General features: G+C 46.7%; 1 protein-coding gene across 1 annotated transcript; it reads right to left on the reverse strand.

Annotated features, from left to right (window-relative positions):
* Positions 1 to 5,346: 5,346 nt before the first annotated feature.
* Positions 5,347 to 79,018, reverse strand: LOC141055890 (uncharacterized). Its single transcript, XM_073552598.1, has 8 exons — positions 78,909 to 79,018; positions 56,138 to 56,287; positions 55,829 to 56,008; positions 55,622 to 55,745; positions 55,447 to 55,541; positions 55,158 to 55,248; positions 52,389 to 53,133; positions 5,347 to 6,299 (listed from the first exon to the last, which is right to left on the reverse strand). The coding sequence occupies exons 2-8, from the start codon at positions 56,213 to 56,215 to the stop codon at positions 5,456 to 5,458; spliced, it is 2,157 nt and encodes a 718-aa protein (XP_073408699.1). The 5' UTR covers positions 56,216 to 56,287; positions 78,909 to 79,018; the 3' UTR covers positions 5,347 to 5,455.
* Between the last annotated feature and the right edge of the window lie 65,161 nt (positions 79,019 to 144,179).

Genomic DNA, 144,179 nt, shown 5'->3' on the forward strand with positions numbered 1-144,179 from the left:
ATTTTTAACTGGTATAACGCAAAAATGGTGAGATTTCCTTTTAAGATAAAAGGCAACAGTTAATACCAACATGGACAGATGAGCTGTGGAATGATGCAAAGGAAGCCCACACTCTGGAATACCCAGAAGCAAATAATAACTTAAAAGGGATGTCCTTTTTCAGTAAAGTGGTTCCCAAAGTATTTTATAAGAACATAAAATAAAAAACTCATCAAGTAATCACTTTCACTGGGACCAGCTCTGGCCTCCTGCTGCTGTAATCCCGGTGGTGTGACATCACGTCAAAAGTGCACGTCACTATCTTGCATTTTTGTATTCAGTTTATGAATCGAGGATGATTTAGTTTGTAAAGCAATAGTTTAAATAATAATAATAATAAATTTTATTTCTATAGCGCCGACATATTCCGCAGCACTTTACATTTCAGAGGGGATTTGTACAGACGATAGACATTACAGCATAACAATAATCACATAGATCATAACAGATACCAAGAGGAATGAGGGCCCTGCTCGCAAGCTTACAGTCTATGAGGAAAGAGGTAGACACGAAAGGTGGGTGGTAACAGTTGCCCTGATTGTATGGACCAGCCATAATGTTAAAGTGTGTAACAGTACAGACACAGAGGGCTAATGGATGCATAAAGCATGTGGGAACATGATGCGGGGAATCTGGTTATGGTAAAACTTTTGGCTGTGCCACACAGGGATAGATTAGGTTAATGTGTTGAGGCGATAGGCCAGTCTGAATAAATGCGTTTTCAAGGCACACTTAAAATTGTGGGGATTGGGGACTAATCGTATTGACCTGGGAAGTGCATTCCGAAGAATTGGCGCAGCACGTGTAAAGTCTTGGAAATGGGAGTGGGAGATACTGACTATTGAGGATGCTAACCTCAGGTCATGAGCAGAACGGAGGGCGCGGGTAGAGTGGTATACTGAAACAAGGGAGGAGATGTAGGGTGGTGCTGAGCCATGGAGGGCTTTGTGGGTGAGGGTAATAAGTTTATACTGAATTCTGGAGTGGATGGATAGCCAGTGTAATGACTGGCACAAGGTAGAGGCATCGGTGTAACGATTGGTGAGGAATATGATCCTGGCTGCAGCATTCAAGACAGATTGGAGAGGGGAGAGTTTGGTAAGAGGGAGACCGATTAGAAGAGATTTACAATAGTCGAGAAGAGAATGAATAAGAGAAATAGTAAGAGTTTTTGCAGAGTCAAAAGAAAGAAAAGGTCCAATTCTAGAAATGTTTTTGAGGTGCAGATGACAAGAGCGAGCCAGTGATCGAATGTGGGGGGCAAAGGAAAGCTCGGAATCAAGTATGACCCCAAGACAGCGGGCCTGTTGCTGGGGAGTAATAGTGGAACCACACACAGAAATGGCAATGTCGGGTATAGGTACATTAGTAGAGGGAGGAAACACCAGGAGTTGTCTGACAGGCACAGTTTCAGATATAGTGAGGACATGATGTTAGACACAGCGTTTAGACAATCGCCAGTGTTTTCTAGAAAGGCTGGCGTGATGTCAGGAGAAGCGTATAATCGGGTGTCATCAGCATGGAGATGGTACTGGAATCCAAATCTACTGATTGTTTGACCAATAGGGGCAGTGTACAAGGAGAAGAGGAGGGGGCCTAGAACCGATCCTTGAGGAACCCCAACAGTAAGGGGAAGGTGAGAGGAGGAGGAACCGGCAAAAGATACAGTAAAGGAGCGGTCAGAGAGATAGGAGAACCAGGAGAGAACGGTGTCCTTGAGGCCAATGGAACGGAGCATAGTGAGGAGGAGCTGATGATTCACAGTGTCGAATGCTGCAGAGAGATCCAAGAGAATTAGCATGGAGTAATGACCATTTGATTTAGCTGTTAGTAGATCATTAGAGACTTTAGTGAGGGCAGTTTCAGTAGAGTGTAAAGAGCGGAAAGCGGATTGAAGAGGGTCGAGAAGAGAGTTATCAAAGAGATAGCGGAAAAGACGGGAGTGGACCAGGCGTTCCAGGAGTTTAGAGATGAAGGGAAGATTACAGACAGGTCTATAGTTAGCGGCACAGTTTTGGTCAAGGGATGGTTTTTTAAGTAGTGGATGTATGATGGCATGCTTAAATGAGGGAAATATACCAGAAGAGAGAGAGGTTAAATATTTTAGTAAGGTGAGGGGTGACAGCAGGGGAAAGGGACTGGAGATGTGACAGAAATGGGTCACTGGTGCAAGTGGTTGGGCGAGAAGATGCAAGGAGCCTGCTTACTTCTTCTGTGACTGGTTAAAAATCAGAGAGTGAGCTAGATGCAGAGGGGGAGGGAGGACAGTGCATGGTATGAGGTGATTGGGAGATAATTTCCTGTCGAATCTGGTCAATTTTTTCTTTGAAGTAATTGGCCAGATCGTCAGCTCGGAGCTCCGTGGTTGGGGCCTGTACTCTTGGGTTGAGTAGAGAATGAAAAGTGTCAAAGAGACGTTTCGGGTTATTGGATAGTGAGGTGATGAGGGTGTTGAAATAGGCTTGGAGAGGTGAAGGGCAGTGTTCTATGTTCTAAGCATAAACTTAAAATGGATGAAATCTTCGTGTAGATTGGATTTTCTCCAGACGTTCGGCGCACCTGGAGTATCGCTGCAGGAAACGTGTTTGCACCGTGTGCCAGGGTTGTCGCCGTCTGCGTTGTGGTGTTCTATTTATAGGGGGTGCAAATTCATCCAGGGCACTTTGAAGTGTTTCATTGTAATGCTTCAATGCAGAATCAGGACATGAGAGGGAGGAGATAGGGGCCAATGAAGACTGCAAGTTCTTCATAAGTTTCTGAGTGTTAATGGCCTGTATGTGTCTATAAGTATGGACAGTGGGGGTGACCTGAGCAGCCTGGCAGTTCTTGATAGAGAATGAAAGAAGATTGTGGTCAGAGAGCGGGAGAGGGGAGTTTGCAAAATCATCCACTGCACAAAGCCAAGAGAAGACCAAGTCGAGGGAGTTTCCGTCTTCATGCGTTGGAGAATTAGTAAGCTGCGAAAGGCAAAATGAGGAGGTTAGAGATAAAAGGTGAGTAGCAGATGGTGAGAGGGGAAGAGCAATGGGGATGTTGAAATCTCCCAGGATGAGGGTAGGGATGTCACAGGAGAGAAAATGTGGAAGCCAAGTGGCAAAATGATCCAGGAACTGAATGAATTTTGACAATTTGATCCTTTTCCTTTAGACATGCGAATAATAAAAACTACATTTTTAAATAACTTCAACAACGTGAGTGCCGGTTTTTCTTCAGAGTCTGAGTAAAGCCCAATATTTGACCATTTTGAACTCATGATTAATTAGTAATTACATATTTTGAAGCACAAAAATTGCAAAATAATCAATTCTTGAACGCTATACATAAAATTCAAAATAGGCCAGGTCATTTGTCCTGAAACCCAAATGTAATCTACTCATTTTTCTACGATATGGTGAAGAAACACCCAGTTGGAATGCAAAGCACAGATATCACATGCTGCGCTTGTTATATATAAGATTTCTGCATATTTATTCAGGACTTCTTACCAGATTGCAATACTCCAAAGAAAAGGTCATGATAAAAAATATGTAATTTATTGGATTGATTCTCCAAAAGTAATTATTGCAGCAAAATACCAGATATGTGAAGTACTTACAAAGAAAGCATCCATTTGTCCATAATTAAGCTCACTAGGTTAGTTGACGTTTACTCCAGCATTTTTCCTGGATCCTGATCGGAAGTTTGCATCTGTTCGTGACAATATCATGGCCCAAGATGTTGCAGGAATAGGAGCAGGTGTAAGGCCTTTATCCATGAATGTGAATGTCCAAGCTCCGGAACAAACAGGAACACATGTAAGCCTCTGTGTCTGCTGGCTCAAAATGCTATATGGACAGGAGCACATGTCAAATCCTGAACGTAGACCCTCTGGGTGGAGAGATAGAAGAGTACCGCCTCCTTGAGTGTCATGTGGTAATAAATAGCACCTCTTATATCCATTCATGGAAGTTCATATGGTGGTCACATACACTCATGCCAAGTGTAAAAAGAATAACCTAAATGTCATGTCAGCAAATATACCCAGTACAGACTTGAGAATAGAAATTAAATAACCATAATTAATATGCGCCCAAAGAAACATATGAATATCTCTGTAAGGGCACAGTCAAACGGCCGTATAACATGGATGACAATCGCATCACAATGCTTAGGCTGGCAGTCTCCTGACCCGAGTGTGACACCTGCGTAGAAATGCAGGCTGCTGAGCTTGAGTCAGGAGAACCGCCGGCCAGACCACGCATTGCGATGCGATCATCCGTCCATGTTATACAGCCATCTGACTGCGCCCTTGTAGAGATATTAATAATAAGCGTTGTACTGTGAATACAAACATTAAGTAATCTATTTAATCCACTCTTTGGTATCCAAAAATATCCATACCAGAAAAATTGTCACTTTGAGGAACTCATCTTTAACAGAAGCTGGTTCCCGCTATTAGGCAGCCAGGATGCAGGCTATCAAACAGCATGACATCACACAAGTGATGCGACGTCAACAGAGCAGAGAAAAAGTGAAGAAGCTGCTCTGTTGATTTGATGTCACTGGAAGCTGGAGAATAAACAGCAGGAGCTGTGACGCCTCTAAGCCAGAACAGTTTGTCATAGGGCAGAAAAGGCAGGTAGTTAGCTACTATCTGATGCTAATCCCTAAAGGCCCCTTTACATTTAGCGATGCACCAGCAATCCCGACCACGATATGACCCGGTCAGGATCGCTGGTGCATCGCTAAATGGTCGCTAGTGCGCTGCCAAACAGGCAGATCTCACTAGCGACGCAGCAGCAGTTGTTACTTACCTGTCAGACGTGGAGATCATGACGTCCACGCGTCGCTCGTCGGCGCCAGCAGGAAGCCGCCGACGAGAAATGGACCTGCGCGATCAGCGATAGACAGCGGGGGAGCCGGTCGGAGGTAAGTATCACATGTAGTGATATCGCTAGAAATATCGCTGCTGCGTCACAAAATCGGTGATGCTTTAGCGATATTGCTAGCGATATCGCTATGTGTAAAGCCCCCTTTAGTCCTGGAAAATCCTTAATCCCTTAATCGCAGAATAAATGAGAAAGAACTTATAATTAGAATGGAGGTAGAGTTTGGTGTGAAAAGAGTTGACAGAAGTGTACGTTTTTGTCAAGTAAAGTTATAGCAATTGGCAGAAAACAAAATTATGAAAAGTTAATCAACTCTGCAATGGACCATGCAATACATCACTTTGAATGGAAACAAAGAGAAAATAAAACAGGCACTAACAAACAGTAACAACATGTGTACTCTGCTCATCCTGTCATTGAGTCAAATGCATCACAAAAGTTAAATGTTCAATGAAAGCATTTTTATATAGCGTGTAATGATACATGATGTTGTAAAATTTGAATCTTTTTAACACAAAAAAATAAAAACGCTTTCCACCAATGGTATATTAAAGTGGCTTCTGCTGTGTGTGAGCTTTTTGATGGTTATTGAGACTTGATTTCTTGGCAAAACATTTCTCACATTCTGGGCATGAAAAAGCCTTCTCCCCTGTGTGAGTCCTTTGATGTCTAACAAGATATGAATTCTGGCTAAAACATTTTCCACATTCTGGACATAAAAATGGCTTCAACCCTGTATGAATACTTTGATGTGTAATAAGAGATGATTTATAGATAAAACACTTCCCACATACTGAACATGAAAATGTCTTTCCTGTGTGAGTTCTCTGATGTTTAACAAGAATTGAATTGGACGTATAACATTTCCCACATTCTGAACATGAATACGGCTTTGCTCCTGTGTGAATTCGCAAATGTGAAACAAGGCACGATTTTTGGTTGAAACTTTTTCCACATTCTGAACATAAAAATGGCTTTGCACCTGCGTGAATTCTCTGATGTTTAACAAGAATGGACTTAGAACTATAACATTTCCCACATTCTGAACATGAATATGGTTTCGCTCCTGTGTGAATATTTTGATGTTCAAGGAGAGATGATTTAGCGGTAAAAAGTGTCCCACATTCTAAACATGAAAATGGCTTCACCCCTGTGTGAACCCACTGATGTCTAAAAAAATTTGCTTTCTTATTAAAACATTTCCCACATTCTGAACATGAGTATGGCTTTACTCCTGTGTGAATTCCCTGATGACAAAAAAGATCCGATTTCTCTCTAAAACATTTCCCACATTCTTCACAAGAGTATGGCTTCTCCCCTGTGTGACTTTTCTTATGTATAATAAGTTTTGATATCCGGTCAAAACATTTTCCACATTCTGAACATAAAAATGTCTTCATCCCTGTGTGACCATTTTGATTGCTAACACGTCTTCTGCTACGTTTATTTTTCTTGACATTCTGTGATGAATCAAAAGATAGGACCTGTTCAAAAGGATCAGATGATGGCTCTTTCCTGTGGAGGGCTATATTTGTAATTATAGCATGTTCTTGTGTGATACCACAACCATCTGCTTTACGATCTAAAGCTATCCAACGTCCTTGTGAGCTTCCTGTACAGTCATCTAACAAGAATAAAAATGATTTTATTAGTTTTGAATAATGAGACAAAAAATTTATACTGACTGTTTTGTCGTTTATATCTAAAAATTACCATACAAAAGACAAGCAGTGGAACAAAATTTGCTTTTTAACTAAGACAGAGATGCAAAACAGATTCCAATTTAAGTCCTCATTCAGATGCGCGTGAATTACGCATGCATTCTATCAGTGATACTGTACCTCTATTAGGAGTAGCACTGACATGAGACAGATTAAATTTTTTCAAAAGTATTAACCCCTTTACCCCAAGGGTGGTTTGCACATTAATGACCGGGCCAATTTTTACAATTCAGACCACTGTCCATTTAAGTGGTCATAACTCTTGAATGCTTCCATGGATCCTGGTGATCCTGAGAATGTTTTGTCGTGACATATAGTACTTCATGATAGTGGTAAAATTTCTTTGATATGACTTGTGTTTAATTGTGAAGAAAAATGGAAATTTGGTGAAAATTTTAAAAAATTCGCAATTTTCCAACTTTGAATTTTAATGCCCTTAAATTACAGAGATATGTCACACAAAATACTTAATAAGTAACATTTCCCACATGTCTACTTCACATCAGCACAATTTTGGAACTAACTTATTTTTGTTAGGAAGTTACAAAGGTTAAAAGTTGACCAGCGATTTCTCATTTTTACACCATTTTCTTTTACGGACCACCTCACATTTCAAGTCACTATGAGGGGTCTAAATGATAGAAAATACCCAAAAGTGACACCATTCTAAAAACTGCACCCCTCAAGGTGCTCAAAACCACATTCAAGAAGTTTATCAACCCTTCAGGTGCTTCACAGGAATTTTTGGAAAGTTTAAAAAAAATTAACATTTAACTTTTTTCACAAACAATTTACTTCAGATCCAATTTTTTTTTTATTTTCCCAAGGGTAGCAGGAGAAATTGGACCCCAAACGTTGTTGTTCAATTTTGTCCTGAGTACACAAATTCCCCATATGTGCAGGTAAACCACTGTTTGGGCGTATGGCAGAGCTCGGAAGGGAAGGAGCAACATTTGACTTTTTCAACACAAAATTGGCTGGAATTGAGATTGGACTGCATATCGCGTTTGGAGAGCCCTGATGAGCCTAAACAGTGGAAACCCCCCACAAGTGACACCATTTTGGAAACTAGACCCCCAAGGAACTTATCTAAATGTGTGGTGAGCACTTTGAACCCCCAGGTGCTTCACAGAAATTTATAACGTTGAGCCCTGAAAATAATAAAATCACATTTTCATCACAAAAATGTAAATTGTGGCTCCAAATTTAGCATTTTCTTAAAGGGAACCTGTCACCCCCCCAGGCGCTTTTAAGTAAAAGAGCCACCTTGTGCAGCAATAATGCTGCATTCTGTCAAGGTGGCTCTTTTATTTTGCGTCACTTCCACCGCAGAAATAATCGAATTTAAAATTGGTCAAAAAAACCTGAATTTTGACCAGGGGGCAGGTCTTTCCCCCTCTGACAGACGCCTCGCATACATCAATCATTTCTTTCTTCAGTATTTAACACCGCCTCTTTAGCGTTCTTTTGAAATGCTGGCGCCTGCGCTGTACTATATTTTCGTGGGCATGCGCAGTTAGCGCTGCCCGTGCTCCACATCACATCCTGCGGCTCTCATGCCAAAGATTCCCAGCCCCTCAGTGTGAATAAATCATAAGCGACTGCGGGGCGGGATCTCTGGCCGCGTGATAGGAAGGCCAGGATGTGATGTGAGCATGGGCAGCGCTAACTGCGCATGCCCACGAAACTATAGTACAGTGTAAGCGCCAACATTTCAAAAGAACGCTGAGGAGGTGGCGCCAAATACTGAAGAAAGAAATGATTGATGTATGCGAGGCGTCTGTGAGAGTGGGAAAGACCTGCCCCCCGGTGAAAATTCAGGTATTTTTTACCAATTTTAAAAATTATTATTTCTGCGGAGGAATGTACGCAAAATAAAAGAGCCACCTTGACAGAATGCAGCATTAGTGCTGCACAAGGTGGCTCTTTTACTTAAAAACGCCTGGGGGGGGTGACAGGTTCCCTTTAAGGATAACAAGCGAAATTGCACCATACAATTTGTTGTGCAATTTCTCTTGAGTATGCGGAAACCCCATATGTAGGGGAATACTACTTTTGAGGCACAGTGCAAAGCTCAGCGCATTATTGGAGTTCAGATATTGCTGGAATGGTTTGAGGGTGCCATGTCACATTGGCAGAGCCCCTGAGGTGCCAGAACAACAGAAATCCCCTACAGTGGGTACAGAAAGTATTCAGACCCCTTTAAATTTTTCACTCTTTGTTTCATTGCAGCCATTTGGTAAATTCAAAAAAATTCATTTTTTTCTCTCATTAATGTACACTCTGCACCTCATCGCGACTGAAAAAAACCAGAAATGTAGAAATCTTTGCAAATTTATTAAAAAAGAAAAAAAATATCACATGGTCATAAGTATTCAGACCCTTTGCTCAGTATTGAGTAGAAGTACCCTTTTGAGTTAGTACAGCCATGAGTCTTCTTGGGAATGATGCAACAATTTTTTCACACCTGGATTTGGGGATCCTCTGCCATTCTTCCTTGCAGATCCACTTCAGTTCCATCAGGTTGGATGGTGAACGTTGGTGGACAGCCATTTTCAGGTCTCTCCAGAGATGCTCAATTGGGTTTAGGTCAGGGATTTTGCTGGGCTAGTCAAGAATAGTCACAGAATTGTTCCAAAGCCACTCCTTTGTTATTTTAGCTGTGTGCTTAGCATCATTGTCTTGTTGGAAGGTGTACCTTTGGTCAAGTCTGAGGTCCAGAGCACTCTGGAAGGTTTTCATCCAGGATATCTCTGTACTTGGTCTCATTCATATTTCCTTCAATGGCAACCAGTCGTACTGTCCCTGCAGCTGAAACACACCCCCATAGCATGATGCTGCCACCACCATGTTTCACTGTTGGGATTGTATTGGACAGGTGACGAGCAGTGCCTGGTTTTCTCCACACATACCACTTAGAATTATCACCAAAAAGGTCTATCTTCGTCTCATCAGACCAGAGAATCTTATTTCTCATAGTCTGGGAGACCTTCTTGTGTTTTTTAGCAAACTCTATTCTTGCACTGAGGAGAGGCATCCGTTGGGCCATTCTGCATAAAGGCCCATTTGGTGGAGGGCTGCAGTGATAGTTGACTTTGTGGAACTTTCTCCCATATCCCTAATGCATCTGTGGAGCGCAGTCACAGTGATCTTGGGGCTCTTCTTTACCTCTCTTACCAAGACTCTTCTCACGATTGCTCAATTTGGCTAGACGGCCAGTTCAAGGAAGACTTCTGGTGGTCCCAAACTTCTACCATTTAAGGATTATGGAGGCCACTGTGCTCTTAGGAACCTTGAGTACTGCAGAAATTATTTTGTAACGTTGGCCAGATCTGTGCTTTGCGACAATTCTGTCTCTGAGATCCTTGGCCAGTTCCTTTGACCTCATGATTCTCATTTGGTCTGACATGCACTGTGAGCTGTGAGATCTTATATAGATAGGACTTGATTTGGAAAGGCACACACCTATCAGTTTAATTAAACATAGCTGGACTCCAATGAAGGAGTAGAACCATCTCAAGGAGGATCACAAGCAAATGGACAGCATATGACTTAAATATGAGCATCTGAGCAAAAGGGTCTGAATACTTATGACCATGTAATATTTCGGTTTTTCTTTTTTAATAAATTTGAAAAAATTTCTACATTTGTTTTTTTTTTTTCAGTCAAGATGGGTGCAGAGTGTACATTAATGAGAAAAAAAAATGAACTTTTTTGAATTCACCAAATGGCTGCAATGAAATAAAGAATGAAAAATTTAAAGGGGTCTAAATACTTTCCATACCCACTATAAATCCTCCTCAGACCCAGAAGTCCCAGAAACCATTGTACACTACAGTGTATGCGAGGTCTAAGGAGGGTGTGTGTGAACTCATTTTACAAATTACACTCCCCAATGAGTTAATCTAGGGGTGCAGTGATCATATTGACACCACAAGTGCCTCAAAGAATTTTATACCACTGAGCGGTGAAGAAAAAATAAATTACATTTTTACCAGTAAAATGTTGCTTTAGCCCCAAGATTTTAATTTTTCTAAGGGCTAATAGGAATTTTTTTTACAACAAACTGAGGTCCATTTTTTCCTGAGTGCGCCAATACCCTACATGTAATCAGGAAATATTTTTTCAGGCATAGTGCAAGGCTCAGAAGGCAAGGAGCGCCAGATTTTGCTGTTATGATTTACAGGTGCCATGACCCACTGGGAGAGCTCATGAGGTGCCAGAACATAAAACCCCCCATAAGTGACCCCATTTTACTAACTATACCTCTCAATGAAATCATCTAGGGGTGCAGTGATCACATTGACACCATGGGTGCGCTACATAATTTTATACCAAAGAGGCAGCAGGCGGCGGCTGATGGGACTATTACTCCCATCAGCCTACCCCTGCTGCCACTAATAACAGTGACAGCAGGAGCGGCTGATTGAGGTATTCATTAGACGCCGCCTGCGCTATAATTAAATGAAATAAACGGCGTGACTTCCTCTGTATTTTCTATGACCAGCCAGGCAAAACTCGCAGCTGGGGGCTGCAACCCTCAGCTGTCAGCTTCAGCAAGGTTGCTTATCAAGAATAGAGGGGCCCCCATGCTGTTTTTTTAAATTATTTAAATAAATAATTTAAAAACCGGCGTGGGGTCCCCTCCATTTTTGACAACCAGCCTTGCTAAAGGCTCACAGCTGGGGGCTGGTATTCTCAGGCTGGTAAGGGGCCATGTATATTGACCCTCCCCAGCCGCCAAGAAAAGGCACATATATTAGATACGCAAATTCTGGCGCTTTGCCCGGCTTTTCTCACTTGCCCTGTAGCAGTGGAAAGTGAGGTTCATATTTGTGGGGTTGATGACACCTTTGTGGCCTATTTATGGGGCAATGAAAGGGCAATCTAAGGGATTCAATAGGAGGAAAATGACTTTGTAAGGGCTGAAAAGTTGTGAGATATGCTCTTCTGTGACCCTGCTGAACATTAAGGTTTGTTTTTTGTTTTGTTTTTTCTTAGCTATGGCGCCATGCAAATTTTTCAATTCTGACTAGTGTAATTTTATGAGGTGCTATCTCTAAAACGCTTCAATGGATACCACCGACTGAGAATGTTTTCTCGTGACATATTGTACTTCGTGATAGTGGTAAAATTTGCTCGATATAACTTGCATTTATTTATGAAAAAAATCATAAATTAGGTGAAAATTTGGAAAATTTTGTAATTTTCAAACTTTTAATTTTTATACCCTTATATCAGAGAGTTATGTCACACAAAACAGTTAGAAATGTTAAAAGTTGACCATAGATTTCTCATTTTAACAAAAAAAAAATTTACAAAGCCATTTTTTATGGACCACAGCACATTTGAAGTGACTTTGAGGGGCCTATATAACAGAAAACACCCAAAGGTGACACCATTAAAAAAGAAATGCACAACTCAACATACTCAAAACCACATTCAAGAAGTTTATTAATCTTTCACGCGCTTCACAGGAATAAATGGAATGCGGAAGGAAAAAATTAACATTTCACTTTTTTTTCACAAAATTTTAATTTAGACCCAATTTTATTTTATTTTCACAAGGGTAACAGGAGAAAACAGACCCCCAAATTTGTTGTGCAATTTCTCCTGGGCATGCCGATACCACATATATGGGGGAAAACTAATGTTTAGACGAATGGCAGGGCTAGGAAGGGAAGGAGCGCAATTTGACTTTTTGAATGCAAAATTTGCTGAAATCATTAACGGACACCATGTTGCATTTGGAGAGCCCGATGTGCCTAAAGAATGAAAATCATCCACAAGTGACCGCATTTTGTAAACTAGACCCATCAAGGAGCTTGTCTAGATGTATGGTCAGCACACTGAACTCTCAAGTGCTACGTTGAGACATAAAAATTAAAAAAAAAAAAATCACATTTTTCCCCACAAAATTGTTCTTTTTAGCCCCAATTTTTCTATTTTCACAGAGGTAACAGGAGAAAATGAACCCCAAAATTTGTTGTGCAATTTGTCCTGAGTACGCCAATACCCCGTATGTGGTTGAAAACTACTTTTGAGGCACAGTGCAAAGCTCAGAAGGGAAGAACCACCATACTGGAGTTCAGATTTTGCTGGACTGGTTTGATGGTGTCACATTGGCAGAGCCCCTGAGGTGCCAGAACAGTAGAACCTCCATGAAAGACTTGATTTTACAAACTACACCTCACGATGAATTCATCTAGGGGTGCAGTGATAATATTGAAACCACAGGTGTGTTACAGAATTTTATACCATTGGGCAGTGAAGAAAAAATAATTACATATTTAACACAAAAATTGTTTTAGCCCAAGATTTTAAATTTTCACACTGGAAAATGGTAAAAACGGCACTAAAATTTGTCCCACAATTTCTGCTTAATGTGAAAATATTTCATATATGGCTGTACAGTACTGCTTAGCTATACGGCGAGACTTGGGAGGGATGGAGAGCTATTTGTCTCCTTGAGCATAGATTTTCCTAAAGTAGTTTTCAGACTCCATATACAGGGCCCCTAAGTGCTAGAAGGGCAGAATCCCTGCTCAAAATTATACCCCTTGGGGAATTTATTTACATGTGTAGTGATGATTTGGACTCCATAAGTGTTTTCCAGAATCAAGCAGCAGTCGATGTTGCTGAGAGAAAATTGCAAACTGCCGTTGTAGTGTCCAGTACGTTGTAGTGCCCAGCTCATGCTTCTGGAGACAGGCACCTGCAAATTAGGAGGGCTTTCATCGCTACAGAAATGCCAAACATGTGGATGCATTTGGATTTGAAAGCGCAGAATTTGCTGAATTTCTTGGGGGGCGAAGAGCCATAAAGCTTTCCCAGAGCCTTTGTGCTACCAGTAACGTGGAAACCCCCTATATTTCCATTAACAGATGACGGACCTGAGTAAAGGCTTGCTTTTATTTGTGGATTAAGTTGAAGCTTTTGTTAAGAACATTTTAAGCAACATTTTGGATCACATTTATCCGATGCTCTACAATGAGCACTTACATCGGGGTTTATATCTAAATATCCAAGTGATGTGATTCAGATGAAACCCGCAAGGAAGCCAGTCACTATAATGCCACAGCAGAGTTACTCTGGACACTGTCTGGCCTCTGTTCAGCATTGTCCTTATTTTCAGAGGCTCACAAAACTGTGGCGGGCCTGTGTCCTAATAAGACAGACTCTGCCGGATCACAGGCCAGACAGCGTCCACACTAACTCCATCTGCCTTATTATAGGGAATCTTCCGCTGGGGGTTTCACATGAATTACGTATTTCAGAGATTTGCCCAGAAACCCCCACATAAGTGCTCAGCGCAGAGCGCAGGATAAATGTGAGCTGAGCCATACTATGATCTTTGGGAGGCAGAATTAATAAAAAATCAATAGCATGTGAAGAATTGTTTTTATTTATTTTTTAGGCTGTTCTTCGTGCGGTATAAATGATAAGGCGACATTATTCTTTGAGTTGGTGCAATTACAGCGATACCAGATTTATATCGGGTTTTTCTGTTTAGCTGCTGTCACACACTAAAAGACGCTTTTTATTGCAAAAACTAGTTTTTGCATCACCATATTTTGAAAGCTGTAATTTTTCCGTATTTGGGCTGACATAGTCATGTGAGGGCTTGTTTTTTGTGGGACGATGAGACATTTTTATTGGTACTATTTTGGGGCACATGACATTTTCTGATCATTTTCTAGTCTGATTTTTGGAAGGAAAAATGAACAAAAACCAGCAATTCAGGAATTGTTTTATTGGGGAGGGGGTTATGACATTCCGAGTGTGGTAAAATTGATAAGGCACCTTTATTCTTTAGGTCAGGACGATTACTTAGATACCACATTTATATATATTGTTTTTGTGTTTAGGCACTTTTACACAATAAAAACTATTTGCTAGAAAAAATGACTATTTTAGCATCGCTTTTTAATCAAAAAAATTTTGCTTTATTTATTCTAAGAGATATAACTTTACTTTTTCGCTGACGGAGCTTTATGGTGGCTGCTATCAAAGCAACTTGGGCTTCCATAACACCTCAGCAGTACCACAGGCTGATCACCTCCATGCCACGCCGCATTGATGTGGTAATTGATGCAAAAGGAGCCCCGACCGACCAAGTATTGAGTGCATTTACTGAATATACATTTCAGTAGGCCAACATTTTGGATTTTACAATCATTTTTCAAGCTGGTTATAAAGTATCCTAACTTACTAAGAAAATGGGTTTCCATTGGCTGCAAGTCTTAAGCATCAACATTAACAGAAATAAACACTGGAAATAGGTCACTCTGTAATGACTCTATAGAATATATGAGTTCACTTTTTGTATTGAAGAACTGAAATAAATTAACTTATTTATGATATTCTAATTTTGTGATATATGTATATATTCCAATGAGACAAATCTGTGACTTCTCTGCATTAAGTTGTTACTACTCACCTGGGCGGTTATTTGTAGGAATCTCCTCTTTACACTCCTCATCAGCCCTCACATATGTCTCTGTAGTATTAATATTGGTCAGATCTTCACCCTGAAACAAATATTGTAAAAGTCACAGACAGATGGAGAAGTCTCATCTATGATCAGCTCTAATCCTGCCATCTCCACCGTTCTCATTACACAAGTATAAAACATATAATACTGGTGGATAAAACAAGACTGAGCACAAGACCTTCACAGCCATCTACACATCATAGGGGAGATCTCATGACACCTTCTCTCCATCTACCTGATCATCCTGAGGAACATTGGGATCTTCTTGGTTACAGTCCTGTGGAAGAAGAAGACGGGGACATCTCTCTGGTGTTGTCCTCTTACTGGATAGAACTGGAGGAAACACATACAGGGACTGAATTCATTCTCTACATACAGATAATTATAGGCCGTGTGTATTTAGTCCTGTCTATTACCTGGTGATGTGCGGGGCTGGGGAACCTCCATCATGATGTCCTTGTACTGATCTTTATGTCCTTCTACATACTCCCACTCCTCCATGGAGAAATAGACAGCGACATCCTGACACCTTATAGGAACCTGACACATACAATGATACCGTCATCCCCCCGATCCCTTCATAGCGTTACTGTATAATGTCCCAGCATTCCCAGCAGTGTCACCTCTCCAGTCAGCAGCTCAATCATCTTGTAGGTGAGTTCTAGGATCTTCTGGTCATTGATGTCCTCATGTATCAGGGGGTGAGGTGGAGGCCCCGTGATTGGGCTCAGGTGTCTTCCCCATCCCTCAGACACAGGGTCCTGACAGCGCTCACTAGAGGTCTTCTTCACTACGGTGTAATCCTGGTTATGGAGAGACACATTAATAAATCTCACTACAGACATTTCCAGAGTCCTCACCTCTCCAGTTCTGTCCATCTGTTATTCCCATAGATAAGAATGATGTAATGTGACATCATCAGGATCTCTCACCTCTCCAGTAAGCCGGAAGAGGATCTCTAGGGTGAGGTGTAATATCCTCTCCGCCATCTTGTCTCAGTCGCTTTCCATCCTTGGTGGGTCAGTCAGGAGAATTCTCTTATATAAAAGATCTCCACTGAGAGGATCCGATACTGTAGGGACCTGAATGGGAAGAAAGTGAGTAAAAGTAGATCTGATGTAATAATGCAATTACTAGAGCTGGGATGTCAGTATAAAGCAATGATCTGGTAAAACACTTTATACATCTAGGTGTCACACAGAGGAGAGCTATGTCCCGTCAGCTGGGGGTCACAGGAATTATACATAAATTCCAACAGTCACAGATAATTATTGCATGTGAGCACAAAGGGGCATTAATACTATGTATGGGCACATAGGAGTTATTACAGTTTGCAGGTGTAAGAGGGCACCATTATCGTGTGGAGCCACAGAGGGGGCACCATAGATGGTTATAGCAATATGGGGAAAAATGATCGGGGTGCCGGAATAGTGAGGAGCCAAAGATGCTGCATTCTGCAGAGGAGAAACATGGACGGAAGACGTCATCATAGCGGTCTGGGCCGACGGGAGAAGGGAAAATGAAGAACTGCGATTAGAAAGAACATCTATTGATATTGGTGTATCGGGTGCTGATCAGTAACAGTGACGTGTTATGTGTACAGAGGTGGAACTGTGGTAACTTAGAACTGCTATTTCATGGTGTATTATTATACAAAGAACATATCTATGTCATGGATTTCAAATTTTTTATATCCACATAGAGAATAACGGGGCTCCAGAACCTACCTCCACCTGCAGAGCCGCACTCCACATATATGGCTGCTCTGTGCGCACAGGACCTGGGATGAGGTCACAGGAGGGGAGGAGTCAGGGGTCACATGATCAGGGGCCTCAGTGTATGCAGGACTCTGCTGTGCTGGTTGTCATGGTGCTGGATGAGGGGAAGTTTCTGTGTGGGGTCAGGAGGGGTTTACAGGGGGGATGTAGCAGAGCCGTATGTGTGCGAGGTGTACGGAGCGGAGCCGTGTGTGTACGAGGTGTACGAGGTGTACGGAGCGGAGCCGTGTGTGTACGAGGTGTACGGAGCGGAGCCGTGTGTGTACGAGGTGTACGGAGCGGAGCCGAGTGTGTACGAGGTGTACGGAGCGGAGCCGCGTGTGTACGAGGTGTACGGAGCGGAGCCGCGTGTGTACGAGGTGTACGGAGCGGAGCCGTGTGTGTACGAGGTGTACGGAGCGGAGCCGTGTGTGTACGAGGTGTACGGAGCGGAGCCGTGTGTGTACGGAGCGGAGCCACGTGTGTACGAGGTGTACGGAGCAGAGCCGTGTGTGTACGAGGTGTACCGAGCAGAGCCGCATGTACGAGGTGTACGGAGCAGAGCCGTGTGTGTACGAGGTGTACGGAGCGGAGCCGTGTGTGTACGAGGTGTACGGAGCGGAGCCGTGTGTGTACGAGGTGTACGGAGCAGAGCCGTGAGTGTACGAGGTGTACGGAGCGGAGCCGTGTGTGTACGAGGTGTACGGAGCAGAGCCGCTTGTGTACGAGGTGTACAGAGCAGAGCCGTGTGTGTACGAGGTGTAAGGAGCGGAGCCGTGTGTGTACGAGGTGTACGGAGCGGAGCCGTGTGTGTACGAGGTGTACGGAGCAGAGCCGTGTGTGTACGAGGTGTACGGAGCGGAGCCGTGTGTGTACGAGGTGTACGGAGCGGAGCCGTGTGTGTACGAGGTGTACGGAGCAGAGCCGTGAGTGTACGAGGTGTACGGAGCGGAGCCGTGTGTGTACGAGGTGTACGGAGCAGAGCCGCTTGTGTACGAGGTGTACAGAGCAGAGCCGTGTGTGTACGAGGTGTAAGGAGCGGAGCCGTGTGTGTACGAGGTGTACGGAGCGGAGCCGTGTGTGTACGAGGTGTACGGAGCGGAGCCGTGTGTGTACGAGGTGTACGGAGCGGAGCCGTGTGTGTACGAGGTGTACGGAGCGGAGCCGTGTGTGTACGAGGTGTACGGAGCGGAGCCGTGTGTGTACGAGGTGTACAGAGCAGAGCCGTGTGTGTACGGAGCGGAGCAGTGTGTGTACGAGGTGTACAGAACGGAGCCGCGTGTGTATGAGGTGTATGGAGCAGAGCCGTGTGTGTACGAGGTGTACAGAGCAGAGCCGTGTGTGTACGGAGCGGAGCCGTGTGTGTACGAGGTGTACGGAGCAGAGCCGTGTGTGTACGAGGTGTACCGAGCAGAGCCGCATGTACGAGGTGTACGGAGCAGAGCCGTGTGTGTACGAGGTGTACGGAGCGGAGCCGTGTGTGTACGAGGTGTACGGAGCGGAGCCGTGTGTGTACGAGGTGTACGGAGCAGAGCCGTGAGTGTACGAGGTGTACGGAGCGGAGCCGTGTGTGTACGAGGTGTACGGAGCAGAGCCGCTTGTGTACGAGGTGTACAGAGCAGAGCCGTGTGTGTACGAGGTGTAAGGAGCGGAGCCGTGTGTGTACGAGGTGTACGGAGCGGAGCCGTGTGTGTACGAGGTGTACGGAGCGGAGCCGTGTGTGTACGAGGTGTACGGAGCGGAGCCGTGTGTGTACGAGGAGTACGGAGCGGAGCCGTGTGTGTACGAGGTGTACGGAGCGGAGCCGTGTGTGTACGAGGTGTACAGAGCAGAGCCGTGTGTGTACGGAGCGGAGCAGTGTGTGTACGAGGTGTACAGAACGGAGCCGCGTGTGTATGAGGTGTATGGAGCAGAGCCGTGTGTGTACGAGGTGTACAGAACAGAGCCGTGTGTGTACGGAGCGGAGCAGTGTGTGTACGAGGTGTGCGGAGTGGAACCGTGTGTGTACAAGGTGTACGGAGCAGAGCCGTGTGTACGGAGCAGAGCCGTGTGTACGGAGCAGAGCCGCGTGTGTATGAGGTGTATGGAGCGGAGCAGTGTGTGTACGAGGTGTACGGAGTGGAGCCGTGTGTGTACGAGGTGTACGGAGCGGAGCCGTGTGTGTACGAGGTGTACGGAGCGGAGCCGTGTGTGTACAAGGTGTACGGAGCAGAGCCGCGTGTGTACGAGGTGTACGGAGCAGAGCCGCGTGTGTATGAAATGTGCAGAGCAGTGTGTGTACGAGGTGCACGGAGTGGAGCCGTGTGTGTATGAGGTGTACGGAGCGGATTCATGTGTGTACGAGGTGTACGGAGCAGAGCCGTGTGTGTACGAGGTGTACGGAGCAGAGCCGCGTGTGTTCGAGGTGTAGGGAGCGGACCCGTGTGTGTACGAGGTGTACGGAGCGGACCCGTGTGTGTACGAGGTGTACAGAGCGGAGCCGTGTGTGTACGAGGTGTACAGAGCGGAGCCGCGTGTGTACGAGGTGTACGGAGCAGAGCTACGTGTGTTCGAGGTGTAGGGAGCGGACCCGTGTGTGTACGAGGTGTACGGAGCGGAGCCATGTGCGTACGAGGTGTACGGAGCGGAGCCATGTGTGTACGAGGTGTACGGAGGGGAGCCGTGTGTGTACGGGGTGCATAGCACATGTGTAGGGCAGAACTGTAGGTGTATGATCTGTATGGGGAAGAACAGAGTGTATTGTCTATGTAGTGGAGATGTGTGTTTGTGATGTGTACAGAGTGGAGCCGTGTGTGTCCAATTATCAGCAAGCTTTCCTATTTCCTCTATAAAAATATTTTAGGCTGAGCCACGAGCCACAGTTGCACCCCTGTCTTCACCTCTTCATCACACACAAATCTTCATCCTCGTAGGGAATTTTTTCAAGGGAGCAAACTCAGGATTAACTACTCAAATCAATTTTTTGGAGTGTGTCGCCAGTACAGGAAGCGGGGGGATGCGTAGTGTCATGCAACAACACAACATCCAGGGATAACAGTCCTCTTTCCAAATTTCTCCATACTCTGGCCAAAGTCTTCGATAAATATCTGCATCAGACATGCCCTCCGAAGTTAAACTTGCACAGCAGTAACAGAGAAAGTGACCTCATGCGGAAATTGCTAAGACCATGCGGTCAAAAGAAGTTTTGACTCACCTATTTTTTTCAATGTACAACTAGGGTTAGGGTGGAATATGGAATATATATATGTACAGAGCAGAATAATCTTTATAGATGTATAATCCCCTAGACTGGAGAGTAGTACAGCAGGAAAACTCTGCAACGGCGCTGTGTACACGTCACAGTATAGAGCCTGTTTTACCAGGATAGTGTACGTGATCGAAGTCCTGTCATAAACTTGCCACAGGCAAGATGGAATGAGCATCACATGCTAGAAACAAAGTTATTTACTCACAATTTTGGAAAGGTGCCAACAATTTTGTCCAGCCCATTTTGGGGGTTTTGTATGAAGTTATTGTCCAATTTTGCCTTTTTCTTGTGTTGTTCCAATACACACAAAGGAAATAAACGTGTATAACAAAACGTGTAATCACAAGAATTTTCTGGGAGAAATACCGTACTTCATTGGAACAATTTCATGGGTGCCAACACATTCGGGCATGACTGTATGAGAAAAAATTACAGGGAGATAATAATAATAATTTTTATTTATATAGCGCCAACATATTCCGCAGCACTTTACAATTAAGCGGGGACATGTACAGACAATAAATTCAATACAAGTTAAGACAATTCAAACAGTGACATTAGGAGTGAGGTCCCTGCTCGCAAGCTTACAATCTACAAGGAAATGGGGGGGCACAGTAGGTGAGAAATGCTTGTTAATTCAGGTCTGGCAATTATAATAGGGATTTTCATATAAAGCTGCATGATCCGGTCATCAGCCCGTGTGTTTAAGTGCAATAGACAAGTATCAAATGCAGATATCATGTGCATGAAGGGTGTGGAGACAGATGAATAGTAGGGTGCAGATTCAGAATAATATTTGGAAGGAGGGAACAGGGCAAAGTTAGCTTGCTGAGTAGTTGATGTGGTAGGCTTGTTTGAAGAGATGGGTTTTCAAAGCGCGCTTGAATAGGTCAGGGCTAGGTATCAGTCTGATCGTCTGGGGAAGTGCATTCCAGAGAGCTGGAGCAGCACGAGAGAAGTCTTGGAGACGGAGGTGCGAGGTTCGGATTACGGGGGATGTTAGTCTTAGGTCATTTGTAGAACGGAGGGCACGTGTAGGGCGATAGACAGAGACGAGAGAGGAGATATAAGGCGGTGCAGAACAGTGGAGAGCTTTGTGGGTGAGAGAGATGAGTTTATACTGGACCCTGTAGCGAATAGGTAGCCAGTGTAATGACTGGCACAAGATGGAGGCATCGGTGAAGCGGCTGGACAGAAATATGACCCTGGCTGCCGCATTCAAGATGGATTGGAGAGGAGAAAGTTTGGTAAGAGGGAGACCGATCAGAAGAGAGTTGAAGTAGTCCAGACGAGAATGAATAAGAGCGACAGTAAGAGTCTTAGCAGTTTCAAAGGTGAGAAAAGGTCGGATTCTGGAGATGTTTTTAAGATGCAGGTGACAAGAGCGACTGAGTGATCGGATGTACGGAGTAAAGGAAAGTTCAGTGTCGAATATGACCCCAAGACAGCGGGCATGCTGCTTGGGAGTTATGGTTGAACCCTCCAGGGTTATTTCGATGTTAGGTAGAGTGAGGTTAGTAGAGGGGAGAAACACAAGAAGTTCAGTTTTAGAGAGATTTAGTTTCAGATAGAGGGAGGACATGATGCTAGAGACAGCAGACAGACAATCCTTGGTATTTTGAATTAGGGTAGGGGTGATGTCAGGGGAAGAAGTGTATAATTGGGTGTCATCAGCATAGAGATGATACTGGAACCCAAATCTGCTGATTGTTTGTCCAATAGGGGCAGTGTATAAAGAGAAGAGGAGGGGGCCTAGGACTGAGCCCTGCGGGACCCCGATAGTAAGGGGACGAGAAGAGGAAGAGGAGCCGGAAAAAGATACAGTGAAGGAGCGGTCAGAGAGGTAGGAGGAGAACCAGGAGAGGGCTGTGTCCTTGAGGCCTATAGAGCGGAGCATAGTGAGGAGGAGCTGGTGATCCACAGTGTCAAATGCGGCAGAGAGATCCAGTAGAATCAGCAGGGAGCAATGACCTTTCGATTTAGCTGTTATTAAATCATTAGAGACTTTAGTGAGGGCAGTTTCAGTAGAGTGTAAAGAGCGGAAACCAGATTGTAAGGGGTCGAGAAGAGAGTTATCCGAGAGATAGCGGATTAGACGGGAGTGGACCAGGCGTTCCAGGAGTTTAGAGATGAAGGGAAGGTTAGAGACAGGTCTGTAGTTAGCAGTGCAGTTCTGGTCCAGGGATGGCTTTTTAAGTAAAGGGGTTATGATGGCATGTTTAAATGAGGAGGGAAATATACCTGAAGAAAGAGAGAGGTTAAATATTTTAGTCAGGTGAGTGGTGACCACTGGTGAGAGAGACTGCAGGAGCTGTGAAGGAATAGGGTCACTGTTGCAGGTTGTAGGCCAAGCAGAAGCGAGGAGCTTGGAAACTTCTTCTTCTGAAACAGGCTCAAAGATGTCTAGTGAGCTTGAGGTGCGGCAGGGAAGGGGATCCAGGCACTGAGGAGATAGGGCTGAGATATCCTGATGTATGTGGTTGATTTTTTTCTAGGAAATAAGTGGCCAGATCCTCACCGCTGAGGTTGGTGATGGGGGCCTGTACTTTAGGTTTCAGGAGGGAGTTTAAGGTTTTAAAAAGTCGTCTTGGGTTGTTGGATAGTGAGGTGATGAGGGTGGTGAAGTAGGATTGTTTGGCCAGATGAAGGGCAGAGTTATAGGTTTTGAGCATGAACTTATAGTGGATGAAGTCTTCTGCTAAGAGAGATTTTCTCCACTGCCGCTCTGCACACCTCGAGCAGCGCTGAAGAAAGCGTGTTTGCGTTGTGTGCCAGGGCTGCCGTTGTCTGTGTCGGGTCTTTCTGCGTATAGAAGGTGCTGCTTCATCTAGGGCATTCTTCAGTGTATTATTGAAGTGTGACAATGCTATGTCTGGACAGGAGAGGGTGGAGATGGGGGCTAAAGATGTGTGGAGATTGTCCCTAAGCTGTTGGGTATTAATGTTACGTGTATTCCGATAAGTGTGGTAAGTGGGGGTGTCCCGGGTGAGGAGACAATTCTTGACAGAGAAGGAAAGAAGGTTGTGGTCCGAGAGCAGGAGAGGGGAGTTAGTAAAGTTGTGCAGCGAGCCGGGACGGGAGAAAACCAGGTCCAGAGTATTCCCGTCCTCATGTGTAGGAGAATTAGTAAACTGTGAGAGGCCGAATGAAGAAGTTAGAGAAAGAAGATGAGAGGCAGACTGGGAGAGCGGATCATTGATGGGGATGTTAAAGTCTCCCATGATGAGGGTGGGGATGTCACAGGATAGAAAGTGAGTAAGCCAGGTGGTGAAGTGGTCTAGAAACTGGCGGGAGGAGCCTGGAGGGCGATAAACAACCGCCACTCGTAAGGAGAAAGGCTTAAAGAGTCTGACGGCATGTACTTCAAAGGAAGGAAATGTAAGTGAGGGAACCGGGGGGATGACCTGGAAAGCACATTGTGATGAAAGCAGCAAACCAACACCTCTACCCTGTCTGTTCTCAGGTCTGGGGGTATGTGAAAATTTCAGCCCACCAAACGAGAGAGCGGCAGCAGCGGTGGTGTCTGAATGCTGGATCCAGGTTTCTGTAATAGCCAGAAGGTTAAGGGAATTAGAGAGAAAAAGATCGTGAATGTAAGTCAGTTTGTTACACACAGACCGTGCATTCCAGAGAGCACATTGGAAAGTGAGAGGAGAAGGCATGCACTGAATGTTAATAAGATTAGCAGGGTTTCTATATGCAGCTGGAGGAGAGTAACGTATGCTGGTGGAGGGAGGCCCAGGGTTGGGGGAGATGTCACCTGCAGCTATTAAAAGGAGAAAAAACAGAAAAAGCAGGTGGTGGGATGATTTGTATGAACGTTTGGAGTGCTGCATGGTGGTTTTGGATGGTTTGGTGTGGGTAAGAAATGTCAATAGAGCCTCAGAGTTATACATGGGAGAGGGGAAAAGGGAGGGGTGGATATGCAGAGAGTGCACAGAATGTGTAAAAGGGCAGGCGAGTTTTTAGAAAGCAGAGGTGAAGACAAAAAAGCAGCAGGTTGATATGATCAATGCATATGTAGTACGACTGACCAAGAAGCATGCGTGCATGAAAAATTTATGCACCTTACCTGTCTCCTGCCCTGTCCAAATGCATTGTCTAACTGCAAAACACTTGATCCTGTTGCACTTAATATCTGTTGCACGCGTGCTATCCCAGCCAGAGCTAAATATATATGAAATGAAATGTATGCTAGCTTCAGCCACCAAAAGGCCACAATCAGTAATTAACCAATTAGCACAAGGCCAGAGCAGGCATTACTATGCAGGGTAAATAACTAATGCTGGACAAGGCCATCAAACAGAGAAAGGGAAAAAAAAAAACACCTTTCTACACTTCAAAGCACAAACCAAATAGATAAAAAAAGAAAGACCCACCACAGGAGTGATGGAATGAATTACCATAAAAATATCTGGCAATATATGATGCAGTTCACACTTGTCAGACAGCACACATGGATGATGGAATGAATTACCATAAAAATATCTGGCAATATATGATGCAGTTCACACTTGTCAGACAGCACACATGGATGATGGAATGAATTACCTGTGTGAAGAAGAGAAGAGAGGAACATCAGCTTCAATGCATTGTCTAACTGCAAAACACTTGATCCTGTTGCACTTAATATCTGTTGCACGCGTGCTATGCCAGCCAGAGCTAAATATATATGAAATGAGATAGCACATGTAGCAGTGGTGGGGGCTGGTGGTTTGCTCCCTACCACTCCAAGGGTTAAATTCATTTGATGTTTATGTATCTTATAAAAGGATGAGACCCACTAGGGCTGCAGTTCGCTTATACAGGGTTAAATGTAATGGCCATCCCAGTTTGGGAGCAGGAACTAGAGTTAGTGGCAAGTCTAGGAGGGACAGAGTCAGTGTGGAGAGCAGTATGTGATGTAGCAGACCTAATTGCTTTTTGGAAGTGCATTGAGCAGCAGGGTGGTGTGCTGGTAAAAGGGAAAAAAAAATATTTTAAGTCTTCTGCCTGAGCGTAAGTGCAAACTGTGGTAAGTGTGTGACTTGTGATTCAGTGAAGAGGTATTTGGAAAACCTATAACAAATACCTGTGAGTTGCTGAATTGTAGGTTGCTGAGTGCTTTCTACCTGTTCAATTTTTGGGGGGCTTGTTTAACCTATTTTTTCTCTCTACAGGGTTAATCTCTTATTTTACTATCTGTGTTTTTAAGGTTTAACTACATTGCATTTAAATCTTGAGGTGTAACTATATTCACAAGGGGTTAATTAAGGGTGGGAGTTCATAATTAAGGGTTTATAAGGGGCAGCTGGTTGGGGCTCAACTCCTTTTGGAAGTGCATTGAGCAGCAGGGTGGTGTGCTGGTAAAAGGAAAAAAAAAATCTTTTAAATCTTCTGCCTGAGCGAGTGTGAACGAGTTGAGTGTGACCTGAGCATAAGTGCGAACAGTGGTAAGTGTGTGACTTGTGATTCAGTGACTTTGGATTCAGGGAGTTTCCAAGGGAGGGATTACTGAATTACTGTTATATTGTATTAATACTTATTTATTTTTGCTTATCTTTTTGTCTGGTGCAATCCCCATTAGGATGTGCTCCACTATTGCCAATGCCATCCAGTGCACGTCTTGCCGCATGTATGAAATCCTTGAACAGCCGGTCGAGGGTGCATATTGCTTTGCGAGATGTGAGCACGTTGTGCATTTGGAAGCCTAGATACTGGATCTAAATGTGAAGCTGGCAACACTGAGATCCATAGACAATATGGAAAGGAGACTTCTGCTCACTGAGCAGACGCTCAATGGGATAGATGGGGGGGATGCTAGGTTGGAGCTGCAAGACAATGAAGCAGCTAGCTGGGTGACAGGTAGAAGGCGGGGTAGCGGGAAGAGCACCAGGGAGGCTAGTCCTGATCTGGCACACCCCAATAAGTTTGCCAAGTTGGCAGATGTGGGGAGTTTTAGTGCAGGAGTAGCACTGCTGCAGCAAGGCATGTCCTCTGAAAGCCGAATGAGTGTCTGCTCCAGTAAGGGGGGAAATAGGAGAGCAGGGCAGTCCAGACAGGTTCTGGTAGTGGGAGACTCAATTATTAGGGGAACAGATAGGGCAATCTGTCACAAAGACAGGGATCATCGAACGGTGTGCTGCCTACCTGGCGCTCGAGTCTGACACCGCTGATCGGGTTGACAGATTACTGGGAGGGGCTGGTGAGGATCCAGCGGTCATGTTGCACATTGGCACAAATGACTAAGTTAGAGGTAGTTACACTAGAATTGTCCAATAATTAATTAGGATCTGGCACTTCCAAGATACATATGATCAGAAAAGTTTTCCGGACTTACATAATAGCATTTGCCGAAAAAAAATGAAGAGATCCAGAGAAATAATGTTAAGATGACATATTTATTAATTACACATAAAAAACAAAAACAGAAAAAATGCCCAGTAAGAGGTGCACACTTGCCCTAACAGTAATAAGACATGTGTAGTTAATATAAAGTCAGGTATGGAAATCAATTAAAGAACCATAGTTAACTCCATACATCCTCACAAAATAGAAAAGTGGGATGAGCCCATGTGTTTAAATAATAAGGTATGGCAGCAACATGACAACTAAGTCTAAGTCCCTATACCAATAAAAGTGAACAACCAGCTACCCAGTGAGCCGAAAGGAATGGTATAAAAATGAATTAGGTTAATAAGCGGCTCAGGAATTGGTGTAGGAAGGAGGGGTTTGGGTTCCTGCAGAACTGGGCCGACTTCTCAGTTGGCTACAGGTTCTACGCTAGGGACGGGCTGCACCTCAATGGGGAGGGTGCAGCTGTGCTGGGAGAGAAAATGGCTAGAAGGTTGGAGGAGTGTTTAAACTAGGGACGGGGGGGAGGGTATTCCTTTTATAGGAAGGGAAGACAGTGCAGATAGAGACCTGGGCACAAATAATGAAATTGGGGGTGGGGGTGGCATGAGGGGTGGGGTTAGAACAGTTAATAATTTAAGAAAGAATAGAGGTACAGAGAGATACATAAAGTGCATGTATACTAATGCCAGAAGCCTCGCCAACAAAATGGAGGAATTGGAGTTATTGTTGTTGGAGCATAATTATGACATGGTGAGGATATCTGAGACATGGCTGGACGAGAGCCATGACTGGGCGGTTAATTTACAGGGCTATAGTCTGTTCAGAAATGACCGTACAAATAAGCGAGGGGGAGGCGTGTGTTTATATGTAAAATCATCCTTAAAACCCATCCTTCATGATAATATATATGAATCTAATGAAAATGTAGAGTCCCTGTGGGTGGAGATAAGGAAGGGGGAAAAATAATAAATTACTGATAGGGGTTTGTTATAAGTCTCCAAAAGTAATGGACGCAGCGTAGAATATCCTCATAAAGCAAATAGATGAAGCTGCGACTCAAGGAGAAGTCATTATTATGGGGGACTGCAACTACCCTGAAATACATTGGGGAACCGAAATCTGCAGTTCCAGCAAAGGTAATAGGTTTTTGACAACTATGAGAGACAATTACCTTTCACAACTGGTTCAGGACCCAACAAGAGGGGGGGCACTGCTAGACCTAATATTAACCAACAGGCCAGACCGCATATCAAATGTAAGGGTTGAGGGTCACTTGGGTAATAGTGATCACAAATTAATAAGTTTTCATGTATCCTTTAATAAGAAGTGTAGTAGAGGGGTTACAAGGACACTAACTTCAGGAAGGCAAATTTCCAACGGATGAGAGATGATTTTGGTGCAATTAACTGGGACGATATCCTGAGACATAAAAATACACAAAGAAAATGGGAGACGTTTATTAGCATCCTGAATAGGACCTGTGCACAATATATACCGTATGGGAATAAACATGCGAGAAATAGGAGGAAACCTCTATGGCTAAATAGAGCTGTAAGGGGTGCAATAAGAGATAAAAATAAAGCATTTAGAGAATTAAAGCAAGTAGGTAGTGATGAGGCATTAAATAAATACAGAAAATTAAAAATTCTGTAAAAAGCAAATCAAGACAGCAAAGATTGAGACAGAGACTCATTGCCAGAGAAAGTAAAAATAATCCAAAAATATTCTTTAACTACATAAATAGTAAGAAGCTAAAAAAATGATAGTGTTGGCCCCCTTAAAAATAGTCTGGGTGAAATGGTGGATGAGGAGGAGGAAAAAGCCAATATGCTAAATGACTTTTTTTCAACAGTATTTACACAAGAAAATCCCATGACAGATAACATGATCAGGGATAAAAATTCTCCATTAAATGTCACCTGCTTAACCCAGCAGGAAGTACGGTGGCGTCTAAAAATCAGTAAAATTGACAAATCCCTGGGCCCGGATGGGATACACCCCCGAGTACTGCACAGTCATAGATAGACCATTATTTTTAATCTTTAAAAAGATTCCATAATAACAGGGTCTGTACCACAGGACTGGCGTACAGTAAATGTGGTGCAAACATTCAAAAAGGGGGCAAAAACTGAACTTGGAAATTATAGGCCAGTAAGTTTAACCTCAACTGTAGGTAAAATCCTGGAGGGTTTTCTAAGAGATACTATACTGGAGTATCTGGAGAAGAATAACCTCATGACCCAATATCAATATGGGTTTACAAGGGACCGTTCTTGTCAGGCTAATCTGATAAGCTTTTATGAAGACTTAAGTTCAGGACTGGACCAAGGGAATGCAGTGGATGTGGTGTACATGGACTTTTCAAAAGCTTTTGATAAGGTGCCACACAAAAGGTTGATGCATAAAATGAGAACAATGGGGATAGGGGAAAATATGTGTAGGTGGGTTAAGTGCTGGCTCAGGGAAAGGAAACAAAGGGTGGTTATTAATGGAGCACACTCGGACTGGGTCATGGTTAGCAGTGGGGTACCACAGGGGTCAGTATTGGGCCCGCTTCTTTTTAACATATTTATTAATGACCTTGTAGGGGGCCTAGAGAGTAGAATTTCAATATTTGCAGATGACACGAAACTCTGCAGGGCAATCAATACAGAGGAGGACAATTTTATATTACAGGAGGATTTACTGTATGTAAACTAGAAGCTTGGACTGATAAATGGCAAATGAGCTTTAATGGGGATAAATGTAAGGTCATGCACTTGGGTAGAACGAACAAGATGTATAATTATGTGCTTAATTGTAAAACACGGGGCAAAACTGTCACTGAAAAAGACCTGGGTGTATAGGTGGATGACAAACTCACATTTAGTGGCCAGTGTCAGGCAGCTGCTGCAAAGGCAAATAAAATAATGGGATGCATTAAAAGAGGCATAGATGCTCATGAGGAGAACATAATTTTACCTCTATATAAGTCACTAGTGCGACCACACTTAGAATACTGTGTACAGTTCTGGTCTCCGGTTTATAAGAAAGACATAGCTGAACTGGAGTGGGTGCAGAGAAGAGCGACCAAGGTTATTAGGGAACTAGGGGGTCTGCAATACCAAGACAGGTTATTACACTTGAGGTTATTTAGTTTGGAAAATCAAAGGCTTAGGGGTGATCTTATTACATTGTATAAATATATGCGGGGACAGTACAAAGACCTTTCTAATGATCTTTTTACTCTTAGACCTGTGACGGGGACAAGGGGGCATCCTCTACATCTGGAGGAAAGAAGGTTTAAGCATACTCACAGACGCGGATTCTTTACTGTAAGCGCTGTGAGACTATGGAACTCTCTGCCATATGATGTTGTAATGAGTGATTCCCTAATAAAATTTAAGAAGGGACTGGATGCCTTTCTTGAAAAGTATAATAATACAGGGTATATACACTAGTTTCCTTAATATTGCTTTGATCCAGGGAGCTAGTCTGATTGCCGTATGTGGAGTCGGGAAGGAATTTTTTTCCCCAATGTGAAGCTTACTGTTTGCCACATGGGTTTTTTTTGCCTTCCTCTGGATCAACATGTTAGGGCAAGTTAGGACAGGATATGGGTTGAACTAAATGGACTTAAAGTCTTCCTTCAACCTTAATAACTATGTTACTATGTTAATTCAGAGTCTGCTAGGGACAGCGTGGGCTTAGTACTCGTGGCAGTGGATTGCCGAAAATACCCTTCCATGTGATTCCGCCTAATGGCCTGCGGCAACCTAGAGAAGAATGTTGGGGGGCCTCAGGCAGGCTCAACGTGTGAAGCTACAGGGAAAGATGGGTTCAGACTACATGGGGAGGAAGGTATTGCAATCCAAATATACTGCTAGTGGTGAAAACCCCCTAGGGTTGGAAAAGCCAGGGAGAGGAACATTCTACAGATACCGAGAACCAGGGCTGAAGTTGCAGCCGATACCTGTGGGAAAGATGACAACCTGTTGGGCCTTATCCTCTACATCTGCTTGTAAATACTGCCATTCACCAAGTAAAAGTTTGGTTGTTTGTATGAACCTCATGTCTCCTGGATTAATTGCTGCCCGGGTTCCAGAAGAGGTGTTCCTGGACAGAGAAGAAAAGGCCTGAAGGCCTAAAGTGCTTCTCACTAAACTAGAAGATCATCAAAAAGTTAATTTATTTTAGTTCTTCAATACAAAAAGTGACGCATATTACAGAGTGATCTATTTCAAGTGTTTATTTCTGTTAATGTTGATGATTATGGCTTACAGCCAATGAAAACCCAAAAGTCATTATCTCAGTAAATTAGTACTATATAACACCAGCTTAAAAAAAGATTTTAAAATCCGAACTGTTGGCTAACTGAAATGTATGTTCAGTAAATGCACTCAATACTTGGTTGGGGCTCCTTTTGCATCAATTACTGCATCAATGCGATGTGGCATGGAGGCAATCAGCCTGTGGCACTGCTGATGTGTTATGGAAGCCCAGGTTGATTTTACAGAAGCATTCAGCTCGTCTGCATTTTGGGGTCGTGTCTCTCATCTTCCTCTTGACAATACACCATAGATTCTCTATTGGGTTAAGGTCAGGTGAGTTTGCTGGCCAATCAAGCACAGTGACACTGTTGTTTTTAAACGAGGTATTGGTACTTTTGGCAGTGTGGACAGGTGTCGTGTCATGTCCTGCTGGAGAATGACATTTACATCTCAAAAAAACATGGCGGCAGAGGGAAGCTTGAAGAGCTATAAAATTTCCTGGTAGAAGACTGCTCTGACTTTGGTCTTGATAAAACACACTGGACCTACACCAGCAGATGACATGGCTCCCCAAACCATCACTGTGCAAACTTTACACTAGAACTCAAGCAGCTTGGATTGTGGCCTCTCCACTATTCCTCCAGACTCTGGGACCTTGATATCCAACAAATCTTCAGGTCGTCGGGCATCTAGGAAATAGCGACTACAATATTGTACATTTTCACTTGTCTTTCACTAGGGGGACTTGTCAGGGAGTCACAAAAACACTGAACTTTAGGAAGGCAAAGTCTGACCAGCTTAGAGATGCCCATGACTGGGACAATGTCCTCAGAATGCAGATAATAAATGGGAAATGTTTAAGAACATCCTAAATAAGCACTGTAAGCGGTTTATACCTTGTGGGAATCAAAGGACAAGAAATAGGAAAAAACAAATGTGGCTAAACAAAGAAGAGGGGCCACTAACAGTAAAGAGAAAGCATTTAACCCCTTAACCCCCAAGGGTGGTTTGCACGTTCATGACCGGGCCAATTTTTACAATTCTGACCACTGTCACTAATAATTCTGAAACGCTTCCATGGATCCTGGTGATTCTGACACTGTTTTCTCGTGACATATTGTACTTCATGGTAGTGGTAAAATTTCATTTTGTGAAAAAAACGGAAATTTGGCGAAAATTTTGAAAATCTTGCAATTTTCCAACTTTGAATTTTTATGCCCTTAAATCACAGAGATACGGCACAAAAAAAACTTAATAAGTAACATTTCCCACATGTTTACTTTACATCAGCACAATTTTAGAATCAAATTTTTTTTTTGTTAGGAAGTTATAAGGGTTAAAATTTGACCAGCGATTTCTCATTTTTGCAACACCATTTTATTTTTACGGACCACATCACATTTGAAGCCACTTTGAGGGGTCTATATGATAGAAAATACTCAAAACTGACACCATTCTAAAAACTGCACCCCTTAAGGTGCTCAAAACTACATTCAAGAAGTTTATTAACCCTTTCGGTGCTTCACAGGAATTTTTTGAATATTTAAAAAAAAAATGAACATTTAACTTTTTTTCACAAAAAAAATACTTCAGTGTTATGAATGGGTCACCGGAGGAGGAAAAAACAAAAATACAAGCCAAGTCCAGAAAACTGAGAGGTTGGTAGCTAGCGGATTGCAGACCCCTGATCCTATACACCACAAATAACAGTAGCCGTGGGGGGGTTCCTACGGTGGTCCTAGACCCCTCGATCACAGCTGGAGAGCCAAATAAACCTAAAGAAAGAAAGGGGAAATCTAAACTGCCCCAGAGCAGACCCCAAAGCAATAGGCAGCCCCCAACATGTATTGACGGTGAAAACAGATGAAAGCACAAATACAGATAAAAAGACAGGCTGAGCAAATGATGGGGCCCTCACTAACTAGATAGGACAGGACAGAAAAGCTGCTGTCTGCAATCACGCGAAAAACCCTGTCAAAAATAATGTCCAACACGTCTGATAAAAACAGGCCCTGAAGTCACTAGACTTCAAAATCACTATATCAGCACTCAGGTATATTCTGAAGACAGAGCAAAAGAGAGCAACTGATCAGAGACAAAAATGGAGTTCAGCCAGTCCTAGCCAGGGCAGGCTGAACACATACACTAAGCAAACAGACAAAATCTCATGGAAAAAACAGAAAAGCAAAACTTAGCTTTAGCAGACTGGAATAAACTGGAGGCCAGAGCTCTGAACAGAGAGGTATCACCAGCAACCCAGCAGGGCGTCGGCAGCCTTATATCCACTCAGAGATTCCGGATGTCCAATCACACTCCACCTGATCCGATGACAAGTCTCTCCCATCCAGATCAGTTTTACTTCCTCCCTTCACCAGCAGAGGGAGTTCATCGGACATCAGAGGTGAAGGAGAAAATGAGCTCATAACACTTCAGGTTCAATTTTTTTTTATTTTACCAAGGGAAACAGGAGAAAATGGACTGCAAAAGTTATTGTGCAGTTTGTCCTGAGTACGCTGATACCTGATATGTGGGGGGGAACCACTGTTTCGGTGCATGGCAGTGCTCAGAAGGGAAGGAGCGCCTTTTGACTTTTTCAATGCAAAATTGGCTGGAATTCAGATCGGACGCCATGTCACGTTTGGAGAGCCCCTGATGTACCTAAACAGTGGAAACCCCCCACAAGTGACCCATTTTGGAAACTAGACCCCCCAAGGAACTTATCTAGATAGTGGTGAGAACTTTGAACCCACAAGGGCTTCACAGAAGTTTATAACGTACAGCGGTACAATTAAAAAATCATTTTTTCCACAAAAATGATCTTTTCACCCCCAATTTTTATTTTCCCAAGGGTAACAGGACCCTAAAAGTTAATGTGCAATTTGTCCTGAGTACGCTGATACCCCATATGTGGGTGTAAACGACTATTTGGGCGCATGGCAGAGATTAGAAGGGAAGCAGCGCCATTTGACTTTTTTGGCTGGAATTGAGATCGGACACCATGTCGCGATTGGAAAACCCCTGATGTACCAAAACAGTGAAAACCCCCCACAAATGACATTAATTTGGAAACTAGACCCCCCAAGGAACTTATCTAGATGTGTGGTGAGCACTTTGAACCCCCCAGTGCTTCACAGAAGTTTATAACGCCCGGGCGTGAAAATAAAAAAAATCGTGTTTTTTCAACAAACATGATCTTTTAGTCCCCATTTTTTTTTATTTTCCCAAGAGTAACAGGAGAAATTGGATCCCAAAAGTTGTCCAATTTGTCCTGAGTATGCTGATACCTCATATATGGGAGAAAACTACTGTATGGGCACACGTCGGGGCTCGGAAGGGAAGTAGTGACATTTTGGAATACAGACTTTGATGGAATGCTCTGCAGGTGTCATGTTGCCTTTGGAGAGCCCCTAATGTACCTAAACAGTGGAAACCCCCCACAAATGACACTATTTTGGAAACTAGACCCCCCCCACGGAACTTATCTAGATGTGTGGTGAGCACTTTGAACTGCCAAAGGGCTTCACAGAAGTTTAGAATGCCCGGGCATGAAAATAAAAAAATCATTTTTTTCCACAAAAATAATATTTTTGCCCCCAATTCTTTATTTTCCTACGGGTAACAGAAGAAATTGGACCCCAAAAGTTGTTTTGCAATTTGTCCTGAGTAGGCTGATACCCCATATGTGGGGGTAAAACACTGTTTGGGTGCATGGCAGAGCTTGGAAGGGAAGGAGCACCATTTGACTTTTTCAACGCAGAATTGGCTGGAATTGAGATCAGACGCCATGTTGCATTTGGAGTGCACCTGATGTGCCAAAACAGTGGAAACCCCCCAATTATAACTCCAACCCTAACCACAACACACCCCTAACCCTAGCCCTAACCCTAGCCCTAATGGGAAAATGGAAATAAATACATTTTCTTTTAATTTTATTATTTTTACCTAACTAAGGGGGTGATAACGGGGGGGTTTGATTTACTATTTATGGCGGTTTTTATGTTTGGCATCTGTCATATGCTAAAAGACGCTTTTTATTGTAAAAATAGTTTTTGCATCACCACATATTGAGAGCTATAATTTTTCCGTATTTTGACCCACCGAGTCATGTGAGGTCTTATTCTTTGCGGGACGAGTTTATTGGTATCATTTTTCGGGCACGTGACATCTTTTGATCGCTTTTTATTCCGATTTTTGGGACGCAGAATGAACAAAAACCAGCTGTCATGGTTTGAACAGGGTTCTTGCCCTGCACTCACAGGGTTAAGTGTTCGTGGCCTCTTTCTGCATCTGGGAGGGGTATTTATACTCACTCTTTACCAGGGTTCTCTGTCAGCTATACTGTTGTTCTGGTGTGTCTGACCCCTGGTGTGCGTGTATTCTGCGTTGCTTGTTTGCTTCCCGTGTATGACCCGGCCTGTTCCCTCACTCTGTACTCCGTCTCTCGCTTTGGTACTACTGTCTTCTCCGGTTCTGACCTCCTGGCTTGGCTATCGTTACTCCGTTACAGTTTGTCCCTATTGTACCGTCTATTGCCCGTTCTGGTTTTCTGACCTATTGCTACGTCCTGACTATCCTTTCTGTCTAAACCCCGTGGTACTGTATTGCTATCTGGTGCTTTGACCCTGGCTTCGTCTGGTTTCTGTCTCTGTCTATGCCCCTTGGTAACATTGCCCCGTAGTTACCTTTTTAGGAGTTTCCCTGCAGCTCCTAGATCTGTGGAGCTTAGGCCACGCCCCCAGTAGTCATGTGCTTCAGGTCCTGATACTCTGAAGCACGCATCATCACCGCTGCTGCCCTGCTCCACAGGTATCTGTGAGTACTGTCTTTGTACTCAGGACACCCGCACTGGCACAGTGAGCAAGTGCAGTGCGGTGTTCCTGACATTATAGCTGACCCTTTCAGGTTTTTTTCCCCCCTCTGAGGAAAAAAAAAAAAAAAAGTGTGTTATCCTCATGGATCCCATACAAGCTTTGGCTGATCAGGTCAAGCACCTGACCCAAATGTTCCACAAACATAATGTGGAACAGCGCACGATGGCCCAGACCCAGCAACAGTTGGTGGATACAGTACAGGGGGCTGCTGCTACAGGGGATTCTTGTGCTGGGGATAGAGATGTGTCATTGGCATTCCCAGAATCTCCGGTCAAATTGCCAGACCTTTTCTCAGGGGATAAAAAGGAGTTCAGGTCTTTCAGAGAAGGATGCAAGCTATTTTTTTCTCTGAGGCCCCGCTCTTCCGGGGATGAGTTCCAGAGGGTGGGGGTCGTCATTTCCCTACTTCGGGGGGCTCCACAAGCATGGGCTTTCTCTCTCTCTTCCTCTGCTCCTGAACGCATGTCTGTGAATTTGTTCTTTGAGGCTCTGGGGCACACTTATGATGAGCCTGATAGAGTGCGTCTGGCAGAGGATATGGTGATGAGTGTGACACAGGGAAGAAACTCTGCTGAATGGTTCTGCTCTGAGTTCAGATGCTGGGCAGCGGAGGTCTCCTGGGATGACGCTGTCCTCCGGGGTTTGTTCTGTAGAGGCCTGTCCGAATGTTTGAAAGATGCCCTAGCCCTTCATCCTCCACCGAATTCTTTGGAGGACGCTATGATTCAGGCTGTCCGCATGGACCGTAGGCTGCGGGCAAGAGGGGTCATGCTGCAGGAGACCCCTTTATTCTCCAATCTGAGAGACTCTGCATCTAGTCCTGAGCCCATGGAGGTTGGTGCCACGTCATTGGAGGAAAAAGAGAGGAGACACCGAAGAAACAACCAATTGTGCTTTTACTGTGGATCCGCTGGACATTGGAGAAGGAACTGTCCTTCTTGCCCTTCTTCAGTGAAGCCATCAGGAAAACGACTGAGTCTGGGTAACAATCGAGGAGGTTGCCCAGACTCCCAGGTACCCTTTTACTCGCTTACTAAAATTCTGCTTCCGGTGGAACTGGAACTTACAGGCGGTCCGGTTGGGACTACCGCCTTTGTTGACTGTGGTTCTTCTATTAATCTGATCGATGCCAAAGTTGTGACTTTTCATAAGATAGGGACAGTCAGGTTAAAAGATCCTGTTAAAATCGTGGCAATTGATTCTTCTCCTATCACCCAGGAGGGAATTTGTTTCATGACTGATACCTTTTCTCTGAAAGTGGGTTCCACTCACGTGGAAAAATTAAGATGTTTTGTCATAAATAATCTGCCGGCTGGACTGATACTGGGTATGCCTTGGCTTCAACGTCACAATCCTACTATTGACTGGGTCACAGGGGAGATCATTCAGTGGGGTTGCATGGCTAACGGTCTATGTTGTAACTTGACAACCCTTGTCACCCCAGTAAAATCTGTGTCAGTGTCGTCTGTCGATCTGGAAGGTATTCCGGAGTGCTTGAAAGATTTTGAAGACATATTTTCCGAAAGTGAGGCTGAGGCGCTACCACCACATAGACCCTTTGATTGTGCCATTAATCTAGTCCCTGGAGCCAAGTTACCCAAGGCTCGCCTGTTCAATTTGTCCGGGCCCGAACGTCTAGCCATGAAGGAGTACATTACTGAGAGTCTCCGCAAAGGGCACATTAGGCCTTCTGTTTCACCTGTGGCAGCGGGCTTCTTTTTTGTTAAGAAAAAAGATGGTGGTTTGCGGCCGTGCCTCGACTTTCGGGAATTAAACAAAATTACTGTGAAAAATACATACCCTCTCCCCCTAATTCCTGATCTATGTAAGCAACTCACCGGGGTCAAGTGGTTCTCTAAACTGGATTTACGTGGGGCATATAACCTTATAAGAGTCCGTGAAGGGGACGAATGGAAAACAGCATTCCTGACGACTGAAGGGCTGTTCGAAAACTTGGTTATGCCCTTTGGTCTCACCAACGCTCCTGCTGTTTTTCAGAATTTTATTAATGTAATTTTCTCTGATTTAATCGGTCGTTTTGTGGTTATCTATTTGGATGACATTCTGGTGTACTCGGTGGACAGTCAATCTCACTTGCACCATTTGCGGATGGTTCTCATGAGACTGAGGGAGAATCATTTGTTTGCCAAGCTGGAAAAATGCTCACTTTTCATGCAAGAAGTATCCTTTCTGGGGTTGATTGTGTCAGGGGAGGGGTTCCGCATGGATCCTAAGAAAGTCCAGGCTGTTATGGAGTGGGTGCAACCTCATGACTTGAAAGGGTTGCAACGATTTTTGGACTTTGCCAACTTTTATAGGAAATTTATTAAGGGCTTTTCGCAAGTGGTAAAGCCTCTAACGGACCTCACTCTCAAGGGAGCTGATGTAAAAAATTGGTCTGTAGCTGCAAAAAACTCTTTCATGACATTAAAAAAGTGCTTTTCTTCAGCCCCTGTATTGGTACAACCCGACCCGTCAAGACCTTTTGTCGTGGAGGTTGACGCCTCGGAAGTGGGGGTGGGGGCAGTTTTGTCTCAGGGCCCTCCTACCCTTACTAACCTGAGGCCTTGCGCCTTCTTCTCCAAAAAAATTTCCTCTGCCGAGAGAAATTACGATGTCGGCAATAGAGAGTTGTTGGCGGTAAAGTTGGCTTTTGAAGAATGGAGGCATTTCCTGGAGGGGTCTGTTCATCCCATTACAGTCATCACTGATCACAAAAATTTGGGCTATATCGAGTCTACCAAGAGATTGACCCCCAGACAGGCTCGGTGGGCGCTTTTTTTTTTCTCGTTTTCAGTTTACCATCACATTCCGCCCGGGATCTAAAAACATCAAGGCTGATGCCTTATCCCGAAGCTTTGATTCGGTGTCCCCTCCAGAACCTCCCTCCTCCATTCTTCAGCCAGGAGTAGTGGTGGCCGAAATCTCATCTGAGTTACAGAGAGGGATTTTGGAGGCCCAGGCTCGGGCTCCTGGTGGTAAACCCCCGGGTAAATTGTTTGTACCGGAACATTTCCGTCTCGGACTTATGCAGGAATTTCATGATTCTGTGTTGAGTGCTCATCCTGGGATAGCAGCTACCCGGGGGGGCAATTGCGAGGGATTTCTGGTGGCCCTCTATGGTAACAGATATTAAAAAGTTTGTGACTGCATGTGGGGTGTGCGCTCGTTCTAAAAGTTCTCAGGTCCGGCCGGCCGGGGAATTGGTGCCTTTGCCAATTCCGGATAGACCATGGACACATTTGTCCATGGATTTTATCACAAATCTTCCTCCTTCCAGGGGCAACTCGGTGATATGGGTGGTGGTGGATAGGTTTTCAAAACAAGCTCACTTTGTACCTCTCCCCGCGTTACCATCTGCTGAAACCCTGGCCCGCTTATTTATGCAGCATATAATTAGGTTACATGGAGTGCCTATGAATGTGGTGTCAGACAGAGGGGTACAGTTTGTAGCCAGGTTCTGGAGGGCTTTTTGCAAAAAGCAGGGGATTTCGTTGTCCTTCTCCTCTGCCTACCACTTAGAGTCTAATGGACAGACGGAGCGCACGAACCAATCGTTGGAGCAGATTCTGAGATGCTTGGCCTCTTCCAGGCAGGAGGACTGGTGTGAGGTATTGCCCATGGCAGAGTTTGCATTCAACGTTCGTGTGAGTCAGTCTACTGTGAAGTCTCCTTTTCAGGTCAACTATGGCTTTAACCCACATTTTGGAGCGTTTTCCCGTATGGATTCAGGTTGTCCTGGTGCTGAGGATGTGACACAACGTCTTTGAACCTCCCTCCAAAGAATTCTAAGGAATATTTCCAAGGCCCAGGAAAACTATAAGCGGTTTGCTGACAGGAGGAGGGGGCCAGGTCCAGCATTTGCAGTAGGGGAGAAGGTGTGGATATCCACCCGCAATATCAAGCTTAAGATACCTTCTATAAAGCTGGGCCCCAAGTTTATTGGCCCATACAAAGTTGTGGAGGTTGTTAACCCAGTAGCCTACCGACTGCAGCTGCCCACCTCCTTTAAAATTTCTAATGTCTTCCACAGGTCCCTGTTAAAGCCTGTGGGGACGGTGAGAGAGGATCCCTCATCAAATGCTCCACCAGAGATGGTAGAGGGGCAGCTGGAGTATGAAGTAGGACGCATTGTTGACTCCCGGTGGGTGCACCGGAGACTCCAGTATCTGATACACTGGAAGGGGTACTCTCTGGAGGATCGGTCAAGGGTTCCGGCCAGTTCGGTGCATGCCGATCGTCTGGTGCGGGCTTTCCACGCCAGATACCCAGACAAGCCTGGGGGTCCAGTGGCTCCCCATTAAGAGGGGGGTACTGTCATGGTTTGAACAGGGTTCTTGCCCTGCACTACAGGGTTAAGTGTTCGTGGCCTCTTTCTGGATCTGGGAGGGGTATTTATAATCACTCTTTACCAGGGTTCTCTGTCAGCTATACTGTTGTTCTGGTGTGTCTGACCCCTGGTGTGCGTGTATTCTGCGTTGCTTGTTTGCTTCCCGTGTATGACCCGGCCTGTTCCCTCACTCTGTACTCCGTCTCACGCTTTGGTACTACTGTCTTCTCCGGTTCTGACCTCCTGGCTTGGCTATCGTTACTCCGTTACAGTTTGTCCCTATTGTACCGTCTAGTGCCCGTTCTGGTTTTCTGACCTATTGCTACGTCCTGACTATCCTTTCTGTCTAAACCCCGTGGTACTGTATTGCTATCTGGTGCTTTGACCCTGGCTTCGTCTGGTTTCTGTCTCTGTCTATGCCCCTTGGTAACATTGCCCCGTAGTTACCTTTCTAGGAGTTTCCCTGCAGCTCCTAGATCTGTGGAGCTTAGGTCACGCCCGCGTTTACACCGTTCCGCGTGTGGTGAAATTAATAAGACGGTTTTATTCTTCGGGTCGGTACGGTTACAGCGAAACCTCATTTAGGTCGTTTTTTTATGTTTTGGCACTTTTATGCAATGAAAACAATTTTATATAAAAAATTATTTTTGCATCGCTTTATTCTGCGAGTTATAACTTTTATATTTTTTTGCTGATGATGCTGTATGGCGGCTCGTTTTTTGCGGGACAAGATGACGTTTTCAGCGGTATCATGGATATTTATATACGTCTTTTTGATCGCGCGTCATTGCACTTTTTGTTTGGCGGTATAATAAATCATTATTTTTTGCTTCGTTTTTTTTTATTTTTATTTTTTAAGGGGTTCGCTAAAGGGGTTAACTAATGGGACAGTTTTATAGGGTGGGTCGTTACAGACGCGGCGATACCAAATATGTGTACTTTTACTGTGTTTTTTTTTTTATTTCCAAAAAATGAATTTATTAGGGAATATATATTTTCTTTTTAATTAGCGATTTTTTTTTTTAAATTATTTTTACACTTTTTTTTAACTTTATTTCATTGTCCCAGGGGGGACATACCTGTCATGTGACAGATCGCTGATCTGTCACATCAGAGATCACTGTGACAGATCAGCGATCTGTAACAGGCACTGCACAGGCTTTCCTCATGCCTGCGCTTTGCAGGCACTGAGGAAGTCAGCTCCCTGCAGGCCCCCGAAGGTCCCCGTCGCCATCTTGGATTCGGGGACCTGCAGGGATGGAGCCCCCCGCAGCAGCACTGCACATTGCGCTGCTGTGAGGGGCTCAGGGAAGCATGGAGGGAGCCCCCTCCCTGCCGATGCTTCCCTTTAACACCCGGTACACCGCGTTCGTGTTTGATCGCGGTGTGCAAGGGGTTAACGTGTCGGGGGTGGTCCATGACCACCCCTGACACATTGTGCTGGGTGTCAGCTGTGATAATCAGCTGACACCCGGCCGCGATGAGCGGCGCTCACCACGTGGGCGCCGCTGATCGCTACGACGTACTATCCCATCCCTGGGAATTAAGTCCCAGGGCACATGGACAGGATAGTACGTCACATGGCAGAAAGGGGTTAAACTACTAAAGCAGGATGGCACCGTTGAAGCTCTAAAAAACTATACGGAGAAAAACACTATATCTAAAAAACTAATTTAAGCTGCCAAAAAGGAAACGGAGATGCACATTGCTAAGGAGAGTAAAACTAATCCCAAACTGTTCTTCGACTATATCAATAGTAAAAGAATCAACAGTGAAAGTGTAGGCCCCTTAAAAAATTGTGAGGAAAGAATGGTTGTAGATGACGAGGAAAAAGCTAATATATTAAACACCTTCTTCTCAGTGGAAAATGAAATGCTAGGTGAAATGCCGAGAGACAAAGAAAACTCTATATTAGGGGTTACCAATCTAACCCAAGAGGTGCAAAACTGGCTAAATAAGATTAAAATAGATAAATCTCGGGGTTCGGATGGCATACATGCACGAGTACTAAGAGAGCTAAGTAATGTAATAGACAAACCATTATTTCTTATATTTAGGGACTCTATAGCAATGGGGTCTGTTCCGCAGGACTGGCGCATAGCAAATGTGGTACCAATATTCAAAAAGGGCTCTAAAAGTGAATCTGGAAATTATAGGCCAGTAAGTCTAACCTCTATTGCTGGTAAAATATTTGAAGGGTTTCTGAGGGATGTTATTCTGGATTATCTCAATGAGAATAACTGTTTAACTCCATATCAGCATGGGTTTATGAGAGATCGCTCCTGTCAAACCAATCTAATCAGTTTTTATGAAGAGGTAAGCTATAGACTGGACCAAGGTGAGTCATTGGACTTGGTATATCTTGATTTTTCCAAAGCGTTTGATACCGTGCCACACAAGAGGTTGGTACTCAAAATGAGAGTGCTGGGACTGGGGGAAAATGTGTGTAAATGGGTATCTGACTTAGTGATAGAAAGCAGAGGGTGGTTATAAATAGTATATTCTCTAACTGGGTCGCTGTGACCAGTGGGGTACCGCAGGTGTCGGTGTTGGGACCTATTCTCTTCAAAATATTTATTAATGATCTCGTAGAAGGTTTACACAGTAAAATATCGATATTTGCAGATGATACAAAACTATGTAAAGCAGTCAATACAAGATAGTATTCTGCTACAGGTGGATCTGGATAAGTTGGAAATTGGGCTGAAAGGTGGCAGATGCGGTTTAACAATGATAAATGTAAGGTTATACATATGGGAAGAAGGAATCAATATCACCATTACACACTGAATGGGAAACCACTGGGTAAAGCTGACATGGAGAAGGACTTGGGGATCCTAGTTAATGATAAACTTACCTGGAGCAGCCAGTGCCAGGCAGCAGCTGCCAAGGCAAACAGGATCAAGGGGTTCATTAAAAGAGGTCTGGTTACACATGATGAGAGCATTATACTGCCTCTGTACAAATCCCTGGTTAGACTGCACATGGAGTACTGTGTACAGTTTTGGGCACCGGTGCTCAGGAAGGATATAATGTAACTAGGGCGAGTACAAAGGAGAGCAACAAAATTAATAAAGGGGATGGGGGAACTACAATACCCAGAGAGATTAGCAAAATTAGGATTATTTAGTCTAGAAAAAAGATGACTGAGGGGCGATCTAATAACCATATATACCGTATGTTTCGGACTATAAGATGCACCGGACCATAAGACACACCCCAAATTTTCAGAAGGAAAATAGGGAAAAAAAATAATGTGTCAAATGGGGGTCTGTTTTATTGTCCGATTTCAGCTTATCGGCACAGGTGGAGGAGTGGTCACAGGGGTCACGTTTGGTGGTCCAGGCTGGTGCAGTGGCCTCCGGGAAATCCCATCCCAAGCTGATTCGGTGGCAGTGTTCTGTGCTGAGGCAGGGGTGGTGGTTCTGTGCTGTGGAACTGTGCTGGGGAAGGGTGGACTGTACTCCGGTGCAGTGGCAGCGGCTCTCTGTGCTACGTGGGGGGCTCCACTGGCATTTCATCAAAGCCCGGAGGCCCCCAGCACATTCGTTGCTGCCATGTTGGGGTGGCCTCCAGGCCAGGAACGAGATCTGAATCCGAGCATGCGCCGCCCCCGGCCTGGAGGCCATGTTCCCGGAGGCCACCGCAACATGGCAGCAACGGATGTGCAGGGGGCCTCCGGCTTTCAACATGTGATGTCCAATGGAAAACTATTCCAGTATAAATTTCATTATCACTTTAATATTGCATTAGCAGCACCTTATGTATTTTGAAGTGTTACACACATCCTAGCAGGTTTTTTGTGTAATATCTGATGTGATTCCTGTAAAGCCACTAGTATTTCTTACCCACCCAGTGTTATGCTATTTTCCAGTTTCTGTATGGTTTACCGTTTTCTTCTTATAATTTGTGTATTTTTTAATCAATAAAGTTCACTTTTTTGTACTAAGTCTCTTGGAGGACCTTTTCTCTGTACGATTTCAGGTAATGCTGAACGACGGACAAACAATACGAGGCAAGACACACCAAATGCCACAGATCCAGAAGGGCAGATGAAAATGGTAGGACTGAAGTATAGTTTAAAGGGGTTGTCTACTACTAGGACAATCCCTTCTTAAACTGAATGTTCGGCCTCGATAAAATAAAAAAACCTATACTCACCAGCGGTGTCGGCACTAGCGGTCCCAGGGCTATGATCTGGTGAAATGACACGATGCCAGGCTCCCAGTCCGCACTGGGGTCACTGTCTCCGCCTTCAGACAAATTGATCATGAAGCGGAAGTCCCGGCTACAGCAGATCTCGGACTTCTTCATGTTCATTTAGACAGGAGGTGGAGACAGTCATGCCAGCGCTGATTGATGCGATGAAATGACATATGATGCCTGGCGCCCACAGCCCCGGGACTACGAGTGCCGACACTGCTGAAACAGAGCCAGCACGGAAGGGGAGTATAGGCTTATTTATTCTACTCTTCTTTTCAGAAATGTCCATGTGACATTCTCAATTTGTTTTGTGGATCTTGAACCATCAGCAGGGTGTATCTATTTTTAAACTTACGGTACTTGCTTCCCCATCTGAGCACATGTGAAGATTATGTATTGGTGAAAATCTTTTTGCATTGGCATGAAGAATGGCTCAAACACCAGTGCTGAAAACTTGTCATGCTGTAAATCATCACTAACAACAGCATAGCTCTTCTTAGAGATCCCATAGATGATGAAACCTGTATAGATTTCCGATGCCTCTACCTTGTGCCAGTCATTACACTGGCTACCCATCCACTCCAGAATCCAGTACAAACTTATTACCCTCACCCACAAAGCTCTTCATGGCTCAGCACCACCCTACATCTCCTCCCTTGTTTCAGTATACCATCCTACCCGCGCCCTCCGTTCTGCTGATGACCTGAGGTTAGCATCCTCAATAATCAGAACCTACCACTCCCGTCTTTAAGACTATACACGTGCTGCGCCTATTCTTTGGAATGCACTTCCCAGGTCAATACGATTAGTCCCCAATCCCCACAATTTTAAGCGTGCCCTGAAAACGCATTTATTCAGACTGGCCTACCGCCTCAACACATTAACCTAATCTATCCCTGTGTGGCACAGTCCAAAAGTTTTTTACCATAACCAGGTTCCCCGCATTATGTTCCCACATGCTTTATGCATGTATTAGCCCTCTGCATCTGTACTGTTACACACTTAACATTATGGCTGGTCCATACAATCAGGGCAACTGTTTCCACCCACCTTTCGTGTCTCCCCTTTTTTTTTCCTCATAAATTGTAAGCTTGCGAGCAGGGCCCTTATTCCTCTTGGTATCTGTTATGATCTATGTGATTATTGTTATGCTGTAATGTATATTGTTTGTACAAGTCCCCTCTGAAATGTTAAGTGCTGTGGAATATGTCAGCGCTATAGAAATAAAATTTATTATTATTATAGATTTTGACACCTTTGGATAACCTCTAGGTAGACATGATTTCATCTTGCTGGCGAATTGGAAAGTTCTCAGCAAAATCAACTTGCATGATTGCGTCATCATCAGCAAGACTTTTGCTTCATTGCAGGAGTTGGACCTTGGCAACAAAACAGTGTTGTCTCACCATTTGTAGCTGCTCCACAAGTTTGTCCCTGGCTTCTGAAAAATGGCATTGTCTGTGTATTCTTGTAATCATTACCCTATTGATTTTTATTGTATAATTAAACACTAGGTCTTTGATGTATGGATTCAGAAAGAGATGCACAGCTTGGCAAAGTTGGCACTCACCAAAGCCACATAGCACCCTCGAACAGATAGTGATATTAGGTCTCTGTGTGATGGAAGTCTAGCTATATGTGATCTTCCCTCCACAAGTTATTGGAAATTTTCATGATGGCAGCAGTAACAAACATTTTGGTCCTTGTTAAAACAAATCCTTACATGGTCAGGCTGTAAGCTAGCAAATGTGGATTTTCCCATTTTCATGTCCAGATGCTCTTGCTTGAAGTGGCTGTAATCTTCTAGAACATTCAATATTCATGACCTTCTTTTGGGCAAGTATGCAATCTCCACCTCGAGAAATTTTGACCTCGTCTTTCATCCCTGGGCACTGCCTTGATATCAAGTCACTTTTGTAGAAGGATGACGAGCTGTTGCATTTGTTGTACTTCCGCAGAGGGTGGCTTTGGTGTATGTTGTATGAGACAAAACTTCATAGCGAGTTTTTTCACTGCAGCAACCTTCCTTGTAGATGATTGTGGAAGATTCTCTTTTCGCTTTCTGGATTGTTTACCCAAGTAACTGATGAAGAAAATGCTTTTGATGAACTAGCATGAAGAGGACTTTCATTGAGCGCAGAGTTCTTTTTTCTCATTGTTCTCATTCGCTCGTTGGACTTTTGCGCCTCAACTCTTTTCTTGCAGGTGTCAAATTTGCTTGTCTGTGTTTATGGTCCTCTGCATTTTTCTTCTTTAATTGTGCTTTCTTTTCCTCTCTCATTTTAGCCCTGTAAGCACACATCCGTTCTGCCACTGTCTTAGGAGTCTTTTTCTGTTAACTGAAGTCTTCCATCTGTAATTGAGCATCCACGTGAGAAGTGATTGACCTAGATTTATGCCATATTTACATACATGATAGCAAGGTAATATTACGGCGCTCAGATCACCGTAAAACATGGACTCGATAACATTACATTTCGTGAATTCCGATGCATTTTTCCATCCCACTTGATATTACGGTGTTATCGGCTGAGTCAGTGTGCACGGCAAGGGTTTAATTAAAATTAGGTCAAAGAGAGGTATTCAGGTTTCTTTTTTTTTTTTCAGAATAAATGTCAGGTTACATGATAAATGTGAAAAATATATGCCTGTAAAGGACTCAACGATTATTATGTTACATTCATTACATTGCTATGTTGCATCAGTCCCTTTCTGTAGCATTGCTTAAACAAAAAAAAACAAAAAAAAAAAATCGGGACGATGAATATGTACAGAAAGCAGATAATTAAAACTTCTGTGACTGTGTTTCCGAGAAATCAGACTGTGCTGTTTGGTAGAAATTGTAACAGACGTGAAAACGCATAACACAAATTTGATAATTGCCAAGTTATCAAGGCACATCTTTTTAGTGGATTATAAGCACACTAAAGGTAAGAAGAGATATCTACCTTTGCACACACATGTATTTCTCTTATACGTTTTGTACTGATGGTACCTAAAAATACAGCAAATTTCTTCACTTCCAAGCACCCATACACATATGCTCACAAACTCCAAGATGGCTGTCTGGTCATGTGACTCTGGGTTTCCAATTGCACATTTTCAGAAGGTTCAAAGTGTTAGTAACTTCAATTTTCTCAAAAATAAGGTGAATCATATTTCAGAATCAGATTCTCTTTTTCGCTGGAATGCACCATAATATGGACAAATTAATAATAGTTCATAATGATTACAGCCAACAATTGGTTACCAAGTAGGTCACAGAAGCAGCAGATGCAGGTTGCGGAATCCACAGCATTTCCAGCATGAGAAAAGATGCTTACAGCAAACGATGGGTTAACAAGCAAGTTTTGTGGAAATTGTAGAAATTAATGTAGTCTGAGGAGATTATAGCAAACTCCAAACAAACAGCAACAAACACATTAAAAAAAAGTCTCAATACTCAAACACAGAGTGGTGGCAAAGTGAGTCTCAAAAGTGTTTGAGGGATGACATTTGTCCGACATTGAGCACTAGAGCGAGCTGCGGCAAAAAGGAAGGAATCGGGACCCAGTCCTGAAGACGGGACAGGTTTATTGCCGCTTCAGGTCCTTCCACAACATTTCTATAGAATTAAGATCAAGACTTTAACATAAACATTGCAACACATTAACTTTATTCTACTGTATTTAGGCTGCTATTACACTTGCCATGTTTTTGCGGGCCGTTTTTGCGGCCCCAATAGATTTCTATGGGGCCACAAAAAAACGGCCTGCAAAAATACATTGGAGCACCGTGTCCCTTGTGGCCGTGAGGGCCGTATATACAGCCGCTAAAACATATCAAGCTTGCTCGATATTTTTCACGGCTCATGGACACGGCCTCCATTTAATACAATGGTACAGCAAAAACAACCGTAGCTTGTTTTTACGGTACACCATATTTGCGGATCGCCGTTTTTCTCCTGCAATTTGTTACAACAGGGAAAAACGGTGATCCGAGAAAGTTTTTTGCAGCCCGTTTTTGCAAAAACAGCTCGTAAAAAACCCGGCATGCGTAAAAGTAGCCTAACTACTCATTTGTAGAACGACTTGTATGCTTTGGGAGATTGACTGGTTGTATGACCCATGTTCTCTTAAATGGAATCTGTCAGCAGGATTTTGCTATCATCTGAGACAAGGCAAGACAAACAAACCAAATATAATCTGGAAAAAAGTGGAATGCATATATCAAAGTAAGAATACTCAATAATTTATTTGTAAGTCATAAGAAGAACAATAGTTAATAAGAATTAAAAAAAATAGATGCCTTGTGTCAACAAAAGAGATGCGGTGGAGAAACCATAATGATTGACATTATCTCATTTAGTAGTATACTCAGGATAATCATATGCATGAAAAAACTACTCTACTTGTCCTATGGAGACTATCCAAACACAAATTGCAGTGAAGAAAATAAGAGGTAATACTACAAAAAGTGCCTTAGTGCATGTCTTAGGGGACTAATTATACCTTCAATGTCTAAAAGGCTTTAGAGTAGCAATAAGACCCAAAACATAAACACATAATATGCATAAATTAAAATTACTGCATATGTTTTTACCTGGTAAGAAGCCAAAAGGATAAAGCAGGTAAAAACATAGGCAGTAATCATGTTAATTTATGCATGTTATGTGTTTAGATTTTGGGTCTAATTGCTACTCTAAAGCCTTTTAGTATTGTTCCTGTTATGACTTACAAATAAATTGTCTATTCTAATTTTGATATATACACTCCATTTTTCTCTGGATTATATCTGGTTTGCTTGTCTTGGTTATTCAGTTACGTAGTGTGACCTTCTGTGATGAGGTTTATATGGACTAATATGTATGCTCAACTGAGAGCAGGGTAATGTAGGCAAAGAGAAGCTGAATCCAACAATGTATCACTTCGCTTACTTGGTGCAGCCATTCTGATGCAATCAGAGCTTTTAGATTTAGAATGAAGCAGAGCTGAGAAAGCCAACATTGCCCACATTAGGTTCTCCATTTACAAATTCCATAGACAGTGAGGTGATTATCACAGGGAAGGAGATGTTGTTGGACTAATGAAGTCGAGCAGTGTTAATTTCTTAGTGATAAAACCGTCAGTAAACAACAGCACGCACTTTGATAAGTGACACATTCCTGAATTCTGTGTTTCAGCCGCTATTTCCTGCTGTCTTCAGATTATTTACCGACAAATTCCCTTTCTGATTCGATTCATGGACAGATGTCCTGGCCTTTTCTTTTAAAATTTGCTAGCATAATTCATTGTTCATCAATGATGACAAGCAGTCCTGGCCCAGATGCAGCAAAACAGGCCTAAACCAATAAACTACCACCACCGTGTTTCACATATGGTATGATGTTTTTAAGCTTTAATGAAGCTCTATCTTGGTTTCATCAATCCATAAACATTGTTTAAAATTAATTTCAGCTTGTAAGGTGATCTTTAGCAAACTGTAGATGGGCAAAAATGTTCTTTTTGGAGAGTAGAGGATTTCTCCTCCAAATCCTACCACCCACAGCATTATTGTTTAGTGTCCTCCTGTGAGTGGGCTTATGAAGATTAATATTAACAATTGTGACAAAGGCCTTTAGTTGTTTAGAAGCCACATTGGTTCCTTTATGACCTGGACTATTATATGTCTGTCTCTTGGAAATATATTGCCTGGGGAGGTAATAATTGTCTTAAATTTCCCTGATTTGTACACAATTTGTCTGTGGTTTTAGAGTTAAAACTTTTTAGAGACTGTTTTATAAACTTTTCCAGGCTGAAGAGCATTAACAATTCTTCTTCTTAGGTCCTCAGAAATCTCCTTTATTCATTCCATGATAAACTTCCATAAATGTGTGTTGTGAAGATCAGACGTTGTTAGTTCCCTTTTCATTCAATAAAACAAGTCATCTCTAATACCCCATTGATTAAGCAACAGACTCAAATTTCAGCTTTGAATTAGCTGCTAATCTTAAAAGTTCACTTTTGCAACTTACAGACTAGTGATATTGGATCATTTTCCTCAATAGAAGAAAAATTCTAGTCTAATATTTAGGTAGTAGTGAGGAAACGGCTGTGGTGTCTGCCAAGAATGTCACCATGAACCAGGTGTTGAAGAAACAGCGCGTTTTGGAGTTGGATGAGCCTCTTCTGATATAAATATAATATAATTGGTTTCTTGTTTTTGCAAGATTAGTGAGGTCTCCACCCCCCCTTGTGGGCCTTGCACATATAAGCCGCCTTCCACAGCGTGTCCACATCGGACATTACCTGTCTCAATCCTGCTCATATAGGTACTGTTAAGAACGTCGGAACGCACTAAATAAAAATAAATAAAAAAGTGCGTTTGCCGCTCGGGGTCCACCTTGCAGTAGATGTTACACCGCTGCTAGGTAATGGACAGATGAGCAATATGGCGGTATAATGCGCACGGGTTAGACTTCTCCTGAAGTGTGCAAAGCGGGCTCTGTTCACACACGGGCGCCGCAACATAAACATACAAAAACGCTGAGCCTGTTTGTGTCACAGACCACAGGGAAATGCACACACGGTATCTGGTCACAGGAGCAGGACCCAAGGCAGAGGAGCTGCGTCCGTCTAGACCTACCGTGTGTGTGCGACGTCGCTACTGCGGACGCCAAGGAGGGCTGCAACTGCAGAGCGGCGTAGAGCATGGCCGCTAGTCGACAAAGCTAGGAAGCAGGCGCAATGTTGGACGCTAGAGTAGAGGTGCGGTGTGTACAGTGGCCTAAGGCTTGCCACTGACTGGCGCTGACTGCTGCACTAATTCCCTATTCACATGCGTAATATCAGAGGGAATGGGTTTTAAATGAGTCAGTCACCAGAGTCATACATCCATCACCATTCACACATTAGCTTGAAAAGTCTATACTAGAGCATGGCCGAAAGGTCATGCGCGCCTTTTATAGCCGTGCGGGACCTTCCAGATCTCCGAGATGGACCAATGAGATCTGGAGCAGGACCTGGGCACATGACTCCCGATCTCCAATGGGAGATCGTCTCGTGAGCATGCCCAGTAGGAGCACAGAGGAACTTAGTCTCTGGAGCGGTCTGCTGCAAAGTAATCTTCTCTGCAGTAGATAGACAGCAGGAGATCGCAGAATGTGAGGCTCTGGATTCCTGAAGCGCACACGCAGAACCAAGACGCCTAACAGGTACTATACACATGGTTAGGTTTTTAAATACATCAGTTAGGGACTGTTCTGATATGGGTTACCTTGACGTTTGGTAGATATCCTTAACTGAACTGGGTCATACTGCATTTAATCTTCGTATAGACCCAAGATGAAAATTTTAGGGTTTGATTGTGCATTAAATACGCATTTTTCATATAATAACTAGGGCATTTAGCATGAAAACAAATCCCTAGGTTACGGAAAAAGCTTTATATCCTTTCTATCAGGAATTGTTGTGATTGTCTTGAAAATTTTGGTGTGAATTCTAAAATTGCGCTCCGTTGGCCATCCATAATAGAGCCTACATCCTTCTTCTATTTGTTTCAAGCATCTATTGAAAACTTTATTGTTGCATTATGACTTCTCGAATAAACCCAAAAAAGAATTCGGACACCAGAAGTGTATACAAATTGATCCTTACTTTATGAATAATAATAAAAACATAACATAAAAATGGGAGAACTACAGAACAGAAACCACCAAACGGTTGCATAGGAAAAATAGTGAATGTACAGAAGATTAAATTACCTTTCAAACTATTGCTGACCACCATATTATAAATGATGTGCTGCATGTGCATACATCAGCACTAGTGTAGGATATTATGAAAACTAGAGGGGTAAAACTTACAAAAGTAAATAACTGTTAGCAGTAAGTAGTGAAACCCTCTTATCAAATACTAAACATTACCACTGAGGATCGTCAGGCTAATGATAGCAAAATAATTAGAAATACAACACAGCAGTTAGAAGATCCATACAGAACCTGTGGTGGTGGAACACCCCAACACACGTTTCGCCAAGCTTGTTCACGGGGTAACGTAATATTTGTAAGTAACAAATATTTTAAGAAAAAAGCTCAAGAGAAAATATGGTTTGCGTGTGAAACATTTCAAACATTATGGACATGAAAATATTTTTCCCTTGTGACATTTCTGCTGGCCATTTACAGTAAAGTTGGCTTTTACTTAAACACTTTCCTACAGTTCACGAAAGTGGCTTCTGCACTGCATGAGCTTTTTGATGGCTAATAAGAATTGATTTTTTGGTAAAACTTTTTTCACAGTCTGGGCAAGGAAATGGCTTCTCCCCTGTGTGAGTTTTTCGATGTCTAACAAGATCTGAATTCTGGATAAAACATTTTCCACATTCTGGACATGAGAACGGCCTCACTCCTGTGTGAATTTTTTGATGCGTAACCAGAGATGAATTTTTGGTAAAAAGTGCCCCACATTCTAAACATGAAAACTGCTTCACCCCGGTGTGAACCCATTGGTGTCTAATAAGGTTTGATTTATCGTTATATTCTTTTCCACATTCTGAACATGAATATGGCTTTGCTCCTGTGTGACTTCTCTGATGTTTTACAAGACCCCATTTCTGTTTAAAGCATTTTCCACATTCTGAGCATGAAAACAGCTTCTCCCCTGTGTGAATTCTCTGATGTCTAAAAAGATCTGATTTCTCGCTAAAACGTTTCCCACATTCTTCACAAGAAAATGGCTTCTCCCCTGTGTGACTTCTCTGATGTTTAATAAGATGAGATTGCCAGCTAAAACACTTTCCACAATCTGAACATAAAAATGACTTTGCCTCTGTTTTATCTCTTTGTTTTGTGACATCACTTGCGTCATATTTCTCAACATTAGATGATGAATCGGAATACAGGACCTGTTCAAAATCAGGATCAGATGATGGATCTTTGATTTGAATGATTAGATCTGGCATTGCGGCATTTTCTTCATATGTTTCTTGTGGGATATCCTTATCATCTGCTTTACCATTTAAAGATGTCAGATGTCCCTCTGAGTTACTGGGACAGTCATCTGCCGAGAATAAAACCAATTAGTTATGAATAATATCGAAAATGTATACTAATAGTTTATAACATTTATGTCATGAATTTTTTTTTTTAATAAATTTAAGGATGTTGAAAAAGAGACAAGAACAAAGATATTAACATTTAAATATAATCATATGAAGAAGTATCAACGTTCATTTTATAAATGGGGTAAGCAACTTGGGGAAAAAAGGAAATAAAATGGAGAGGGGCAAGCGGAGGGGAAGGGGACAGAATCTTGAATTTTTATACAAATTACAAGGCATGCAGCAAAATTCTCTTCATAACTAAGACAGTGATTCAAAACAGATGACAAACTAACAGCAGACCTCAAAACAAGCACCAGAAGATGATGCTAGGCCAATCTCCAACAGAAAGTCCTTGGTTGGAACAGAGTAAGAAAAAGAATACCTCATCATTTACCACTCCACGGCTTGTCGTCCTTCATATGGCGCTCTTCCTTCTGTGCTTAGGAGCACCACATCTCCTGGTCTCTGCTCTACAGATCAGTACTTCCATACACATCCAGGTCTAGGAGTTTACTGTGCGGCATAAGGTCGCGACATCAATGCCATGACCTTATGATGCCTAGTGACCTCCCGGGCCTTGAAGCGGACGGAAGTCTTTGAGATGCATTGAATGATTGTGGCAGGGAAAAAAAAAAAAAAAAAAGAAAAGAAGTGGTCCAGATGGCGAGCAGCAAGGGCCATGGAATGGTGTGTATTAGATTTTACTTTAAAAAAAAAAAATAATCACCTATCAGGCCAACATGCTGCTCGCCATCCGGTTCTCCTCTTTCCACTGTCAAGCAAGTCGCATCTCTGTCCTATTTACTAATGGCCAGTACTTATGACAACATCCAGCCCTCAGAGGTTACTCTGTGTAAAAAGGTCGGAACATTAACGTTGCGACCTTATAACACAGTGACCTCTTGGCTTGGACACAGCCAGAACCCCTGGAAATGTTGCCCGCGTCAACGAAAAAAGAAGGCCAGAAAGGTGAGTATAAGTTTTTTTATTTTACTTTTAACCCGTATTCACCTTTTTCTTTTCTCCTCCTCTATTAGTCAACAGATGCGCTGTACCTCCTGCCTTTTTACTATAGGACAGCACTTTTAACCGCTTCCATACTGGAGCTTAAGCGCATCATAAGGTTAAGGCGATGACGTGACCTTATGATGCACAGTGTGCTCCAGCTGGGAGCCTGTCTTACAGTGAAGAGGCCGGAGATGTGGTGCACGATGGCGGAAAGAAGGAAGACTGGACACTGGCTGAAGTAGTCAGTGGTGAGGTACGTTAGGTTTCTTTTCTTTTTTTGAACATCGGACATTCATAACTAGAGGTCGTATGCATGTCGGATGTTCATAGGTTTCAGTGTGCTTGTTGTCAGTCTTTTCTACTTAAATTCTCACTAGAGAATTATGAGGGGAACATAAGCAAAACGTGGAGTGAATTAAAAAAAAAAAAAAGGAAAAAAATCTTTATTGTGTTTCACCCTTTATAATCTACTTTTGGCTTTTAAGAAAAAAAAAAAGAAAATTTGGATTTGCAATAGTTGGTGAGAGCAGTGGATTTTCTTTCCTAATGGAACAAGTCAGCTCTTATAATGTAATCAGCTTGACAGAATGATATAAGCTGCCTTGTCATGGTTAACACTTTCTCTTGCGCTAAGAAAATCGCTGAAATATATAGTGAAGTATTCTGTAAGCAGGTCAACTTATGTTAGGGCTGAAAATTTTTTGGAAATTGGATTTTGGTTATTCAGTTAATGTTCTTGGCAATGTAAGACTTATTTTACAATTCATCTGGTCACTTTGCATTTACTCTAGGTTGTTACGAAAATTGCCACAATAAAAACTGAAGTAGCAAACTTTGTGAAAAACAAAATTAGGATCAGTCTCAAAGCTTCTGGCCACGACTGTACAAGAGTTGAAAAGCTGCCAATCTCCATCCCAAGTAATTCTGTTTTATCCTTCTGTCAAGTGCTATAATATATTTTTTTACTACTCACCTGGGTAGTCATATGTAAGAATCTCTTCTTTACACTGCACATTATCCCACACATATGTCCCTGTAGTATTAATAAGAGTCAGATCTTCACCCTGAAACAAATATTGTAAAAGTCACAGACAGATGGAGAAGTCACATCTATGATCAGCTCTAATCCTGCCATCTCCACCGTTCTCATTACACAAGTATAAAACATATAATACTGGTGGATAAAACAAGACTGAGCACAAGACCTTCACAGCCGTCTACACATCATAGGGGAGATCTCATGACACCTTCTCTGCATCTACCTGATGATCCTGAGGAACATTGGGATCTTCTTGGTTACAGTCCTGTGGAAGAGGATGGGAACATCTCTCTGGTGTTGTCCTCTTATTGGATAGATCTGGAGGAAACACATACGAGGACTGAAATCATTTTTTTACCTACAGATAATTATAGGCCATGTCTAATTAGTCCTATTACCTGGTGATGAGAGGGGCTGGGGAACCTCCATCATGACGTCCTTGTACATATCTTTGTGTCCTTCTACATACTTCCACTCCTCCATGGAGAAATAGACGGAGACATCCTGACACCTTATAGGAACCTGACACATACAATGATACCGTCATCCCTCCGGTCCCTTCATAGCCTTACTGTATAATGTCCCAGCATTCCCAGCAGTGTCACCTCTCCAGTCAGCAGCTCAATCATCTTGTAGGTCAGTTCTAGGATCTTATGGTCATTGATGTCCTCATGTATTAGGGGGTGAGGTGGAGGCCCTGTGATTGGGCTCAGGGGTCTTCTCCATCCCTCAGACACAGGGTCCTGACAGCGCTCACTAGAGCTCTTCTTCACTACTGTGTAATCCTGGTTATGGAGAAACACATTAATAAATCTCACTACAGACATTACCAGAGTCCTCACCTCTCCAGTTCTGTCCATCTGTTATTCCCATAGATAAGAATGATGTAATGTGACGTCATCAGAATCTCTCACCTCTCCAGTAAGGTGGAATATGATCTCTAGGGTGAGGTGTAATATCCTCTCCGCCATTTTCTCACTATTTCTTTCCATCCTTGATCGGTCAATCAGGAAAATTCTCTTATATAGAAGATCTCCATTGATAGGATCCTATATTGCAGGGACCTGAATGGGAAAAAGATAAGACAATGAAAAGTTATAGAAAATGCCATGCAAAAAATACAATAACTAAAGTTGGAAAGGCAATTTATAGCTGTAATAATGTGGTAGAGCACTTCATACATCTAGAGATCAGACAGGGATACCCATTTCCTATAATGATAAAGTGAGATATAAATCAATTCAGGCAATTTCAGAAATGGTTAGCAATTTGAAGAATTCAACACACAACATCACCATCACTATACAGACAATAAAATATGTTAACGGTTAGTTTGTATACATTTCATCACTCCACAATAAGTTCTGGAATGATGAGGTATTACAACTACAGTATATAGCGTACAGTTCAAAGTGCTCAAGAAAAATAGAATTAGTCTTACCGGTAATTCGGTTTCTAGGAACCTTCCACGACAGCAGTATCGGAGGATGTCTCCCCGCACTAATGGGGGACAGGAAATGCACAAGAGGTTAAATAACCCTCCCCTTCTTACTACCTCCAGTGTTTTTTCTGTACACACTAGCATGTATAGTTACCACCAAAGTACAGGAATCATCCCGTAGAGTATCAGGTAGGGAGGGACATTAGTGCTGTCGTGGAAGGTTCCTAGAAACCGAATTACCGGTAAGACTAATTCTATTTTCTCTAGTCACCTTCCACGACAGCAGTATCGGAGAAATACCAACAACTAATTTCTTAGGGAGGGACGACAGCCTGCAGAACACGTCTGCCAAACGTTAAATCCCTGTTGAAATTTAGTCTATAGTGTCTGGTGAATGTATGGACAGACGACGAGGTGGCGGCTCTGCATATCTGCTCCGAAGATACGTCCCCTCTTTCTGCCCACGATGTTGCTACAGAACGAGTAGAGTGGGCTCTTAACGATGTAGGAGGGGAAACGTTCTGTGACAAGTAGGCGAGGCTGATCGCTTGCTTGATCCAATTTGCGATTGTATTTTTTGCCGCCTTTTTGCCTCTATTTCGGCCTAAAATCTGAATGAGTAAGTTTTGATCAATCCTTCAACTTTCCGTCTGCTGGAGGTAGAAGAGGACTACTCTACGGACATCGAGGGTATGGAACCCTTCTTTCGCGTTGGAGGGGTTTGGACAGAAGGAAGGTAATACAATGTCCTGGCACCTATGAAAGTTCGAGACTACCTTAGGCATAAAAGAGGGGTCTAATCCCAGGATGATGCTATCCTCCATGATGGTTAAATATGGCTCCTGTATTGAAAGGACCTGCAATTCTCCTATGCGCCTTGCGGTAGTGATTGCTACCAGGAACGCGGTTTTTAGTGTCAAATTTTTCAAAGTTGTGGAAGCCAGAGGTTCAAATGGTTCGATCGTTAAGCCTTTGAGAACCAGGTTCAAGTCCCAGGGGGGAATCTGGCTACGGAGTCTGGGACGGATCCTAGACGCTGAGGTCATGAACCGTTTAATCCATCGATGGCTTGCCAGGTCCTGATCGTAGAATGAGCTAAGGGCTGACACTTGTACCTTTAAGGTACTGGGTGTGAGACCAAGATCTAGACCGTCCTGGAGAAACTCTAAGATCTGTGTAATCTTAGGACGGAAGGGATCTGGAGAATTTCGGGAGCACCAAGATGAGAACTTCTTCCAGACTTTCTCATAAATGGCATTAGTCACTGGTTTCCTACTTTTTTGTAGGGTTTGGATTACTTTCTCCGATAGACCTTTAGAATTTTGGCTTCAGTAACCAGGCTGCCAGGTTCAATTTGCACGGGTCTGAGTGCAGTAGAGGGCCCTGGTGAAGGAGATTGGCCCTCTGGGGTAGAAGTATTGGACCATCCTGGGCCATGTTTTGTAAGGCTCCGTACCAACCCCTTCCTGGCCACAAGGGAGCTATCAAGATTGAAGTAACTTGCTCTGCCCGTATCTTCTGTAGGGTTCTTGCTTTCATGGGGATTGGAGGGAAGGCGTAGGCTAGATTGAAGTGCCACGGGTGGGAGAAGGCATCTACTTCCCACGCTCCGTCGGTGGGGCTGAGGGAGAAATAAGTTTCTACCTTCGCATTCTGACCGCTGGCGAAAAGATCCACCTTGGGATATCCCCATCTTGAGACCAGCGACAAAAAAAAACTGTCTGGTCTAGGCTCCATTCCCCAGGATGAACGTCCTTCCTGCTGAGGAAGTCGGCCTCCACATTGTCCAATCCCCTTAGATGCACTGCTGATGTGTAGATGCTTCTCTGCCCAAGAAAAGATTCTTGCAGCCACTCGTTTTAGGTTTGAATATATCGTGCCTCCCTGGTGACGGATGTAGGACACCGTAGTCATATTGTCTGAGTAGACACGCACATGACACGCACATAATGGTTTTGGAAGAGGGTTGATGCTGCCTTCAGTGCTTCCTCTACCGCTGGTAGCCCTCTCACATTTGAGGAGCTGGATCTGACATCTGGGCCCCATAACCCTTGGAAGTGTGATTTTCTCCACTGTAGCGCCCCAGCCTCTCTGACTGGCATCCGTGGTGATGGTTTTTAGGGGAAGCTGGTCCCAGCTGACCCCCTGTTGAAGATTCTGGTGGTTCAGCCACCATAGAAGAGAGGCTTTCACATGACCGGGAAGAGGGGTTCTCCTGGTCAGTAGATTCTGGAGTTTTCTTGAACACCGAAGAACATAGGACTGCAGGGTCCGAGTATGGGCTTGGGCCCAGGAGATGGCTTGGATACATGCTGTAAGGGAACCGAGCATGGACATTGAGTCTCTCAGGGTCGGTGCTCTTTGGCCCCTGAACTTGGAGACCCTCTGAGCCAGGTTGAGTTGACGTTCCCTGGGTAAAAAGGATGTTTGCTTTCCCGAGTCCAGGAGAATCCCCAAGAACTTTTTCCTTGATGAGGGATGAAGGTTTGACTTTTCCAGGTTGGGGATCCAGCCCAAGGATTTTAGGATCCCTAGAGATTTCTCTACGTCCTGGTTCAGGCGAGATATGGACGGAGCTATTAATAGGTCGTCCAGGTATGGGACAATGCAGATCACCTTGGTAAACACTCGAGGGGCTGATGATACCCCAAACGTCAGGACGTTGAATTGGTAGTGTTTGATCTGGGACTCCTGGGATACCGCAAACCTGAGGAATCTTCGGTGGTCTGGATGGATCGGGACGTGGTAATAGGCGTCCCTCAGATCTATTGTATCCATCACCCAATTTTGTCCTATAAGGGGGATTGCTGTCTTGACCGACTCCATCTTGAACCACCTGTATTTTACCACTTGGTTTAAAGGTTTCAAGTTTATAATGACCCTGTGTTTCCCCGAGGGTTTTACCACCACGAAGAGGCGAGAATAGTGGCCTCTGCCTATTTCCCATTGTGGAACCGGGGAGATCGCTCTTGCTTGCAGCAATGTTTTTATGTCCGATAGCAAGGAACCCTGGAGGTGCGGCTGCAGGGAGGTTATTCTCAGGCATTGAGGGGGAGGACTCTCTATTCCAATCTCAGTCCGTCGCGAATGGTGCGAAGAACCCACTGGTTTGAGGTTATGGACTGCCACTGTTCTATGAAATTCAAGAGTCGGCCCCCGACCGGAATACCGTCATTGTTTGTCCGTGGGATTTTGTTGTTGTTGGGAGGCCAGAATATTTCTGCCTTTACCTCCCTTCGGATAACTCCACCTGCCCGTTTTACCCTCTCCTTTGAACTCTCTCTGAGAGGGCTGGTCACGGGGGGAACGAAAAAAATGTTTCCTAGGTTTCCGCTGTTCTGGAAGTGACTTCTTATCCGTGGCCTTCTCCAGGATATCATCAAGAGCTGGGCCAAACACATACTTCCCCTGGAAGGGAATCACACAGAGTTTTGATTTTGATGTGACGTCTCCCCCCCACGATTTACGCCACAGCGTCCTTCTGGCTGAGTTGGAGAGAACTGCCGACTTCGCTGCCACTCGAATGGATTCCGCCGAGGCATCGGCTAGGAACCCAGTTGCTTTTTGTATTAGAGGAAGAGAATCGAGGATTTCTTCTCTGGAGGTTCCCTGAGAGGTGATCTCACAGTGTACGCAGCCAGCGAAATAGGGACCTGGCTACACACGTCGAGGCTATATTAGGCATCCCAGGATTTCCTAAGCAGGCTCTCTGTCTTACGATCCATGGGGTCCTTGAGCTGAGACGAGTCTTCGAACGGAAGAGCCGTTCTCTTAGTCACTCTGGACACTTGCACATCTACTTTAGGGATCTCCCATAAGGAGCAATCTCCCTCTAAAGGAAACCTATTCCTCAGGTCTGATGAGATAGTAAGCCTTTTATCGGGGAAGGCCCATTCTTGCATAACCATATTTCGGATGTTTTCATGAATGGGAAACCCCTTTTGGTCTTTGGGTCTCAGCCCCCCAAGCATTTCATCCTGAACCGAGTATTCCACCTCCGCCTCTTCCAATCCCATGGTGCCTCTTACCATACTAACTAAGTCCCCCATGTCCTCAGACGAGAAGTAGTATTTTTGTTATCAGGCCTGGGGGCAGAAGTGGAACTCTCATTTTCCCATGCATCCTCTGAATTAGAGGTGTCAATCTCGCCCGAGTCCGACTCCGCAGGGGGCGCTTTCCTTTTCCTAGCCAGATGGGGTTGTGGTGTTGGGATCTGGGCACTAGTCATCATAGAAGATTGCATTTCTTGTTTGATGAGGGTTTTTATACTGTCCGGAAAGGAGGGTTGTTCTCCGTGTATTACGTCATCCGTGCAGGGCTGACATAGTTTTTTCCTGTATGTCGAGGAGAGTTTGGTACCACACACACACTTGCGGCTCGGTTTCTTTATGGGGTCAGGGGCCTTGTCTCCCTAAAACAGAGAGAGAAGGCATACTAAGTCACCTCACACCACTTGGACAGAATAAAGGGGACCCACCCTGCTACTCACAGTAGGAGGGTGAACGCTGGGCTCCGCAGAAGCAGAATGCGAGGGCTTGTCACCGTCCATGGTCAGTCTGCACAGTCACCAGTGCAGAAATGGCCTTACCTGGATGCACCCCGACCAGGGTCTAAATAGCCGAGGTCCACAGCGTGTTCTGTCCTCCTCCTCCCCGGGTACACAGGTGGGGGTAATCGTGATCACCCCTCCTTACGGCTGCTTCCGGGCTGTCAGCGGTTGTCTCGCCTGGGACGTTGCTTCGCCCCGCCCCCTCAATCCCCCCGGGCCCTTTGATCCAGCCACTGACCCCCGATCAGCGCACCCCGGCCGGTCAATCGCGGGGCGGGTGGGGGTGGGCGACAGTGCTCCTGACGCCCTCGAGAAGCCGCCCGCCTCTATCGGCGGCCGCCATGTTGGCCGCATGAGCGTTCCACCCGGAATGCCGGAAAGACTCACCGGAAGCACGGCGCCGCGTCACTTCCGGTGCGCGTGAGCGCCGGACGTCGTGGGGAGGAGAACGCCGGGGAGCTCATTGGGGACCCCGGCCGCACATCGCCGCCTCGCTTTACCCCGCGGGGGGGTGCAGGAGAGGCGGGTGGGGGTCCCGAGTCGCGCCGCAGCGGAGACGGGATCAGCCTGACCCACGGAGGAGCGCGGAGCCCCCGACCGTCGGCTGCCCGGCTTGAGGTAAGCGAAGTAGTGCCTCCGGTCACCGGCCAAGGCAGCACTATCGGACCTCTTCATGCCCCATAGGGGACAGGAAAACCACTGGAGGTAGTAGGAAGGTGAGGATTATTTAACCTCTTGTGCATTTCCTGTCCCCCATTAGGGCGGGGAGACATCCTCCGATACTGCTGTCGTGCAAGGTGACTAGAGAAAAAGCTATTTCTTCTCGGTTGTTTTAAGTCCATAGAACATGGTTACTATATCTGACTCTTGACAACGCCCGACAGTGAAATCAATTGGGTATTGACCAGAAGTTTATGTAATGTGTATGGTATTCCATCAAGCAAGTTATTATTCTGAGTCATATGTGTTTATGGGGCTACTAATGAACTTTGTTCTGCAGCTCTGCTCATTTTTCATGGACTGGTTGCTGGGAGATTCTAAAAATGCACGTGTATCCCATTGTAACGTTCCACCATGTGAGTGGACGGGATTACTCACTTTGCAGGTCCTTGTGGTAAACACTGGCACGTTCAGGGTTAAAATGAAGCCAGTTAAAATGAAGACAGTTCACGGTCTATTAAACATCCATTTTTAACACATGAATACAGTCTCTCACTGACCCCAGTCAGTATAACACACGGTTGTCAAAACCATTACCTGTTGGATCGCCACACAGGTTCTCGGATTCCTCTTACCGCAGAGGCATCCTGTACACATTTCTCTCTGACCCCGGTCAGTATCACACGATTTTAAAGACCGTCCGCTCCTTTTGGCTCGGAGTCGCCGGCACGGCTTCCCCAGGCAATGCGACGTCCGAACCTGGAACATGGAAGCTCTGTCTGGGCTGACAGACTCCAACACTCTCCCTCACATGTGCAACACACCTGCCTTAGATAGATAACTGGGAGTGGTTACAGGCTATCACATGGCTAGTCACATGATCATGACCTCATCACAGATCCTGCAGATTCACAACCACACTTCAGACAAATCGGGGTACAGTGAACACCCTCACCATGGTGTGTGGCACATGGGTAGCCAGACCCTCCCAACTCTCATAGCTACCCATAGCCCGGACCCAAATGTGAACAGCAGCTACTTAAAAATCTATGTTCACTTAAGAAAAACACTCCGGGCTACATCACAGGGAGCTACCATCCCTGTGACACATACCTTCCACTAACCACTTGACCACCAGTCACACCACACCATATAAAGAAAAGTACAGTGGCATGTAAAAGTTGGATCAAAATTACTGTTATTGTAAACAATTAAATCTGTCATCTCAATTTGGCGCTGTATGTAAATGAGCCGTGTCCGATCCGATGGACAGTGTTTTGGCTCCTTCCCTCCACCCCTCCTTGGCCGCTGTACGCAATATTTCAGGTAATTTCCGTAGTTGTCGTCCATACAGTTGTGGCCAAAATTATTGACACCCCTGCAATTCTGTCAGATAATACTCAGTTTCTTCCTGAAAATGATTGCAAACACAAATTCTTTGGTATTATTATCTTCATTTAATTTGTCTTAAATGAAAAAACACAAAAAGAATTGTCCTAAAGCCAAATTGGATACAATTCCACACCAAACATAAGAAAAGAGGGTGGACAAAAGTATTGGCACTGTTCGAAAAATCATGTGATGCTTCTCTAATTTGTGTAATTAACAGCACCTGTAACTTACCTGTGGCACCTAACAGGTGTTGGCAATAACTAAATCACACTTGCAGCCAGTTTACAAAGTTGACTCAACCTCTGTACTGTGTCCTTGTGTGTACCATATTGAGCATGGAGAAAAGAAAGAAGACCAAAGAACTGTCTGAGGACTTGAGAAACCAAATTGTGAGGAAGCATGAGCAAGCTCAAGGCTACAAGTCCATCTCCAAAGACCTGAATGTTCCTGTGTCTACCGTGCGCAGTGTCATCAAGAAGTTTAAAGCCCATGGCACTGTGGCTAACCTCCCTAGATGTGGACGGAAAAGAAAAATTGACAAGAGATTTCAACGCAAGATTGTGCGGATGTTGGATAAAGAACCTCGACTAACATCCAAACAAGTTCAAGTTGCCCTGCAGTCCGAGGGTACAACAGTGTCAACCCGTACTATCCGTCGGCGTCTGAATGAAAAGGGACTGTATGGTAGGAGACCCAGGAAGACTCCACTTCTTAGCCCGAGACATAAAAAAGCCAGGCTGGAGTTTGACAAAACTTACCTGAAAAAGCCTAAAACGTTTTGGAAGAATGTTCTCTGGTCAGAGACAAAAGTAGAGCTTTTTGGGCAAAGGCATCAGCATAGAATTTACAGGAGGAAAAAAGAGGCATTCAAAGAAAAGAACACGGTCCCTACAGTCAAACATGGTGGAGGTTCCCTGATGTTTTGGGGTTGCTTTGCTGCCTCTGGCACTGGACTGCTTGACCGTGTGCATGGCATTATGTAGTCTGAAGACTACCAACAAATTTTGCAGCATAATGTAGGGCCCAGTGTGAGAAAGCAGGGTCTCCCTCAGAGGTCATGGGTCTTCCAGCAGGACAATGACCCAAAACACACTTTAAAAAGCACTAGAAACTGGTTTGAGAAAAAGCACTGGAGACTTCTAAGGTGCCCAGCAATGAGTCCAGACCTGAATCCCATAGAACACCTGTGGAGAGATCTAAAAATGGCAGTTTGAAGAAGATAACCTTCAAATATCAGGGACCTGGAGCAGTTTGCCAAAGAAGAATGGTCTAAAATTCCAGCAGAGCATTGTAAGAACCTCATTGATGGTTACCGGAAGCGGTTGGTCGCAGTTATTTTGACTAAAGGTTGTGCAACCAAGTATTAGGCTGAGGATGCCAATACTTTTGTCCGGCCCATTTTTGGAGTTTTGTGTGAAATGATCAATGTTTTGCTTTTTGCTTCATTCTCTTTTGTGTTTTTTCATTTAAGACAAATTAAATGAAGATAATAATACCAAAGAATTTGTGTTTGCAATCAGTTTCAGGAAGAAACTGAGTATTATACTTTTGGCCACAACTGTATTACGTGCGCATTGCAATCTCCAAGCGCACGTGCTCAGTGTGCTTTGCCCAATTACGGGCAAAGCCGAAAAGCATTAGTGCGCATGCGCCGGTGAACTATGTCCCGGAACACAGAAATGGCAGTGAAATACTTCCGTCTGAGCATCGCCTATATGTAGCAGAGCCGCTCAAGTGTGGCATGCTTCTAGCCTTCCATGGAGGCTATTGAATCATGCCAAAAGTTAAAAAAAAAAAATAAAAAAAAATAAAAAACCTAAAAGTTTAAAATCACCCCCCTTTCGCCCCAATCAAAATAAAACTATTAAAAAAATAAAAATCACACATACAAATATTAGGTATCACCGCATTCAGAATCGCCCGATCTATCGCTAAACGGCGTAGCGAGAAAAATCAAAACGCCAGATTTACGTTTTTTTGGTCGCTGTGACATTGCATTAAAATGCAATAACAGGCAATCAAAAGATCGTATCTGCACAGAAGTGGTATCATTAAAAACGTCAGCTCGGCCTGCAAAAAATAAGTGCTCACCCAACCCGAGATCACGAAAAATGGAGAAGCTACGGGTCTTGGAAAATGGCGGGGTTTTTTTTAACAAATTTTGGAATTTTTTTTCACCACTTCGATAAAAAAGAACCTAGACACAGGGCTGCCACTAGGAATTTCGGGGCCCCATACTAGCAAAATTTTCGGGGCCCCCTTGAGACTCCGTCCAGGCTCCACCCAGCCCCGCCTCCACCCCTCAAACTGTCCACAGTCCCACCGCTCTCTCGGAAAAACTCCACTTCTCACCTATCACACATTAACAGTTCCTATCACCAGATCACACATAAAGCCGGCAGCTTTTGCTTTGGACAAAAGAATTTTTTAAGCCATGTAGGGATGTGACTCGCTCAGGTGCAGCGGGAGACAATCATGAGACAGGTTCTTCCAAAGTTCATGAGGTTTATTTCTGTCATAAACCATAAATCAGTGTATCACCAAAAATAGCCTCTAGCTTAGGCAAACAAAACAAATGTTTGTGGTTTCAGACTCAGACCGGGAGTCTCAGCACATACAGCTACCTGGTTCAGGAGCAGGCCACATTATAAGGGTGTAGCCACACCCACGAACCCAGCAGCTGACTGGTCATGTGACTGTGAGAACTCGGTCTCCCGGATTGAACTTCCTCACTCTGGCTGACCAGTTGTATACCCTGGCCTGAGCCTCTTGTGCCTGGCGGAGATGTTCTTTAACAATGGGCATCACCTTCGCAACCCTCTGCTGCATCAGTGCCACATGCTCAATAATGCTTCTGTGGGGCGTGACTTCAGCTTCCCAGGTTTCCTTGGCTATATCTAGGAGACCTCGCGGATGCCGGCCGTACAGAAGCTCGAAGGGCGAGAACCCCGTGGAGGCCTGGGGAACTTCACGGATAGAAAACAGTAAATACGGTAAGAGACAATCCCAGTCTCTACCATCTTTCTCTATGACTTTTCTGAGCATGCTCTTCAGTGTCTTGTTAAACCTCTCAACAAGGCCATCTGACTGCGGATGGTACACTGAAGTCCTCAACTGGGAGATTTGCAAGACTCTGCACAATTCCCTCATCACCTTGCCCATAAAAGGTGTCCCCTGGTCGGTCAGGATCTCCTTCGGCAAACCCGTCCGGGAAAACACATGGATCAGCTCGCGGGCTATACTCTTCGCGGAGGAGTTTCTCAGGGGAATGGCCCCAGGATAGCGTGTGGAATAGTCCAGGATGACTACTATATACTGATGGCCCCGAGCTAATTTAACTAAGGGACCGACCAAGTCCATGGCAATTCTCTCAAATGGCACCTCAATAATGGGCAGTGGCACAAGGGGGTTCCGAAAAGGAGATGTGGGGGCAGTTAACTGACATGTCGGGCAGGACCTGCAATAGTTTGCTATTTCCTGGTGACACCCAGGCCATTAGAACCTCTGCAGAATCCGTTCCTGCGTTTTTTCCACCCTCAGGTGTCCCCCCTAGATGTGTGAATGGGCCATGTCCAACACTTTCCATCTATAGGGGCCTGGTACTATTAACTGCTCTACCACCTCCTCCCTTATTTTCGTGACCCGGTATAACAATTCCCCACTCAACATAAAATAGGGAAACCGTGTGTCTGCTCCCGGCTCTTGTGCAACCCCATTAATGACGGTGACATTGTTAAAGGCTTCCCTCAGCGTGGGGTCCCTATGTTGGGCAGTCCCAAAATTCTCCCCGGCCACCCCTAATTCCGGGATGTCAGGTACAGGGGACCCTTCCTCCTCATCCCCAACAAGGACACATAAAGGAAACCCGTCTGCCTCTGGTGGTGGCGATACCTCTGTGGGGTGGATTGGTTCCCTGCTCTTGCTAGCACACTCAGAACCTTTCCCCCACAGATCCCAAAACAGACAGAAATCCCGTACAATAATTATAGGATGCAACAAGTCTCGAACAACGCCAACTTCCTGCGACTCGGTACCATGCGCCGTTTCAATATTCACCCTGGCCATAGGGTAGTCCTTTGCATCGCCATGTATGCACCGAACGCCAGTCTTTTTACCCGGGAGTATGTTGAGAGGAAAACTGGCCCTCACAAGGGTCACCAAGCTCCCGGAGTCTAGAAGCGCCATTACTGCTCGACCGTTCACCTTCACGGAACACGCTTGCGGCCCCTCGTTAGGTGGCGAGTTCACACTGCAAGCTGGATAGGCGTAGAATGAACTACGGCGTCCCATGCTGTAGTCCATCTGCTCGGTGGTCTGGGGACAACGGGCAGCTATATGTCCTGGCCTGTGACACTTCCTGCAAATAATATCAACCGAGGGGACCTTGAGCACCACCTCCCCCACCCCTTTTGACATTGGACACACCACCCCTTTTTGGGACTCCGCCCCCTGCTGGGACCCCCAGTACAGAATGGACTGCTACCCCAAGGAACCTTCCATCCCCTGGTATCTCTCGACCAGCCCAACCAGTTCCTCGGCATTTTGGGGATCGCCCTGGGCAACCCAAGTCTGTAGGGGTCTCGACATGGCATGCACAAACCGATCCATCACCACTCGCTCTACCATCTGCGCAGGCGTAGAAGACTCGGGCTGCAGCCATTTCTGGACCAGGTGCAACAGGTCGAACATTTGGGATCCAGGCAGTTTGTCCCGGTGATAGGCCCAGCGGTGAACTCACTGTGCCCTGACAGTCATTGTCACCCCCAAACGTGCGAGAATCTCGGCTTTTAGCTTGGGATACTCCTTGGCATCTTGCAAAATCAAATCAAAGTACGCCTTCTGGGGCTCCCCCGTCAGGTATGGGGCCAGTACCTCTGCCCACTGCTCTGGCTGAAGTTTTTCCCTCTCAGCCACCCTCTCAAACACTGTCAGGAAGGCCTCCACATCATCCTCAGGGGTCATTTTTTGCAACGTGCGTCTTACCGCCTTCCTGACGTGGGTGTCATCAGCCAGACCTGGGGTTGGGGCGCTCGTCCTGCACTCCTGGATGGCGGTTGCCAGAAGCTGCATCTGCTGCCATTGTTCCTGCTGGCTCTGCTGCCGTTGCTCCTGCTGGCTTTGCTGGATCTGCTGTAACAACAACTTGTTGGTTTCCTGTTGCTGTGTCTGGGACTAGACCAGGTGTTTCAGCAGGTCCTCCATTATTCCAGGCAGTGCTTGTTGCCCCGCTGCAAACTTTACCCAGGACATGCAGCAACTGTATCAAGTCTCTGCTGGGATCGCTGCCCGCATTCTCCACCAATTGTAGGGATGTGACTCGCTCAGGTACAGCGGGAGACAATCATGAGACAGGTTCTTTCAAAGTTCATGAGGTTTATTTCTGACATAAACCATAAATCAGCGTATCACCAAAAATAGCCTCTAGCTTAGGCAAACAAAACAAACGTTTGTGGTTTCAGACTCAGACCGGGAGTCTCAGCACACGTGGGAGTTGTAGTCCTCCCCACATACAGCTACCTGGTTCAGGAGCAGGCCACATTATAAGGGTGTAGCCACACCCACGAACCCAGCAGCTGACTGCTCATGTGACTGTGACCTCACCACAGGTCCTTGCAAAACAATAACAGCACAGCAATATTTGTTATGCTTTACATTATGGAGACAAGCCATTTATGAGACACATATCTCCCATCAACTACACAGACCTTTGCCATGCCACATCCGCCACAATAGCAGGGTAGACACTTTTGACTGGGCTCTACTCTACTGTAACCTATTAAATATTTGTTAAAATATGCAATACACTTTAGGTATTTTTTAATTTTTAAAATGACCAATAATATTACATACAAGGAACAAATACCGCTACACCATGTCCAGACCACATATTACCACCACAAAGTGACCAAATAATAGCACATACAAGGGACAAATACCACCGCACCATGACCAGACCACATATTAACCCCACATAGTGACTGAATACTACAATACTGATCATTAATTAAAAAAATAATACTATCACCATAACTGGCATTATACACAGGAGATCTGTATTTAGTATGCAGTGTCTGTGTACAGGTAATACAGTGATCAATGACATTATACACAGGAGCTCTGTATATAGTATACAATGTATAGTGTCAGTGTACAGGTAACACACTAACTCACCAGTGATGTCTCTGGGTGAAGTCCTTCATCCTTGCTTTTCATCTTTCATCAGGCACAGATCGCCATCACGTCTTCCAGCCAGGGCTCGTCTCTGCAGGAAATAACAGTTATCTAAAGCTCCGCTTGCAGAACACATTATTTATTTTTTTCCCAACTTCTACATTACATCACATGAAGAAAAAAAGGCGACAGTGTCGCTCTGCACAGTAACAGGACCGCCCCCCCATTTAAAAAAGTATACTCAAAAAATTAAATACATCACTGCAGTAATAATATCCCTTAATTAGCCCCTATGGTAGTAATATCCCCCATCCTAGCCCCCGTGTCTCATTCCTGGCTTTAGCCATATGTTCTCCCATCCCGCCCTCATGAGTATCCATTCTTCCCCATATGATCTCCATCGTATCCATCCGGCCCCATGATCCTGTGTGATCTGCCTCCAACCCTAACCGAGCTGTCTCCAATCAGGCCTCGTATCTCCATTCTGCCCAGTGTCTCGCATTCTGCCCCCATGTCAAGCATTCTCTCCAGTCCCCAGCATCCTGCTCCATGTCCAGCATTCTGTCCCCATGTCCAGCATTCTGTCCCCATGTCCAGCATTCTGTCCCCATGTCCAGCATTCTGTCCCCATGTCCAGCATTCTGTCCCCATGTCCAGCATTCTGTCCCCATGTCCAGCATTCTGCCCCATGTTCAGCATTCTGCCCCATGTCCAGCGTTCTGCCCCAGTCTCCAGCATTCTGCCCTATGGTCAGCATTCTGCCCCAGTCTACAGCATTCTGCCCCATGTAAAGCATTCTGCATTCTCCAGCAATCTGCCCCAGTCTCCAGCATTCTGCCCCAGTCTCCAGCATTCTGCCCCATATCCAGCATTCTGCCCAATGTAAAGCATTCTGCCCCAGTCTACAACATTCTGCCCCTTGTAACGCATTATGCCCCAGTCCAGCATTCTGCCCCAGTCTCCAGCATTCTGCCCCCGGGCCCCCCGTATCGCTGCTGTAAAAAAAAAAAACAATTTCTCCTTACCTGGCTGCGGTCCAGCGGCGGGCGAGGCTCCTTCCACGCTGGAGCGCGCTCTAGCCGGTGACTGACACTGACATCAGACGCCAGCGAGGTGCGCGCTGCGGTAACGTCAGCTGCCAGCCTCCGATTGGCTGGTGGCTGTTAACTATTGACGTGTGGGCCCTGTTATGAATGAGTCACCGTAGGAGGCAGACACAAAAATAGAAGCTACGTCCAGAAAACCAGAGAAGTTGGCAACTATCAGATTGCAGACCCCTGAACCAATCAACACAACTAGCAGTAGCCGTGGGGGGTTCCTACGGTGCCCTAGACCCCTCGATCACAGCCGGAGAGCTAAATAGCCTAAAGACAGAAAAGGAAATCTAAACTGCCCCAGAGCAGACCCCAAAGTAAAAGGCAGCCCCCAACATATAATGACGGTGAAGCAAGATGAAAAAACACTCACACAGATAGAAAGATAGGCTGAGCAAACGATGGGGCCCAAGCTAAACTAAACAGGACAAGAAAGGACGGTTGCTGTCTGCAATCTGCCAAAAACCCTATCAAAGAAAAAAGCCAACAGCTGATATGGAAAAAGACCCTGAAGCAGCTAGGCTTCAAAAACTATATCAGCACTCCGGTATTTTCAGAAGACAGAGCTAAAGGAATTCTGCTCACCCCAGCAGGGGATGGCAGAGATCCAGAAAAACAAAGCAAACAAAGTCAAAGCACAAATGCAAAAAGCAGCGCAGAAAAACTTAGCTTTAGAAGAGCAGGAATTCAGACTGGTCTCCAAGGATCCCACAGAGAAATCACCCGCAGGGCAGGAGGGCGTCGGCAGCCTTATATCCAGTCCGTAACTCCACTCAGCCAGTCATCATCATTAGGCTCAGGTGCCTGATAATCAGGCTCACTACCTTTCCTTACCAGAAGAGGGAGTTCATCGGGCCTCAGTAGTGAAGGGGAAAATGAACTCACAACAGGGCGCACATCGTCAATAGCGATCATCTGCCGCAGCGCCGAGGGCCCGGTTTATGTACCGGTAGGGGCCTGGTGAGTAGAGGAGACCGGGCCCGATGTGGGCCCCCTCTGCCCACCGGGCCCCATACGCCAGTCAGGGCAGTAATGCCCTGATGGCGGCCCTGCCTAGACATGTTTTGTGTCTATGAACTCGTAATGACCTGGAGAATCATAAAGGCAGGTCAGTTTTACCATTTAGTGAACCTAGCAAAAAAGCCAAACAAAAAACATGTGTGGGATTGCACTTTCTTTGCAAATTCACCGCACTTGTAATTTTTTTTTTTACCCGTTTTGTAGTACATGACATGGTAAAACCAATGGTGTTGTTCAAAAGTACAACTCGTCCCGCAAAAAACAAACCCTCACATGGCCATATTGATGGAAAAATAAAAAAAGTTATGGCTCTGGAAAAAGGGGAGCGAAAAAAGAAAATGCAAAACCAAAAATACCCCTGGTCGTTAAGGGATTAAAATCATTTTTCAAGCTGGTGTTATAAAGTATTCTAATTTACTGAGATAATGACTTGTGGGTTTTCATTGGCTGTAAGCCAGAATCATCAACATTAACAGAAATAAACACTGGAAATAGATCACTCGGTAATGACTTTATATAATATATGAGCTTCACTTTTTGTATTGAAGAACTGAAATAAATTAAAAACGTTTTGTTGATATTCTAATTTATTGAGAAGCACCTGTAGAAATTGGATGGATAGATATCTGTGAGATTAATTAGTGTCTTGCGTACTTGCATTAAAGTAATAAATAAATAATTTAAAAATATAAACGTGGGGTCTCCCCTACTTTCTCCAAAAACATACTGATAGGGAATTTAGATTGTGAGCCCCATCAGAGACAGTGATGAAAATATGTGCAAACTGTAAAGCGCTGCGGAATATGTTAGCGCTATATAAAAATAAAGATTATTATTATTATTATTCGATAACCAGCCCAGTTCCTGACGTTATCGCTCATGAGACATGACATGACCATAACGACGCTCCATAGGTTGATGCACAGAATCGGAGGACATCATTTGAATGCCTTGGATTACGTTGAATGAGGGCATTTTTTTTTTTTTTTTTTTTAGAATAAGTTGGTGAATTTCTTTTATTTCCTTAACGCTCTCTGTTAGGGTATGTGTACACGTTGTGGATTTGCCTGTGGAATTTTCTGCGCAGATTCTTTATCTCTTGGCAGAAAATCCAGGTGTTTATGATGCATTTTTTCATGCGGATTTTCATGCGTTTTTGTAAGCTAAATAAAGATATTTCATTTAACAAAAAAAATTGTGATGTCATTTCCTTGTCCACCCTCTTCTTTTACATACTCCATTGAAGAATAAAGTTCATACTGTGGTGCAGTGACCGCTGTGACAGCTAAGGAGCGCTGTATAGGTCATGCACACAGGTATATCCATTGTGGTAATGGATATAGGATGAATGCCAGGATGGTAAATGACCGTTATGTATCCCAGAGTGGGTGGCCCTGGGATGGGAGCTTGAACATGTGCTAATCAGCAGAGGTACTGCTGAAGTTTTGTTACACTGTATCAGGGAGAAGCTTCCAGGTGGCTGGTGAGATGTGTGGGACCAGTCACCTACAAACCCACCCAGGGGCGTGTGGCTAAACGCCCATAGTAAGTATGTATATATGTGGGTATGGCTGGGTGTTTGAGATAGGACCTGCGATGAAATCATAGCCATGTGATCCTGTGGGCGTGGCTACGGACCATATAAGGTGACCAGAGTAGGTCACATGAGAGAGTGCCTGGATGTGATTGGAGCACGTGTGGAATGTCCCGGAAGGCCGACGTGCTAGAGGGTCTGCTGCCCTCCTGAACAGCACATGCTGAGGCTGTGGACCTGGTGAGGCCTGTGCATATTGGCCTGTTTGTGTGGGACAGTCCCCAGGAAGGAATAGACGTCCTGAAAGAGAAAGCAACTAAGAAGGTAATCCCGGACAGGGTGAACTAACTGTGTTTTAGGCGAGAGCCTGCGTGCCGGACATAGCACAGCCTGTGTGACCACAGGTTTGACAGAGCGGAGCTCTGTCATGAACATTATGCTGTTTGATATAAGCCTGTTGCTGTTTATGGTTTATGCTGCCTAATAAACCACATGGACTGACTTATGCTGAAAAACCCGTACAGGACCTGGTTAAATGGCTGCCAAGCGAGTGTCCCCAACATGAACACTGGGCGCTACCTTACAATACACATAGAAAGATATAGATTAGATATATCGATATAGATAGATCTACAGATAGACAGATAATACCAAGCCCGATGTTTAGTAATAAACATAATATGGTACATATAAAGAGTTAAAGACACACACACACAAAATCTGCGCTACACCGGGGGTCACTCTTGTGAGAAACTCGCACGACTCTCACGCCTCAATACCCGACACTGCCGCCGGCACTCGGATCGGAGCGCTCAGCTGCATAGAAATAGGTGATATTCCGACACACAGAGCACGATCCTAAAATCCTCCATGGCCCAACTCACTAACAAAGTGTGAGAACTCATGTGTTCCACCTGTCAGTGACTGATGTGCACATATAATAATAATAATAATAATACTACTACATCTTTATTTTTATATAGCGCTAACATATTCTGCAGTGCTTTACAGTTGGCACACATTATCACTGTCCCCGATGGGGCTCACAATCTAAATTCCCTATCAGTATGTCTTTGGAATGTGGGAGGAAACCGGAGTACCCAGGAGAACATACAAAGTCCTTGCAGATGTTGCCCTTGGTGGGATTCGAACCCAGGACTCCAGCGCTGCAAGGTTGCAGTGCTATCCACTGAGCCACCGTGCTGCCCATATGGAAGCAACACTAAGTTGGGGCTGGAAGCTGGGCGTCAAGGATCGAGATTTTGCTATGAAAACTGGGATCTCAAAACCCAGAAGTAGGGACAAGATTATTGCCAGGAAGTCCATCTCTTTAGGTGGTCTATGTCTGGCCATTGTTTTTAGTAATCTGTGTTCTTAAATAAAAAGACCTCAGACTGGTAACAAGAGCTCTTTAAAGGGTTGGAGTACAGTCCATGACACAAAGAAAAGTCAATTTTTTAAATGCAAAATAGATACTCACTTGTGAATAAGGTTATGTGCACACTAACAGTAAACAAAGCGGATTGGACCCTGCAAACTTCTGCAGAAGTCCAGCCCGCAGCTTCCAGATGTTACAGCATAGTGGATGGAATTTCAAGAAATCTCATGCCCGCTATACATCCACAGCTGCACGCGGCTCACCCACGGAGACTGACATGCGGCGCGTCTATTTATATTGGGAACTCTCCACAAACCTCCTGTATAGAATAGGGCTGCTTCTATGGAGGATGACAACACAGAAAGCAACAGGGCTACCATCACAGTGCAGAGATCATGCCAGGAAGCAGCAGTGGGTATGTGTACTTAGCTAATTTAAATGAATTTAGATCTCCTGGTCCAGATGAATTACATCCTAAGGTAATGAAAGAATTAGAGAAAATTGCAGAACCACTAGCCAGAGTCATTGAAAAATCCTGGTGAACAGGTGAAGTCCCAGAAGATTGGAGAAGGGCAAATGTTGTCCCTACCTTCAAAAAAGGAAAGAAGATGGAGCCAGGAAATTACATGCCAGAGAGCCCTACTTCTATACCAGGAAAGATATTTGAATAAATTACTAAACAGCATGTATGTAAGTACCTGGATAAGAATACAGTTATTAACCAGAGCCAGCATGGATTTTTGGAAACAAGTCATGCAAGACTAATCTAATTTTCTTCCCTGATGGAATCACTGACTGGGTGGATCAGGTAAATGTGGTAGATATAGTGTAACTTTATCAAATGCTTTGCTGAAGTCAAGAATCTCACACCATCCTTATTGAAAAAAATGACAAAGTATAGGATTGAAAACGCTACAGTTAGATGGATTCCTAATTGGCTCAGTGATAATACTCAAAGAGTGGTAAATGGTTGCACATCCAGTTGGAAGAGTGTTTCAAGTGGAGTACCACAAGGCTCTACTCAAATTTGCAGACAATGCAAAACTAGGAAAGATAGCTAAAACTAGAGAATTCAGAAAAGGTATTCAGAAGGATCTAGATAAGCTTGAGCAATGGGCAGCGACTAATAGAATGGTATTTACCAAGTAGAAATGCAAGATTCCACATCTGGGCAGAAAACAGAAAATTGCATGTACAGAATGGGAGGAATAGAACTAAGCAGCAGCACATGTGAAAAATATTTGGTTATAATAATAGATCACACACTGCACATGAGTCAACAGTGTGATGCAGCAGAAAAGGCAAACACAGCTCTAGGATTTATTTATAGAATCAGAGCCGAGCCATGCATACAATAGGGGGAGCCACACAAACCGGGACAGGACGGGGGAGAGCCACATGTCGGGACAGGACGGGTGTTGCGAGTTCATTTTCCCCTTCACTACTGAGGTCCGATGAACTCCCTCTTCTGGTAAGGAAAGGTAGTGAGCCTGATTATCAGGCACCTGAGCCTAATGATGATGACTGGCTGAGTGGAGTTACGGACTGGATATAAGGCTGCCGACGCCCTCCTGCCCTGCGGGTGATTTCTCTGTGGGATCCTTGGAGACCAGTCTGAATTCCTGCTCTTCTAAAGCTAAGTTTTTCTGCGCTGCTTTTTGCATTTGTGCTTTGACTTTGTTTGCTTTGTTTTTCTGATTTCTGCCATTCCCTGCTGGGGTGAGCTGAATTCCTTTAGCTCTGTCTTCTGAAAATACCGGAGTGCTGATATAGTTTTTGAAGCCTAGCTGCTTCAGGGTCTTTTTCCATATCAGCTGTTGGCTTATTTCTTTGATAGGGTTTTTGGCAGATTGCAGACAGCAACCGTCCTTTCCTGTCCTGTTTAGTTTAGCTTGGGCCCCATCGTTTGCTCAGCCTATCTTTCTATCTGTGTGAGTGTTTTTTCATCTTGCTTCACCGTCATTATATGTTGGGGGCTGCCTTTTACTTTGGGGTCAGCTCTGGGGCAGTTTAGATTTCCTTTTCTGTCTTTAGGCTATTTAGCTCTCCGGCTGTGATCGAGGGGTCTAGGGCACCGTAGGAACCCCCCACGGCTACTGCTAGTTGTGTTGATAGGTTCAGGGGTCTGCAATCTGATAGTTGCCAACTTCTCTGGTTTTCTGGACGTAGCTTCTATTTTTGTGTCTGCCTCCTACGGTGACTCATTCATAACAGACGGGGGAGAGCCACATGCCGGGACAGGACGGGGGAGAGCCACAAACCGGGACAGGATGGGGGGGGAGCCACACATAGTAGGACAGGGATGAGGGGAAAATACATACCTACTTGAATCAATAAGCTTACCCAGTTTTCCATGGCAAAATTAGGTGCCTCCGCTTATACTCGAGTATATAAAGTAATTATCCCCCTCTATTCCTCCTTAGTCAGGCCTCATCTGGACTACTGTGTTCAGTTCTAGGCACCACGTTTAAAAAAAAAAGTGAAAAACTGGAGCAAGTTCAGAGAAGAGCTACAAGGATGGCAAGTGGACTGCAAGTATGTCCTACAAGGAACGGTTAAAGGATCTGGGGAATGTTTAGCTTGCAAAAAATAAGACTGAGAGAAGACTTAATAGCTGTCTACAAATATCTGAAGGTATGTCACATTGTGTGACGACTCGGAGTGGACCCTCTGGGTCGTGGCACCAACCCTCCCAGGGTGAGCTGACCTAGTGCGGCCCACCTCATATACAGGGAGTGTCAGGGGCAAGCCCAAGGGGGTAAGGTACCACGACTGCTGGCACCAGGTAGCCAGCTCACAGGAGACACGAGTGAGTGTGTCTGCAGGAAACAGGAGACATGCAGAGCACAAGTGTGTGCAAAGCGTGGACGCAGAGACATGCAAGGTATAGGACAATACAGGGCGAGTGTACGGGAGAGCATAGGCACAGGATAGTGCCGGGTACACGAGGGCACGTATGGCGCGCACTGACAGGCACACCCGGGTGCGAGCAAAGCAGGGCGCGTGCACAGGAGCACGCCAGAGCGCAAGGTTAGACAGAGGGTGTGCTGAGAACACAACAGGAACAAGGCAGGAGCTGAGTGTATGCAGAGGAGAATGACAGAGCACAGTCCAGAGGCAGAGCGTGTGCAATGAGGCACAATAGAACAGAGCAGAGTTTGTACGGAGCACGTGCTGGGAAGAACAGCGAGACAGAGCACAAGGCAGAGGACCCGAACACAGCACGCAGCCAGGCAAGGACCGAGCAGACCAAGCCAGGAAACACAACAATAATCAGGCACCTCCCATAGGAAGAGGTAGCCTGACATAAGGCAGGAGCACAGGACTTCTGGGTCAGGTCCTCCAGGACCATAAAGAGGACAGGAGACAGAACTAAGAGCGCGTGTACTGGGAACATAATGCAACCACAGGACTAGGAGCGAGAGGAGCACGTGTGCGCCTCATGGGACCCCCGAAGTGTCTGTGACACCGGAAGTGGTGATGACGGGCCCGGGGTCCAGCCCCCGGGTGAGAGCGGCATGACACATTGTAGAGGGATCATCTTTATTCTCATTTGCACATGGAAATATAGGAAGCAATGGGATGAAACTGAAAGAGAGAAGACAAAGATTAGATATTAGAAAACACTTTTTGACAATGAGGATGATCAATGAGTGGAACAGGCTGTCACGAGAGGTGGTGAGTTCTCCTTCAATGCAAGTCTTCCAACAGAGGCTGGACAGACATCTGTCTGGGATGATATAGCGAATCCTGCTTTGAGCAGGGGGTTGGACCAGATGGCCCTGGAGGTCCCTTCCAACTCTACCATTCTATGATACTAGATATGATACATAAAGAAGAGAAAGTTCTGGCGGCTCCGACTGTAAATGAAGGAACAAAAAATAATCCACAGGTCTCAAGTAGAGATGAGCAGGACGCACAGATGACGTCGCTCTGACCCTGGCTAATCAAAAGCCGCGCAAGAAGGAAAGAGATTTTCAGCATCCCGTCAGCCACCTGGTAGCACGGAGCTGGAAACTGGACCAGAAATCCATTAGTTCAACTCTAATCCCAGCTGTCCCGGATACAGCGGACGGTCCTGTACTTGGGTCTGCACCCTGCAGCGCCCCTATGACAACTCCTTCTGTCAGGGGAGAAAGCAATGGTAAACGGGTGTGGCGAGAGATCAAAATAAGCCACTATGAGCGCCGCATGATTTGTCCCTCTCTCTGTGAGTTATCGCTTCACCAATATACAGCAAAAAGTCCTGTAATAATAATTCTCCCTGCACCTCATTATTGCTAGGACAGAGTCCACCGAGCAGCTCCTGGAATCAGCTACAGCAATACCAGGGAGGTGTGCTGCACACAGCCAGAGGTCTGTACATCACTGCGGAGTATGGCAGCGCTATACAAGGAAGCATGACATAGACTCCTGAGAGAATAACGGGGAATCTCCAGCACCTACCTCCACCTGCAGAGCCGCACTCCACATATATGGCTGCTCTGTGTGCACAGGACCTGTGATGAGGTCACAGGGGGGGAGGAGTCAGGGGTCACATGATCAGGGGCCTCAGTGTATGCAGGACTCTGCTGTGCTGGTTGTCATGGTGCTGGATGAGGGGAAGTTTCTGTGTGGGGTCAGGAGGGGTTTACAGGGGGGATGTAGCAGAGCCGTGTGTGTACGAGGTGTACGGAGCGGAGCCGTGTGTGTACGAGGTGTACGGAGCGGAGCCGTGTGTGTACGAGGTGTACGGAGCGGAGCCGTGTGTGTACGGAGCGGAGCCGTGTGTGTACGAGGTGTACGGAGCGGAGCCATGTGTGTGCGAGGAGTACGGAGCGGAGCCGTGTGTGTACGAGGTGTACGGAGCGGAGCCATGTGTGTGCGAGGAGTACGGAGCGGAGCCGTGTGTGTACGAGGTGTACGGAGCGGAGCCGTGTGTGTACGAGGTGTACGGAGCGGAGCCGTGTGTGTACGAGGTGTACGGAGCGGAGCCGTGTGTGTACGAGGTGTACGGAGCAGAGCCGTGTGTGTACGAGGTGTACGGAGCGGAGCCGTGTGTGTACGAGGTGTACGGAGCGGAGCCGCGTGTGTACGAGGTGTACGGAGCGGAGCCGCGTGTGTACGAGGTGTACGGAGCGGAGCCGCGTGTGTACGAGGTGTACGGAGCGGAGCCGCGTGTGTACGAGGTGTACGGAGCGGAGCCGCGTGTGTACGAGGTGTACGGAGCGGAGCCGCGTGTGTACGAGGTATACGGAGCGGAGGCGCGTGTGTACGAGGTGTACGGAGCGGAGGCGCGTGTGTACGAGGTGTACGGAGCGGAGGCGCGTGTGTACGAGGTGTACGGAGCGGAGCCGCGTGTGTACGAGGTGTACGGAGCGGAGCCGCGTGTGTACGAGGTGTACGGAGCGGAGCCGCGTGTGTACGAGGTGTACGGAGCGGAGCCGCGTGTGTACGAGGTGTACGGAGCGGAGCCACGTGTGTACGAGGTGTACGGAGCGGAGCCGCGGGTGTACGAGGTGTACGGAGCGGAGCCGCGTGTGTACGAGGTGTACGGAGCGGAGCCGCGTGTGTACGAGGTGTACGGAGCGGAGCCGCATGTGTACGGAGCGGAGCCGCGTGTGTACGAGGTGTACGGAGCGGAGCCGCGTGTGTACGAGGTGTACGGAGCTGAGCCGTGTGTGTACGAGGTGTACGGAGCGGAGCCGCGTGTGTACGAGGTGTACGGAGCGGAGCCGCGTGTGTACGGAGCGGAGCCGCGTGTGTACGAGGTGTACGGAGCGGAGCTGTGTGTGTACGAGGTGAGCGGAGCCATGTGTACGGGGTGTACGGAGCAGAGCCGTGTGTACGAGGTGTACGGAGCGGAGCCGCGTGTGTACGAGGTGTACGGAGCGGAGCCGCGTGTGTACGAGGTGTACGGAGCGGAGCCGCGTGTGTACGGAGCGGAGCCGCGTGTGTACGGAGCGGAGCCGCGTGTGTACGAGGTGTACGGAGCGGAGCCGTGTGTGTACGGAGCGGAGCCGTGTGTGTACGAGGTGTACGGAGCGGAGCCATGTGTGTGCGAGGAGTACGGAGCGGAGCCGTGTGTGTACGAGGTGTACGGAGCGGAGCCATGTGTGTGCGAGGAGTACGGAGCGGAGCCGTGTGTGTACGAGGTGTACGGAGCGGAGCCGTGTGTGTACGAGGTGTACGGAGCGGAGCCGTGTGTGTACGAGGTGTACGGAGCGGAGCCGTGTGTGTACGAGGTGTACGGAGCGGAGCCGTGTGTGTATGAGGTGTACGGAGCGGAGCCGCGTGTGTACGAGGTGTACGGAGCGGAGCCGCGTGTGTACGAGGTGTACGGAGCGGAGCCGCGTGTGTACGAGGTGTACGGAGCGGAGCCGTGTGTGTACGAGGTGTACGGAGCAGAGCCGTGTGTGTACGAGGTGTACGGAGCAGAGCCGTGTGTGTACGAGGTGTACGGAGCGGAGCCGTGTGTGTACGAGGTGTACGGAGCGGAGCCGCGTGTGTACGAGGTGTACGGAGCGGAGCCGCGTGTGTACGAGGTGTACGGAGCGGAGCCGCGTGTGTACGAGGTGTACGGAGCGGAGCCGCGTGTGTACGAGGTGTACGGAGCGGAGCCGCGTGTGTACGAGGTGTACGGAGCGGAGCCGCGTGTGTACGAGGTGTACGGAGCGGAGCCGCGTGTGTACGAGGTGTACGGAGCGGAGCCGCGGGTGTACGAGGTGTACGGAGCGGAGCCGCGTGTGTACGAGGTGTACGGAGCGGAGCCGCGTGTGTACGAGGTGTACGGAGCGGAGCCGCATGTGTACGGAGCGGAGCCGCGTGTGTACGAGGTGTACGGAGCGGAGCCGTGTGTGTACGAGGTGTACGGAGCTGAGCCGTGTGTGTACGAGGTGTACGGAGCGGAGCCGCGTGTGTACGAGGTGTACGGAGCGGAGCCGCGTGTGTACGGAGCGGAGCCGCGTGTGTACGAGGTGTACGGAGCGGAGCTGTGTGTGTACGAGGTGAGCGGAGCCATGTGTACGGGGTGTACGGAGCAGAGCCGTGTGTACGAGGTGTACGGAGCGGAGCCGCGTGTGTACGAGGTGTACGGAGCGGAGCCGCGTGTGTACGAGGTGTACGGAGCGGAGCCGCGTGTGTACGGAGCGGAGCCGCGTGTGTACGGAGCGGAGCCGCTTGTGTACGAGGTGTACGGAGCGGAGCCATGTGTGTGCGAGGAGTACGGAGCGGAGCCGTGTGTGTACGAGGTGTACGGAGCGGAGCCGTGTGTGTACGAGGTGTACGGAGCGGAGCCGTGTGTGTACGAGGTGTACGGAGCGGAGCCGTGTGTGTACGAGGTGTACGGAGCGGAGCCGTGTGTGTACGAGGTGTACGGAGCGGAGCCGTGTGTGTACGAGGTGTACGGAGCGGAGCCGCGTGTGTACGAGGTGTACGGAGCGGAGCCGCGTGTGTACGAGGTGTACGGAGCGGAGCCGCGTGTGTACGAGGTGTACGGAGCGGAGCCGCGTGTGTACGAGGTGTACGGAGCGGAGCCGCGTGTGTACGAGGTGTACGGAGCGGAGCCGCGTGTGTACGAGGTATACGGAGCGGAGGCGCGTGTGTACGAGGTGTACGGAGCGGAGGCGCGTGTGTACGAGGTGTACGGAGCGGAGGCGCGTGTGTACGAGGTGTACGGAGCGGAGCCGCGTGTGTACGAGGTGTACGGAGCGGAGCCGCGTGTGTACGAGGTGTACGGAGCGGAGCCGCGTGTGTACGAGGTGTACGGAGCGGAGCCGCGTGTGTACGAGGTGTACGGAGCGGAGCCACGTGTGTACGAGGTGTACGGAGCGGAGCCGCGGGTGTACGAGGTGTACGGAGCGGAGCCGCGTGTGTACGAGGTGTACGGAGCGGAGCCGCGTGTGTACGAGGTGTACGGAGCGGAGCCGCATGTGTACGGAGCGGAGCCGCGTGTGTACGAGGTGTACGGAGCGGAGCCGTGTGTGTACGAGGTGTACGGAGCTGAGCCGTGTGTGTACGAGGTGTACGGAGCGGAGCCGCGTGTGTACGAGGTGTACGGAGCGGAGCCGCGTGTGTACGGAGCGGAGCCGCGTGTGTACGAGGTGTACGGAGCGGAGCCGCGTGTGTACGAGGTGTACGGAGCGGAGCCGCGTGTGTACGAGGTGTACGGAGCGGAGCCGCGTGTGTACGAGGTGTACGGAGCGGAGCCGCGTGTGTACGAGGTGTACGGAGCGGAGCCGCGTGTGTACGAGGTGTACGGAGCGGAGCCGCGGGTGTACGAGGTGTACGGAGCGGAGCCGCGTGTGTACGAGGTGTACGGAGCGGAGCCGCGTGTGTACGAGGTGTACGGAGCGGAGCCGCATGTGTACGGAGCGGAGCCGCGTGTGTACGAGGTGTACGGAGCGGAGCCGTGTGTGTACGAGGTGTACGGAGCTGAGCCGTGTGTGTACGAGGTGTACGGAGCGGAGCCGCGTGTGTACGAGGTGTACGGAGCGGAGCCGCGTGTGTACGGAGCGGAGCCGCGTGTGTACGAGGTGTACGGAGCGGAGCTGTGTGTGTACGAGGTGAGCGGAGCCATGTGTACGGGGTGTACGGAGCAGAGCCGTGTGTACGAGGTGTACGGAGCGGAGCCGCGTGTGTACGAGGTGTACGGAGCGGAGCCGCGTGTGTACGAGGTGTACGGAGCGGAGCCGCGTGTGTACGGAGCGGAGCCGCGTGTGTACGGAGCGGAGCCGCTTGTGTACGAGGTGTACGGAGCGGAGCCATGTGTGTGCGAGGAGTACGGAGCGGAGCCGTGTGTGTACGAGGTGTACGGAGCGGAGCCGTGTGTGTACGAGGTGTACGGAGCGGAGCCGTGTGTGTACGAGGTGTACGGAGCGGAGCCGTGTGTGTACGAGGTGTACGGAGCGGAGCCGTGTGTGTACGAGGTGTACGGAGCGGAGCCGTGTGTGTACGAGGTGTACGGAGCGGAGCCGCGTGTGTACGAGGTGTACGGAGCGGAGCCGCGTGTGTACGAGGTGTACGGAGCGGAGCCGCGTGTGTACGAGGTGTACGGAGCGGAGCCGCGTGTGTACGAGGTGTACGGAGCGGAGCCGCGTGTGTACGAGGTGTACGGAGCGGAGCCGCGTGTGTACGAGGTATACGGAGCGGAGGCGCGTGTGTACGAGGTGTACGGAGCGGAGGCGCGTGTGTACGAGGTGTACGGAGCGGAGGCGCGTGTGTACGAGGTGTACGGAGCGGAGCCGCGTGTGTACGAGGTGTACGGAGCGGAGCCGCGTGTGTACGAGGTGTACGGAGCGGAGCCGCGTGTGTACGAGGTGTACGGAGCGGAGCCGCGTGTGTACGAGGTGTACGGAGCGGAGCCACGTGTGTACGAGGTGTACGGAGCGGAGCCGCGGGTGTACGAGGTGTACGGAGCGGAGCCGCGTGTGTACGAGGTGTACGGAGCGGAGCCGCGTGTGTACGAGGTGTACGGAGCGGAGCCGCATGTGTACGGAGCGGAGCCGCGTGTGTACGAGGTGTACGGAGCGGAGCCGTGTGTGTACGAGGTGTACGGAGCTGAGCCGTGTGTGTACGAGGTGTACGGAGCGGAGCCGCGTGTGTACGAGGTGTACGGAGCGGAGCCGCGTGTGTACGGAGCGGAGCCGCGTGTGTACGAGGTGTACGGAGCGGAGCTGTGTGTGTACGAGGTGAGCGGAGCCATGTGTACGGGGTGTACGGAGCAGAGCCGTGTGTACGAGGTGTACGGAGCGGAGCCGCGTGTGTACGAGGTGTACGGAGCGGAGCCGCGTGTGTACGAGGTGTACGGAGCGGAGCCGCGTGTGTACGGAGCGGAGCCGCGTGTGTACGGAGCGGAGCCGCGTGTGTACGAGGTGTACGGAGCGGAGCCGTGTGTGTACGGAGCGGAGCCGTGTGTGTACGAGGTGTACGGAGCGGAGCCATGTGTGTGCGAGGAGTACGGAGCGGAGCCGTGTGTGTACGAGGTGTACGGAGCGGAGCCATGTGTGTGCGAGGAGTACGGAGCGGAGCCGTGTGTGTACGAGGTGTACGGAGCGGAGCCGTGTGTGTACGAGGTGTACGGAGCGGAGCCGTGTGTGTACGAGGTGTACGGAGCGGAGCCGTGTGTGTACGAGGTGTACGGAGCGGAGCCGTGTGTGTACGAGGTGTACGGAGCGGAGCCGTGTGTGTACGAGGTGTACGGAGCGGAGCCGCGTGTGTACGAGGTGTACGGAGCGGAGCCGCGTGTGTACGAGGTGTACGGAGCGGAGCCGTGTGTGTACGAGGTGTACGGAGCGGAGCCGTGTGTGTACGAGGTGTACGGAGCAGAGCCGTGTGTGTACGAGGTGTACGGAGCGGAGCCGTGTGTGTACGAGGTGTACGGAGCGGAGCCGCGTGTGTACGAGGTGTACGGAGCGGAGCCGCGTGTGTACGAGGTGTACGGAGCGGAGCCGCGTGTGTACGAGGTGTACGGAGCGGAGCCGCGTGTGTACGAGGTGTACGGAGCGGAGCCGCGTGTGTACGAGGTGTACGGAGCAGAGCCGCGTGTGTACGAGGTGTACGGAGCGGAGCCGCGTGTGTACGAGGTGTACGGAGCGGAGCCGCGGGTGTACGAGGTGTACGGAGCGGAGCCGCGTGTGTACGAGGTGTACGGAGCGGAGCCGCGTGTGTACGAGGTGTACGGAGCGGAGCCGCATGTGTACGGAGCGGAGCCGCGTGTGTACGAGGTGTACGGAGCGGAGCCGTGTGTGTACGAGGTGTACGGAGCTGAGCCGTGTGTGTACGAGGTGTACGGAGCGGAGCCGCGTGTGTACGAGGTGTACGGAGCGGAGCCGCGTGTGTACGGAGCGGAGCCGCGTGTGTACGAGGTGTACGGAGCGGAGCTGTGTGTGTACGAGGTGAGCGGAGCCATGTGTACGGGGTGTACGGAGCAGAGCCGTGTGTACGAGGTGTACGGAGCGGAGCCGCGTGTGTACGAGGTGTACGGAGCGGAGCCGCGTGTGTACGAGGTGTACGGAGCGGAGCCGCGTGTGTACAGAGCGGAGCCGCGTGTGTACGGAGCGGAGCCGCGTGTGTACGAGGTGTACGGAGCGGAGCCGCGTGTGTACGAGGTGTACGGAGCGGAGCCGCGTGTGTACGAGGTGTACGGAGCGGAGCCGCGTGTGTACGAGGTGTACGGAGCGGAGCCGCGTGTGTACGGAGCGGAGCCGCGTGTGTACGAGGTGTACGGAGCGGAGCCAGGTGTGTACGGAGCGGAGCCGCATGTGTACAGGGTGTACGGAGCGGAGCCTCGTGTGTTTGAGGTGTACGGAGCGGAGCCGCGTGTGTACAGGGTGTACGGAGCGGAGCCTCGTGTGTTTGAGGTGTACGGAGTGTAGCCGTGTGTGTTATAGATGCACTGTACGTAGATGTATACATATGGTGCAGAATACAGTCCACTGTCTTTAGATGTACAGTGGGTACGGAAAGTATTCAGACCCCTTTACATTATTCACTCTTTGTTTCTTTGCAGCCATTTGGTAAATTCAAAGAAGTTCATTTTTTTCTCATTAATGTACACTGCACCCCATCTTGACTGAAAAAAAAACAGAAATGTAGAAATTTTTGCAAATTTATTAAACAAGAAAAACTGAAATATCACATTGTCATAAGTATTAAGACCCTTTGCTCAATATTGAGTAGAAGCACCCTTTTGAGCTAGTACAGCCATTAGTCTTCTTGGTAATGATGCAACGTCTTTCCCACCTGGATTTGGGGATCCTCTGCCATTCTTCCTTGCACATCCTCTCCAGTTCCGTCAGGTTGGATGGTGAACGTTGGTGGACAGCCATTTTCAGGTCTCTCCAGAGATGCTCAATTGGGTTTAGGTCAGGGCTTTGGCTGGGCCAGTCAAGAATGGTCACAGAGTTGTTCTGAAGCCAATCCTTTGTTATTTTAGCTGTGTGCTTAAGGCATTGTGTTGCTGGAAGGTGAACCTTCTGAGCCAAGTCTGAGGTCCAGAGCACTCTGGAAGAGGTTATCATCCAGGATATCTCTGTAATTGGCAACATTCATGTTTCCTCCATTTGCAACCAGTCATCCAGTCCCTTTAGCTGAAAAACACCCCCATAGCATGATGCTGCCACCACGTTTCAATGTTGGGATTGTATTGGGCAGGTGATGAGCAGTGCCTGGTTTTCTCCACACATACCACTTAGAATTATCACCAAAAAGTTCTATCAACAAAAAGTTCTATCTTCGTCTCATCAGACCAGAGAATCTTATTTCTCATAGTCTGGGAGTCCTTCATGTGTTTCTTAGCAAACTCTATGCCGGATTTCATATGTTTTGCACTGAGGAGAGGCTTCCGTTGGGCCACCCTGCCATAAAGGCCTGACTGATGGAGGGCTGCAGTGATAGTTGACTTTGTGGAACTTTCTCCCATCTCCCTACTGCATCTGTGGAGCTCAGCCACAGTGATCTTGGGGTTCTTCTTTACCTCGCCCACCAAGGCTCTGCTCCTACGATTGCTCAATTTAGGCTAGTTTCACATTTGCGGAGGGAGGGCTGCGGACGTCCTCCGTTAAACCCCGCCCCCACCATGCCTCCTTCGGTTAGCTCCGCCTATTTCTGCATGCGGCTACCTGCGGCCTGCATACCCTCTCTTTAACATTGGGTACACAGGTCGTGCCACAGTATGCGGATGCCGCCGCATGCGTCGTTTTGACGATGTGGCGCTCGCATAAAATTCCAACATGATGCATTCTACGCGGGTCACCGCACCGTCAAAACGATGCATGCGGCGGCATCTGCATACTGCGGCACGGCCTGCATACCCAATGTTAAAGAGAGGGTATGCAGGCCTCAGGTAGCCGCATGCAGAAATATGCGGAGCTAACCGGAGGAGCCGCGGCGGGGGGCTCGGATACTCCGGATCTGTATCGTGCCCCTGTGGCTTGTACGTCAGACGCGCCTAGGACTTGTGACATCGGCTGGGGCGTGCACATGGGTACATGAGAGACGTATCAGCACTTATGTGGCTGAAATGGTAAATGATCCACTACATAATGGCGGCGTCAGATAGGAAGTAAATGAAAGGAGGTATTTTTGAGACCTAAAATCATGGCGCAGATGAACTATATGAAGTGGAGACATATAAGGAGCATAAGTACTATGACCCCATTTTCCTCTATCACTTTGACTAGGTTGTAAGGTCGCTATAAATGACCAGTGGTCACCACATACCCATTGATACCTGCAACCAGGCATGACATCTGATGCTCGGAGGGAGCATTCATGATACATCATGGGCCTCCTGATGAACTCCTTTTACGGGAGGGAAACGCGTCGAGGCGATTTTTCATTGGACATGAGCTAAGTTCTTATATATATTTGTCAATGTTGTTGATTTAATACTTGGGGATAGTGCAATTTGAGCCGAGTGATCAATGGCTTATTGTTTTTGGGCATGAAGCAATATGAAAATATGCTGTTATGGGGGATTAGAGGTAATAGCAGCGGTTGGTGATTTGAGAAATGTTTATTAATGCTGTTTAAGAATACTCAGATGGTTGTATATCTGTTCTGATTGATACCTTACCCCCTTTATTTGAAACTGCCTTTGTCAAAGTACTATCACCCCGCCTACTATATATATTGAGGTGATTTTTCAGTGGCCATGAGCTAAGTTCTTACATATTTGTCAATTTGCTGATTTTTTTTTTTTTTTTTTTTTTTTGGGACAGTGCAATTTTGAGCCTGAGCGATCAATGGCTCATTGTTTTGGGCATGATGCAATATGAAAAATGTGTTGTTGGGGATTAGAGGTAATAGCGGCGTTCTGTGATGTGAGAAATGTACATTAATGCTGCTTAAGAACATTTAAATGATTGTGTATCTGTTCTGATTGATATCTTACCCCCTTTACTTGCAACTGCCTTTGTTAATGCACTATTATCCCGTACACTGTATACATCGGTTTGCAGATACATTTTTCTATTATTATTAAAACATTTTTTGTCTTTGGGGGTGATTTTTTCAGGGATAATTCTAAGTTATTACCCCTGTCTCCCTTGGCCATATGTTCTGACACCCTCTTTCCTCTTTCTGGGTGAGAAGTGTAGGGGTCAGTAAGGGTCAGCCCACGTGGAGCGGGGGCACCAGAGTAACGTAGGGTGTAAAAGCTCCACTGTCAGGCAGAGAGACACCTAAATAGGGTTATTTAGACCCCTTTTCCTCCCAAAGCAGATGTTTACAAATCTGCCAAAAATTAGAGTTTTTTCCAGTTACTATTCCTTACATTTTTGTCTTGGTGTTTTGTGGCATGGGGTTATTATCTATTATATTTTTGTCCCTGGCCATCTGTTGTACTCCAAGCTGATGTTATTTACATAGGAGTCAACAGGGTGATTAGGGAGAGCCGCCGAGGAGCGGGGGCGCCATTTGCGTATCAAGAGGGTGCCAACCTCCGCTGTCAGGTAGGAGAGAGATATAGGGCCCTATAGGGACAAATAGGTTTGTGACCCTCTACCTGACATTGGAACGACTCTCTAGTGTTTGTGGCTGGATCTTGAAAATCAGCAATAAGCCTATTTTTGTTTGCCTGTTTTTTGAAGTTTTGAAAACTTTTTAATGATTGATTAATAAAGTATCTTTTAAGGATTGATTTTTTTTGTATATGAGCCTGCTGGATATATCCATCCTGTCTCTGTATATTGTCCCCATCATTGTTCTGTCCCCACGAGGCGAATGGAGGTGTAGTTGAGTGGGGTTGGGAGAGATTCCTACCTTCCGTTTCCTCGATGCAGAGCAGACAGGACCATTGTTGCTGTTTTGCTGTTCATGCGTCCGGAGAGATGATACACACCAGATATTGTGAAGTCCAGACTTGTTTATTGGAAATCTGGACATACAGCGTATGATTGGTAATGCAGTACTTCTCCAGAAATGCAGGTGTAACAACCCAGGTGGTACAGCAATGTGTGTGCAGCAAGTTGGTAGCAAGATGATTCAGCAAATTGAGCAAATTGTGAGTGGTCAAAAAACTGATGCCTTTCACAGCCTGGTAAGCCTGTCTCTCCCAGGAGAAAATGAAACTAATAATGGCCTCCGGCAGGAAGCGAAGGAGTCACTGACCAGGAAGTTGAAGGCATGTACTAAAAATAATTAGCTGCAGTCTGCTATACAGAAAAAGGACAGCAGGTGGCAGAAGACCAAATGCAAAACTGAACACAAAGAATGGTAACATAACACAATTATATAAGCATACAAATCATAACCTTAGATGGAACAGCACACTCCCCATCTGAAATTCCGTAAGGGATTTCACTATATTAATGTTTTTTGTTTAAATAAAGTTCAATAACCAGGAAAGGAAACACATATATGCATGCAATACTAACAACTTCAAACGAGGTAGATGACAGTCAACTCCTGGGACAATCCAGTGGTACCCATCTTCGGATCGGAGAAGCCGCACTAGGCCAAACTGTCTCTGACCCAACGGTAATCCAATGGACGAAGCACTAGGGCAGAGTTCTGTTCATGGTTCATCCCACTGGAATGTCCTCAATTGGCAGTATCAATAGGAGCTCGTGGATTGGCCTCTGAAAAGTCTTAGGCTCGCCTTTCCTAAGGACCTTCAGCTCCACCTTCCGGACCTTACCGTCTTGACTAGGGAAAGTCTTTGTAATGATTCCCATAGGCCAGTCGATCCTTCGGGCTTGTTGTTCTTTCATTAGTACCACGTCTCCTTCTTTCAAGTTCGGTATATTCTGTCGCCATTTTCTTCTTCCTTGGATAGTCACGAGATATTCCTTTCTCCACCGGTTCCAGAAGTAGTCAGCGAGGTACTGCACACGTTTCCACTGTTTCTGGTAGGTGTTTGCGTGAGTAAACTGTCCACTAACTGTTAGCGGGTTCACGGTCTTTTGGGTGAGAAGAGTAGCTGGCGTAAGAATGGTCGGTTTTTCGGGATCCATGGACACTGGGACAAGTGGTCTTAAGTTGATTATGGCAGAAACTTCAGCCAGAAGAGTAACCAAGGTCTCATGCATAAGCCTTGAAGAGTTTACGTCCATAAACATAGAGTTCAGGATGTTGCGTGAGATCCCGATCATCCTTTCCCAGGAACCTCCCATGTGAGAACTATGCGGAGGATTGAAGATCCAGGTGCAACCTCTTTCTGCCAGTTGATCCTGAATTGGCTTGATGTCAATATCCAGCTCTCGACATGCACCGATGAAGTTGCTTCCGCGGTCAGATGTCAACTGTTTCACCGATCCTCTGATCGCTAGAAACCGCTGGAGGGCGTTGATCAGGCTAGATATGTCCATAGGCTCTATTACCTCTATGTGGATGGCACGAACACTCATGCAAGTGAATAGTATGGCCCAACGTTTACTGTTGGCGTGGCCACCTCGAATTCTGCGTGCAGATACCATCCATGGCCCAAAGACATCTAGGCCAACGTAGGTGAAAGGCGGTTCGGCACTCAATCTGTCAGAGGGCAGGTCGGCCATTTGTTGATGTACCTGTTTTCCTCTGGTTTTCCGATATTGCACACAGTGATGTAGTGATCCTGCTACACGTCTTTTCATTCCTATGATCCAAAGCCCTGCAGACCGAAACTTGCCTTCTGTGATCTGCCTGCCTTGGTGCTCGGTTTTTTCGTGAAAGTGCCGGATCAGTATATCAGTGATATGATGTTTACTGGGAATGATGCAAGGATGTTGCTCTGAAGCCACAATCTTGGCTTGATTTAAACAACCACCGACTCTCAGCAAACCGAAGCTGTCCATTACTGGATTCAAATGGGCAATGGGGCTTTTCAGAGGGATCTGTTGTTTGTGGTGTAGGCATTCCCATTCAGTACTGAATACGCTCTGCTGGACGTAACGTATTATAAGGGACTCACAGTGAGAAATGTCCTCGACAGAGAGTGGTTTACGGCAGCCGTGCCAGCCGTGACAGTCTTTGTCTCCACGTGAGTTGTGATAAGATCTTGTAATGTGGACTAACCTTACAATAGTCTTGACGAGTCTCATCCAATTGGAGAAGCGTTCAAAGTGCTGGCAACCGAGGCTGGAGGTTGGTTTAGTGTTCGTTGCCAATGCACTGACCTCGGAGCGGACTTCTGGATCGCCATCCGGATCCTGGATGCTGAAGACTTCCTGGACACGTTCACTTCCCTTCTGTTCCAGCAGAAACTTAGGACCTGAAAACCAAGAAGAGTTAGCAAAGGATCTTATAGACATAGGTCTAGTAACATGGTCAGCTGGATTAAGTTCAGATGGGATGTAGTGCCATTGTTGAAGCTTAGAAGACCTCCTTATTCTCTCGATGCGGTTACTGACGTACGTGTAGAAGCGCCTTGTTTGGTTGTAGATGTAACCTAAGACAACCTTACTGTCACTGTAGTATTGCACGTCATCAATGTTGGTGTCCATCTCGTGCTGTATAAAGTCTCCGAGTTGTACTGCAAGCACGGATGCACAGAGTTCAAGCCTGGGAATAGTGTGATCAGGCTTGGGAGCCAACTTAGCCTTGCCGAAAACGAACCCAATGTGATCTTGATTGTCGGGACCCGTCACCTTCAAGTAGGCGACAGCTGCAATGGCTTCTGTGAATGCGTCCGAGAACACATGGAGTTCCATCCTAGTGCTAGCAGCAAGTGAGGTTCTGGCATAGCATCTCGGTGTGTGGATCTCGTCCAAGGCACACAAAGACTGCTTCCAGGATTCCCATTTTGGTTCCTTCTCAGGAGGGAGTGTGGCATCCTAGTCCTTGATGGTTTCGGAAAGGTGTCTCAGAAGGGATTTACCTTGTATGATAATTGGTGCTACGAACCCAAGTGGGTCGTATAAGCTATTCACCACTGACAGGACACCACGTTTAGTGAATGGTTTGTCTGCACAGTTTATTTGGAAACTGAAGGTGTCGACTGACAGGTTCCACCTCAAGCCTAAGCTTCTCTGCACAGGCGGACAGTCTGGTCCCAGGTCTATGTCCTTGAATCCCAGTGCGTGGTCACTTGAATCAAAGGCTCTCATGACAGCCAGGCTGCTTGAAGTAATTTTGTGCAATCTAAGCTTAGCTTGGTACAGCATATCTTGGGTCCTCTTGAGTAGATCGACAGCCGCTTCTTCTGTGGGTAGAGATTTTAGTCCATCATCTACATAGAAGTCTTTCTCTACAAAGTCTCTGGCATCTGTTCCATATTCGGCCTCTCCTTGTGCGGTTCTCCGCAGGCCATAGGTTGCCACTGCTGAGGAAGGGCTGTTCCCGAATACGTGCACCCTCATGCGATACTCCACCATCTCTTTGCTGGGGTCATTGTCCTTGTACCGTAGGAATCTGAGGAAATTCCTATGGTCATCTCTGACTATGAAACAGTGGAATATCTGTTCAATGTCAGCGGTGATGGCAATGGGCTCTTTCCGGAACCTCATCAACACTCCTACTAGGTTGTTTGTAAGATTAGGACCCGTGAGGAGGACATCGTTGAGAGATACGCCTTGATGTTTGGCGCTTGAATCAAAGACAACTCTAATTTGCTTAGGTTTCCGTGGGTGATATACTCCGAATGAGGGTAGGTACCAGCACTCCTCATTTTCCATTAAGGGAGGCGCTGGCTCAGCATGGTTATTCCGGAATATCTTGCTCATAAAGGTGACAATGTGTTCTTTCAGCTCCAGTTTGTTGCTAAGTGTGCGCTGGAGAGAGTTGAATCTGGACAAGGCTTGTTCGGGAGTCTTACCCTGGGAGCTCGGAAGGGTAGGGGAAAAACCCAGTGATTGGTCTCTTCCTTAAGGAACTCATTGTCCATTATCCTGACAAATTCCTTGTCTTCCATTGATGGGGCTACTTTGTTTTTATCCTTAGTTGTATGAAACACGGATCTTCCCAAGTCATCTGCATAGGGAGAAGGAATAACATCAGGCAGCTGTACTGGATCTGGAGGCTTCTCTTTCACATCATAGTGATGAGGGCATGGTTTGCAGAAAGTAGCTCGTCCGTCTCTGCGTACATAAGTCTTAAAGGAATCGACTCTTGTTCGGTCCAAGCACACATTTCCTATGATTACTCACCCCAAGTTGAGTCTCTGTGCATAGGGGGCATAGTCAGGACCATTGCACTGTTGGCGGACCTTATGTATCCTTAAATTGTCTCTGCCGAGCAGAAGTAGGATTTCAGCATCTGAGTCCATAGGTGGGATAATGCTGACTAGGTGCCTTAGGTGTGGTTGGTGGAATGCAGCTTCTGGGGTAGGAATCTCATTCCTTTGGCTGGGTATTTGATCGCATTCAATTAGCGTAGGTAAGGGTATTTCTACGCCTCCGTTGACAGGAGAAGCAATGAAACCTTGTGCCCTCCTGCCGCTAGTCTCTATGCGGCCTGAGCAAGTGTTCAGAGTATAGGGCGTTGCTGGTCCCTTGATTCCAAAGGCTTCAAAGAACTTGGGTCCAGCTAGGGATCGATTGCTCTGATCGTCAATGATGGCATACATTTTTACTGACTTCTCTAGTTGCCCTTCTGGATAAACTCTGATTAGGCATATCCTTGCACAGCATTTATCATTTTGGCTCTCCCCACATACTTCTGAGCAGGAGACAGCCGTGGTAGAATTGGCGTTATTCTGTGGCTCCCCGCCATGGCTTGTAGCCGGACTAGAAGTAACTGCGACTGCTGGATCGCTGGTGGCTGAAGTTGGAAGTTGGATGCAAAGCTGATTGGTGTTTGTCACTATGACACTCTTCACACTTAATGGCAGATTTACAGTCCTTGGCCATGTGTTCTAATGAGGTGCAGGACTTGAAACACACCCCAAGTTCACTGAGGATTTTCTTGCACTCTTGCATGGTTTTGGACCTGAAGCCTCTACATTTGTTCAATGAGTGTGTTTTTTTTGTGAATGGGACACTCACGATTGATTTATTTATATCTCGATGGAATAGTGTACTGTTTTTCTGCAGTTACTGCAGGTGGTGACAGGTTAATCTTTCTGACTCTTATACTGCTCCTCAAGTCCTTGCGTCTATGTGAGACGCTTTCATGCCTTGATGAGGGTGTTACTGGAGCTGCAGTGTTAGACTCCAGGAAGTCTAGGCAGGGTCGTTCCTCATTTGGGCCTGTTCATCGACAAACTTGCAGAACTGATTGAACGGAGGAAAGGTGACATCATGTGACCTTTTGTACCTGGAAACGCATACTGCCCACTCCTCTTGCAGACTATGTGGCAGCTTTGACACAATTGGATTCACCCCATGGGCAGTGTCCAGGTAGCCTAATCCAGACAGACGAGGGTCTCCTTCTGCGAGTTCCAGCTCCATAAGCAGATCGCTTAAGTCCAGAAGCTTGTGGGCTTCTTTAAGGTTGATCCTTGGAACGTTCTGCAGTCTCTTGAATAGGGACTTTTCTATGGCTTCAGCGCTGCCATAGGTTCTTTCGAGTCTCAACCAGGCAGCAGCGAGACCTGTTTCAGCTTGCCCCACGTAGACAGTGCGAAGACTCTTGAAACGGTTTTTGGAGTCAGGACCCAACCATTTTACCATGAGGTCGAGCTCCCGTTCTGCAGATAGGTTGAGGTCAGCAATGGTGGCCTTGAAGGCTGCTTTCCAGGCTCTGTAGTTCTCTGCACAGTTGTCAAACTTTGAGAGGCTGGTGCTGATTAGATCTTTGCTCACCATAAACCTGGCTAACTCGGGCATATCCGATCCTTCACTCCTTGTTACCATGTTAGCTTGTGTTGCCTCTCGGGCGTATAAGCTGTGTGGCGAGGAAGGGTGAATTGTTCCCGGGTAGAATGATGTTGCTGCAGGGTTGAGCTGTGGTTTAACCTCTGGAGATTTCGATGACTGCGGCTTGAACTGTGGAGATGGACTGGAGTGCATCTTATGGTCGCCTTGTGATGATTGCTGCACCTGAGGGGACACATTATGACGTTGGTCTTGGGTCTCTGCAGATGCTGTGGGTAACACTGGCATCGTAATTTGGGCTGACTTGGACGTTTCCACATTGGTGGGTTGAACGTCGCTGGAGGTGTGTGCTGCAGAGATCTGTTTCTGCAGATAATCACTGGTACGGACAGCTGGGTCCTCTTCTTCCAGTGGTGGTAGGCAAATCGGGTTGAGGTTTTGATTCATTGCTTGCTCAAGTATTTTTACTTCGGCTAGCGCGATTTCTTCCTCCATTTGTGTTTGAAGAATTTTTGCTTGAGCCTCTGCCTTCTTGGCTTCTGCCTGTGCTTTAGCTTTCTTGGCTTCTGCCTCCGCTTCAGCTTTCTTGGCTTCTGCCTCCGCTTCAGCTTTCTTGGCTTCTGCCTCCACTTTCTTTACTGTGTAGGAACGTCTTAGTTTGGATCGCTCTGCGTTTAAACGGGCCTCTAGGATTCTGTCGCTGAGAGCTGAAGTTCTTGAGCAGGATGATTTGTATGACCGAGCAGAGTGCCTGGATGAGCCTGACCTGTGAGATCCAGCTTTTTACAGATAAGCGATACGGAGCTCCGCTTTATCTTTGGCATCTTGCATAGTGGCGTCCCTTTCTTTTTCTGTGGAATCCACTTTGCTTAATTCTGATGAGGCTTCATCAGTATTAGAGTCTTTTAGGAAGGCAACGTACCTTGCGGACAGTCTATTGTATCTTCCGTGGGCCGTGTCTAGCCGTTTTATAGTGTCCTGTAGACTCGCTGCATCATTTTTGTGGCGTTGGATGCTTGACATGAGGGAGGTGACTCGTTCCCATAGGTCGTCCAGGTTGTCATTGAACTCATCCTTTGTACTGTGATAGTTTTCGACAGCATTTATGGTTGGTTTGACAGAGCGTCTTGGTCGCGAGTCTTGGTCTGTTTCCCCTTCTTCATAAAGGACAGTATCGGGTAGTATTTGCTCTGTTTCAGCAGTGGGAGACTGTGCAGGCTCTTTTTTGGCCATTTTGATTTAAGGTGCACTGTCTCTTTAAGAAACTGAACTTTTGAATTGGGGGCTGGAAATCGCGGTGCAGCTTAGTTAAGACGTCCTGACAAGATTCCCAATGTGTTTTTACAGAATTGTGGGGTTTTGCAGTCCGACAATCTGCAGCGATGTTGTATAATATACAGACAGTCTATATGCACTAGGGTGACCGGATCTCATATGGGGGGGAAAAAATGTTGGAATCTTGTCCGTCTGGACCCCACAAAACGATTCCCCTTTCCAGATATTGAGATAGCCAAAATTTGAGCTCGATCAAACGACGTTAACCCGTGCCGCTCGTCGCTCAAAGTTTGAAAAAATCCAAATTGAGGTATTTTAAGATTTCGGTATTTTGCATAGTCTGTTAGACTATAAAGAATGTGACAACAACATTGCAGAAATAGCCCTGACCAAATTTTCGAACCATTTGTGGTATTTGAATGCAGAGTTGGTGGGATTATCGTTTTTTGATCCCACCATTACAGACAATGAAAAGTTGTTAATGGCTAATAAATTGCTCAGTAGCACAGATGAACCATCAGAGCACGCTAACCTACATGAGTTGATAATTTTACATAGTTATCTAATCTATTCTAGAGCTTTTGTTAAAGTAGTTTTTGAAACGTCAGAATATAATGCTCGGCATTTGCTTACAACTTGCAGGACATATTGCTTTTGTTCTTCATCTTTTGTCAGAAGGTCGTTAAAGTCGGTTACTTCCTACCTCTTAATTTTTCTTTCCTAACTTTTGGATTTACAACCCTAGCGTGCTCTGATGGTTCATCTGTGCTACTGAGCAATTTATTAGCCATTAACAACTTTACATTGTCTGTAATGGTGGGATCAAAAAACGATAATCCCACCAACTCTGCATTCAAATACCACAAATGGTTCGAAAATTTGGTCAGGGCTATTTCTGCAATGTTGTTGTCACATTCTTTATAGTCTAACAGACTATGCAAAATACCTAAATCTTAAAATACCTCAATTTGGATTTTTTCAAACTTTGAGCGACGAGCGGCACGGGTTAACGTCGTTTGATCGAGCTCAAATTTTGGCTATCTCAATATCTGGAAAGGGGAATCGTTTTGTGGGGTCCAGACGGACAAAATTCCGACATCGATTTTTTGTGGTCACCCTAATATGCACAATGCGCTCTGGGGTGATGCTGCAGAGTTTCTTAGCGGAGCAGGGCTGCAGTATGTGAGCGGGCAGGCGGGTTAGGATCTAAGGGTGATTTTTTTTTTTTTGCCGGGCTTCAAGGCAGTTTTTTGACTGTTCTGTCCCCACATGAGGCGAATGGAAGTGTAGTTGAGTGGGGTTGGGAGAGATTCCTACCTTCCGTTTCCTCGATGCAGAGCAGACAGGACCATTGTTGCTGTTTTGCTGTTCATGCGTCCGGAGAGATGATACACACCAGATATTGTGAAGTCCAGACTTGTTTATTGGAAATCTGGACATACAGCGTATGATTGGTAATGCAGTACTTCTCCAGAAATGCAGGTGTAACAACCCAGGTGGTACAGCAATGTGTGTGCAGCAAGTTGGTAGCAAGATGATTCAGCAAATTGAGCAAATTGTGAGTGGTCAAAAAACTGATGCCTTTCACAGCCTGGTAAGCCTGTCTCTCCCAGGAGAAAATGAAACTAATAATGGCCTCCGGCAGGAAGCGAAGGAGTCACTGACCAGGAAGTTGAAGGCATGTACTAAAAATAATTAGCTGCAGTCTGCTATACAGAAAAAGGACAGCAGGTGGCAGCAGACCAAATGCAAAACTGAACATAAAGAATGGTAACATAACACAATTATATAAGCATACAAATCATAACCTTAGATGGAACAGCACAATCGTGTTTTCAGGATCGGTGTATACCCACCGGGATTTAAATTACCTAAGATGGTGGATAGCACAGGCCTGAATGGATTATGTTTTATCATGTGTAAAATAAATAATCGTGGAGTAACTCAGCACATTTGAGTGGGCACTAATAACTCAGCACACGGCGGGCAGTGAGTGGGCACTAATAACTCAGCACATGGCGGGCAGTGAGTGTGCACTAATAACTCAGCACATGGCGGGCAGTGAGTGTGCACTAATAACTCAGCACATGGTGGGCAGTGAGTGTGCACTAATAACTCAGCACATGGCGGGCAGTGAGTGGGCACTAATAACTCAGCACACGGCAGGCAGTGAGTGGGCACTAATAACTCACCACATGGCGGGCAGTGAGTGGGCACTAATAACTCAGCACATGGCGGGCAGTGAGTGGGCACTAATAACTCAGCACACGGCAGGCAGTGAGTGGGCACTAATAACTCACCACATGGCGGGCAGTGAGTGGGCACTAATAACTCAGCACATGGCGGGCAGTGAGTGGGCACTAATAACTCAGCACATGGCGGGCAGTGAGTGTGCACTAATAACTCAGCACATGGCGGGCAGTGAGTGTGCACTAATAACTCAGCACATGGCGGGCAGTGAGTGTGCACTAATAACTCAGCACATGGCGGGCAGTGAGTGGGCACTAATAACTCAGCACATGGCGGGCAGTGAGTGGGCACTAATAACTCAGCACATGGCGGGCAGTGAGTGGGCACTAATAACTCAGCACATGGCGGGCAGTGAGTGGGCACTCCTAGTGTGATGCTGCACATTGCTCTGGAAAACACATCATGTCAAAGCAGTGGACCCTTGTCCGATGGTTACATGGCAACATGGACCTGTTTTTATTTGGGTTGGGTAGTTTAAGGGTTAATGCTGTCTCTAAGTTTCTTCTTTCAGGTTCTGAGGAATTGTTTTATTAATTGGCTGGTTATTAACCAATAAGAAATCGAGTTGTGTGAATTGACCCGGTAACGGGCTTTGATTGGTCTGCCTTTTCGGCGGGAGTAAAGGACTATATTTACTGGAACCTGAGGTGATTTCATCACTTTTCAACTTTGAAGTTAAGAAGATGCCTGCCCGCCCTCCCCAATTTTATGTATTTCTCTCTTTTTCCGTCATGAAAACTTTATTAGAGTTGGGTACGATTGCTCTTTTCAATGAGCGAATTTTGGTTATCGGATTAATAAAGGAATTATTTATGGAATTATTTATTAAAGAATTAATTATTTGGTGGATTCTGGTTTTTCCCATGGATTTCAGTAACCCTTAATAAAGTTTACATGGGCACTTTTCTCCACATATGTCTGGATGTCTCAATTATTTATTATAGAGTATTTAAGTTTGTTGGGTCCTATGTTGCCATGGGCCCAGTTTTCAGCCCGGTCTCTCGTCTATTGTATGTAGTAGAGTGACTGACTGGGATACAGAACTTGCAGTTTTCTGCTCACACACCTATGGCTGCAGGCAGCTTATATTGGACCTACATGTTTCTTACCATTTATGCGCAGCTGGTGATTAAAGTCTGTCTGTAACTGCTGTAGAGGAGCAGGCGGCTTCTCATTTATTGTTACAGCATATAACACAGTATTGCCCATCTCTGTCTATTTCTGGACCTTACAATGGGATATTTTCCATTATTAACCTGTTGTATACTTTGGTTGTAAACCTGCATGGTTTTCACCCTCACTTATCCTACATCTTGAGCGGTTGGAGGGGTCCTTGAAGTTGGTTAGAAATTGGTCTGGGGGATCCATTGGGATATGGATTCCTCTTTTTGGAAGTTAATATGGTTCTGGACCTGGTGAAAGGTGGAGGGGAGTTTCGGCAAGAATTTGTCGGATCCCCAGGAAATTCAAGTGAACATTGGAACCCTTGTGGCTATGGTGCTCCCGAGCTAGTGGGGTAACGGCTGGGAGTAATTGTTGGTACATTTTATGTTTGGTAATCACCAGATATGAGAGCTTCAAGGACTCCCCCCAGCGTGTTAATGTTATTTATGCTTTGATGTTTATTTTATGTTTATTTTAATAAGAACATGAATTGAAAATATAAAAAAACAAAAAAAACATTTATTTTCGTTTTAGTGGGTCCTTGAAGTTATTTATAAATTGGTCAGTAGGGGTAACCATATTAAGTATGGACCTCTGGTATGGGGGGGTGTTTATCACAATATGACCCCCCTGGGTTTGGAAGGGTAACCATTTTAGGTATGGCACCCTGGTTTTGAGGGGTAATCATCTCAGGTATGGCCCCCTGGTGTGGAGGTTAACCATCTTGTGTATGGCCCCCTGGAGTGGATGGGGTATCCATCTCGGGTATGGCCCCCTGGTATGGAGGGGTGACCATCACGGTATGGCCCCCTGGTCTCCAGAAGCATTTATATTTTATAGGACCCTGTTAGGCTAAAGTCCCTGGGGTCATGGCAATCATATTTTGCATGCCTACAGAATAAATTGGCTCCTCTGAGCCAGGAACAGCGGCTGGAGGGGAGAAGAGAACAAGGTAGGCATGCTTTTTAATACAGTCTATAGCTTCAAGGACCCTCTCTCTTTTTTTTCATGTGACTTGAGAATGCCGAGGCACGGTTTTTGACTGTTTTTATTGACCAAACCATGTTTCTTTCCAGGTTGTTGTCTGGACAATGTAGTTATCTAGTGCATGAAACTGAAGAGCAATGTACCTAATTTGTGTGCCCTTGAGTCTGTGGGAGTGACTAAGGGTAAAGTTATCAAGTGCATTAACATGAAGGGCAATATGCCTATTCCCGATACCTTTGAGCTGGTGGGAGCGGCTTAGGGTATAATCTAGTGCATTACCACAAAGGGCAGTGTCACGGTCATGTGTGTCTGGACGCAGCGAGTACCGCAAGGAGAACCCATGTGATGCACGTGACCCTGGATACACCGCCTCCAGTGGGGCGAATTTAAACAAACACGTGCTGCTGGATACACTGCCTCCAACTGGCGAATTTTGTGGGTAAACTTGGGAGTAGCCGTCTGCAAACTCTTAGACTCACTGTGGGCATGACAGATTCACCATTGGCAGGGCGAGGATTCTCTGGCTCTACTGCTGGTGTGGCATCCGCTGCCTGAATTTCCTGATTTTCAATATTCTCTTGAGTCTCTGCTACTTCAGTTGCAGTAGGCTGGGGAAAGGTTAGGACAGGAACTACAATGGTGGGACCATTGGGTCCAATTTGCAGGGAATTCACCAAGTACAGTGCTGACCTTTTATTCCTCTTCTTCAATGAACTGAAGATTGTTTTGTTCTTCCATCCTTTCTTTTAACTGGTCAGGGCACAATTTCAGATGATCCCTTGATACTGCTGCTGAGGTTTCACCTCCATCCTTACTGATAAGGCACACTTTGGTGTTGTCAAAGTTCGACGGTAAGATGGTGTAGTGTTCAGCTTCCCATTGGTCATCCAATTTATGCAGCCTTCTTTTCCTCTTGAGGACTTGTTCTCCTGGTGACAAGGGAACTGCAGGTGCATTTTGGTTGTAGTTCTTCTCTTGCCTGAGCTAGAATCTTTTCCACACACTCTTGTACCCTTCGATATTGCTGTTGCCTTTCTGTATCCCAGTCAGCATCTGGGGATGTTACTTCAGGGGTAAGGACTCCCATTTCCAATAGGCAACTTGCCAGGCCTCGCTCTCATTAGGTAGGCTGGAGTGCAGTTGGTGGAATTCACAGTAATGTGGTTGTAGAGGTCTACCAGATCTGGCAACTTTTCTGGCCACAGATTCCTCTCTTTCAAATGCAAGGTCTTCAGTAGGTCAATCACCACCTGGTTCATCTTTTCACACATGCCATTGGTCTGTGAATGGTACGGTATTGTCCTGATCTTCCTGCAATTTACAGAATTCCTGGAACACTTCTGCCTCAAAGGCTGGACCTCGATCTGTAAGCACTCGCTCTGGATATCCGTGTGGTCTGCAAAAGTGCTGTTGGAATGCTCTGGCTGCTGTTCTGGCTGTTTGATCCATGACAGGCACGACTACCAGGAATCTCGAGTAGTGGTCAATGATGGTAAATAAATGTAGCTGGAACAGCTTAGGGCCAGCTTCACATGGTCCAGGGCAACCAACTCAAGTGGTTGCTTGGTTATTATTGGCTGCAAAGGAGCTCGCTGGTTGTTACGGTCCTTTCTGCGCAAGTTACATTGTCCACACTCCCGGCACCAATTTTCAATAGCCTTCCTCATCCCAGCCCAGTAGAATCTCTCCTGGTGCAAGGCTTCCAACTTCTTCCATCTGAAGTGTCCAGCTTCATTGTGGTATGCTTCCAGGACCATTGATGCCTCTCTCTTTGGGACTACCACCTGCCAGACCAACTCATGAGTGCGGGCATTGATACTCCTCCGACACAGCTTTCCTTCATAGATGGACAGTCTGCCTCTTTCCTTCCACAACTGCTGGGTTTCTTCAGGAGCATCTGAATCTGGGCGTGAGTCAGCTTGTGACAGTAGCTCCTTCACCAGGCGGACTGCGGGGTCGCTATCCTGGGTTTCTGCCCAGTCATGGTGAGGCAATGGATTTAGGGTAGCCTCTTTCAGGATAGACCATCTGTTGCTTAATCCCTGGGCACGTTGGGCTGCAATTGGCTGGTGGAAGGGAGGTATCTCTACTTCTTCTAGTGCCTCAGGGTCTTCTCCTACATCTGGCAGATTAGGCATCCTGGACAGCGCATCAGCATTGGCATTCTTGTGCCCTGCTCGGTACTTGATGGTAAATTCATAGTTAGACAGCCGAGCCATCCATCACTGCTCCAGTGCACCTAGCTTTGCAGTTTCCAAGTGAGTCAACGGGTTGTTATCCGTGAAGATGGTAAACTTGGCTGAAGCTAGGTAATGCTTGAATCTTTCAGTCACAGCCCAGACTGTGGCAAGGAACTCCAGCTTGAAGGAACTGTAGTTGTCAGGGTTCCTTTAAGTGGGACGAAGCTTCCTGCTGGCATAGGAGATCACTCTTTCTTTGCCATTCTGTGCCTGTGACAGTACTGCACCCACCCCACATTGCTGGCATCAGTATACAGAACAAACGGTTTGTCATAATCTGGGTAGGCCAGAACTTCATCTCCTGTGAAAGCCATCTTCAGTCGAGTGAAGGACCTCTCCAGCTCCTCATTCCATTCGAATGTAGGACTCTGCTTTCTGGCCTTCTTGGGCTGACCCACCAGAAGATTTTGCATAGGAGTGGCTATCTCAGGGAAGCCTTTGATGAACCTTCGGTAGTAGCCTACCAGCCCGAGGAATTGACATACTTCATGGAGGTTGCTGGGCTTCTGTCAGTCCCAAATGACTGTGATTTTGTCAGGATCCGGTGCCACACCTTCTGCACTCACTACATGACCGAGGTACTGAGTCTTGGGCTTCAGGAGGTGGCATTTGGAAGGCTTCACCTTCAGGCCAAAGTTGGACAAGGCTTCAAACACCTCAGCCAGGTGTTTCAGATGGTCTTCATAAGTCTTGGAGAAAACGACATCATCAAGGTACAACAGGACTGTCTCGAAGTTCTTGTGTCCCAGACAGCACTCCATCAGCTGTTGGAATGTCCCTGGAGTGGTGCAGAGCCCGAATGGCATGTAGTTGAACTCACAGAGACCCATTGGGGTGGTAAACGCTGTTTTCTCCTTGTCTGCCTCTGACACGGGAACCAGCCAATACCCACTAGTGAGATCTAAGGTGGAAAATTAGTTAGCAGTTTTAAGTGCGGCTAATGACTCTTCAATTCTGGGTAATGGGTAGTTATCCTTATGTGTAATGCTGTTAATTTTTCTGTAATCAACACACATTCTCATGGTACCATCTTTCTTTTTCACAAATACTATTGGAGCTGCCCAGAGGCTACAACTGTCTCTGATCACCCCAGCTTCCTTCATTTCCCGCAACATACTTTTAGCACACTGGTATTGTGTTGGGGGTATAGGCCGGTACCTTTCTTTTATGGGTGGATGGTCTCCAGTGGGGATATGGTGTTGAACCACTTTTGCCTTCCCAAAATCTAGAGGGTGTTTACTGAATACCCGCTCATACTCCTGAGTCACCCGGTAAACCCCATTCTTTTGGTATGAAGGGGTGGAGTCAGTCCCCACCTGCAGTTACTGGCACCACTCCTCCAGCTGCTTTACAGAGCCATTGTCCTCCACCTGGTTGGATGAGACCAAGGGCTCTGCTGCCCATATTGCATTGTTACTGACAGTAAGCAGCTTAGCAACTGTGGCATACCGAGGTATTGTGGCCTCCTCCTCCCCAAAATTCAAGAGGCATACAGGTACTCTCCCTTTGCGAACATCAACTACCCCTCTGGCTGTCAGGACAGTGGGCCGGCTATCATTGTACACTGATTCTACCACTGCCTGGTAATCCTTTCCTCTGAGGCCTATGGCTGCCCGACACCAAATCAACATTTCACATCTTGGGGGTATTGCAATTGGGAAAGAATCACTCATTCTGACGCTACCAATTTCCCCGCCAGAGAGTTCTACCTGCTGTCTTTGCATCAGGGCCTTGATCTCCTTCTGCAGGACTCGTTGCTCACTGGAACCAGCAGTCTCAGCCACCTGTTGCAACAAGACAATAACCTCAGAAAGACAATTTTCAATCACATTGGTACCAAGAGTCATCATTGGGTTACATTCTCATCGATCAATATCCACAACTATCAGACCTTGAGATTTTAACTCTACTCGACCCACTTTATCCGTAATTTCTTTACATCCTATCTGCTGTAAAGACTGACCATTACTAGCAACTGCCGTCAGTTCATCAGTTGGGCCACGGGTAAGTTCAGAGTCAGCCCAATACTGCTTGTAAAGGATATACGGCATAGTGGTCACCTGAGAGCCAGTGTCCAGCAAAGCGTTCATGTGGATGCCATCAATCACCACTGGGAGGACCGGTCACCCCCCAACATACTTGGCTTGCCAGTTCCTTGGGCCTTGTGGTCCTACTCCTGGGGCTTGGCCCTCTGCCCCAGGGGTTACTCGTTTAAAGGACAGAATCTTACGAGGTGGCCTGCTTTGTGGCAGTGACGACAGATGGGACGTCCGTTCTGGTCATAGCGATCGCTGTTCCTCCCTCAGAGTGGCGGGATCCTCTTCCTCCGCATCCATGGGACATCCTCTGGACTGGAGGCCAACTGGATCTTCTCCTTGGAGGACTCCTGCAGGGACTGCACGGTTTTGGCAAGTGCAGCCATACCTTTGGTCAACTCCTGGACCTGAAGACGCAGTTCTGAAGACGGGTCATTGTCCAGAGTCTGTGCATCAGCCTCCACAGGGCTGAGGGGGAAAGATGTTGTTTCCTGGTGGTAGGTGATCGCTGGGCACCTAGGGGGCGCTGGATGGCTGACAGTTGGTTCATTCAGCACCTGGATAGCCCTGTCCTTGAAGTCTGCAAAATCCAGGTCAGGGTTCTGCAGGGCTATAATGCGCAGCTGTGCTCTGTGGGTACTGGATAGGAGTCCTTCAATAAACTGCTCCTTTAACAGTCTTTCTCCATCCTGCACACTGTCTGGATCCATCTGCTTTATGGCTCGCAGCGCCTCCTGCAGGTTAAGAGCAAAGTCCCATATACTGTCCTGCGCTCTCTGCTTACATCCAAAGAATCTCATCTTTATTTCAACTGCAGCGCGGGTGTCAAAGGTGCTTCTGAGATTAGCCATAATCTTTTTAACAGTCTCTTTATCAGTGTCCTGCCAGGCTTTTACTTCTCTCTGCGCTGCACCTGTTAGCTGCCCAATAAGAATGTTCATTTTCTGACTTTCAGACAGGGGATACACTTCGAACAAGCTGCACAGTCTCTCTTTGAATTCACTCAGGGTATGTGACTCACCCGAGTACTGCGGTAGCCAGGCTGCTCTCGGTATATAGGGCATGGACAGCGGCATTATGGGGACCACTGCGGTGGGCGCTGATTCTTGCAGTGCTCTGGAGGCAGCGCTGGCTGCCGGATTCAGTGGCGCTGTTGGAGCCGCAGCAGTGCTGGACCCTGCATCTGGCGGTACTGGGAGGTTAGCGGGAGCGTCCGCCGCTGCATTGGCGTTGTCCTCAGACATTTTCTCTCCCCCAGTTAACGTGGGCCAGGCCGCGGGGTTGCGCTGGCTTTCCGGATGCCGCTCCTCGGCTGGATCAGGGGCGCCATAACTGCAGGCCTCAGCTTCTCACTTCCCGCGCGCTCTTCTTCTTTCGCACTTCTCGGCTGGCTTCGCCCACGAAGCTCTGCCCCCTTTTCTTCCCGCGCGCGCCAATCAGCTGGATAATGGCGGCAATAGCGCCAATTACGCACACAGTCTTTAGCACCAAACACAGTCTTTGGCACACAGGACCCGGGGATGCCAGGCTCCGTTAATCCTGTTCGTGACGCCAAAATGGATCGCCCGCCAGGGAAGTGGGGTACTCGGTACCGGGCTGGTATTTCACTGGGATGTGTCACAGTAGCGGTGACCCGGTCCATGGCCCTGGGCGTAGATGTAAGGGAGTGAAGTGATGGAATAAAGTTTATGAATAGATGATTCATGACGCCAACTGTGGTGTTCGGCAAATGTTAAGCCGATGCTGCAGACAATCCTTTGGGACAGATGGTGTAGTGCAGCAATGATGGTATAGCCCACCACAGGCAGGGCTGTAGTCCCAGGGCAGTGTAAGTGGGTGTTGGGAAGGAAGGTGCAGTGTCAGGCACAGAGATGTAGCAGTGCCGGGGAGGTTGCAGCAAGAAGGCAAGGACACAATAGGTTGCAGTTTCTTTACCTTTAGGCTATGTGCACACACTGCGGATTGGTCTGCGGATTTTTATCTGCAGAACCGCAGGTAAAACCGCAGGTAAAATACCTGCAGTTTGGCCTGCGGTTTTGCCATGCGGTTTGCCACCTGGACAATGGAATAGGTGGCAAACCGCAGCAGAATCCGCAGAAATAATTGACATGTCAATTGTTTCTGCGGATTCAAAACCGCAGCTTTTCCGCAGTTAAAAATCTACAGCGTGTGCACAGCAGAATGTTAATCCCATAGGATAACATGCTACTGTACACTGCAGAACTGCTGCGGCCAAAACCGCAGCAGAACCGCAGCAAAAACCGCAGCGTGTGCACATAGCCTTACTTGGCAATTGCAGTCCTGAGTACAGATGGCACAAGAGCTGGTTAGCCTGGAAGCAAATCAGGAATCACTCTGGCAGATGGGTTGTGCAGTCTCCTTACTAGCGCTCTCTATGAAGTACTCCAGGTACTGAGTTACACTGGAGTTCCTCCTTTCTGATGTTATCCACATTCCACTCACATGGCAGACAGCCGTAGCCTTCTATCTCTCTTGGCTCACCAGTCGCTGTTGTGCCTCCGAGGATTATGTGGAAATAGGGCATTTACAGCTTCCTATTCCTCTGGTTTCTGGTGCAGGACCGTTAGTATCCATACACCCTTGGAGACCAGGCTCCAGTTCATGCGCTATCACTGGGACTGAGCTCTCCACTTTCCTCAGTCTCCCCAGCTCTTTTCCTCCACATCTGCACACGACGCCCTCCTCACACTAACTGACTAATTTCCCCTCCTGGCCCCCAGAGAGAAGCTCTTCCCCTTTGTATTGGTTCAGAGCTCCCTCTGCTGGTCCGTAGTGGGAACTGTGTTACAGGAAGGTAATGCCACTGTAGCGACCATACTCCTGGGGGCGCCACATATACATACAGGACAGTGAGCTGTATATAGATGTATACATATAGTACAGAATATATACATACAGGACAGTGAGCTGTATATAGATGTATACATATAGTACAGAATATACACATACAGGACAGTGAGCTGTATATAGATGTATACATATAGTACAGAATATATACATAGCAAATTATAATTATCCTCCATCCTATAGTCCCGTGCCCATATACCCATCATACATATCCACGATCCCATAGGCCCGTGCCCATATACCCATCATACATATCCTCCATCCCATAGTCGAGTGCCCATATACCCATCACACATCCTCCATCCCATATTCCCATGCCCATATACCCATCACACATCCTCCATCCCATAGTCCCATGCCCATATACCCATTATACATATTCGCCATCCCATAGTCGAGTGCCCATATACCCATCACACATCCTTCATCTCATAGTCCCATGCCCATATACCCATCACACATTCTCAATCCCATTGTCAACCATTATGACATCATAATGAGCGGCGGGGCTTGCAAACTATGATGACATCAGCGTCGCCATGGCAACCATTATGACATAATGAGGGGCGGGGCTTGATACACACACACTTTTTCCTCATTATGTAGATAGGGGCAAAATTGTTTGGTGAATTGGAACACGCGGGGTTAAAATTTCACCTCATATCATAGCCTAGGACACTCTCGGAGTCCAGACGTGTGACTGTACCAAATTTTGTGGCTGTAGCTGCGACGGTGCGGATGCCAATCCCGGACATACATACATACATACATACATACATACACACTTGAGCTTTATATTTTAGATATATATATATATATTAGCTGAAGAGCTCGGCACTGCCCAGACATAGTAACTAACTATGGTTAGTTATACCAAATTATGATTCAATATATATATATATAGCTGAGTGTATAGACCTGCCCACTCCGCATAGCCACACTCACTATAATATCCCACATCGTCCCGTCAACTGGAGCTACCGGACTACTACCCCTAATATTCCACATCGTCCCATCACCCAGAGCCACCAGACTACTACTACTAATATCCCACATCATACCGTCACAGCCGCCTGACTACTACCCCTAATATCCCACATCATTCCGTCAGCCAGAGCCACCGGACAACTACCACTAATATCCCACATCATCCCGTCACAGCCGCCGGACTACTACCACTAATATCCCACATCATCCCGTCACAGCCGCCGGACTACTACCCCTAATATCCCACATCATCCCATCAGCTAGAGCCACCGGACTACTACCCCTAATATCCCACATCATCCCGTCAGCCAGAGCCACCGGACTACTACCACTAATATCCCACATCATCCCGTCAGCCAGAGCCACTGGACAACTACCACTAATATCCCACATCATCCCGTCACAGCCGCCGGACTACTCCCCCTAATATCCCACATCATCCTGTCAGCCAGAGCCATCGGACTACTACCCCTAATATCACACATCATCCCGTCAGCCAGAGCCACTGGACAACTACCACTAATATCCCACATCATCCCGTCACAGCCGCCGGACTACTACCCCTAATATCCCACATCTGTTGTGAGTTCATTTTCCCCTTTACCACTGAGGCCCGATGAACTCCCTCTTCTAGTAAAGAAAGATAGTGAGCCTGATTATCAGACATCTGGGTCTAATGATGATGATTGGCTGAGTGGAGTTTCAGACTGGATATAAGGCTGTCCACGCCCGTCTGCTCTGCGGGTGATTTCTCTGTGGATCCTTGGATACCAGTCTGAATTCCTGCTCTCCAAAAGCTAAGTTTTCTGCTCTGCCGTTTGCATTTGTACGTTGTTTTTGTTTTGATGGATTTCTGTCATTCCCTGCTGGGGTGATCTGAATTCCTTTAGCTCTGTCTTCAGAAAATACCTGAGTGCTGATATAGTTTTTGAAGCCTAGCTGCTTCAGGGCCTTTTTCCATATCAGCCTGTTGGCTTATGTCTTTTCAGGGTTTTTGCAGATTGCAGACAGCAGCTGTCCTATCCGGTCCTATATTAGTGAGTTTGGGCCCCATTGTTTGCTCAGCCTATCTTTCTATCTGTGTGTGTGTTTTTTCATCTTGCTTCACCGTCATTATATGTTGGGGGCTGCCTTTTACTTTGGGGTCTGCTCTGGGGCAGTTTAGTTTTCCTTTTCTGTCTTTAGGCTATTTAGTTTCTCCGGCTGTGATCGAGGGGTCTAGGGCACCGTAGGAACCCCCCACGGCTACTGCTAGTTGTGTTGTTAGGTTCAGGGGTCTGCAATCTGATACTTGCCAACTTCTCCGGTTTTCTGGACTTAGCTGCTATTTTTGTGTCTGCCTCCTACGGTGACTCATTCATAACACACATCATTCCGTCAGCCAGAGCCACCGGACAACTACCACTAATACCCACATCATCCTGTCACAGCCACCGGACTACTACCCCTAATATCCCACATCATCCCGTCAGCTAGAGCCACCGGACTACTACCCCTAATATCCCACATCATCCCGTCAGCCAGAGCCACCGGACTACTACCCCTAATATCACACATCATCCCGTCAGCCAGAGCCACTGGACAACTACCTCTAATATCCCACATCATCCCGTCACAACCGCCGGACTACTACCCCTAATATTCCACATCATCCCGTCAGCCAGAGCCACCGGACTAATCCCCCTAATATCCCACATCATCCCATCAGCCAGAGCCACCGGACTACTACCCCTAATATCGCACATCATCCCATCAGCCAGAGCCACCGAACTACTACCCCTAATATCCCACATCATCCCGTCAGCCAGAGCCTCCGGACAACTACCACTAATATCCCACATCATCCCGTCACAGCCGCCGGACTACTACCCCTAATATCACATATCATCCTGTCAGCCAGAGCCACCAGACAACTACCACTAATATCCCACATCATCCCGTCACAGCCGCCGGACTACTACCCCTAATATCACACATCATCCCATCAGCCAGAGCCACCGAACTACTACCCCTAATATCCCACATCATCCCGTCAGCCAGAGCTACTGGCCTACTACCCCTAATATCCCACATCATCCCGTCACAGCCGCCGGGCTACTACCCCTAATATCGCACATCATCCCATCAGCCAGAGCCACCGAACTACTACCCCTAATATCCCACATCATCCCGTCAGCCTGGGGTCAGAACCAGAGCGCTGAGTGGAACGGTCCTAACTTCCATACCGGGGATCCCTTTAAGAGAGGACTGGCATCAGATCCAGAACGCTGAGTGGATTTGCCCTGACTTCCATACAAATGATCCCTTTTATAGAAGCCTGGGGTGAGAATCAGAGCGCTGAAGGATTTTCCCTAACTTCCATACCAGAGATCCCTTTAAGAGAGGCCTGGGGTCAGTACCACAGTGCAGAGTGGATTTGCCCTCACTACCATACCGGGGATCCCTTTCAGAGGGACCTTGGGTCAGAACCAGAGCGCTGAGTGGATTTTCCCTCACTTCCATACCAGAGATCCCTTTAAGAGGGAAGATGTGCCTATGGGATGGAGGATGTGTGATGGGTATATGGCCACAGGAGGGGGGATTCATTTCTGTCATTGATCTCTGCTCCTTTCTGGGGGGCAGACAATGGCTGGGAGCTTATGTTCCCAAGGATGCTAGATTTCTCCCACCTTGTCAGTGTCTGCTGAGGTGTTGTCAAGTGGGAAAACTTGCTCATAGCAACCAATCACAGCTCATCTTCTTTTAACCTGCTCTGGTGAAATGAAAGATGCTTCGTGATTGGTTGGTGATACACACACACACACACAAACTTTCAGCTTTATGTATAGAGATATTTGTATTTTGTTTCTTTTTGTATTTATTATTCTTTTATCTTTTGTAAACACTGCTGATTCTTCCAGAGTAAAATTATGAATTTGCTAGCTTCACTCTTCTTGCTCTATTAGCAATTGGCCACGTACTCTGCACAAATTCACTTTACCAAACGGGTGTCCGATCCACCTGTAGGAGGTCGGTGGTGTCACCATAGTTTTCGTATCTATGTGGTGTTGGGGACTTGATGGTGACTGGATCGAGGTTTATATATCTGTTCCTATCAGTAACCGGTGGTATAGATACATCCCGTCACATCATGTGCTGCAATATTCAACATAAATTACAGCAGCTGCGCTCATTATCTTATCCTCTATCAATACCCTTATCGGCTAGCAGGGTAAGGGAGAGCCAGAGAGCCGTAAGTTCCTGACTAAAGGTACTGTCACACTTAGCGATGTACCAGCGATCCCGACCAGCGATATGACGCGGTCAGGATCGCTGGTACATCGCTAAGTGGTCGCTAGTGAGCTGCCACACAGGCAGATCTCACTAGCGACATCGCTGGGGTCGGGGGTCGCTACTTACTGTCACACCAGGCGATCCTGCCTCCTCCCGCCCGGCTCCACGCGTCGCTCGTCGTCACAGCAGGAAGCGCCGCAGGAAGCTGACGACGAGAAACGGTCCTGAACGTTCTCGCGCGATCAGCGATAACCAGCGGGGGAGCGGGTTGTAGGTAAGTATCAGACATAGCGATATCGCTAGCAATATCTCTTAGTGTGAAAGGCCCTTAAGGTTTGTGACAGTGGACTACATGACAGCTACAGTGATGTGATGGATAGGCTCAGAACAAACTTTGAGCAGTGTGTCCAGGGTCTATCAATGTGGGCAACACCATTACTGTTGGGCTTAAGGGCAGAACATACTCTCGTGCACCATGAGTTTGTGTTTCTGGAGGAACTCATTCCTAGGAAGACCCTGACTGTCACCGGTTTTGGGGGTGTTTGCCGTCTCTTACCGATGGCCTGGCTTTTCTGGATTTTATTAAGTCTTTGGTTTGGTTCACTTAAATAACTTTTGATGCAGTTTTAACCCCTTTCTGCCATATGACGTACTCTCCCGTCCATGTGTCCTGGGTCTTAATTCCCAGGGACGGGATAGTATGTCATAGCGATCAGCGGCGCCCACGTGGTGAGCGCCGCTGATCACGGCCGGGTGGCAGCTGATTATCAAAGCTGACACCCGGCACAATGTGTCAGGGGCGGTCACGGACCGCCCCCGACACGTTAACCCCTTGTACACCGCGATCAAACGCGATCGCAGTGTACCGGGGGTTAAAAGGAAGCATCGGCAGGGAGGGGGCTCCCTCCATGCTTCCCTGATCCACCACGGCAGCACAATGTGCAGCACTGCTGCGGGGGGCTCTTTCCCTACAGGCCCCCGGATCCAAGATGGCGACGGGGACCTTCGGGGGCCTGTAGGGAGCTGACTTCCTCACTGCCTGCAAAGCGCAGGCATGAGGAAGTCTGCGTCTATGCCTGTGACAGATCGCTGATCTGTCACAGTGATCTGTGATGTGACAGATCAGCGATCTGTCACAGGACAGTGATGTCCCACCTGGAACAATATAATAAAGTTAAAAAAAAAAAAAAGTGTAAAAATAACTTTAAAAAAATTGCTAAATAAATTAGTAAAAAAAAAAACTCCCCAATAAATTCATTTTTTGAAAATAAAAAAACAAAACAATAAAAGTACACATATTTGGTATCGCCGTGTTCGTAACGACCCGCCCTATAAAACTGTCCCATTAGTTAACCCCTTTAGCGAACCCCTTAAAAAATAAAAAACAAAGCAAAAGATAATGATTTATTATCATACCGCCGAGCAAAAAGTGCAATAACGCGCGATCAAAAAGACGCATATAAATATCCATGGTACCGCTGAAAATGTCAGCTTGTCCCGCAAAAAACGAGCCACCATACAGCATCATCCGCAAAAAATAAAAAAAGTTATAGCTCGCAGAATAAAGAGATGCAAAAATAATTAATTTTTATATAAAATAGTTTTCATTGCATAAAACCAACAAAACATAAAAAAACGACCTAAATGAGGTATCGCTGTAACCGTACTGACCCGAAGAATAAAGCCGCTTTATCAATTTTATTGCACGCAGAACGGTGTAAACGCACCCCCCCAAAAGAAATTCATGAAACGCTGGTTTTTGGCCATTCTGCGTCCCAAAAATCAGAATAAAAAGCGATCAAAAAATGTCACGTGCCCGAAAATAGTACCAATAAAAACGTCAACTCATCCCGCAAAAAATAAGACCTCATATGACTCGGTGGGTCAAAATACGTAAAAATTGTAGCTCTCAATATGTGGTGATGCAAAAATTATTTTTACAATAAAAAGCGTCTTTTAGCGTATGACAGCTGCCAAATATAAAAACCGCCATAAATAGTAAATCAAACCCCCCGTTCTCACCCCCTTAGTTAGGGAAAAATAATAAAATAAAAAAAATGTATTTATTTCCATTTTCCCATTAGGGCTAGGGTTAGGGTTAGGAATAGGGCTGAGATTAGGGTTAGGGGTGTGTTGGGGTTAGGGTTGGAGTTAGAATTGGGGGTTTCCACTGTTTGGGCACATCAGGTGCTCTCCAAATGCAACATGGCGTCTGATCTCAATTCCAGCCAATTCTGCGTTGAAAAAGTCAAAGGTGCTCCTTCCCTTCCAAGCTCTGCCATGCGCCCAAACAGTGTTTTACCCCCTGTGAGAATCATGTGGGAATAGTGGATGAGGGCAGGTGTATCTCGCCCAGATACCGTTCCTATGTGGCCTAGTCTGGTTAGTATATCACCTGGTTACTAATGAATAATGGGAGGTGGATATAAAAGGATGCCAGGTGGTTGTGTGAGTGTCTCAGCCTGGGAACACAGATAGCCTGTCTGTGTGAGAGACACACATGAGTGAAAGCAGTGCCCACTGCAACTGTGGTTTGGCTGGACGGGAGAAGCCCGCCAGTTGGTAGTTAGGTTGTACTTTGTTTAGTTAGTGCCGGACAGGCAAGGATTTGTTTTATGTTTTTTTCTTTATGCATTGCTTTCACCTTTAATAAACCTGACCCAGTGTCAGTTATACCCGGACCCCGGCTGTGCGCCTGAGTTTCATGCTGAACGCACGTGACCTTTGACCCCAGCAAAGGCGATCCCGGAGTGTTTTATCACATTGTGGTGGAGAACGCGGGCATCACGTGGGAAGCATGAGCATGGAGGACGTGGTGAAAGCGCTGGTACAGTCCACCGCCGTCCAGAAAGAAGCTAATCGGGTGATGATGGCCCAGCTGAAGGAGTTGGTGGACATGACAGTTACCGATCGTTCGCTTCTCCAGCAGGTGGCGCAGCACTTGGCAAGCTTACCCGAGGTTAACCTGGAAGCCTAGTCGAGATTGATTCACGTGAGTCGGTTCTGGCAGAAGATGACAACCGAAGATGACGTCGAGGCATACCTGACCACGTTTGAACGGATGGCGGTGCGAGAAAAATGGCAGAAGGCACAATGGGCCGGCCTGATTGCCCCGTTTCTTTCCGGTGAAGCCCAAAAGGCTTATTATTACTTAGAACCTGAATCCGCGCCGGACTTTGACAAACTGAAAGCCGAGATCTTGGCCCGGCTGGGAGTGACGACCGCTGTCCCTGCACAGAGAGTGCATCAATGGACTTATCAGCCGGATAAACCACCACAGTCACATATGTTCGACCTGATCCACGTGACGAAGAAGTGGCTACAACCAGAGGTGTTGACAGCGCCAGAGATAATCCAGAGAGTCGTCATGGACAAGTACCTGAGAGCTCTACCGCCAGCCCTGAGGAAGTGGGTAAGCCATGAAAATCCTACGACAGCAAATCAACTGGTGGATCTGGTTGAACGTTACTCCGTGGCGGAAGGACTCTGAGACGATGCTACCCCACCTCGTTCTTCATCATCTCCACGTGGAACCGGTAAGACTGTTCCAGGGAGTAGGGGAGAAGGAAAAATCCCTAAGACAGTGGGGGAGGAAAACAGGACTGCCCGCACTGCGAGGCCGAGAGTAACGAACTATGGTCTAAGCAAGGGGCCCGTTAGGTGTTTCCGCTGCCAAGAGATGGGACACATTGTTGCGAACTGTCCGCTCACTACTGAACCCATGCAGCGCGACGTCACAGACTCTACAAACCGCATGTCTATGGTTGCACGGGTAGTGAGTGTGAATGCTGGGTCAAAAGGATGTGGAAAAACACTTGTGTGATTTAACTGTTGATGGAAAAAATGTGGTGGCATTGTTAGACTCGGGAAGTGTGGTGACTCTGGTGAAGGCCAGTCTGGTGTCAGCCCTGACTGGACCATCAGACAAATTTTCTGTAACGTGTGTGCATGGAGACACCTGTTCGTACCTCACCATGGTCATATGCATTACTACTTCCTATGGGTCTGTGCAACATAAAGTGGGACTCGTCCCGGCGTTATTGCATGATGTTATCTTGGGCCGGGATTTTCCCCACTTCTGGAAATTGTGGGAGAATCAGTTGATACCCCAGGGTAATAGTGTACATGATTCTTCTCCCAGGGCGCGTGTGGGTCCCGAACCCCTGGAAGAGGTCTCCCCGGAAGACTCGGGGGAAGAGTCTGCTGGAAGTGACCTGCAGTTCCCGTTTTCAGTCATGGCGGGTGATACGGAGGAGACCGGGGAAGAGGTGGAGGCCGACAGCCGTCCACCTCCCCGTTTGCCGGATTTAGAAGTTCAGAAAGATCACTTCCAAAGCGAGCAAATAAAGGATCCTACCTTTTCTCAGGCTAGGACAAATGTAAAAATGATAAATGGGGTACCCGTAGAACCTGGCTCTAGGCTGGCATATCCCTACATGGTTCTGGAGAATGATTTACTCTATCAGATAGAGAAAAAGGGGGAAGACATGGTGCAACTATTAGTCGTGCCAAAACCCTACCGGCGGCAGGTGCTGGACCTGGCCCACGGACATGTGATGAGAGGTCACCTGGGAGTCCAGAAAACCACCGAAAGGATATTACACTGTTTTGTTTGGCCAGGCATGCATCACGATATTCGTGTATATTGTGAGTCTTGTCCTGACTGCCAAGCCTCTGCACCTAAGCCCCGGTTCTGTAGCCCTTTGGTACATCTACCTATTATTGAAGTCCCGTTTGAGCGGACTGGGATGGATTTAGTTGGGCCCCTTCCACGGTCTGCATGTGGACACCAACATATCCTGGTCATCTTGGATTATGCCACTCGTTACCCAGAGGCCATCCCTTTGCGTAACACGGCCACCAAGACGATTGCCAAGGAACTGGTGCATGTGTTTAGTCGGGTCAGTATACCACAACAGATACTCACTGACCAGGGGACCCCCTTTATGTCCAGGGTAATCAAGGAGCTCTGCCGGTTGTTACAAATTGAACCGTTACGCACATCCATGTATCACCCTCAAACAGACGGGCTGGTCGAACGGTTCAATAAAACTCTGAAGCAAATGCTGAGAAAGGTGATAGGCAAGGATGGGAAGAACTGGGACTATTTACTTCCGTATTTGCTTTTGGCCATCAGGGAAGTACCCCAGTCTTCCACGGGATTCTCGCCTTTCGAGTTATTGTACGCCCGATGTCCTCGCGGACTGTTAGACGTCGCAAAAGAAACCTGGGAGGGTCAGGTCACTCCGTTTAAAACTGTGATTGATCACGTAACACAAATGCAGGACCGTATTGCGGCTGTTATGCCTATCATCAAAGAACATATGATGCAGGCTCAAGGAGCCCAAAAAAGAATCTATGATAGGGGCGCCAAGATTCGTACGTTTGGACCCGGAGATAGGGTGTTGATCCTGGTTCCCACGGTGGACAGTAAGTTCCTAGCAAAGTGGCAGGTCCCCTTTGAGTTTAAGGAAAGAATTGGTGAAGTAAACTACAAAGTATACCAGGCAGGTAAACGGAAACCTGAACAGGTTTATCATGTAAATCTGATAAAACTCTGGAAAGATCGGTCTGCCTTGTCAGCGGAGCTGGCCCGTCCCGTCTGCTCGCATACCATACCGGAGGTACGGGTTGCTGAGACTCTCGCGGAGCGGCAAAAGACTGAGGTCAGGCAGTTTCTACTTCACAACCAAAAGTTTTTCTCAGAAAAACCCGGTCAGACTACGCTAATGAAACATGACATCGTAACGGAACCTGGTGTCACAGTTCACGTGAAACCCTATAGAATTCCGGAAGCGCGCCGTGAAGCCATTTCCCGAGAAGTGAAGGCAATGTTAGAGTTAGGTGTCATTGAGGAATCACACAGTGCTTGGTCCAGCCCGATTGTGTTAATTTCTAAACCGGACAGCACCATCCGGTTCTGCAATGACTTCAGGAAACTGAATGCGGTCTCAAAATTTGATGCCTACCCTATGCCCCGGGTCGACGAGTTAATAGATCGGTTGGGAAAAGTCCGGTACATTACGACCCTAGATCTAACAAAGGGGTATTGGCAGATCCCTCTGGCGGAGGCTGCCAGAGAAAAGACGGCATTTGCTACGCCGGAAGGTTTATTTCAGTATGTGTATATGCCGTTTGGACTGCACGGGGCACCGGCGACCTTCCAGAGACTGATGGATCAAGTCCTGTGGCCACATAGGCAGTACGCTTCGGCCTATTTGGATGACATTGTCATTTACAATTTGGACTGGGAGACTCATCTCCAGAAAGTACAAGCTGTGATTGACGACCTGTGGGAGGCAGGTCTAACTGCGAACCCCAAGAAATGTCATATAGGGCTAGAAGAAGCCCGGTATTTGGGGTATGTAATTGGGAGGGGTATTGTTAAACCCCAGCTCGATAAGATTCAGGCGGTTCAGGATTGGCCGCAACCTGTCACCAAGAAGCAGGTGCAAGCCTTCCTGGGGATCGCCGGCTATTATCGCCGGTTCATACCCAATTTTGCAGCCATCGCTACCCCCCTGACGGATCTTACAAAAGGGAAAGACTCCGTCATGATTAAATGGAGTTTAGCGGCTGAAGAAGCCTTTCATAGCCTAAAACGGGCACTTTGTTCTCAACCAGTACTGGTGACTCCGGACTTCTGCAGCGAGTTTGTGGTACAAACGGATGCCTCTGATACCGGTATCGGGGCCGTACTGTCACAAGTGAGGGACGGAGTGGAACACCCAGTCCTCTATCTCAGCAGGAAGCTGAACAAACTTGAGCAAAAGTATGCAGTCGTAGAAAAAGAGTGCCTAGCCATTAAGTGGGCTCTAGAGGCCCTCAAATATTACCTGGTGGGCCAAAAGTTCAGGCTGATCACTGACCATGCCCCTCTCAAGTGGATGCACTTGAACAAGGTACGGAATAGACGGGTGACCCGGTGGTTCCTTGCCCTGCAGGCCTACACTTTTACGGTGGAGCACAGCCCAGGGGTACAGATGGGGAATGCAGATGCCCTGTCCCGAGTGCACTGTTTGGTGGGTGTCATTGCTTGACCGGAGTGGTCTCAGCAGAGGGGGGGATATGTGAGAATCATGTGGGAATAGTGGATGAGGGCAGGTATATCTCGCCCAGATACCGTTCCTATGTGGCCTAGTCTGGTTAGTATATCACATGGTTACTAATGAATAATGGGAGGCGGATATAAAAGGATGCCAGGTGGTTGTGTGAGTGTCTCAGCCTGGGAACACAGAGAGCCTGTCTGTGTGAGAGACACAAGTGAGTGAAAGCAGTGCCCACTGCAACTGTGGTTTGGCTGGACGGGAGAAGCTCGCCAGTTGGTAGTTAGGTTGTACTTTATTTAGTTAGTGCCAGACAGGCAAGGATTTGTTTTATGTTTTTTTTCAATATGCATTGCTTTCACCTTTATTAAACCTGACCCAGTGTCAGTTATTCCCAGACCCCGGCTGTTCGCCTGAGTTTCATGCTGAACGCACGTGACCTTTGACCCCAGCAAAGTCGATCCCGGAGTGTTTTATCACACCCCACATATAGGGTATCAGCATACTCAGGACAATTTGCAAAACAACTTTTGTTGCCCAATTTCTCCTGTTACCCTTAGGAAAATAAAAAATTGGGGGCAAAAATATCATTTTTGTGGAAAAAAATGATTTTTTTATTTTCACGCCCGGTCGTTATAAACTTCTGTGAAGCACTTGGGGGTTCAAAGTGCTCACCACACATCTAGATAAGTTCCGTGGGGGGTCTGGTTTCCAAAATGGGGTCACTTGTGGGGAGTTTCAATATTTTAGGCACATCAGGGGCTCTCCAAACGCACATGACACCCGCAGAGCATTCCATCAAAGTCTGCATTTCAAAACGTCACTACTTCCCTTCCGAGCCCCGACGTGTGCCCATACAGTAGTTTTCTCCCACATATAGGGTGTCGGCGTACTCAGGACAAATTGGACAACAACTTTTGGGGTCCAATTTCTCCTGTTACCCTTGGAAAAATAAAAAAATTGGAGACTAATTGATCATGTTTGTGGAAAAAATACGATTTTTTTATTTTCATACCTGGGCATTATAAACTTCTGTGAAGCCCTTGGGGGTTCAAAGTGCTCACCACACATCTAGATAAGTTCCTTAGGGGGTCTAGTTTCCAAAATGAGGTCACTTGTGGGGGGTTTCTACTGTTTAGGTACATTAGGGGCTCTCCAAAGGCAACATGACACCTGCAGACCATTCCATCAAAGTCTGCATTCCAAAACGTCACTACTTCCCTTCCGATCCCCGACGTGTGCCCATACAGTAGTTTTCTCCCACATATGAGGTATCAGCGTACTCAGGACAAATTGGACAACAACTTTTGGGGTCCAATTTCTCCTTGTACCCTTGGGAAAATAAAAAAATTGGTGACTAAAAGATCATGTTTGTGGAAAAAATACGATTTTTTTATTTTCACGCCCGGGCGTTATAAACTTCTGTGAAGCACTGGGGGATTCAAAGTGCTCACCACACATATAAATAAGTTCCTTGGAGGGTCTAGTTTCCAAAATGGTGTCACTTGTGTGGGGTTTCTACTGTTTTGGTACATCAGGGGCTTTCCAAATGCAACATGGTGTCCGATCTCAATTCCAGCCAAAAACATCAAATGGCGCTGCTTCCCTTCCGAGCTCTGCCATGCACCCAAATAGTCATTTACACACACATGTGGGGTATCAGCGTACTCAGGACAAATTGCACAATAACTTTTAGGGTCCTGTTACCCTTGGTAAAATAAAAATTGGGGGTGAAAAGATCATTTTTGTGGAAAAAATATGATGTTTTCATTGTACCGCTGTACGTTATAAACTTCTGTGAATCCCTTGTGGGTTCAAAGTTCTCACCACATATCTAGATAAGTTCCTTGGGGGGTCTAGTTTCCAAAATGGGGTCACTTGTGGGGGGTTTCCACTGTTTAGGTACATCAGGGGCTCTCCAAACGCGACATGGCGTCCGATCTGAATTCCAGCCAATTTTGCATTGAAAAAGTCAAACAGCGCTCCTTCCCTTCTGAGGTCTGCCATGCGCCGAAACAGCCCCCCACATATCAGGTATCCGCGTACTCAGGACAAATTGCACAATAACTTTTCCAGTCCAATTTCTCCTGTTACCCTTGGTAAAATAAAAAAAATTGAACCTGAAGTATTTTTTTTGTGAAAAAAAGTTAAATGTTCATTTTTTTTAAATATTAAAAAAATTCCTGTGACACACCTAAAGGGTTAATAAACTTCTTGAATGTGGTTTTGAGCACCTTAAGGGGTGCAGTTTTTAGAATGGTGTCACTTTTGGGTATTTTCTATCATATAGACCCCGCAAAGTGGCTTCAAATGTGATGTGGTCCGTAAAAATAAAATGGTGTTGCAAAAATGAGAAATCGCTGGTCAATTTTTAACCCTTATAACTTCCTAACAAAAAAAAAATTTGGTTCCAAAATTGTGCTGATGTAAAGTAAACATGTGGGAAATGTTACTTATCAAGTTTTTTGTGTGCCGTATCTCTATGATTTAAGGGCATAAAAATTCAAAGTTGGAAAATTGCAAAATTTTCGCCAAATTTCCATTTTTTTCACAAATAAACGCAAGTTATATGAATGAAATTTTACCACTAACATGAAGTACAATATGTCACGAGAAAACAATGTCAGAATTACTGGGATCCATGGAAGCGTTACAGAGTTATTACCTCATAAAGGGACAGTGGTCAGAATTGTAAAAATTGGCCCGGTCATGAACGTGCAAACCACCCTTGGGGCTTAAGGGGTTAAGGTTTGTTTTTAATATTTGTTCAGTTTTTAATTCTTTCTTTCTTTAATTCTAGTTTGTGCATATCTATATTTGCCGTCTTTCACATTATGGCCTAGTGACTTTTTGGTGATTTCAAGGAGCTGATACTCATATATCAACAAAGACACTCTACAAGATTGGTGAAATAACAAAAAGATGCCACATCAAAAAAGACATTGTGGGACATTCTTTACCTTTTGGGTATCTTATCACTTACATTTGGTTCCATGAGGACTTGAACAGCTATCCATTCCTTCACGATGAAATGAAAAGATAAAAAAAACTACTTTATCCTATTCACTGGAATAGAAAGGAAGGAGTAGTACCATGTCATATCGTTGTTGTCAACACTGTTGGACACGGAGTATTTTGGATTCCTTTGTATGTCACAGTATGCACGTCACGTAGCATTTGTTATTTATTTTTTATTGAGGTTCTCACACTCATATACGACTTTAAAGGGGTTGTCCAGGCTTTTCACATAATCTCAGTACATATCTGGACTGCAGAATAATGACAATAAGTAATTTACTTTCTGTCACTAGTTTGCACGGTTTTCTAGATATTCTGAACAGAACATCCAAGGGGTGTGTGTTATGGCATTGAAATGAGAACTGGTCGTAACCTCCTACTCTACTCCAAACATGCCCTCTATAGCAACAACCCCACCCTCCATAGCTACAGGCCCTCCCCGTCCACATGAAGCAGCCCTCATCACACAGTAATGAATTCTTCCCCTCCAGCAGCCTCAGTGCAGAGAGCAGCTGCTCCTCCCCCAGACACACACAGTTATCTATATCTATGGAAACGGAAACCAGTGAGGAGGAGGGAAAATCGTCCTGTATTCTAATCTGCACAGGAGATGGCAGTCACTGATGTAATCTGTTGTGTGACAAAGCCTCTGCTGTGTGAATGAGACAGCTCTGTGTCACTGATGTCTCACGCAGCAGATTTGGTGCAGTGTAGGTGTGAAGCTCCACCAAGCTCCCACCAATCTCCAGTGACCAGCACCACCCACTGCCCACTCATTGGCTGGCAGTAAACTGTACCAGCACTCATCTTTATCATCATTCCAGCATTGGAAAGAACACAGCATTGATCCTGTATTTGTGAAAGCAGCACAATACATACACCCCCCAACACTTCACACTGTTACAGCTGCTGATTGGACAGGCTGCTCCCATCAGTATTTGTGTCATTAGAGACACAGTGCTCATACATGCACTGCACCAAATCTGCTGCTGTGTGAAGACATCAGTGACACAGAGCTGTCTCATTCACACAGCAGAGGCTTTGTCACAGAACAGATTACATCAGTGACTGCCATCCCCTGTGCAGATTAGAAGCTGCAGACCCCCATCACTGGCCATCACACAGTCTGTTCTCACTGCTGCCAGCAGCCTGGGACACTGAGGGAAGGAATCACTGATAATGAGTTATGAATTGTAATCATGGAGTGGCCCAGAATACAGGACAAATTTCCCTCCTCCTCACTAGATTCACTTTCCATAGATCACTGTTCAGTGTGTGTCTGGGGGAGGAGCAGCTCTCTGCTCTCTGCAGTGAGGCTGCTGGAGGGGAAGAATTCCTGTGTGATGAGGGCTGCTTCATGTGGACGGGGAGGGCCTGTAGCTATGGAGGGTGGGGTTGTTGCTATAGAGGGCATGTTTGGAGTAGAGTAAGGCTAAGTGCACACGTACCGGAACTCTCGCAGAAATTACCGCGAGAATTCCGGAATTCCATTCAGCGGGAAAATCGCGTTTTAAATTCCCGCGATTTTCCCGCGGAAAAACTAGCATTTTGCAAGCGTATTTAGCTTGCAAAATGCTAGCGTTTTCCAAGCGATCTGTAGCATCGCTTGGAGAACTGATTGACAGGTTGGTCACACTCGTCAAACACAGTGTTTGACGAGTGTGACCAACTTTTTACTACTGAGGCCGCCTATGCAGCATCAGTAGTAAAAGAATGTAAAAAAAAATAAAAAATGGTGTTATTCTTACCTTCTGACGTCCCGCGCATCCGTTCCCAGTAATCCTTTGCAAAAATGCCCGCAATGACGTCCGTTCTCGCGGGATCGCGATGTCTTGTGGTAATTCGCGATGACGTCGCGCGAATGACCGCGAGACTTCGCGATCCTGCGAGAACGGACGCCATCGCGGGCATTTTCGTAAAGGATTACTGGGAACGGAAGCGTGGAGAGAGGCGGGAAGGCTGCGTGGGACGCCGGAAGGTGAGAATAACAATATTTTTTATTTTAAATTCTATTTTTTACAGGGATATGGTACCCAAAGACCGGAGGACAGTCTCCTCTCCTCCGGACCGTGGGTACCATCCACAATTGTTCTGCTTACTTTCCGCATGGTGTGCACAGCCACATGCGGGAAGTAAGCGGAACAATGCATTCCTATGGGTGCGGGATCACCGCGATTCCGCAAATTAATGAGCATGCTGCGTTTTTTACCGCGAAGCGATTCCGCCGCGGTAAAAACCGCAGCATTAGTACAGCATTGCGGAATCCCATAGGAATGCATGGGATGCTTATTTTTCGTGTTTTCGCGGCAAAATCGCGCGGTTAAAACCGCCGCGGAAACGCAAAAAAAGCCACGTGTGAACTCAGCCTAAGAGGTAGCGACTAGTTTTGCATGTTAATTTTTTGCTCCCCTTCTTCCCAGAGCCATAGATTTTTTTATTTTTTGGTCAAAATGGCCATGTGAGGGTTTGTTTTTTGCGGGACGAGTTGTTCTTTTGAACGACACCATTGGTTTTACCATGTCGTGTAAACGGAAACGGGGAAAAAAATTCCAACTGCGGTGAAATTGCAAAAAAAAATTCCAATCCCACACTTGTTTTTTTGTTTGGCTTTTTTGCTAGGTTCACTAAATGCTTAAACTGACCTGCCATTATGATTCTCCAGGTCATTACGAGTTCCTTTTTATCAAAGTGGTGAAAAAAAATTCCAAACTTTGTTTGACATTTTCTTATATCTGTAGCGTCTCCATTTTTCATGATCTCGGGCTTATTTTTTGCGCTCTGAGCTGACGTTTTTAATGATACCATTTTGGTGCAGATATAATCTTTTCGTCGCCTGTTATTGCATTGTAATGCAATGTCGTGACAGCCAAAAAACGTAATTCTGTCGTTTTGACTTTTTTTCCTTGCTACGCCATTTAGCGATCAGGCGATCCTGAATGCAGCTATTCAGAAACAGCTGACATGTACCGGCAAAGATGTGGGCTCATTGCCAGAGACCACATCAAAGGAAGAAAGTCTGACATCGGCGTAAATTTACGCCATAGGTTGGAAAGGGGTTAATTCAACTGCACAGCTGTTATAGACTGCTTTTATTTCACAGCCAGTATTAATTTTTCCAACCTAACGCACTCTCATCACATTTATCATTAATAGCTTAATACTGCACATAAATAATTTTGTTGCTCCCTGATAGTGCACATGCGTGAGCTGTGAACACATTGAAGGTTGCTGGCTCCTGATGTCTATGTGGTTACCGCTCTAATAGGGAAAGTGGTGGTGACGCCATGGCACACATGAGCGTAGCTCTCAGCTTTCTATCCAATATTGCTCTATATTCAGCTCACGCATACGCCGTGATACCCAGCAACTACCTAACTTATAGTCTAGGTTAATTTTCATTGGATGTCTAATGAACTCGCGCATGTGCAGTAACTACTGACGTAATGGAGTGAGTTCTCATTGGTTCAGTGGTATATTTATGCACACATGCCCACTGAAGAAGCAGGGTGAAATGTGCACATCAGGGTCAGGAGGTTATAGTTTCACAACATCTCTATACTGCAGTGGATTTGAAGCATTTCAAGCTCTCCTATTTCTACCTTTCAATTATGGCTTTACACAGAGTTCATTTCCCAGTATATTGGCTGCTATAGACGTAATTATTCATACATTGTAACTATAATGTCTTAGCATAGCCTATGATAACTATAATGTCTTATTTAGCATAGCCTGTTAGGCATCAAGTTTCTCCCACTGCACAGGGGGAGTCTTGAGCCTTGTCCTCTGCAGTCTCCCATTCTTCTGCAGCCGCAGAGGTTCTTGCTCAGCAGAGAGGTCAGTCCCAGCATCTTGCCCAGGCTAATGCTAGGCATCTGGTTGCTCCTCCAAGCTCAGCTATTCTATCATGCATGAGTCAGCAGAAAGCAGACGCTCCTGGGACTAAGTCCTGCTTTTCTCCTACTGAGCATGCCCGTGGGACGACCTCTCAATGGAGGTCGGAGGTCACATGCTCAGGTCCTGTTGCTGCTCTGATTGGACCACCAGGAAGGTCCCGGAAGCCTGCAACTATAAAAGCTTAGCATGGCCGCCCGGCCATACGCTAATATAGAGAAAGATTTAGTCCATGTGGAGTGAGTGTTGTATGCATGTATGAATGTCTCTGATGAATGACTCATTTAAAACCCCTGCCCTTGGTACGCATGTGTTGTCTAGCCTAGCCTGCTAGCGCCCAGGCTGAGGTCCAGGTAGAGGCATCAACATCCACCGGTGGCTTTGTCTGTACGCCACGGTGCATAGTCTGCACGCCTCGGGGGTCAGCATTCATTAGAGGCGTCTGCAGGTGCGACGCAGCACGCTCAGTAGGTCTAGAGGGACTCAGACCTCGTGTTCTTGGGGCTGAGTTCTGTGACCATTTACTGAGCGCTCTCTTGCCGAGTGCTGTGGGTTTTAACTGGCTCCGGCATTTATGTTCGGCGGTAGTGCGGCTCTGTGACGTAACAGTCCGCTCCTGTTCACACCGGGTGATGTTAACCACGTATGACCTGTATACCGCTATATACATCCGCCATTACCAAGCAGCAGTTTGCTGCCACCTCTGCACTGTGGACCCCGGGCTGCGAACGCACCTCACTATCATTTTATTATTTGGTGCCTTCCGCCAGCCCTAACAGCCTATGATAACTATAATGTCTTATTTAGCATAGCCTATGATGAGGAGATTCGGTATTAGGTTACAACTTTGATTTATTCATACTATTTTCAAAAATGCACATGCATGTTAGAATTGTGGTGTAGTAGTGCCATCTAGTGGTCAATCACTAAAATAGCACTTCGTTTTTCTTTTTGACACTATTGGATTCATTTCTTCAGATGGTTCCTGAAATTAATACATTTAGCGCTTCAAACCTTTTATTGTTTAGTTGAACACTGAATTTTTGCATGCGTTGGCACTTTAGAAATTATTTGTCTAATTATTGTTTACAGTCTACTTTATGAACCAGCGCACATGGTTTCTAAATATATATATATATATATAAAGTAATACTACATACCTCGCTGCTATTTCTACATGTTGCTATTATCTATGCCTCTATATTCCAGTATCTATTCCTGAAATTGTAAGTGTTTTTATTCATCATTAAATAAACATTATGTTTTTATAATTCATTTTTTAGTCACTTCAATTGTTTGTTCCCGTTCACGACATCTGGATCAAAACCTAGTTTTTCACAAATTGACTCCCTGACAAAGAACAATGACCATCTTGCCTGTCTAGGCGTCAGACGCTTAGCAAATTCTAAATATAGAAGTTTTTTATGATTAGTGATTACCATAACCGGATGAACTGCCTCCACCCAGAAAGTGTTGCCACTCTTCAAAAGCCCACTGAATTCCCAAGATTTCCCTATTACCAATGTCGTACTTTTTATCAGATGACAACAGTTTCTTAGAAATATATGCACATGGACACCATTTCCCATAGGGATGCACCCTGTGACAATACAGCCCCCACTCCTTCCTCAGACGCGTCAACTTTTACAATAGATGGTTGAGTGATGTCAGACTGTATAAGAATCGGCGCAGATGCAATACATTTTTTTAAGACATCTAATGCCTCCCAGGCCAGACTGGACCATTTGGAAAAGTACATCCCTTTCCTGGTTATAGTAACCCCAGAGGATATATGCACACCTGGGTTACCTACTTCCCTGCAATCGGGCTCCTTAATTTTGCGGTAGCTGTTTAAGGTGTGATAAGGAAGGACAAGCACCCACAAAATGACTCTTTCCACCACAGAAAAAAACACCCCCCCATTACGCCAAACCATACTTGGACCAAAATAACGAATCGAGCCACCCAACTGCAAGGGTTCCACAGTTCACTCAGACTTAGATTCCCTTGACTGCAGTCTCCCACAAATTGGAGTGTCTCTTTAAGTCTCTGAAGAAGATGGCGGTCCACATGGATAGCCAGAGACATGGCTGCCTCAAGGGAAGCTGAAGTATCATACAGAGCAAGGCATCCTTTACCCTTACACATAGTGTCACGGGTGTGTCAGAGGCTGCAGAAAGTCGCACAGCATCTGGCTGCAGAAGGTCTCTGCGGTTGGCTTTGAAAACGCCTTCCTAGTCCTTCTGACTCTTAGACCAAAAGGTAACCTCCCTCTGGCTGTAATTGACACACCTGGAGCTGGGTGTTTATAGACTTCCTGGCTTCTTCTGGGGATCGCTGGTGATATTTCCATTTCCCCTGTTGAGGCTTGGAGCTATAGCAGTTGGCTATCTTCTTCTTTGGTATTGTTGGAGGATGTCTGTGTTTTCTCTCTGAGGCAACTCAAGATAAGTGTTCCCCTCGTTTGTTTATCCCATTTTTAGTTGTACTGGGGATTGACTACTGCATACCCCATCCTTCCCTAAGCAGGGCTTATTGACAGGGTCAGGAAGGGATTAGGTAGGGACATTTAGGGCATACAGGATGACTTTAGATCTGCCTAGGGGTCTCCACTCCCCTTTTCCCTAGTGTTTGGATCTCTACCCCTTATTACTTTGTGTTGCACTTAGTCTTTCCCACACTGTGAGTGACACATAGCCCTTGACTGAACTAGCTATGGAGAATGGGGTAATTCGACTTCGTATCTGTGGACCACATCCAAAACTCTGAATAATGTTCAACTGGTCGGTCTCCCTACTGAAGCTTGCATAGAGTAGACACAGCCAAGGAGACACTGTCAGGGTTGTTGTATATATGACTCAACACCTGAAAAATTTCCTCAGCTGTCTGAAGCGACTAACAGTCTGCCTTGAGAGAAAATGCCCAGGCTTGGAGGTCAACCTGAAGGAGATAAATTACAATCCCCACCCTTCGGTTCCTGAGGAGTGAGGAGTGGACGTAATTTAATGTAAAGCTTACAAGCCTCCCTGAAAACAACAAACTTGTCTCACTGCCAGAGAACATGTCAGGCAAAGTGATCTTGGTCTCCATCAGAAGTTGCCTGTGAGTCGTGGTCTCTAAATTGGACATGTTTGGGTGCTGTAAAAACAATAGTGTGTAGATCTGTCACCTCCAGGTGAAGTTGCCCTGCCAGAGCAGTCACTGGTATCCATGATGGATGAAAAAAAATGGTTTGGGCCAGTGTTAATGTCAATGCACTGTTGCAGTATATTCGGGGGATGGGGGCTCCTCTACCCCTAAAGCTAGGGGCACCCTAGATATCTCTGCTCCCTGGATTACTTCTGATGGTGGAGACACCGGGGCCACGGGCCCTGCTGAGTTCCTATACAATCCTTCATCTGTCCCCTCTCACACCCAGGGAAGTGGGGAGTTGTAATGTTTAAGAATATACAAACCAGACTAACAAAGGAAGACGTACAGGGATAAATGAAAATACCAATCATACAAATATGAACTCACAAACAACAGAGTGGAATACCGAGAAGCAAAGGAAGGAAAAAACAGGAGAGGATGAGGATATGCATACAGACAAATCACAAAGCAACAGTCTTCTGAACACTCGAAAAGTTGCTTCAAACAACCAACACTGTTATGATGAGTCACCGAAGGAGGAAAAAACAAAATACCAGCTAAGTCCAGAAAAATCAGAGAGGTTGGCAGCTATCGGATTGCAGACCCCTGAACCTATCCACAACAACTAGCAGTAGCCGTGGGGGGTTCCTACGGTGCCCTAGACCCCTCGATCACAGCCGGAGAACTATATAGCCTAAAGACAGAAAGGGGAAAAACTAAACTGCCCCAGAGCAGACCCCAAAGCAATAGGCAGCCCCCAACTGCCTATAATGACGGTGAAGCAAGATGAAAACACTAACACAGATAGAAAGATAGGTTGAGCAAATGACGGGGCCCAAGCTAACTACATAGGACAGGATAGGAAAGCTGCTGTCTGCCATCCGCAAAAACCCTATCAAAATGAGCCAACCGACTGATAGGAAAAACAGGACCTGAAGTCGCTAGGCTTCAAAAAGACTATAACAGCACTCAGGTATATTCTGAAGACAGAGCAAAATATCAACAGATCAGTGACAAAAATGGAATTCAGCTCACCCCCGGCCGGGGATGGCAGAACTCCCAAAAAACAAAGCAAAACAAGAACAAAACTGAAGAGTACAAAGCAGAGCAGAAAACTTAGCTTTGAGATGCAGGAATCAGACTGGTCTCCAAGAATCCAGCAAGAAAATCACCAGCCAGGAAGAAGGGCGTCGGCAGCCTTATATCCAGTCCTCAATTCCAGCCACCCAGTCATCATCTAGCTGCCCAGGTGTTTGGTAATCAGTCTCACTACCTTCCTTCACCAGAGGAGGGAGTTCATCAGACCTCAATGGTGAAGGGAAAAATGAACTCACAACAGTACCTCCCCCTTGAGGAGGAGTCACCAAACCCTCATCCATGCCACCAGGGCGATCCGGGTGAGCCCGATGAAAGGCACGCACCAATCTTTCGGCATGAATATCAGAGGCAGAGACCCAGGAATTATCCTCCTGACCATAACCCTTCCACTTAACCAAATACTGGAGTCTCCGTCTAGCCAGATGGGAATCCAGTATCTTCTCTACCTCATATTCCATGTTACCTTCAACCAATATAGGGTCAGGAGGTGCCACCACAGGAACTATTGGTTCAACAAACCTCTTCAACAAGGACTTATGAAACACATTATGAATTTTAAATGTGACAGGAAGAGCCAACCGAAAAGAGACCGGATTAATAATCTCCAAAATCTTGTAAGGTCCAATAAATCTAGGCTTAAACTTAGGAGAAGCCACCTTCATAGCAATATTTTTTGATGATAACCAAACCATATCACCCACCTTAAACTGGGGACCAACGGTCCTACGCCAGTTGGAAAACCGCTGGGCCTTTTCCTGGGAGAGAGACAACTTATCCACTACTTGGTCCCAGATCTGTTGCATTCTCTCCACCACAGTGTCAACACCTGGGCAGGCAGAAGGCTCCACCTGCCCTGAAGAAAATCGAGGGTGAAAACCAAAGTTACAAAAAAAAGGTGACATCAAAGTGGCAGAACTAGCTCTATTATTTAAAGCAAATTCGGCCAAGGGCAAAAATGAAACCTAATCATCCTGATCGGCAGAAATAAAACATCTCAAATACGACTCCAAAGTCTGGTTAGTTCTCTCCGTCTGCCCATTAGTCTGAGGGTGAAACGCAGAGGAGAAGGATAACTGAATTCCCAGCTTGGAACAGAAAGTCCTCCAAAATCTAGACCCAAACTGAACTCCTCTGTCAGATACAATGTTCTCAGGAATCCCGTGCAAGCGAACCACCTGTTGCAAAAACAAGGGCACCAACTCAGAGGAAGATGGCAACTTAGGGAGTGGTACAAGATGGACCATCTTATAGAATCTAACACAAATCACCCAAATAACAGTCATTCTCTGAGAGACAGGCATATCAGAGATATGGCCTCCTGGGCACAGGCAAAGGCATCAACAAGCCACTAGAGCGAGAACAAGGTTTAGACCGGGAGCAAGTCCCACAGGGCTGCACCAAATTCCTGACATCACGAGACAAGGCGGGCCACCAAAAAGATCGACTCACCAGGTCTCTAGTACCAAAAATACCTGGATGACCAGCCAATGCAGAGCAATGAACTTCAGACATCACTCTCTTCCTCCACTGGTCAGGAACATACAACTTTCCACTGGGACAACGCTCAGGTTTGTCCTCCTGAAACTCTTCCAGAGCACGTCTCAAATCGGGCGAGATGGCAGAAAGAACTACCCCCTCGCCTAAGATGGTAGCAGGCTTAGTCACAACAGGAGAATCAGCAAGGAAACTCCTAGAGAGGGCGTCTGCCTTGACATTCTTAGTGCCCGGAAGAAAAGAGACCACAAAATCAAAACGTGTGAAAAACAAGGCCCACCTAGCCTGTCTAGGATTCAAGCACTTGGCCGACTCCAGGTAAATCAAATTCTTGTGGTCAGTAAGGACCACAACTTGGTGTTTGGCTCCCTCCAACCAATGTCTCCACTCCTCAAATGCCCATTTCATGGCCAACAGTTCCCGATTCCCCACATCATAGTTACGTTCGGATGGTGAGAACTTTCGGGAAAAGAAAGCACAAGGATTCATTTTAGATGTCACAGGATCTTTTTGGGACAACACCGCTCCTGCACCAATCTCAGAAGCGTCCACCTCCACCAGAAAAGGGAGTGAGACATCAGGTTGCCGCAAAACCGGAGCAGAAGTGAATCTTCGCTTCAGCTCCTGAAAGGAAGAAACAGCCTCCGGAGACCAATTCAGCACATCAGCACCCTTCCTAGTCAAATCCGTCAATGGCTTGGCAATACCAGAAAAATTAGCTATAAATTTCCGATAAAAATTAGCAAAACCCAAAAACTTCTGGAGGGCCTTCAAAGAAGTGGGCTGAACCCAATCATAAATGGCCTGTACCTTGGCCGGGTCCATTTCAATAATTGACGGAGACAAAATAAATCCCAAAAATGAAATCCTCTGTACCCCAAAAAGGCATTTCGATCCCTTGACATACAGGGAATTCTCCCTCAAAATCCGGAACACAGTCCGAACATGTTCCACATGAGAGTCCCAATTCTTGGAGAAGATCAAAATATCATCCAGATAGATAATCAAAAATTTATCCACAAAGTCTCGGAATATATCGTTCATGAAGCACTGGAAGACAGAAGGGGCATTAGTGAGCCCAAAAGGCATCACCAGGTACTCAAAATGTCCCTCCGGAGTATTAAACGCCGTCTTCCATTCATCCCCATGCTTAATGCGAATAAGATTATACGCCCCCCTGAGGTCAAGCTTGGTAAACCAGCAAGCACCTTTAACTCTGGAGAATAGATCAGAAATCAGGGGTAACGGATACTGATATTTAACAGTAATTTTGTTGAGGGCACGATAGTCAATACAAGGCCTTAATGAACCATCCTTTTTAGCCACGAAAAAAAAAAACAGCACCTAAGGGTGAAGAGGATGGTCTAATATGACCCTTCTCCAATGCCTCCTTAATATCGGATCGCATAGCCTTGTGCTCGGGTACAGATAAAATGAAAAGTCGACCCTCTGGGAATTTACACCCCGGGTTCAGCTCAATAGCACAGTCATAACTCCTATGAGGAGGCAAAGACGCAGACTCATTCTCACTAAATACATCATAAAAGTCAGCCAAATAGTCAGGAACATCATGTGACTGGGGAGAGGTGGAGAAAACAGGAGCATCACTAAGGGCACACCGACAACCCCAACTCACCACAGACAAAGATTTCCAATCCAGAACTGGATTATGGATTTGCAACCAGGGAAACCCCAGAACAATGGTATCATGCAAATTATGCAACACCAAAAATCTGCAATTTTCTTGATGGTCTGGGGTGACCCGCATTACCACCTGGGTCCAAAACTGAGGTTTATTCTTCGCCAAAGGAGTAGCATCAATCCCCCTCAAAGGGATAGGCGTCCGCAGAGGTGTCATAGGAAATCCACAACGTTTAGCAAAATCCAAGTCCATCAGGTTCAGAGCTGCTCCTGAATCCACAAAAGCCTTGGCGGAAAATGTGGACAGGGAGCAGATCAGAGTAATTGCCAGAAGAAACTCAGGTTGAACACCACCCACAGAAAACGTGTGTGCACAACGTTTCTCTCGTTTAGGGCAGACAGAAATAATATGCGAGGCATCTCCACAAAAAAAACACAGCTTATTACGCCTTCTGAACTCCTGACGTTGCGCCCTAGACAAAACTCTATCACATTGCATAGGTTCAGACATTTGTTCAACAGGTGGTAACAACTCTTGTGTAGTTTTGCGTTCACGTAAGCGCCGATCCACCTGAATGGCTAATGACATAGAATCGTCAAGACCAGAGGGAACAGGAAATCCCACCATAGTATCTTTTACAGTTTCTGACAAACCCTTCCGAAAGAGGGCTGCCAAGGCACCATCATTCCAGGTAGTAAGGACGGCCCACTTTCGGAATTTTTGACAGTACAACTCTGCCGAATCCCGACCCTGGCTTAATGCCAACAGGGTCTTTTCAGCCTGATCAATAGCATTAGGTTCATCATACAACAACCCCAAGGCTTGAAAAAATGCGTTCACATTATTCAGAATAGGATCATCAGGTTTCAAAGAACGCCCAATCCTGGGGATCGCCACGCAGCAAAGAGATGACAATTTTAACCTGCTGCGCGGAGTTCCCCGACGAGTTAGGCTTCAAGGCAAAAAATAATTTACAATTATTCTTGAAATTCAAGAATTTAGACCGATCCCCCAAAAATACATCAGGAGAAGGAATCTTTGGTTCAGCAGCATGTGAATGAGCAAGATAGGCGGAAATTCCCCGCACTTCAGCAGCGAGCTGCTCCACACAATCAGACAATTGCTTCATCTCCATTGAGAGAAAAATTCCCCCTATGGCCTCAGAGATATAGAGGAAAAAATATGCACAAAAAAAAAAAATTCTGACACTTTTTTTTTTTACAATTCTCTCCTGCTATTGAGTACCCTAGGATCTGCGGTATGGCTGGTGATTCTGTTATGATGAGTCACCGAAGGAGGAAAAAACAAAATACCAGCTAAGCCCAGAAAAACCAGAGAGGTTGGCAGCTATCGGATTGCAGACCCCTGAACCTATCCACAACAACTAGCAGTAGCCGTGGGGGGTTCCTACGGTGCCCTAGACCCCTCGATCACAGCCGGAGAACTATATAGCCTAAAGACAGAAAGGGGAAAAACTAAACTGCCCCAGAGCAGACCCCAAAGCAATAGGCAGGCCCCAACTGCCTATAATGATGGTGAAGCAAGATGAAAACACTAACACAGATAGAAAGATAGGTTGAGCAAATGACGTGGCCCAAGCTAACTACATAGGACAGGATAGGAAAGCTGCTGTCTGCCATCCGCAAAAACCCTATCAAAATGAGCCAACCGACTGATAGAAAAAACAGGACCTGAAGTCGCTAGGCTTCAAAAAGACTATATCAGCACTCAGGTATATTCTGAAGACAGAGCAAAATATCAACAGATCAGAGACAAAAATGGAATTCAGCTCACCCCTGGCCGGGGATGGCAGACCTCCCAAAAAACAAAGCAAAACAAGAACAAAACTGAAGAGTACAAAGCAGAGCAGAAAACTTAGCTTTGAGATGCAGGAATCAGACTTGTCTCCAAGAATCCAGCAGGAAAATCACCAGCCAGGAAGAAGGGCGTCGGCAGCCTTATATCCAGTCCTCAATTCCAGCCACCCAGTCATCATCTAGCTGCCCAGGTGTTTGGTAATCAGTCTCACTACCTTCCTTCACCAGAGGAGGGAGTTCATCAGACCTCAATGGTGAAGGGAAAAATGAACTCACAACACAACACCTCCAACTACAGGTATAGAACCAACAGACATTACAAAGCTGACAGTAACTCCACAAATATTACCGCACTTGCCTTCACATGAGGGCAAGTGGCAAGAGCAGGGCAAAGAGTCAGTATTGGCACATCTAAGAGGTATGCCTTTTCTGGGGTGGCTGTGGGCTGCTATATTTAGGCTGGGAAGGGTCAATATTCATGGCCCATTCCCAGTCTGAGAATATAAGCCCTTAGCTGTCTGCTTTAACCCCTTCATGACAGAGCACTTTTTGGTTTTGCATTTCTGTTTTTCGCTCCCCTCCTTCCATGAGCCATAACTTTTTTATTTTTCCGTCAACATGGCCATGTGAGGGCTTGTTTTTTGCGGGACAATTTGTACTTTTGAACGAGACCACTGGTTTTACCATGTCATGTTACAGAAAATGGGAAAAAAATTCCAAGTGCGGTGAAGTAAAAAAAGTGCAATTCTGCAACATTTTTTTTACCATGTTCACTAAATGCTAAAAGCTGCCATTATGGTTCTCCAGGTCATTACGAGTTCATAGACATCAAACATGTCTAGGTTCTTTTTTTATTTAAGTGGTGAAAAAAAATCAAAAGTTTGTTAAAAAAAAAATTCCGTCATTTTCTGATACTGGTAGCATCTCCATTTTTCATGATCTTGGTTGGGTGAAGGCTTATTTTTTGCGTGCTGAATAGTGTTGAGCTTTCCGATACCGCAAGTATCGGGTATCGGCCGATATTAGCTGTATCGGAATTCCGATACTGACTTCCGATACTTTTTTCATATCAGATACCGGAATCAGAAGTTCCCATAATGCTATCAGCCCGCTCGCTTTGATTCAGCCAATGGGAATCCTCAGAAGTGTGGGCACATCCTGTTAGGCATGTAGGCATGTTAACTATTGGCATGGCTGTGATTGGCTGCTGAAATGATGTCATGATGCACTATAAAAGCCACCGCCGCCGCCATTTCTGGTCACTCTGCTGTGAATTCAGTTAGGGACAGGCTGCTGTTGAAGACTGTGAGGGACAGTTAGAAACAGCGATTCCACAAAACATATAGTGCTTAACCCAGGCTACATAAACCACCACTGTAGCTTGCTTTTCCCTAGCAGCAGTGTTCACAGCTGTCTGCAAGGGCTGTGTGAGTGCAGCTCACGATATGGAGTGGGTCCTTCAGCCACAATTGGTTGTAGGACGCCCAGCGTGCATCACTGCTGCCTCATACATATTTTTATTTTTGAGCTGCTTATTTTTCTTAAATTCTATCTAGTGTGCTTCCATCCGTATCCATATACGTGGGTTGCAAACACTAGTAGTAGACAGCGAAGCCTTTCTGCAGCCTTTCAGTGCTAGTGCACACTTAGCTGCACTGTTCTAGGCTGTCTGAGAGGTCTCTGACTGTGTGTGAGTGCAGCTCACGCTGAGTAGTGTGTCCTGCAGCTACGTCTGGTTGTAGGCCGCTCAGCGTGCGTCACTGCCTCACACATATTTTTCTTTAATTGCAGCTCATTTTTTCTTCTCCTATTAGTGTGCATCCATATCCATCTACATTGGTTGGTTGCAAACACTATATAGGAGTAGATAGAGGAGCCTTTTTTCTGGCTTGTGCCCTTCAGCTGCAGCCAGATTAGTATTACCCAATTTTTTTGGAGCCTCATCTTTTGCATTGTAGGTTACCTGCCTGCATTGTAATAGCCCCAGAAAGTTGGTGATACTATCACTTTCAAATCTTTGGTCACATCCTTTTAGTTTTTTTTCTCCAAAAAAAAACAACAAAGTTCACCAAACACTACATTTGAAAGTTGTGTAGGCCACATTAGCTCCCATTAAAGTGTAGCCGACACACACACTTCATAAAATTAGTGTTTCTTATACCTGTAACCAGCTGTTCAGGAATAAGCACACTAAGGCCCCCCTTTGTACTTTTCTGCCTATCTTTCTCAGTCTAGCAAGATGAAGAAGGCAGGGAGTAAGGCACGTGGCCGTGGGCGTGGAGTTTCAGCAGGGAGAGGACGTGGGGATTCTGCAGGGAGAGGACGTGGGGATTCTGTGCCTGCTGTTGGCACCAGTGAGTCAGCATCCCCCAGTTTTAGCAGGCAACAGTCCTTTATGCACAGCTTTGTAGGACCTCACCGTACCCCACTGCTGCGGGAGGAACAAATTGAAGCCGTTGTCGGATGGATGGCAGCTAACACATCGACTTCAATTACTTCCACATCCTCTCAGGGCCAGAGCACCGAAGAGCAACCATCTGTCTCTTAACAACCACCTGCCAAACTGCCCAGGCAGTCAGAGAGCCCTGGACAGGAGCCATCACAGTCTCTACTTCTGTTCTCGGAAACTGTTGGTTTGGAAAGAGGGGGCCAGCCAAGCAGCATTCCAGAATGTGAAGAGGGAGTATGTAGTGATGCGCAACTTCTTTGTCCCTCTGAATCTGAAGAGGCGGGTGGGACAGTGCCTATGGTCAGCAGACCTCAGTACGCATCAGATGTTGACGAGACTCAGTTACCACTTTCTGGTGTGTACGGTGCTGGCGAGACAACCCAGGAGAAGCAGGTGTTTGAAGAGGGGAGTGTAGATGATGAGGTCCTTGACCCATCATGGCGTGAGGAACAGGAAGGTGGTGGGAGCAGCTCTGAGGAAGAGATTCCCCGAACGGCCAAAACCGGAGGGAGAGGGAGGGGGCAGACTTGGTTGCCTGTAGCCTCCACTTCGGCACCCGTTAGGAGCATTCCACTTTCAAAAGGCAAAACGGGCGCTCCCAAGACTTGCAGTGCGTGGTCCTTTTTTGACACAGTTGCAGATGACATTTGCTTTGTCAAATGCAAGCTGTGTCATCAGAGAGTCAAAAGAGGGAAAAATGTCAGCAACCTCAATACCACTAATATGTGGAAACATGTGCGGTGACTCAATCATAACAGTCCGCATAGAGTGCGCTCACTTGCGGCGTTCCAGCACGGCAAGGTCGCGCCTTGCTGCTCTGCAGCGCCGATTACGCCTTCCGGAACATCGCATCATATGTGACCTACCCACCAGGTGGAATTCTGCGTTACATATGTTGGAGCGGTTGTGTGAGCAGCAGGCAGCAGTCATGGAGTACCAGCTGCATCAGGCGCAAACAAGTCGCACTGTGCGCCGGTCACACTTCAGCACCACTGAGTGGGCCTCTATGAAGGACATCTGCCTCGTTTTGCATGCCTTCGATGATTCCACGCGGATGGCGAGTGCAGATGATGCACTAGTCAGCATGACTGTCCCCCTTATCTGCCTGCTTCAAAAAACACTGCAAGCACTAAGGGATGAGGTTTTGGAAGAGGTGGAGGATGAGGAGTCCCAAATGCCATCTGTTTCTGGACAGTCTGCGCTACGTGGTTCCTCACAAAGGCCTAGGCAGGGGACACTTTGTGAGGAGGATGAGGAGGAGTCGATGGAGGAGGAAGACATCTCTCCAGAGGAGGGAGGTACACAAAGCTCTCGTCAGTATGTACAGCGAGGGTGGGGTGATGCAGAGCAGGCAGAGATCACGCCTCAAGCAGGGGACAGCGGTTCTTTGGCAGTTGGGAGTCTGCAGCACATGGTTGAATTCATGCTGCAGTGCCAGAGAAACGACCGCCGCATCGCCCACATTCTCTACACGGCTGATTATTGGGTGTACACCCTCCTAGATCCTCGCTACCGGGACAACTTGCAAATCGTCATACCAACGTTGAACAGGAAGCGTAAACTGCGGGAGTACCAAGACACACTGGTGCAGTCCATCATGTTTTCCATTCCACCCAACAGCAGTGGTGCTAGTGCTTTACAAAGCACCTCTGTGCGTCGAGCCAGTGGAGGAAACTCGGCACAAAGAGGGAGCAGAGGCAGCGCCTCAGCACAAGGCAAGACCACTGTGGCCCAAATGTGGCAAAGTTTTGTGTGTCCGCCACAATTGTCTACCCCATCACTGACGGCTCCAGTCAGCAGGAGGCAACGTTTCCGTCAGATGGTGACAGACTACATGTCTTGCCCTGTGAGTGTACTCCCAGATGGCTCTTCCCCCCTTCAAGGTTTGGGTCTCTAAGCTGGATACATGGTCAGAGCTTAGCCAGTATGCATTGGAGGTGCTGGCTTGCCCTGCTGCCAGTGTATTATCGGAACGCGTCTTTAGTGCCGCAGGTGGTGTACTAACAGACCGTCACATGCGACTTTCTTCCGATAACATCGACCAGCTTACTTTTCTGAAAATGAACAAGGCCTGGATCTCCATAGAATTTGCCAGTCCTCTTCCCGACTAAATAATTGGTTGGCAACTGTATCCAGGTCTCCTGTTGTGTTCATGTTTCTACCACCTGAACTATAATCCCTGGGCTTCAACACAGCCAGTTGTCGCTCAGATGTGTCGTCTGCACAGAGAAAAACACTAGCTCCTGTGTTAGTGGGGTTCAGTAGCGCCAGCTGCTCCCCTGCTGTGTGGACGGCAAAGTCTCCTGCTCCATCCACATTCAAACTACTACTGATTTTTAACCCTGCTCCACTTAGGCCTCTGGCTCCACTGTCTCTAGTATTTCCCCTGGCCTCCAACCCCACCAGTGACAGCTCTTAAGTGGTGTCTGCACAATCCACACTTGTTCCAGTGTTACTTGGCCTCAGTCACGTCAGTTGCTCACCTGATGTGTGTCCGGCAAGGTCTCCTGCTCTGTCCACATTCCCATTACTAGTAGTGTGAATGAGGACAGAGCAGGAGACCTTGCCGGACACACATCAGGGGATCAACTGACGGGACTGAGCCCAAGTAACACAGGAACAAGTGTGGATTGTGCTGACGCCACTTCAGAGCTGTCACTGGCGGGGTTGGAGGCCAGGGGAAATACTAGAGACAGTGGAGCCTGAGGCCTAAGTGGAGCACGGTTACAATCAGTAGTAGTCTACAACCTCTATAAAATGTGCTGCAAGTTGGCCTCAGCCTGCTCCATGCCTCATCCTGGGCTCCAACAATGCCAGTTGGTGTTCAGAAGTGCCGTCTTCACAGAGAAACACACACTAGCTCCTGTGTTAGTGGGGATCAGTAATGCCAGCTGTTCCCCTGCTGTGTAGATGGCAAAGTGTCCTGCTGCCTCCACATACCAACACCATCAGGCCTCATCCTGCTCTATGCCTCATCCTGGGCTCCAACAACGCCAGTTGGTGTTCAGAAGTGCCGTCTTCACAGAGAAAAACACACTCGCTACTGTGTCTGTGGGGTTCAGTAATGCCAGCTGTTCCCCTGCTGTGTAGACGGCAAAGTCTCGTGCTGCCTCCACATGCCAATACCATCAGGCCTCAGCCTGCTCCATGCCTCATCCTGGGCTCCAACAACGCCAGTTGGTGTTCAGAAGTGCCGTCTTCACAGAGAAAAACACACTCACTACTGTGTCTATGGGGTTCAGTAATGCCAGCTGTTCCCCTGCTGTATAGACAGCAAAGTCTCGTGCTGCCTCCACATGCCAACACCATCAGGCCTCCACCTGCTCCATGCCTCATCCTGGGCTCCAACAACGCCAGTTGGTGTTCAGAAGTGTCGTCTTCACAGAGAAACACACACTAGCTCCTGTGTTAGTGGGGATCAGTAATGCCAGCTGTTCCCCTGCTGTGTAGATGGCAAAGTCTCCCGCTCCATCAACATGCAAACTACTACAGATTTGTAACTGCTCAACTTAGGCCTCTGGCTCCACTGTCTCTAGTTTTTCCCCTGCCCTCCAACCCCGCCAGTTCATGCTTTGAAGTGGTGTCTGCACAATCCACACTTGTCCCTGAGTTACTGTGGCTCAGTCACATCAGTTGATCCCCTGATGTGTGTCCGGCAAGGTCACCTGCTCTGTCCACATTCACATTACTAGTAGTGTGAATGAGGACTGAGCAGGAGACCTTGCCAGACACACATCAGGGGATCAACTGACGTGACTGAGCCACAGTTACACAGGAACAAGTGTGGATTGTGCAGACGCCACTTCAGAGCTGTAACTGGCGGGGTTGTAGGCCAGGGGAAATACTAGAGACAGTGGAGCCGGAGGCCATAGTGGAGCACGGTTACAATCTGTAGTAGTCTACAACCTCTATAAAACCAGCTGCAAGTTGGCCTCCGCCTGCTGCATGCTTCATCCTGGGCTACAACACAGCCTTTTGTAGCCTGGAAGTGCCGTCCGCACAGATTGAAACACTCGCTCCTTTGTCTGTGGGGTTCAGTAACGCCAGCTGTTCCCCTGATATGTGGATGGCAAAGTCTCCTGCTGCCTCCAAACTCACACTACAACGCATTTTCTCCTCGCTCCAAGTAGGCCTCAGCCTGCTCGGAGCATTGATCCTGGGCTACAACACAGCCAGTTGTAGCCTGGAAGTGCAGTCCGCACAGATTAAAACACTCGCTCCTGTGTCTGTGGGGTTCAGTAACGCCAGCTGTTCCCCTGTTGTGTGGATGGCAAAGTCTCCCGCTGCCTTCAAGCTCACACTACTACTGATTTTCCACCGTGCTCCACTTAGGCCTCTGGGTCTACTGTCTCTAGTATTTCCCCTGGCCTCCAACCCCGCCAGTCGCTGCTCTGAAGTGGCGAGTGCACAATCCACACTTGTTCCTGTGTTACTGTGGCTCTGTCCCCATTCCCATTACTAGTAGTGGGAATGTGAACAGAGCAGGAGACCTTGCCGGACACACATCAGTGGATCAACTGATGCGACAGAGCCCCAGTCACACAGGAACAAGTGTGGATTGTGCACACGCCTCTTCAGAGCAGCGACTGGCGGGGTTGGAGGCCAGGGGAAATACTAGAGACAGTAGAGCCAGAGGCCCAAGTGGAGCCCGGTTAAAATCAGTAGTTGTGTACAACCAATATAAAACTAGCTCCAAGTAGGCCTCAGCCTGCTGCATGATTGACCCCTGGGCTCCAACATCGCCAGTTGCAGCTCAGAAGTGTCTTTGGCACGGGTACTCCCTCCTGCCCAGTCTGGTTCCAGCACCGTCAGCTGGTTCCCGGCAGAGCCTTTGGCCTAGGTGCCTCCTTCTTGATATCTGAGTTCCAGCAACGTCTGCAGGTCCTTGATAGTGCTTTTTAGCACAGGTACCTCCTGCTTAGAAACCGTGTTCCAGCACCGTCAGCTGGTCCACGGTTGTGCCATTGGCTCTTATTCCTTCTGCTGCCATTCTGGGTTCCAGCACCATCAGCTGGTTCTCGGTAGTTCCATTGACTCTTGTAGCTTCTGCTACCCATCCGGGTTCCAGCACTGTCAGCTGGTTCTCGGCAGTGTCTTTGGTATGGGTACTCCCTCCTGCCCAGTCTGGTTCCAGCACCGTCAGCTGGTTCCCGGCAGAGCCTTTGGCCTAGGTGCCTCCTTCTTGGTATCCGAGTTCTAGCAACGTCTGCAGGTCCTTGGTAGTGCTTTTTAGCATAGGTACCTCCTGCTTAGAAACCATGTTCCAGCACCGTCAGCTGGTCCACGGTTGTGCCATTGGCTCTTGTTCCTTCTGCTGCCACTCTGGGTTCCAGCACCGTCAGCTGGTTCTCGGTAGTTCCATTGACTCTTGTAGCTTCTGCTACCCATCCGGGTACCAGCACCGTCAGCTGGTTCTCGGCAGTGTTTTTGGCACGGGTACTCCCTCCTGCCCAGCCTGGTCCCAGCACGCCTGCTGTTTCCGGGTAGTGTCAACGTCACTTTGCCACCGATACGTTGTCCTGTCGTGTTGCGGTCGGGTTTGCCGTTCTAAGGTGCCTGCAGTTTTAGTGCTTCCTATGTGGGCTGCAGGTTCTGGTAATAAAGGCTGGTTCTGTAGTGCCAATAGGACAAGCACCCCCTGTTGGACTGTGGGTTTCAGAAACTGCGTCCTGCTCGCGGCCATGCAGCTTTGTTGATCATGGGTACCTTCTGCTACCCATCCGGGTTCCAGCACCGTCTGCTGGTTCCCGGCAGAGTCTTTGGCATTGTTGCCTCCTTGTCGGTATCCGAGTTCCAGCAACGTCTGCTGGTTCTTGGTAGTGCTTTTTAGCACAGGTACCTCCTGCTTAGAAACCGTGTTCCAGCACCGTCAGCTGGTCCACGGTTGTGCCATTGGCTCTTGTTCCTTCTGCTGCCCCTCCGGGTTCCAGCACCGTCAGCTGGTTCTCGGTAGTTCCATTGAGTATTGTAGCTTCTGCTACCCATCCGGGTTCCAGCACTGTCAGCTGGTTCTCGGCAGTGTCTTTGGCACGGGTACTCCCTCCTGCCCAGCCTTGTTACAGCACGCCTGCTGTTTCCGGGTAGTGTCAACGTCACTTTGCCACCGATACGTTGTCCTGTCGTGTTGCGGTAAGGTTAGCCGAGTCTATGGTGCCTGCAGTTTCAGTGCTTCCTATATGGGCTGCGGGCTCTGGTAAAAAAGGCTGGTTCCATAGTGCCAATAGGCAAGCACCCCCCTGTAGGACTGTGGGTTTCGGTAACTGCGGCCTGCTCGCGGACGCAAAACTTTGTTAATCATGGGTACCTTCTGCTACCCATCCGGGTTCCAGCAACGTCAGCTGGTTCCCGGCAGAGCCTTTGGCCTAGGTGCCTCCTTGTCGGTATCCGAGTTCCAGCAAC

The sequence above is a fragment of the Dendrobates tinctorius genome, unplaced genomic scaffold (assembly GCF_039654945.1).
Source record: "Dendrobates tinctorius isolate UK_male_01 unplaced genomic scaffold, ASM3965494v1 ptg000192l, whole genome shotgun sequence".
Lineage (NCBI taxonomy): Eukaryota > Metazoa > Chordata > Amphibia > Anura > Dendrobatidae > Dendrobates > Dendrobates tinctorius.

Excerpts from the sequence above, each read along its gene's own strand:
- LOC141055890 (XM_073552598.1), bottom strand. The coding sequence starts at position 56,215 with ATGGAAAGAAATAGTGAGAAAATGGCGGAGAGGATATTACACCTCACC. Across the intron at positions 55,746-55,828 it reads TTGAGCTGCTGACTGGAGAG|GTTCCTATAAGGTGTCAGGA; the intron begins GTGACACTGCTG and ends TGTATGTGTCAG. Across the intron at positions 53,134-55,157 it reads TCTTACATATGACTACCCAG|ATGACTGTCCCAGTAACTCA; the intron begins GTGAGTAGTAAA and ends TATTCTCGGCAG.